The sequence below is a fragment of the Taudactylus pleione genome, unplaced genomic scaffold (assembly GCF_031769625.1).
Source record: "Taudactylus pleione unplaced genomic scaffold, aTauple2 ptg000726l, whole genome shotgun sequence".
Lineage (NCBI taxonomy): Eukaryota > Metazoa > Chordata > Amphibia > Anura > Myobatrachidae > Taudactylus > Taudactylus pleione.
In genome coordinates this window covers 8,718,661-8,862,839 of record NW_028285128.1, presented here as the reverse complement: position 1 = coordinate 8,862,839, position 144,179 = coordinate 8,718,661, and the positions used below count along the sequence as shown (strand labels likewise).

The window sequence follows — 144,179 nt, the reverse complement described above, 5'->3', positions numbered from 1 at the left end:
CGCAGTTCTATGGAAACAACAAATGTTTTTATCAGGATGACAATTCCACCTATCATGTTTCCAGTGCGATGCTGGACTGGTATACAGAAAATTCGGTAACCCGAATGGACTGGCCAGCTCAGAGTCCAGATCTTAATCCCACTTGGATGAATTGGAGCAATGGGTGTGTTCTAGGCTGACTCTACCTTCTTCAGTGTCACAGTTGGTCACTATACATAAGGCGGAATGGCAAAACATACTGCCTACTGTTGTCCAGGACCTTGTGAACAGTTTGCCAAGAAGGGTGTCTGCAGTAATCACTGCACGTGGTGAACCTACAATGTACTAACGTCAATAAAATCTCATTGATATATTTGCTGTTAAGTGTCCAATCTCTTTTGTCTACATTGGGGGATATTCAATTATCCCTGTATTCAATTTCAAAGACTTTACGCAGGTTCGAAAAGTCTTTGAAAAAAAACGGGGATAACTTTTCACCACTGAAATAGGTGGCGAAAAAAAGTGCAGAATTGGGTTTTAGGGGTGCAGGCTTAAAAAAATTAGCCTGCACCCCTGGGAATGTCATTTAAAAATGAACTGTGCCAAAAAAAGTTTAAAAAAAAAATAGGGCCACCGCAAAAAAATTAATTGAAGTTTGGGGTTTAAAAAAAATAAAATGGGGAACACGTTTTTAAATAACGAAATTAATTTGGGGGGGTTCCCAAGTATGTGACAGGTGTTTAAAAGAATGCAGGTGGCACCGGCAGGTGCATTTTTACAGAATTTTCAAAATGCACTTTAGGGACTTAAAAATATGCTTAACCCCATTTTCATGTACCCCAAATTTGATAGGAATAGTTATTTTTCCAAAAAAAAAAAAATCTAAGTGCGATTCTTCACCACTTCTTCATAGCCTCAAATATGCACCTGCCGCGGCTATTACAAACCCCAACTTCCTTCAGCAGGCAAAAATGGGGGTACCCAAAGTGATCCCCCATGTCTGGACATCTTAAGGGGGGTCCCAGGCACATTTCCTGAAAATTCCCGTTTTTTTTTTCGTAGATCCAATTTCGCAGGGTCCCGTTTTCGCTCCTTTTAAATTGAATACGGGGATAAGCGGGCACGCGCCCAATACTTTATCCTCACTCTCCCCTCCGATGTGGAGCGAAAAGTCCAGTATAGACTTTTCGCTCCCTAATTGAATACGGGCCATAGTGTACTTCAGAGGATTTGAAAAAAACACAATTGATATCAATCAAGTCTCCATTTAACTTGTGCAAGCATTTATTAGCCTATTTCTGAAAATAATTTTTATTGCAGCAGAAAGTGTATTTTTTTGGCACTGCTTTCTGACAATAGGGTTTCTACACCTTAATTAATTGGCCCCTTTGGTGTTTTTCAGGGGTGCTGATTCCTGTCCTGAGATGCAGGGACTGCAAATATCTCACTGGTCCCCCTCCTCTGGATCTTATGCGGTGGTGAGGCTACTTCTATCGGTATATCGCTATATGTCTCATTTCCCTCCGGCATCCCGGCACCTCAGCTGAGCTCAAAGCTGGTCCGGTCTTCGAGAGGGCTGTGTGGTGATGTCACTTGCTGGTGTAGACCAACGTGTTTTGTTCTCCAATGAGGGGGAAAATCATCAGGGCGATCTCCTGAAATACTGATTGGCGTGTCTATGGAAAATCCAGTCGCACCATCCAAACTTGCACCAGCCCTATGGTAGGTGCAGTTTCTCAGTCTGTGTATGGCCTCCTATGTGAGCGGATTTACCGACACGCCCATAGGACGGACCATTTCAGTGCGTGTGCTAAACCACCTAGCAGTAACCACTCAGGAACACCCATCACTTCGCAAAGACATCTCTGATACCATGTATCTTGATCGCAACAGCGCCTGTGTGTCATCCGCTCAAAATCCCAACAGATGGGATATCGGCGCTGAGAATGCCGGAACCGGGATCCCAACACCTGTCAGAATCCCAGCGCTGGCATCCCGACCACTGGCATCTCGACGGTAAGCACTATGGGCAGGGTTAGGGATAGGCAATAGGGAGCGGGTTAGGCACAAGGGGGAGGGTTAGGTTAGGCACTAAAGGGGGAGAGTTAGGTTTAGGGTGCTGGGAGAGGGAGGTTAGGTTTAGGCACTAGGGAGGAGGTTAGGTTTAGGCACTGAGGAGGGAGGGTTATGGGGAGGAAGAGAGGGCAGGTTAAGATACTGCCCGACAAGTCCAGTGTCGGTATCCTAACCCTGTTGGGATGCCGGCATTTGGACTCTAACCGCCAGGATCCCGGGCACCGGCATCCCATACCCAACCCTTGTGTGCGTACACTATGTGTAAAAAAAAATGCTCAACTACATGAACATTGGAATTACATACATCTCTGAATCAGGCCCATAATGCTAAAGGGGGGAGATGTACCGCTGGAACAATAACATGTGAAAACACAAAAAAGTTGCTAGTTCAACAAAGTAACGTGACAAAAAAAAAATCTGTTTAGACTATGACAGAGATATACAGCAAAACCCACAAGTGTAATGGCATCTATATCAGTTATACAGCACCTTAGGGGTAAAGAAGTGAATTTGAGCATAAACAGAGAAAGGTACGTTTAAGTTAAATGATTCCTTACAACAAATACCTTCTGGCTAACTGATTTATTCATGGTCCCTTCACAAGATCTCAAACAGATATATAATCTGAGGTGCCTGATGCCTGAGCATAAAATAGGAGAACTAACTTCAGATTGAAGACCTCTCCAGGCTAGTCTGGTTTATGTCTACGCTTACTGATATGTATCTATCATTTTGGTTTCCTGCATTAACCATGTTTAGCACATTTTGAAAATCTCTGGAGGGATGAAAACTTGTTCGTTAGTAGAAATGACTAAAAATTAACTTCTGAAGTGCAGAACTGCAGCATTCCTTTAATAAGTGCAAACTAAGTGCATGATTTATTATTACCTTTTATTTATATGATGCCACCGGAATCGGTATGTCATTTTAGCCGCTGGATGAAATACCGATGCCAGAAGACCGAAGGCTCTAGATCCCGACTGGGGCTGGTAAGTACCCTAACGCTCCCCTGTCCCCCCCTAACCCTAACTAGGGATGTGCGCCGGACCATTTTTGCCGGATTTGGATTTGGTTCTAATTCGTCGTCCGGCTTTGGATTTGGATTTGGATTTGCCAAACTGCGGTGACTGGCTTTGGATTTGGATTTGGATTTGGATTTGGATTTTTTTACAATAATTGACAAAAAAAGCTAAAATCACATAAATTGGTCTTTTTTTTCTTCCTAGAGTATTATTAACCTCAATAACATTAATTTCCAGTCAATTTAGACCATATCACAGCTTATAATATTGTTTTCAACATTATTGGCCAAAGGTTGCAGTGAGCCGACTGGTTACACTAAGCGACAAAGCAGCGGCACAACGACACAGACACCACAGTATAAAGCACATCTATGACACATTGCCACACAGCAGTGGCAGAAATGAAAAGTAGTGCACCCACCCAGTGGGGTACGGCCAGCAGAGTCACAGTACTTGTTTACAAAGTGGGCTACGGCCCTAGGAGTCACAGTGCACAATCTTATTCGCATTACACCGCACATAGGGCCTGATTCACATTACACCATAAAGTAGTGTCTCTTATTTATGTTACGACACACAGTAGTGCCCCTTTTACACAATGCCCACAGTAGTGACCCTTTTACACAATGCCCACAGTAGCGGTGTCCCTTACACAATGTCCCCCAGCAGTGGTGCCCCCTATGCAGTCCCTTTAGTAGTAGGGTCCACTATGCAGTGCCCCCAGTAGAATGCCCCCCAGTAGTATGCCCCCCATTAGCAGGCCCCCCCAGTAGTATGCCCCCCATTAGCATGCCACCCAGTAGTATGCCCCCCATTAGCAGGCCCCCCCAGTAGTATGCCCCCCATTATCATGCCACCCAGTAGTATGCCCCCCAGTAGTATGGCCCCCCCAGTAGTATGGCCCCCCCAGTAGTAGGCTGCCCCAGTAGCAGGCCCCTCTCAGTAGTAGGCTGCCCCTGTAGTAGCCCCCCCTGTAGTATGGGCCCCCCCTGTATTATGGCCCCCCCTGTAGTAGGCTGCCCCAGTAGCAGGCCCCCCCCAGTAGTATGGCCCCCGCCAGTAGCAGGCCCCTCAGTAGTATGGCCCCCCCAGTAGCAGACCCCCCAGTAGTATAGTCCCCCCCAGTAGCAGGCCCCTCCAGTAGTATAGCCCCCCCCAGTAGCAGACCCCCCCCAGTAGCGCCCCCGGCCCTTGCACAAATTAAAAAATAAAAACTTACCTGTATCCCCGCTCCCGCGCCGTCCGCTCTGTCACACGCTGAGGAGGGAGCCGGAAGACGGAGCTCATGTGTGAGCTCCAGCCGGCTCCCTCCGTGCAGCAGCCAATGAGAGTCTGTGTGACTCTCATTGGCTGCTGTAACAAACACACAGCTGCCGCTGGCGGCTGTGTGTCTGTGTCTGTGTAGGGCAGAGCGCTATCACTGCGCTCTGCCCTACACACGAGGAGACCTGATGTCGGATTCTCTAGTGAGAATCCGACATCAGGCGGCCGCCGTCCGGCCCCGAACGGGGATCCGAGTCAGGCGGTGAACACCCGAACAGGGTTTGGGTGGACTCGGATCCCCAATGTTCGGAGCGGTTCGGATTCCACAGAATCCGAACCGCTCATCTCTAACCCTAACCCTCCCTTAGCAGTGCCTAACCCTAACCTCCCCCCTGGTGGTGCCTAACCCTAACCCCCGCTTCCCGCACCCTAAATCTAACCCTCCTGGGGGTGCCTAAACCTAACCTCCCCCCGGTGGTGCCTAACCCTAACCCCCACTTCCCTTAGCCTAACTGTAACCTTCCCCGGGGGGGGGGTGCCTATACCGAACCTCCCCCGGGGTCCCTAAACCTAACCTAACCACCCCCCCCATGGCTAACGCTAACCTTTCCCCGCTCACCTTCGTTTGGGATGCAGGCTGTCGGGATCTCGGCGTCGGGATAAAGCTAGGTGTCGGTATATCTTTAATATTAAATTGGGCTTCTACTGTCGGGATTCTGGCGGCCGGCATTCCGGACACCGGTAACATAACTACATCCCGATGCCACAACGTGTCGGCAGTGACATACAGGGGAAATGACAATGAATGCATTAGGTTTATGTAGAAGGCATACTTAGGAGGGATGTCTCTCTTTTGCCCTAGGCAGAGGAAATATTTCTCCCAGCAAAAGGAGATTTTATTGTCCTTTGAGGTGTAAGCCTATATTATCTACGACACTTAGGTGTTACTAGTCCCTAAAGGATGAGATTGTTTTGTGCATCGTAATGGATGGCAATCATGTGTTATTATGGACGAGTCCTTGTTGACAAGATGTAAGTATAGGTTGTTTCCGATGTTATAATCCCCTAACAATAAGAGGTCTCCAATTAAAGCAAACATGCAGTAACTTATTTTTACCCATAGATTATTCCTCTGTTGGATGCACATGATATAATGCATTGTTTTGATTGCTACATTTACATATATGTATGGAATGAAGTTACTGACAATGTATGGTAAGAAGTAGAAAATTGTCAGATGTGCAAGTTAATAAAATTCCATTATAAGAGCAATCTAACTCAAAGGTACGGCACTCAGCTCAAAAACAAACTCAAAGCTCAATCAGTATGTCAGCGCTGAAACATTCACATACTGATTAAGTTTTGAGTCCTTTTTGAGCTGAGTGCCGCACCAATGGGCTAATATACTGTATATATATATATATATATATATATATAAAATGGGGCTCCATTTTGATACTTATATATTCAGCAGCTGTGGTCCCACTGGAGAACCAATGTAGGTATGTCTATATTTCATTCATCATTATTTGTTTTGTTGGTGATGCTGGCTATATGTCACACCAACAACACTTTAGTAGCTATTAAAATCCAAAAGAAAAAAACTGCCAATAAAGTGCTTAGAAAGAGGAAGCGTCGTGCACTGGAACTGGCCAAAGAGTGTCCCTTTCTCACCTGCAGTCTGTATGACTTCCAGACTGAGGTATGAAAATAAAGGGCCTGATTCAGACTCGCTCGCGAGTGCTGGACGCTTGCAAGTGGGTCGATGTTGGCCCAGTGCGCATGCGCACGACGGATGTGGCTCCGTCGTGCGCATGCGCGAGACCCGGATAGCGATGGGCAAGCCGTCGCTCCGGGTCTCGCTACAAAGGGAGCGTGCTGTCGATGTTGAGTGACAGCACGCCCCCTTTGGTGGGTGGGCCAGGGGCGTGGCTGCCCAGATGGAGGCGTTCCCAAGGGAACGCCTACCGTCTGGGGCTGGCCCCACTGACATCACAAGTGATGTCAGTGGGTGGACTTCTTGCTCTGTAAGAACAAGAAGTCCACTGGGACTAGCGGCAACTAAAGTTGGTCATACACTTAAACAATGGATTGGTCAGCAGACTGATCCGCCACCAGAGCTGCCAATTAGCAACTGGGCAGGCATTTAAAATCTTCCTTCCCATTTGTTATGTCGGTGTCGGCAGTCCCTGCACACAGCCCGACGCATCAATATATAGCTACAAGATATATTGGCATGAACTATGCTGAAGGCCAACCTGATACAATATGTCTGTGGATGACATAGTTCACAGACATATTGGGTGTACACACACGCCAATGCACCAGCGATATATTGAACAAACAATTATATTGAAAAGTGTCTACCCAGCCAAAGAGCAAAGCTCTCTATGCCCTCGATTTCATATTTGCACTTTCCCTATCAACGTCCAATGTACTTGTTCTGTTTCTATATAGGTTATATGATTTGCTTTATGTTAGAGATGTGCACTGACCCCCGTGTTTTGGTTTTGGATCTATATCTCCTCTTGTTTTGGATCTGGATTGGTTTTCCCAAAACCGCCCTTGCGTGTTTGGTTTTGGATCTGTATTTTTTCTAAGAAAATCATAAAAACAACTAAAACCACTTAATTTGGGCCTGTTTTTGTTCCTACTGTATTATTAACCTTAATAACATTTATTTTCACTTGTTTCCAGTCAATTTTGACCACCTCACAGCTCACAATATTGTTTCCATCCAGTTTAGACCCAAAATATGCACCAAGCTAGCTGGCTGACTAAGCTAAGCGGCAGCAGTGGGTGGCACAAACACGTGGCAGTTCAACTTCCAACATGGCACATTAGGAAACAAATGTTTTTTTTATTATTCAAGAGGCCTGAGGGAGTTGGAGTATGTATGTAGATGAAGGTAGAGATGGGAAGGGTTGATTGGTAGTAAATTTCATTTCATTTTTTGATTCCGAAATAAATTTATGAGGGAGAAGTGGAGGGGAGTTGGGGAGGCATTTACAAAAAATATTTTACTCATTCACATCAGTCCTTGCCCCAGAAGAATCCTTGAATGCCATACCTGCTGCTGCTGGGAGTGGATTTTCATCCCAGAAGGGGACCAGGAAGACTTTTAGTAGTGTTTTCCAAAACAATTGACTGTTAAATAATCCTTTGCAAAGATTCCACTTGAAAAGCATTTCCCAACCTGTACAGGGACATTAAAAAAACACATAGTTAGTTAATGGCCTCCGAACTGCCATTGTACCCACTGTCCACTTAAAAAGCACAGAAGGACAAGTGGAACAGAGCAAATGCAAGATTTCAGATTTAAGGTTTAAGTCTTACATTGTGGACCTCATTCAGAGTCAGTCGAAGCGGCCGCATGGTCGTACGCCACCGATTTTCGCTATACTGCGCATGCGTAACGTTCGCAATGCGCGTGCGCAAACTAGCCGCTACGATCAGAAATTTCTCTCTCCTTGAACACAGCCAGGTCGGTAATTTGAGTGACAGATTGAGGCGTTTGTGGGTGGTACCAGGGGAAGGTGCTTGAGAACGGGGGAGTGGAGATCCGAACGCAGACGTGCCTAATTATGCGAACGGCGTTTTATGGGAGTGCATACGGTTTATGGGAGTGCATAATTAACAAAGTAGCGTCATGGCACATGTGACATGGGAGGTTTTTACACTGACATGATCGTAGAGCTTGAGAGAGGGTATGGTCAACCTTAAGCTCTACGACCAGTTCAGATGGTTCCCGATGGTCTCGATCAATCCTTATATGGCCGGAGATGACGTGCAATGCGTACGAGAAGGGGGCGTATTTTTTTTAATTCCAGCCGCTTCCTCCCCTTGGTCGGCCAGCTACCGATCCGAATTTAGGGACGCAACTTGCGAGGGAATCATTTGCATATCCGGCCCCTTTACCCGTACGACCGTGCGGCCCTTCAACCGACTCTGAATGAGGTCCAGTGTCTTTCCAGAAAATCCTTGAGCACCATGCCTGTTGCTGGGAGTGGATTTTCATCCCAGAAGGGATGAAGACGTTGTTTCTTCTTCCCAACGGACACAGATCTGAAGAGATGTAAAGAGCTGTTGATAAGCAAATTGTCAGCTCAAGTGGCACGTGATGTAGCAATGGGTTCTCCTTCAGTTTGTCCAGCAAGTGCATCTTGTGAGAAAAAACTAAACTTTCAAAGCACCCACTGGTGATGCAGTTGAGTCAACACAAAAAAGCTTTGAAATCTGGTCGGGTCAAAAGTGCCTACAATTAATGCCACCTCTACCGTGACTCCATATGATAGTTACCATTCAAAGAATGGTTGATGACTATTTAAAAAAATGTAATGATAGCATCCAATAGACATGTCAGACAGTCTGTTTGACTACTGGCAGGAAAAAAAGGTAATTTGGAGGCCCTTGCACAAACTGGCTTTGCTTTACTTGAGCTTCCCACCCTCCAGTGTGTACTCAGAAAGAGTTTTCGGCACAGCCGGGAACCTTGTCAGTGATCGGCCTAAGAGGCTACTTCCCCAAAATGTGGAAAAGATGATGTCAATCAAAATTAACTACAAATTCTACGAGAAAGACCTTTACCATCAATCACATGCAAAAATTACGGAGGCATCTGTAATGGTGGATTCCAGCAGGGACAAATTAATATTGTGTGAAGGAAATGATGTATACATCACCCCAGATTATACCAGCACCCAAGCCTTTATCGTCATCCCATCCAAAGTATGTATAAATTACAGCTGCGCTCCCTGTTAGATTGGGGATTCATTGTCCACTTTAGTGGATGTGATCTCCATTTTAGTCCATATCACCACACCCCCTACACATATTCTGATTTGGGTTACAGGAGGAGCAGCTGCACTCTGGAATATGGTTGCATGGAGTTGCCTCTCTCACTTGCTGAAATTCAGGTAGAGGGGCCATGGGTAGGGAGTAGGGACACTATAACACTATAATCAGAGAACGCAGTTTTAGCTGCTTTATTACATTTTTTAAACCATATCCCCTACATTCACCTTTTGAAAATATGTTTATGTGAATCTCAGCTGAGACGTTCGTGATGTCATTATGTTTAATATATTATGCACGTTTTTTAGCATTTTGTTGTGGTCTTGTAGTCGGCGTGTAGACTAATCCTTTATTCATGATTGAGAAAAGAAGTGAAAAGTTGCATTTATTTATTGCTAGCTTTATGTTATTGAATTGTAAAATTGTGAAGTTTCCACTAAATGCATTATATTTGAAAATGTTGGAATGGAACACACAACAACCAAAAACCTCTCCACAGTGCAGACACATGCATTATGAATGCAAATGAGCATGGAGACTTAGAATAGAATGGGTTTTGATTCTATGTTTATTTGCATTGCATTTGTGTTGCATTTGAATGCCTGCCAATAAGCAACTGGACCAAAATCTAATTAATTACTGCAGCTATCTTACATTCTCACTTGACAAAATGGACTCTTGTTTACATGTGTAACACGCACCCCTTTGGTGCTTGCCTTTTGGGTGAGGACGTGTATGAGTGATATCCACTCAACTACACTCTTCTTGCTGTCTCTCTGTTTGAATATTGGCAGTGCCCCCACCTAAATATGTACACGCCCCAGGGGAAATGATCGGATCTTCCTTCCACCAGAGATCGATTCAGGAAACTCTCTGCCCCAACACCACTAACCTTTTATATTTAACCAGTATAAGCCACACAATGTTTGTTGCCAAAAATTGGTGGCAACCTTTAGACTATCAAAACGATAACAGAGATTAGCAGCAGCACAATCACTTAAAATTGCAATAGAACAGTCATATAATTTGAAGTAGAATAATATGGATAGAACATAGAAAAGTAGACAATTGACAGGCCCCATAAAGATTGGCAAAGATCGATGCATGGCAATATATCAAATGAGAATTTCTGGCATAGGTAATTACAATAAAACATTGATGTCTAGCATATAATTTACAGCAATGACGATAATATACAATACAGAGGGTAAAATAAAAGAGAATGCAGACAAGACATAAATCGAAGAAATAGCACTGATAATTGAAAGGATTCAACAGTCAATAAAAAATGTACTCCACTCGATCTCTTGACTCTAGAGAACACAATGCAATTCCTCTAGGACCAAATTACTAGCAGCATAGTTGTATTCCCACTTCCATCACCCTGCACCTTCCACTTACACCTCCTTAAGCTCCAATAGCCTCTGTGCTCAATAATAACCACAGCCACACACCACTGTCATGCTCATTATTTCAGCATAGAAATAAACAGTACAATATAATATTGTTGTGAGCGTGATCGGTCGGTGGGTACCATAAGCATTGGTGTGCATACAATATATAAGTATAGCTGTAGACTTTAGCAAACAATGGGCAGGATTCAGCGTTGTACGCAGTAACACAGCTGCTGTTTCTTTGTACGCAGAGGCTGTGCTGCAATACACAAAATAAGCCACAGGAGGCATCTTAAGTACCAAAACATCTACTGCCGGCTTCTCTGATCTGATGCAGCCATGGGAAAGAACTGCATGAACATCGGTTCAGGTTTACTCAGAATGGCCATGTATTTCACGCTGCCACTGGCCGTCGGCACGCCCAGAAAAGGGGGCAGACACACCCCTATTTTATGGGGCGCTGGCCGTCCGTGCCCCCTTTCCTGGCCCTAAACAACCACACCATGCCAATCATTTTGCAGCTTAGGGGGCACTGCAACCATCATCGCAAACACTGATCTGAACATACGCAATTTGCCAAACATTGGAGTTGTACGTAAACCAACGGGTTTGCATACAAATCTGTATCAGGCTCAATGTCTCTTAAAGAAAGGAAAGGTTTCTTGAATTCGCTGAATGCACTTTGTCCTCCACTACTACCGTGTTTCCCCGATAATAAAACACTGTCTTATTTCTTGTTATGGTCAAAAAAACACCTTAGGGCTTATTTTCGGGGTAGGTCTTATTTTAATTAACATTGACAGCAGTGCCCCTTATGCAGGCCCCCTTGTAGAAGTGCCCCTTATGCAGCCTCCCTTGTATGGTAGCAGTGCCCCTTATGCAGCCCCCCCGGTAGCAGTGTCCCTTATGCAGCCTCCCTTGTACGGTAGAAGTGCCGCTTATGTAGGTCCCCCCTGTAGCAGTGTCCCTTATGCAGCCTCCCTTATTGCACTGCAAGCCCCCCTGTAATTGATCCCCCACCCACCAGTAAAATACGGTACTTACCTGACTCGCCGCCGTCCGGGATGTCCCTCTCATTTGCGCGCTGACTGGATCTAACATGATCCAGCAGGCGCGGCCGCTCAGGATCCTCAGCGCGCGGGTGACGTCATGACGTCACCCGCGCACTGCATGACTGGGAACGCTGGCCTTTGAAGCGTTCCCAGCTGAAAATGGGGAGTTTGGTAGATCTTATTTTCAGGGTAGGGCTTATTTTGGACCGGGTTACAAAAGTAAGGGTAAGGCTTATTATCGGGGAAACACGGTAGAAATAGCTCAATATGCCAATATAACAGTCACTCACTTAGTAAAGAAACTTACAACAGCAATAGTCACCTCTTTCTTGATTGAAAATACCTTCTGCAATATTCACCCGGGGCCAGAGTCTCCCTCTCAGTCCAGGGATTAGCTTGTAAATGTCCAAAAGGGATCAATGTCAGCTCTGCTCCACTATTTTGCATGGTAGGGATGTGTGCAGATCCAAACTACAGCCCACTGCCCAGCCAACAAAGGGATTGTGGTCCAGCTGCCCAGCATCCGCTCTAGGGCAACTACACGCCCAGGCAGGTTTATCCTGATCAGTGTTGTCAGACTCCTGTCTCTGCTTCCTCTGTGCTGCTGCAGGATCTCCGTTTGGTGTCAGGGCCTGATTCAGACCCCAAGTGGGTCGATGGTGCCCTAGTGCGCATGCGCACAACGGAGGGAGCTCCGTCGTGCGCATGCGCGAGACCCGGGGAGCGACGAAGCCGTCGCTCCAGGTCTCGCACCAAAGGGGGCGTGTTGTCGATGTTGATTGACAGCACGCCCCCTTTGGTGGGCGTGCCGGGGGCGTGGTTGCCAGACGGAGGCGTTCCCATGGGAACGCCTACCGTCTGGGTCTGGCCCCACTGACATCACTAGTGATGTCAGTGGGAGTGATTTTGTCTCTGATAGAGCCAAAATCACTCCAGGGCTTGCGGTCACAGAGACCCTACCACAGGGTCTCGTCGCAAGCCCGATGGTCGCGATGGTCTTGACCATCGCGACCATCATCATGGACGCTCGCATAAGCTGTGGGTGGTAACCCACAGCTATGCGAGCGCCCAAGAGGCCGCTCCAAGTTTAGGTAGGAGGGCCCTGATTCAGAGCGAGCGCTCTGGTCAGAGCGTCCAGCTCTGAATCAGGCCCTCAGAACACCTCCTTTTATCCCCTTTTTCCCCTTTGGTCCCCTGGAAAATACATGCCAAGAGTACGCGGGGGCTACACATAGAAAATTATAATTTTTTTTCTAGCAACAGCAAAATATCCACTTAATTTGGTGCTCTTTATACTTTGTGAGTATTACTGCAATCAGCTGGATACTGGATACATCAGCTGGATACATGTTTATTCTGATTAATATGACTACTATAATTATATAACATCAGTTGAATTTTGCTACATGCATTGACTTTAAAAAAAAAAAAAAAAAAAAACACTACCATGTTACATTGTGGAGAGAGTTTGTTTATTATTTGTTGGAGAAATTATCAATATTCATATAGTCCACTGTGAAGGAAAACTAGTTCTGTCTTCTGCTAGTCATTTTCTCCTCCACGCGCAGGGTTCTAATACAATCCATGACATTTTTACACCTGATCTGACCATGCTGCCAAAAAATCCACCCCCTGATCTAGGTTTCTCTGTATGGTTCCAGCACAGTGAATCAGCTGTTATATGCTAGTGTGCAGTAGACAGATTCCAATTTAATTTACCATTTTCATTTTTAAACTATCCATGTTCATAGCTAGTAAAAGGCGCAGGTTTTTTTTTTTACTTGGTGATAACTTTCACTTTTTTTTCATTATTTGACCTGACTTGAAATATATTACTGAACTGAATAATTGGTTTTAGAATTAGTTATAATCTCAAGGAATTAGCTATGAAAATGTTTTAGTAGGCTGCGTAGAGTGCTGACTTCAGGAATCGCAGAGAAACGAGCACAGCCAGTTACTTCATGGTCCAAAAGGTTTGAGTTTTGCAAAATTGAAGCTTTAACATTAAATTCTAGGAACTGATTATTGTCTTACAGATGAGAAAACAACAGAAACCAATTAATATTGAAATTTGTGCATGTAGCATTTAAAATATGAGCAGAAACATTCACAGCTCAAACCTAAGAATACTGGAGCTCATTCAGACCCGGACGCTAAGCTGCCCTCTCATGCAGCTAATAGGGGCCGGGTATGCAAATGCCGCAATTGCACTGTCTGGTGTAAGGCCGCCCTCTATGTCTTAGAGAGCGACGGCAGAGCGAACGCACGCCACTATAAAGACGCCCACTTTTCTCTCTTAACACATGTCATCTCCAGGAAGTGAATGAACAATCGGAAGAACCATTGATAGCCATCGGAGCTGCACGCAATGCTTGAGGTAGACCCTACCCCGTCACAAGCACTGCGATCACTGTAGGCTGAAAAACAACCAAGTGACGTGTACAATGACGCATCTTTGCTAATTATGCACACCCATAAAACTCCATTTTGACGGCCAGACACGCCTGCATATGCAGCACCACTCCCCCGTTCACAAGCTCCTTCCCCTGTTACCACCCACAAATGGCGCTATTTGTCACTCAAAATAGCGTCCAATCTGTGTACTACGAGTGCACGATTGCTGGACGCAGTGACTGGTTTGCACATGCGTACTTTGACGCATACGCGTGCGCAAACGTGCGATAATCACCCATAGCGTGCGTACACAGCTTAGCGAACAGGTCTGAATCAGGCCCACTATGCACAAATACAACGTACTGTATTAACGTAAAATCATCATTCGGACACATGCTTGGAAAGAACATGCATTAAAAAAGGGATGCGGTCAACATCCCAACCGTGGGGATTCTGGCGCTCAGAATGTCGGCGCTGGAATCCAGACACTTGTCAGAATCCCGGCACCGTCACCTCGACCACCGGAATCCCGAAGGTAAGTTGCGGGGGAGGGTTAGCGTTAGGGTTGGGCACTAGGGGGAGGGTTAGGCTAAGGCACTAAGGGGGGAGGTTTAGAGGTAGGCACCAAGGGGGAGGGTTAGGTTTTGGGTTCGGGGAGAGGAAGGTTAGGTTTAGACACTAGGAGGGAAGTTTAGGCTTAGGCACCGGGGAGTGAGGGTTAGAATACTGACCGACAAGTGTCGGTATTCTAATCATGTTGGGATGCTGGCGTCAGTATTCTGACCGCCAGGATCTCGAGTGCCGGCATCCTGTACCCAACCCCATTTGTATTTATTATATTTATGTTATATAGTTGTATTTTAGGAAAAATCTGATTTTATTTACTAAGTTCTTATGTGCTATGTATTTGCTCATGTGATAAATCTATCCACTACAGAGTAGTAATGCCTCCCAAACCCTCTAAAAATTAGAACTGATATTCAATTTAGCTACTGTGTGTGAAGAAATGACAATTGTTCCTAATCTATCTTTCAGTCCATCTTACAATGACCTTTGTGATGGTCTTGTGCTTGTTACAAATATTGCACCATTGCAGTCATTGGGCCTGATTCAGAGCCGTTCGCTATTTGTGGTCGTTCGTTCAAAAACAAGGGGTGGCTATTCAAATGATCCGTTCGCAAATTGCAGTCTGTTCCCACCTCTAAGTCTGAACGAGCGAGCAAAACATACGCTCGTTTATTTGATAAAAACGCCCCCTGGCCGCACGCACCATACGTCATGTCCGCTATTTATTAGATTAATCGAGTACATCGTACAGCGTATGAACTGCTCGCTATTCTTGTGGTTGGTGTTTTCAACCGCTATTTTGCGAGCAGTTCTGAGTTAAAAAAAAACAAGTGACGTGGTCAATGACGCTGCTGTATTAATTATGCACTCCCTTAAAACGCCCGTTTTGACCTTTAAGCACGCCTGCGTTCGGATCTCCACTCCCCGTTTTCAAGCACCTTCCCCTGTTACCACCCACATACGCCTCATTCTGTCACTCAAAATAGCAGGCCCTCGCTATATTGCGTACCAACGATTTTCGGCCGCACTGACTGGTTCGCGCATGCGTACTAAAAACCGTACGCATGCGCAGATGTGCGAACATCGCTCGGAACGAGCATACTGCCGCTAGCGAGTGGCTCTGAATGAGGGCCATTGTTTGATATTCTGCACTGATAAAGTCTGATAAGCTCAAAATAGCTGAGTATACAAGTTGGATATAACCTCTATAGATCTGTATTTGTGATATTAGTTGCAAAAAGAATAATGCATTTGCACACAATTTCTTAAATGAGGTTGAAAACCCTAATTTTATTAGTTTTGTTACTGTAGGTAACAAATTGTGTAGCATTCCCCAACTAAACAATTTGTGTAGCAGTGCTCACAGTGAATGCAGGAGGAGGCACTTGGCTATTACTGTATGTCTGTAAGTATAACATACAGGGTCTATTTACTAAGCAGTGTTAGGAGACAAAGTGATAAGGTGCCAGCCAATCAGCTCCTAACTGCCATCTCACAGGCTGTGTTTGAAAAATGACAGTTGGGAGCTGATTGGCTGGTACCTTGTCACTTTTCACTTTCTCCTAACACTGCTTAGTAAATAGACCCCATAGTACTGTAGCTTACAAAGTATGGTAATGGTTTACTTTTGTCTTTTGTAACCTTATATATATTGCATCAGGTTTTTCTTTTCCAGTCTTGCAGCTGCGATTACACACACAGATCTGCTGCGAAAATATGCTAATGAATGCCATCGCAAAGCCGTCGCACAGCCAGCATAGAGACGTCCGCTGCCGCTATATCACATACGTAATAATACCTTTCAGTCATCAGGAACATAACGTAACATCGGCCCCTCACGCACAATTACAACAGGTCTGACCTTGCTCAGAAATTGGTAAAATTGGTTGCATGCAGTGAGTACTCAAACTGCGTATGCCGTCTCAGTGGCTAATTTATGCACGCCCATGCAACGGCGTTCAAACAGACAGACATGCCTGCGTTTCTCCTACCACTCCCCCTTCACCACCCCAAACGCTGACATCCCATCCCTTGATCTGCGATGTCTTTGTATTTGCATAGACAATCGTATTGCAATCGCAATTCTAACTCACGCAGGGGCACTGCGGTGCATACACATACGCAGTACGCACCATCGGCCGATCTGTTGCAGTTGCGATCCGTAGTGAAGCAGGCGCTCTTACTGATCTGATGGACATTTACAGTACATATATAAAAAGGAGCAGGACTCTCAATCCATTCACGATGGCCATGAGAATCCACCTAGCCTTTGGCATGTTACAGCATCTATACAATTATATCAATACGTTCACATGTTTTTGGATCACAATTGTTTTAGGAGAATTTATCGAGACAATTGTTGCATGGCAAAACTGACTTTTTTTTAAATGGTTCATATGCGTAAAAACTCTCATTATCTCTCTTCGCATCCTTTAGCCCTTACTAGAATCAGTTTTCAAAGTGATCTGGTCCCAACAAATTAGCTGGAACAAGCAATGAATGACCTAGATAAACCTAGCCCATAACAGCAAAGAGCAATAGGGTTTTATAGTAAGATACTATCTGGCATTAAGCAAGTACAACTGTTCTAAGTGATCTTTTCAAAGGTTCTCCGCCTTGTGGTGCCATCATCACTTCCCGTAAATGTGCTCACTCCTGCGGAGAGTCCTTTCCAAGCCCAGCTGATCTCAGCTAATCACTAAGCAGTCAGTAATTAAAATATATTTCTTCAATCTAGCAAATTAGTTAAGCTTTGTATGCTAGATTTTCACCTTCAGAACTTTCTCTTCATTTACCGTGCAGATAGGCTTTGGCATGTTTTCAAGAAAAGCTTTGCAGTCCCTGCCAGAGATTTTGGTTTCATCTTCAAAAATCCATTTAATCCTCACGATTTTATATGAATCATTTATGTTTGTCTGTTTGCACTTTTCTACTTGAAAACCAGACTGCGACGATGAAAATTACAATGCATGGTTAAAAATTATTCAAAATGTCATGTTCAACGTTCGTCAAGGGTTTATGTGATTTCATCTCTGCTAAATCTGTGTACTGTAGGATTTAGTAATAAGTCTGATACACACTATAGCCATGATGTATCATAACGTGCCTGGCAACACTGCAGTCTACAAAGTTTAAGAGAAGTTACACTGCCAAAAAATGCAGAGGTCTAGGTATCATTACAGGAAATATAGTATTTGTATCCTACATTCTCAGCCTATCCATTATAAACATTTTATCATCATCTCAACCAGTGTTGGACTGGAGTATGAAGGGCCCACAGGGGGAATGCAGTGGTAGGGGCCCATGCTTAATGGGCGTGGTCATCCATTAGAGGGGGTGTGGCCAGTCACACCAGACACTTGGCTAACCATTAGGCTAATCTTGCTGTAGTTCTATAGAAGGGAACTAAGCCCCCTTGTTTATCAGTGGTCCTGCTCCACCAGGTAACTGACATCTAACAGTCTATAATTTGAAGTCTGGAACCTGATACCTAGAAGAGGGGGTGGGCCCACAGGCAGTGGGGTCCACCGGAGATTTCCCCTGTACTCCTGTGGGCCAGTCTACCCCTGATCTGAACTCATTCACTGTATATTATTCTATGTGTATATTTATGCTGCAATTATTCATACTTGCCGCAATTCATGGCATTTTGCAGCAGGGCTTTAGGCCATAGAGATACGATTATCTGCAAAACACATTATCAAACTCACGCTTCTGCTCTCCTCGGAGTCCTGGATCTAAATTCAGGTATCTGCGAGATATTGTGGGAGAGTAGGCTAGTATGCAAAAATGGTGGTCATTCTTATGCGTTTTGGTAGAGTAAAGGGGAGAGATTAGTTTGAATAGGTCAAGCTTATCGATGAACTGTGATATTTGGTCGACATTCACAAAGAAAATAGGTTTTAACCAAAAGCACAATGTAAACTAGAGATGCACGGTTTGGTTCTCCAGAAATCCGAATTCATCCGAATTTCATAAATCCGAACCGAACTGAGTTGCGGTTCTGGTCTCCTGAGGAGATCTGGACAGATCCGAGTCACGGTTACATGATTTTAGCTGTTTTATCAATTTGTTGTTTTAAAAAGACCCAGATCCAGAACCAAAACCATAACATTTTAGGGTGGTCTGGTAAAACCAAAACACGTAGATGAATCCAGATCCCCAAAAAACACGGGAATCAGCGCACATCTTTTGTTATATAACATGCCCTTTTTTGTGCAAATGTCCCAATTTTTATGTGTGTGTGAAGAGTTTTTTCACATATGCAAAATTAAAAAAGGACGTGTTCACGCAAATGCATCTTATTCACAGCAGCAAATATGCATATTGGGCCTGAATCACAGTTGTACGCTGTGCCGATATTTATGCATTTGGCTGATGACTTTATTACAGTGCATGTGTTTAAGTCGCATGGCCTTTGTTTGTGTCCCAGTGCCTTTGCGATGTGGCTCGCAGAGTGGATTTATACGCAGAGTGATCGACAGTTATGTGCGTTTGTGGATGGTAATGGTGGGGTGGTTAGAAAAACATGGGCGTGTCGTGATAATTTTATCGGAGTGTCAGATCCACTGACTGTGTCTTTGTATGCAGCTTTAATGGTGCCGGCGTCTTAGTTCTGTAGATCAGGAGGCTGATATGAGGTATATCTATCTGCTATAGGGCAGGTGCAAGTATATACTGATGATAATGACTTGTCACAAACTGCCCATGCAGATCTGCACGCATCTCGAGGTGTGTACTCTGCTTATGGTAGGCGACAGCCGAATAGGCTTGAGAATAGGTAAGAATCCTAGGTTTTGTGCTGATTGGCTAGCATGACAACCTTATTGCTAGGCAGATTAGTTTGGGTTTTGGTCAGCAAGTACTGTATGTAGTCATACTTTGTATGTTGCTTATAGAAGTGTTTTTATCCGTTACTGGTATATATGTTGGGTTTTTCCTGAGTACAGCCTCTTTTTCATTCTGGAAGCCGCCCTCCAGCCCAAAATATCTTGCTTTTTTTGTTTTGCCACATTAACTTTTCTTTCCTTATTTAGGGGAGGCACAGCATGGGCGGGAGAACGCTGCATCTCAGTGGCTTTATGTGGTGCAAGAAGACGTTGTGACAGCGCTTGCCCTCGATGTACATGGCGAGTTTGTCCTACTCTGTGCGGGGGGACCCGGGCACTTCTTGTGCTGAAGCGTACGGATTGTGCCCAGGAGGGAGGCGAGTCCTCCGGACCGTAAGTGCGTCTATAGGGGGATGTTTCAGTCCAGTTGTTTCGTATCTAGAACATCTAGAACAGAGATTACAGCGTCTCTTGATCACCTCGGTTAGGTTCATTAATTTATTGATAAATAAAAGCTGTGACCTTTTAGCCAAGCTGTTATTGTGTCCGTATCTTTATTTATTAGTTTAAGTTTAGTGTTAAGAAATGGTTTGTTTAGAAGGTAAATTAACAATAAACCAGTGGAGGTCTTATGTGCACCAATATGCACATTTTAGATCCAATAATTTTTAGGGGGTAATATGCACCCATTTTGCTACCAACTCTGCAATAGCTCTCTAAAATGTTAATAGCATGATGAGGAAATGGGGTGACATCACATCCTCTGATCTCACTTACAGCATCAGTGACACAACCAGCCAGACCTGAGGCACTGTTATCCCACCAGGACCACTGGGCCCTGGACAGAATTGTCATCAGCCAGGGATACCCCCTGCCTGCACCACATGTCTTCACCCTACCCTGCCAACCACACCAGGTGCCCTCAACCTGCACAACCACCCACTCTGCTCACTCTAGCTATTAGAGAGGTAAAAAGAAACAACATATATACATAAAAGAAAGAGAAAGAAAAGGAGAGGGGGTGGGGAAAAGGGGGGTGGGGGCGGGAGGCATGGGAAACAAAAGAAGGAGACAGGTTAAAAAAAGATGGAGTGATGGGGAGATAGAGACAATTGAAAGGAGGGATAAAGATACACAGGTGAGGGTAAGAGGTGGTCAGAGAGAGTGAGTGTGACGGGGCAGAGACATCGGACCTCCATCTTGCGTTACTGCGCATGAGCGGCTATTCCTGTCATTCCCATCATACATCCCAATTGTCCTGCTTTTTGAGGACTGTCCCGCTGTCCCACCACGACATCCACACACGGAGAGCCTGGGCATGCCTCCAGAGTGACACGCTATAAAGGTGCCCACACACATACCGACTTTTCATCTAATTTGACCGATTTCGACGATTTGGACATTTTTTACATGATCTGTCGTCACGACAGATCATGTAAAAAATGTCCAAATCGTGAGTTTCTACTCTTGATCACGATGCCGATGCTCATCCCCGCTCGTCGTACCTCGCATCTTCAGATCTGCCGTGCTGTAGGGCAGATTCGCCAATCTGGGATACAATCCACTGGCTGCAAGATAGATCTTAAGTCAGATTGGACATTTTTAACTCTAAATCGTGACAACGACTGCCTGGGGAGAGTTCAGGGGAAATTGTGTACATCGGCAACTTGGGAGCAAGTCGGTATGGGAATTGGTATGAAATTCCCGGCAGCGCATAGCCGAAAAAAGCAAAGTTCCCGGCAGCGGAAGCCCGACAGCGCTGGAAATCCCGATTGTCATTAAGGTAAGTATAAACTAACCTAACCTAACCCCCTAATCCTAACCCTCCTTAGGGGTGCCTAACCCTAATCCCCCCTCTAAGTGCCTAACCCTAACCCCCCCCTTCCCCGCTGTCTAAACCTAAGTCCCCCGGGGGGGTGCCTAACCCTGTCCACCCCATAGGTGCCTAACCGTAACCCTCCCTCCCCCTAGCCTAACCCTAACCCTCCCGGGGGGGGTGCCTAACCCTAAGTTCCCCCCGGGTGCCCAAAACCCCACCCCCCCACCTGCGGCTGTCCGCTCGTGGCGCCTGGCATCCCTTCGATCGGGATGCCGGGCGCCTGTCTCCCGGCGTCGGGAAATGACAGGCGTCTAGATATAGACGCCCGGTATTTCACCCTCGCCGGGATATGACAGTCGGGAAGCCAGCTGTCGGTATTAAGGCAGCCAGTTTCCCGATTGCATACCGTCGCACCTTAAGAGCACACAAGTGGGATAATGCATTCACTGAAGGGATGACATTGGAATTCACTTTATACAGTACAGATTTTAGCATTTGTGTTGTATTACATACGTCTTAAGTTTATCAGTTTTGTTGGGACAATAGTGGCTATTTGTAGTAGGGGTGTGCACCGGCCACTTTTCGTGGATCTTTCTTCGTGTTTTGGATCTGGATTGATTTTGCCAAAACCACCCTTCCGTGTTTTGGGTTCTGGGCTTTGTGTTTTCGATCTGTATTTTTTTTAAAAAAAGCATAAAAACAGCTAAAATCACAGAATTTGCGGGTTTTTCTGCTCCTATGCTATTATTAACCTCAGTAACCTTAATTTCCACTCATTTCCAGTCTATTCTGAACACCTCACACCTCACAATAGTGTTTTTATATCCAAAAGGTTGCACCGAGGTAGATGGATGACTATGCTAAGCGACACAAGTGGGCGGCACAAACCCGTGGCCCATCTAGGAGTGACACTGCAGTGGCAGACAGGATGGCAGTTTGAAAAACTAGGCCCCAAACAGTACATAATGCAAAGAAAAAAAAGAGGTGCAAGATGGAATTGTCCTTGGGCCCTCCCACCCACCCTTATGTTGTATAAACAGGACATGCACACTTTAACAAACCAATCATTTCAGCGCCAGGGTCTGCCACACGACTGTGGCTGAAATGATTGGTTCGTTTGGGCCCCCACAAAACAAGCTGGCAATTAATCTGTCCCTGCACAAACTGGCTCTACGGAGGCAAGATGTCGTCCTCATCCTCCTCATTCACCGATTCCTCACCCTCTTCAGTGTTGTGTACATCCTCATCCTCATAGAGTATTAATTCTTCCCCGCTGGAATCCACCACCACAGGTCCCTCTGTACGTTTTGGAGGCTGGTCTTCCACATTTTGTGGAAGCAACCTCCTACGCCTCTCTCTGACAAGGTTCCCGGTTACACTAAACACTCTTTCAGAGTACACACTGGAGGGGGGCAACTCAGGTAAAATAGAGCCAGTTTGTACAGGGGCCTCCAAATTGCCTCTTTTTCCTGCCAGTACAGGTACAGACTGTCTGACATGCCTACTTGGATGCTGTCACCGATGTAATCCTTTAACAGACAGGCGCACGCTTGTCACTGCTGCTTTGAGGATGCAGGTGCGGCTACAGCCCACACAATTCACAAAGACAGAAAAAAAATAAAAAAATTGCAATGTGCCTTATCCAGCATAGGAACCCCTAACGTTCCCATCATTGCAGGAGAATAGAGTAGTTATGCAGATGAAAAGCTGCTGAACATGGCCACAAGGGGTCATAATTAGAGCAAACACTTTAAACCTTTAGGGCTCTATTTACTACAATCCGCATATTGAATGCGGATTGTAGTGTGATATTACCGAGTGAATTCGCATTGCGAATTCAGGCAATATATGAGGGATTTACTATAAATCCCTTGCGGGGACAGAGCTTGCGATAAAGCTCTGTCCCTGCGGATCCCATCCACAATCTAGTCGCGGTATTTTCTGAAAAAATACAGCGACTAAGAGCCCGCGCATGCGCCGACCACCGCTACTACCCCCCCACCGACGCTAAGCCCCGCCCCTGGCACTAAGCCCCACCCCCACGATCACAGACCCCCGCGATCCCCCCTTCCTTCATTACACTTACCTGCATCCTCCTGGCCTCCGGTGATCTTCTCCGGGCTTCCCGATCAGGTGATCTCCCATACTGCACTGGGGCCCGATCATCTGATGACCGGTCCCCAGTGTACTATGGGAGACCAGCTGACCGGAGAGGAGCCATCACCGGAGGCCCGATCACCGGTCCCTGGATTCAGGTAAGTAAAAAAAAAATGTTTAATTTTTTTTTCTTTTTTTTACAGCAATCAGCTTGCGCTCTGCTTAGACCACATAGCTGATTACTGGTACCGGCTCCCGCCTCTGCTCTCCCCGTTAGAGCAGAGTGGGAGCCCGGTAACCGGGGGAGACCCTAGATAACGCCACCTCCAGGTGGCGTTATTATCACAGGGCTTCCCCCGGTATTTTTTTACAATTTATTTTTAGTAACTCTGGTCGGATCACATTTCCCATTACAATTATGGGAAATGCGATCTGCTTTACTAAAAATAAGTGATACTGGGGGTTGGAGTAGAATTTTACTAATTCTACTCCAATTGCCCTGTAATAACTACAGGTGAAACTAAAATAATGTGAAAAGGGTGTGAAAACACCCTTTTTCACTTTATTTTAGTAAAAATAATGTTAATAAATAGAGCCCTTACTGTTAAATATTTGGCTGCAAAAAATTGTCATAATTCAGTGGTGAAAGTTACATCTTGACTGATGAAGAAATAAAAAGATTTTTGTACTTAATAAAATGGCGCAAAGAATTTTGTATTGTATTCAATCGAAGTTTATGGGCTCAATCCAATTAGGTGTGAATGGTGAGTAGCGAGATTGTTTCTTGAAACTCGCACACTTCGCAGCGAAGTGCACTCCCGAGGAGTCTCCAATGCAATTAAAAATGCATATTCGCACTACTTGCAGCGGAGGGGTGCGAATTGACTGCCAAATGAGATTTGTGAGAAATGCATGAAAATGTGGGGAGACAATCCTGGACCCTCCAAAATGGATAATTTCGTTAGCAGGACCATATAGAAGGCTGTTTGTGGGCATTAGGAAGGTACTGTAGGCTTTTAAATGGTATCAAATGACTGGTTTGTGGGGGAGGGGGGGGGTTTAAATTCAAGAAAATGATAAAAAAACAAACTTTTTTTCTTTTTAAGCTCAAACGATTTAAACGAAAAATGCAAAAAAAAAGTAGGAAAAAGGGTGATTTTGGGGTACTTTGATGGCACCTTGAAAATGTAAAAAAACAAATGATAAAAACAATTATTTTACAACTAAAAAATTATTATAATTAACTTTGGGGTGCCTAAACTAACGAAAAAGTTGATTTTGGCGTAATTTACCCCAAAAAATTACATGTAATTATTGGACTAATTAAGCTACTTGGAAACTTCCTAATGCCTAATTAGTCATTAGGGGGCAGGGTGTCCAAGGGGTTCAGCACGGTGTCCCCACATTTTAACCTTAAAATAAAGATTGTGCTTTCCATCTCTCACCCTCAGGGAGGTGCAAGTGGAAAGTTGCAAATTCAGTCTGACTGAGCAGTGCGAGTTGCTAATTGGATTGCAAAATGAATTCGCTATGCGAATTCGAAGTGAAAATAGCAACTCGCACCTCGCAATACGCACCAAATAGGATTGACCCCCTATGTGTGAATTGTGTGTTAGTTTACAGTTTCAATTTACTATTATAATATAATTAATTTTACTGTCAAAGATCTCCCAGTCTTTTTAATTATTCCTCTCCCTCACTTATAAAAGATTCCTGGGTACACTGTAAATTGTATACTTAATTATTTTCATTGCACTGGCCATGATTCAGAGGTCCACGTAATGCCAATGCCGCACGCAAGCAGCCGATGTTTTCAATCTAGGGAGGGGCTGTAGACTGCACACCCTAATAGTAATGAAAGGTGCCATCATGCTGAGATTTTAAAGTAACATACACAAAAAACAGAGTTGCAGATGCACTATGCGATCATTACTGTTCACATTTAAATCTATTAAAGAGAATTTCAGAGGTAGTTTGCATATCAATGGCCAATGATACGGGCCTGCCCACCAGCGTCAAGGTCACCTCATTGAGCAGGTCCCTAACACTCTGGGGGTTCACATCTGGGACACAGGGAACCCCAAAAGACAGCCCAGCCAAAAACCTCCCCAGGGCATCACACAAAAAAAAGGGTGACAGTAAAGTGTTAAAGTATCAGGTGTGTGAAAGTAGCTAATAAGTGTTAAAATAATTATTTTAACACTTATTAGCTACTTTCACTGGTGGTGACACACCTCCGGTTTGGCAAGCTGTAGTGATATTGCAGCATCATTGTTTATTTGTATGACGCCCAAAGTTCAACAGCGCATACAAAACATAATGACAGGAATAAATACATTAGCAAATACACATAATAACAAAACAAGAGAGTGCAGATACTAGTACAAATAAACTAGGATACGTTAAATGGAAAATCATAACAATCACAATTACCATTCCACCCTGATATAGCTGATTATGCTTAACTGCAAATAATGGCCCTCATTCAGAGCCGTACGCTCTGAGCAGAGCGCACGCTCTGAATGAGGGCCGGGCTCCATTTTCATGGAGCGTCCTCCTGGACGCTCGTATAGCTGTGGGTCACCACCCACAGGCTATACGAGCGTGCTTTGTGATGGCCGCGATGGTCGAGACCATCGCGACCATCGAATTTGCGAGCCGCAGCCTGCGGTTGAGGTTTTCAACCGCAAGCTCCGGAGTGATTTTGGCTCTATCAGAGCCAAAATCACTCCGACTGACATCACTAGTGATGTCAGTGGGCCGGCTTCTGACGGGAGGCGTTCCCGTGGGAACGCCCCCGTCAGGGAGGCACGCCCCCGGCACGCCCACCAAAGGGGGCGTGCTGTCAATCAACATTGACAGCACGCCCCCTTTGATCGGACACAACGAGCGAAGGACTTTCCTTCGCTCGTCGCGTCTGGCGCATGCGCACGACGGAGCTCCCTCCGTCGTGCGCATGCTCAGTGCATAACATCGACCCACTTGCGAGCGGACAGCCGCTCGCGAGTGGGTCTGAATCAGGCCCAATGTATTTAAGCCAGTGGTTCCTAACAGTCCAGGTTTTCAGGATATCCATACTTAAACACAGCTAACTTAGTAGTACCTCAGTCAGATTGATTATACCATCTATGCATAAGCATGGATATCCTTAAAACCTGGATTGTTAGGGTGCCTGTGAGGACCAAGTTTGGGAACCGGTTTTAAGCCATGCCATTATCAAACATTTGCTTAATTACGGTTATTGACTGAAATCTGTGACATACTCAACTCTAGTATGTTCCCTGTCCTAATGCACTACAGCCAGTCACCAAGTCTGTGTCCTGAACTTCTGCTGCAGACTTGCCTGTGTCCTGACTCCTGACAGTACTTTAGCTAGTGTTACCTGATGACCTATCCTGTGTTGTCAGCTCCCCGCCTTTGCACTTGCAGCCATTATCTGGTTAAAACTATGGGGCCTATTCATGATGTTAATTATTTGGACTCCGATATTTAACATTCTAACTCGCCGCAGATTCCGGAGCAATTCATCATTGCTCCGATGCGGTGACAGCTGATTCAAAAATCAGCTGTCCTGTGAGCGGATTCACTGCTCCTTTTCAGAGCAGTGAATCTTTTCACAGCTCCTTTCGGAGCAGTGATGGGAGTGCGCATGCGTGACCTACAGGTCACGTATGCGCATAAGAACCCTGATGTCCAGCAGAAGGAGCCGGACAGAGGCGGAGGGATCTGTAAGATCCGTCTTCGTGACCCGGGACTCCTTCCCATAGGAAATATATTTTCAGAGCTTGATGAATTTTGTCCCCATACTAGTGTATGGGGACTGCGGGACATTCCACCAGAGGAAGGTAAGCAGGAGGGAATTGGTATGTAATGCCACCGAATGTATTGCCGGCGGACTAAATACCGAAGCTGGAAGCCCGAACCATCAGGATCCCGACTGGAGCTGGTAAGTACCCTAACCCTCCCCTCTCCCCCTCCTAACCCTAACCCTCCCTTAGTGGTGCCTAACCCTAACCTCCCTCGGTAGTGCCTAACCCTAACCTCCCCCCGGTGATGACTAACCGTAACCCCACCCTTCCAGCACCCTAAACCTAGCCCTCCCGGGGAGTGCCTATCCCTAACGTCCCGCAGTGGTGTCTAACCCTAACCTCCCTTTCCCCTAGCCTGACCTTAACCCTCCCCGGGTGTGCCTAACCCTAAGTCCTCCTGGGGGTGCCTAAAACTAACCCCCACCCTGCGGCTAACGGTTAACAGTCACCTCTTACCTTCGTTTGGGATGCCGGGCTTCGGGATTTTGACGTCTGGCTAAAGATAGGCGTAGGTATTTAGACGCCTATCTTTAGTACAGAGTCGGGCTTTCAGCATCAGGATTCCAACGTCCGGCATTCTGGACTCCGGTAAATAAACTGCATCCCAGCAGGAGATATCTGTGATATCTTCTGCTTTATCTTCGTGATGAATGGCCTGACTACTTAATTTTACAGTTGCAGGTGAAAATGTTCATTTTTCACCTGCTTTTGTAAAAATTAAGTGATGGTGAATAGGCCCCAATGTCACTAGAACCTGCTCCTTATGTTATGGAATTTTTGATCAGATAATGTGACAGCTGTACGTATACTGCATCCAGCCATTGGAATCCACACAAATGTTATGCCTGCTTCCTCACCCAGGACAGGCATCCAGGGCCAAATATAATAGGCTGCGGGGTGCAAAAAGTATAATTGTTTGGTGATTTGGGGCTGGATTCAGAGATGTGCACTAATGACATCGCAGCTGCGATCCTATGTGCAGCTGCCGTGCACAAATATGCAAATGTCACAGCCGCTGAGCAATGTATTGAGACATCCACCTGTGGCCTCGCAAATCCAAGCATCTGCGCACAAAGACACAGCATCGGTCGCAGATCATTCGATTATTGCAGTTCTGACAAACCCTATAGCCAGTGGTTAAAGTGAGCTGGAATGGGGCAGTACTGCGTTCCGTCACTTCTATTTGGAGACGGAACCAGTTCCACCTCCTCTGGCCTCCGCAGGGAGGCTCCATTTGCTGGGGGCCCGCTGGTAACATGGTTCCTTCACCAGCGACAGCCCGAGGCTGGAGCTCGCTCCTGAGCTCTGGGTTCCAGCTCTGGCAGTGTGCACTATGGGAGAGACGTCTCTAACATAGTTCCGAGGAGCGGACAGCCAGACGGATGGCAGCGGACGCAGGAGCAGGGCTTAAGGTAAGTATTGTTTATTTTTTTCGTGTGTGTGCTCGGCATTACTATTGGGGGCACTACTACAGGGGGTATTACTGCAGGGACATTTCTATTGAGGGCATTACTACAGGGGGCATTACTGCAGGGGCCATTATTACAGGGGGCATTACTACTGGGGCACTGCACACTGCCTAGGAGGCACTGCATAAGGGGCACCACTCCTGGGGGCACTGCATTAGGGGCACCACTACTGTGGGCACTGCATAAGGGGCACTACCACTGCATAAGGGGCACCACTACTGGGGGTACTGCATAAGAGGCACCCCTACAGTGGGCATTGCATAGGGGACACTACTGCTGTGGGCATTATGTGTAAGGGGCACTACTGCTGTGGGCATTGTATAAGGGGCACTACTACTGTGGGCAGTATGCGTATTAGGGGCACTACTACTGTGGGCATTTTATATAAGGGGCACAAATGTGGGCATTGTGTAAAAGGCGCATTACTGTGTGTCATAACATGATTAAAGCACACTACTAAGTGGTGTATGTGAATCAGGGGCACTGTGTAATGTGAATAAGATTGTGCTACTGTGTGACAGTATTTGAATTGGGAACACTATTGTGTGACCACACCCTTTCTTTTGAGACCACGCTGTCCCATTGTTGAAAATGGGGGGGGGGGGTGAGTTCCACTACTTCCCTAGGACCACTTTAAGCACTGCCCATGGCTACTCAGAATGGCTGCGGGAACTGAGATGCCGGAGCCACTTTTACAGTGTATGGGATCACAGACGACACGCCTGAATTCTTTGCCGCACCTACCCAGTTACCTCCCACAAACGCTCCCTGACTGTCAATCACACTGCGAGTAAAAAGTTGCTGCGAGAGACTACGGTGATGAACCCTGCCCTATTTAGATGCATGCACAGTTTACTGATACTTGATTAACTGTGTAAATATCGTCAACGTAACGTACAGTACATCTTTGACTCTGGCCCTTAGATGCAAGATTTAAGGTTGGTTTTGCCTTTAAAACAAGCTGCTTTAAATCTCACTGCTAAATCGCCTTCGCCTTTCTGCAACCCGCAGGCTATTACATTTTGTGCTCCTGGTTCTGCATTAGTCCCTGATATCATCCACACAACAGTATAAAACAAACTGTTTTTTCTGAACAAAAAAAATAATTTCAATAAAATGTTTTAAGTATTAGGGGGAGATTTATTAAACCTTCTAAAGAGGAAAAGTGTAGGTGTTGCCCATAGCAACCAATCAGATTATAGTTATATATCTAGTTCAATGTATAAAATTATAGCTATAAGCTGACTGGTTGCTATGGACAATAGCCACACATGTCCTCTTTAGAACGTTTGATACATATCCCTGTTAGTTCATTTTATTTACCATTTTAATTAACACAATGGTCAATTTGTAATTCTTGGGATACCCATTGATCCTGATCGCAAATATTATTTCTCGTGAAGTGGAAACCACTAGGAAGAGCTACAGATACTGTGAAAATGTATGCTCCAAACTTTTTTTCTTTTTTTCTTTCAGTATTCTTAATAGGCCCTGTCTCTAAAATGATATACATCACTATGTATTTAGACTTTGCTGATTTATTTGTATTCTGCTGCTGCCACTTCAGTGTTTAGAATTCTGTTTAAATGTCAGTTTCTAAAGTGCATCTTTGTTGTATTTTAATTTTGGACACCATAATACACTTTATTGCGTTCTGCTAATCAAGTAATTGCTTGAGATAAAAGTGCTTTTACTAATGAATGTTGTTTCTAAGGAATTTCTGACAAGCAGCATAGTGACACTTGGTAAACATTATTATTACTTTACAAACCAGAACAAAACACCACAAAGGCTTTCATACAGACATAAATAAATTCAGTACATGAAATCGCTATACATTTGCTAATTGTTTGTCTGAAAGACATTCGTTGAAATGTCACAATGCAAATCACATGAAAGTCAGGATCAAAGTCACAGTCCCTAGTGTTGTATACATTTAGTTAACGTGTGATGTACAGTACTCATACTTGGGACTTGTTTAATCACAACACTTTGCAATCAATACAGAATTCAGCGCAAATACAGAAGTCAGCTCCAGGCACATGCATTTCTATATACTGTATATAGGGCTCTATTTACTAAGCAGTTTTAGGAGACAAAGCGAAAGGAGATAAGTCTCCAGCCAATCAGCTCCCAACTGTCATTTTTCAAACACCGCTTGTGACATGGCAGTTAGGAGCTGATTGGCGGGTACCTTATCTCATTTCACTTTGTCTCCTAACACTGCTTAGTAAATAGACCCCTAAAGGTGTTTTCTCATGTGATGATTAATAAATCAACAAAGTGAGGTGGTGATCTGAAAAATGACACTTGCATTAGCCTAGGGATGTCATCGGTGGGTTAACCATCGATGGTCACCATTCATTGGTACCATTGGACATGAGAATCATCGATGGTTTCACCTGCGTATGGTCATCCCTGCTCTATTACTCATAAACCAGTGAATCTCCGCCATCGATGACAAAGCTATCTAGCATCAGTCGTTAACCATCGATAGTTATTAATCATCGATGGACAATGGAGAGCCCTACCTGTGACGATGAGCAAGTAGAGATCAGGTTTATCTGGCATAAAGAGGTCCTCCTCCTATGTTCACTTATTTATTAACAAAACCAAAGAATTGCACATACATATGTTAAAATTCAGAAAAGATTATTGTAAAAGAAAACTTGTCATGTTGTGTGTCCTCCATTAAACTGTTTGACGTCCACAGGGTGGACACTGGACAGTAGTTTATAAAAAAGGCTTTAAGCAGCAAACCATCAGCAAACCATGAATACGTTTCATCTCTGGCCGAACTTGCCAGATTCATGTCTAATAAACTATTTTTGGATACTTTTCTTATTTCATAGTTATGCCAGCCAATCAGCTCCCAACTGACATCTCACAGGCTGTGTTTGAAAAATGATAGTTAGGAACTGATTGGCTGGCACCTTATCACTTTTTACTCTGTCTCCTAACACTGCTTAGTAAATAGACTATGTACACAGACATCCACTACAGACTTCTGTGATCCGCTTCTGCATCTGAAAATGCAGCATCAAAATAACTGCGTGAACTGCGGACATCTGAGTTACCCTCAGATTACTACGGATGTCTGGTGAAATCACACTGCAGGAGCCATTGAAGCTGTGTCTATGGATGCAGCCACTGGTTTCACATTGCTCAGAAAATGGGGTCCACACCCTTCCACCCTTTTCTGGAACAATGACTAGTGGCCCCCAAATACCAGTGTTAATCATGCTGTGGTTTTTGCTCCCTGCACTGACCCCTTGTATGTCTGCCCAGCAATCGCCTGGATGGGAATGCTGAAAAGTAGGCAGGAATGGCTGAGCCTCACTTTCTGTACAGCCCAGCTCTCAAACCCCTGCAATAGTGTTGTAGTAAACGGTTTAAACCAATAGAAAGTCATCTCTCTCTGACCAATTGAATTACTTAATAGTGTTAGAAGACTCTCTATTGGTTTAAATTGTGCCCTGAGTATAATCACAGAGGGAGAAGCAGCTGCCAGCTAGGTGACAGTAACTGGTGAATAGCATTTACTCTCAATAGCAGTTGGATATTGATATATATCCGATACAGGTATTTTTGCAGATGTGCATTTGTGTATTCATGTGACTAACTGAAGGACTGGGCTGTCTTGCCCTGACTGAAATTGATTGCAATATACGTGTATATTTCAATCCAATGAGCCCCCAATGCAGTCTAGTCATAGTAAATGGTAACTCACATGTTGTTGACTGATGACATGTGGATACATTTACAGAAGCCAGGTCTGAGTGTGCTGTGGTGCTTAAGCATCCCCAATATTTGTGTTGCTATAGGAACTAATTAAGCTTCACTTGCTGATGAGGCGGCCATAGGTCTCAATGAGACCTCATCAGTAAGGCCACAGTTTCTCAAACTCGGTTCTAAAGACCCCAAACAGAGCATGTTTTTTATGTCTCCTCACAGAATCGCGAGTGAAATAATTAGCTTTGCCTGAGGATCTTTTAAAATGTGTCAGTGAGTAATGAATACACCTGTGCACCTGCTAGGTGACCTAGAGAACGTGACCTGTGTGGGGTCCGGAGGACCGAGTTTGGGAACCACTGAGTTAGGCTATTTATGGACATGAGAAAATCTTCTCTTCTCCAAACTCTTGTCCAAAACATGATGCCATTTCCATATGGTGCGATAACAGAGCAGATCAAGATCTCTGTCTATTTTCTCCCACAGTGCACCTGTGCCCCGGCTCCTCGCTCTTCCATCAGCTGCGGCGTGTGTGTGGACTTAACCCCCTGACATCAAAAGAGATGAGTCACATGGCTGCACTGCGCATGCGCAAGAAAAAAAACGTTACTGCATATCGATGTCTTTCATTACTGCAAAAGATGTTGCGCTCTTTCCTGTTTGCATGGACAGCCGGTTACCGATTGGTCTGTCCCGGCACTAACATGTATATGACTACGGCAAAATGGCAAACTTTTTTTTCTCTACATCTCTATAGATAGCCCCCTATATGAATACATGGTGTCTTTCAGTCATATGGGAAGGGGGATAGCTCCATTTTTTATTATTATTATTATTATTGATTTCCTTGGGTTCAATTCACAAGTGACCCTCCTCTGGATCATCATATCACACACATTTGGTTTCTGTACCAGGCATGATTTAGTTTCTGTACCAGGTACGATTTGGTTTCTGTACCAGGCATGATTCAGTTGGCAGTTGAATGGTCAGTTAGAATGATCCTCCCTGTAAATGGCGGGAGGGCGAGTAACTGTCACCTCACCTGTGCTGGAGGCCTGTGGCCGCTCACCCCGACCTCTTACTTAAGCGGCACATTTCCTCTTGAGGAACCACCAGGTAAAAATGTCAAATGTTAAAAATATTTTATATGTAGTCATCCCTATTACAACTGTGGGCCTGATTGAGAGATGTACAGAAGCCCAATGGTCTCCGATTGTTGGAGGTCTGTGCATGTGCAGAACGGGTCCTGTCTGATAGGTCACAGTCCCCCCCTTAGCTGCAGTGTGCCTCCCTTAGGTGGGGGCAGACACAAGGACCGTTCTACAAAAAGGGGGCGTGTCACCCTAATTTTCTTAGGTGTGTCGAAGGCAGACTTCCCGAACCCAGCTCTCCGGTTCCGATGGCAGCTTACGCAGACTGGCCAAAGCAGCGATTGTCGCGATGGTCTACAGACGCTGCGCTCAGATCGCAGATGCATGCAGGAGGTGTCTATTTCCTGCTAGTTTTTACAACACAACCTGCTGAATTCAGGTATTAAACATGAAAAAAATGCCAAAACCAGATCAGCATCGAATAATCAGGTAAGTGAGAATATGTCCTTGTTTAGGTGTGTAATGTGCAATTAGTCATTTAGTAAATTGACCCCTTAGAATGTGAGAGATCATAGGGTATATTTAAAAAGTGGTGGCTTGCTACTCATTTGGTTTGACCTGAAAATGTAATGTGGTACTAATATGAACTGTAAAGCCCAGCATGTTTAGCTCTTTATATTAGTGCTGCTTTATGTTTTGAGATCAAACCCACCAAGAAGCTTTGGAAATACTCATATATGTTATAGTGACCATCGTAGTTAAACAGTTTTTTTATGTCTTTTTTAAAGTATAATATAAAAAAAATACTTTTCTTCTAAATAAAGCTCTCTGCATCTCTGAAATGTCAGTGATTTACATTTGCAGTCTGTTAAAATTCAAACCCCCAGGGAGAGTAATTAAAGTACTTTGACATTTACATATTTAAAAAGAATTTTACTTTAGGAACAGTTTTCCTTTGAAGTGCACCCGTTGCCCAATCATTGGAGGGCTTTATGCCTTAGTGATGTCACTACTTCATACTTGCCAACTCTCTGACTGCCCCCTGTGGGTAGGGACATCCATGTCAGCACAGCAGGGGGTGTATGGGCGGTGTGGTGTGGCATAGGAGGGCAGTGCGAGGAGTGTGGCATACAGGATGGTGCTGGGAAGAGTAACTGCACAATCTCATCATTGTGGGCCCCTCCCCCACTATACAATGCTGTGACTACTGGCATGTAAAGCAGAGAATGTGGCTAAGATGGCATGATTCAGCGGAAGTGGGCAGGCGCCGGGCGGATGCGGGTCAGCCTCTGGGATGAATGCTTTTCCAGGTGGCCAGGAGCAGCACCCGAGATTCGGGAGCCTCCAGACTGTTCTGAGAGAGTAGGCAACTCTGTGCTACCTCCTAAGGGTTTGTGGTTCAGCCCACATACATTAATTGCTGCAATCACTGAGTTTAGACAGCTAGTTGTAAATTTACTAAGATTTGTGTTTGGCCATATTTGCATGTACAGGAGTATTTTGTTATTTTTACAAACACAGTCATTTACTTAGAAAAAAATGGGGATATTTTCTATATCTTTAGAGGTGATCACGGACAATTTTTAAGTTAAAATGCACCCAAAAATACAAATAGAAATGAATACACCATCGTCTGAACACGGCAGCACTTTCCATAGACAGGAATACAACACGCAGGCCGTCTTAAGAGAGGACGGGGCCCGTGTGCACCCCCCCCCCGATGGCCGGCAGCGAACTGACGCGGCTGGTCACCCACAGGAGCATTAGTAGACTCCGGCCATTTCCCGGCGTTCAGTGCATGCACAGTAGATTCTGGGCACACTCTAGTGCCTAGAGTCTACTGCGTATGCGCAGAACACCGGAAAATGTCCGCGGCGGTTATTTTCTAGTGTTCTGAGCAGAACTGACGGCCGATGCGGGACCACGGACAGGTAAGTTTAAAATAACATGGGTGCAGGGGGTGCAGTGTGTGCGGGGCACTGCACCCATTATAGATACGCCCCTGACAACACGGGAAGTTACTAAAAATTGTGATTAGAATCACGGGTGTAATAAAATCTAACACGGTGTAAAAATAGAACTTACGAATAGACACCCTCCTGAGCAGTGTGTCTAGCAGAATCATACACAGATCAGTGTGATCCTTATATGTTTCTGCCTTTTGTTGTTAAATAAATGGTTAATTTAAAAAAAAATTGCATACATCTCTACAGTCCGAACTGGATCGGGTACCTGTTTTTTTGCCAAGTTTACTGGAGGACGGGAACGAAGCTACGCCAGGAGGTAGGTGAGTATTGTTATTTTTTCCACAGGTAACTCGTGGGATTTCTACTGGAGAAGGGGACGGGAACATCTTGTAAAAGGTAAGTATCTGTGAGTGTATTAGGTATGTAATAAGCTGTTAATTTGTACAATGTGTGTGTACTGTCTTTTTTTTACTATTTATTTTACAGTGGGGGTACGGGTGCCAGCCGCCTGCTGGCACTTGTAGTTCCACAATTGCCAAAGGGCATATTACAGCTGCACCCACCAGATAGGGGTGCAGGGAAGAGCCCCAGGCTTAGGCATAAGCCTGGGCTGCTCAGGAGAGAGGAAATCCCTTTATTTGGGGGGTCCCAACTAGGGGTGAGCGGGTTCGGATTTCTGAAATCAGAACCCCCCTGAGCCCCCCCGATCTGAGGCCGATCCGAGTCAGGCTCGACTTTTCCCGCCTGACTCGGATCTGAAATCGAGGCAAAACGTCATCATCCCGCCTTCCGGGTCTCGCAGGTTTTGATCCTATATAAGGTACCCACGTCAGTGCCATTTTCTCACTCGGCTGTGGACAGTTAAGAGGGAGGGTGGGCGTTAGGGCTGGCTGGGCTGTGTAGTGTAGGGTAGTGTAGTACAGTGTAGTGTTGTGCTGTGCTGCTGTTGTCCATAGGGGCTGTGTCCTCTCCTCCTAAGTCCATAGGGGCTGGCTGTGTTGTGCTGTGCTGCTGTTGTCCATAGGGGCTGTGTCCACTCCTCCAAAGTCCATAGGGGCTGGCTGTACTGTGTTGTGCAGTCAGTTGTCCATAGGGGCTGTGTCCACTCCAAAGTCCTGTGCAGTGTCCCAGTCCTAAAGGGGTGCTGTAGTGTTGTCCAGGGGATGCTCTGTCCATCAGGCGTGCTCCCCCAAGTGCAAAAAAATAAATATTTTTTCTGTGTTTGTGAATTATGTGCGCAGTAGCCGCACGTGCATCAACAAAGTAGTGCCAAGCGTGCGCCTGTGTCATAAGTAAAGGGCCGGCTGGCTTGATCATTAAAGGGTGCTGTAACCCCCAAAGTGCACACCAAACCAAATAAAAAAATATTTTCTGTGTTTGTGAATTGTGTGCATTGTGGCTGCACGTGCATCAACAAAGGAGCAGCTCCAAGCGTGCGCCTGTGTCCCACAGGTAAAGGGCCGGCTGGCTTGTCCGTTAAAGGGTGCTGTAACCCCCAAAGTGCACTCCAAAAAAAATAAAAAATATATTTTTTTGTGTTTGTGAATTGTGTGCGCAGTAGCCGCACGTGCATCAACAAAGTAGCGCCAAGCGTGCGCCTGTGTCATAGGTAAAGGGCCGGATGGCTTGACCGTTAAAGGGAGCTGTAACCCCCAAAGTGCACTCCAAACAAAATAAAAAAATATTTTCTGTGTTTGTGAATTGTGTGCACTGTGGCTGCACGTGCATCAATAAAGGAGCAGCGCCAAGCGTGCGCCTGTGTCCCATAAGTAAAGGGCCGGCAGGCTTGTCCGTTAAAGGGTGCTGTAACCCCCAAAGGGCACTCCAAACCAAATAAAAAAATATTTTCTATGTTTGTGAATTGTTTGCACTGTGGCTGCACGTGCATCAACAAAGGAGCAGCGCCAAGCGTGTGCCTGTGTCCCATAAATAAAGGGCCGGCTGGCTCATTTCTTAAAGGGTGGTGTAACCAACAAAGTGCACTAGTCTCCAACAAAAATAAAAAATTATTTTCTGTGTGTGCACCTTAGCCGCACGTATATATCAATATAACATAAATGGAGGACCAAACTTTCTCCGATAAAAATAAAATAGGGAAAGATCAAGAACCACTTCCTCCTAGTGCTGTTGCTGCTGCTGGGAGTTGTTCATCATCCCAAAGAGGAAGTAGGAACACCACTACTTTTACTAAACAATTGACCCTCCAACAGTCCTTAGCGAGGAGGATGAAGTACGACAGCAGTCATCCTGAAGCAAAACATATAACTGAGGCCTTGACTGCTATGTTGGTGTTAGACGTGCGTCCGGTATCCGCCATTAGTGCAGTGGGATTTAGACAATTGATGGAGGTAGTGTGTCCCCGGTTCCAAATCCTCAAAGCAGCAACGACAAGCGTGCGTCTGTCTGTTAAAGGGTGGTGTAACCCTCAAAGTGCACTCCACAAAAAAAAAAAAATATTTTTTTTTCTGTCTTTGTGAATTGTGTGGGCTGTAGCCGCACCTGCATCCTCAAAGCAGCAGCGACAAGCGTGCGTCTGTCTGTTAAAGGATTACATCGGTGACAGCATCCAAGTAGGCATGTCAGACAGTCCGTACATGTACTGGCAGGAAAAAGAGGCAATTTGGAGGCCCCTGTACAAACTGGCTCTATTTTACCTGAGTTGCCCCTCCTCCAGTGTGTACTCCGAAAGAGTGTTTAGTGTAGCCGGGAACCTTGTCAGCGAAAGGCGTAGGAGGTTGCTTCCACAAAATGTGGAGAAGATGATGTTCATCAAAATTAATTATCAACTCTTCCTGGGAGACCAGCCTCCATAACGTACAGAGGGACCTGTGGTGGTGGATTCCAGCGGTGAAGAATTAATACTCTGTGAGGATGAGGATGTACACAACACTGAAGAGGGTGAGGAATCGGTGAATGAGGAGGATAAGGACGACATCTTGCCTCCGTAGAGCCAGTTTGTGCAGGGACAGATTCATTGTCAGCTTCTTTAGTGGGGGCACAAACGAACCAATCATTTCAGCCACAGTCGTGTGGCAGACCCTGGCGCTGAAATGATTGGTTTGTTAAAGTGTGCATGTCCTGTTTATACAACATAAGGGTGGGAGGGTCCAAGGACAATTCCATCTTGCACCTCTTTTTTTCCTTTGCATTATGTACTGTTTGGGGCCTAGTTTTTCAAACTGCCATCCTGTCTGCCACTGCAGTGTCACTCCTAGATGGGCCACGTGTTTGTGCCGCCCACTCGTGTCGCTTTGCATAGTCATCCAGCTACCTCGGTGCAACCTTTTGGACATAAAAACACTATTGTGAGGTGTGAGGTGTTCAGTTTAGACTGGAAATGAGTGGAAATTAAGGTTATTGATGTTAATAATAGCACAGGAGTAGAAAAACCCACAAATTCTGTGATTTTAGCTGTTTTTATGCTTTTTTTCAAAAAAATACAGATCCAAAACACAAAACCCAGAACCCAAAACATGGAAGGGTTGTTTTGGCAAAATCAAACCAGATCCAAAACACGAAGAAAGATCCAGATCCAAAACCAAAACACAAAACACGAAAAGTGGCCGGTGCACACCCCTAGTCCCAACTTCTTCTGAGATCCCTGGCTTTTGCTGACTAGCTTGGGGTGCTAATGCTTTGGCCGGGGAGACCCGGTGAAAGGGTCCCCTGGCTGTGGCATTACCCCCACCACCCCCCCCTCGCTAGACTTGAGTCTGGTGCTGGTTTCAAAACTAGGGGGAACCCTACTCTTTTTTTCCCCATATTTTTAAAACTAGGACTGGGTCAGGAGCTGGTTATGCTTTGGGAGACAGGGGGTGCCAACGTAATTTTTTTTTAATTAACCATTTATTTACACATCCTGCACATATCTCATTGATATGTGCAGGCTGCTTGTTCGGAAGTGAAACATGGGCAGAACACACATGAACGATCACATGCGCCATCAGGAAACATGATCCTGACAAACACAGGGGCTTGGTAAATTCCCAAATTTATTTTATTAAAAAACGGGCAGGACACGAATCTTAGTAAATGTACCCCCTGGAGGCAGCTCCTGTTGCCTATGTATAAAATACATAAAATTCAAATGTTGCAGTTTAAATATATTTTATATGCAGTATTGTAATCATAAAACGTGCATGGGCTATGCCAGTCAGGAAGAAGGTGAGCATAGTATCTACAGCATGTCCAGTAATAACAGCTTCATATAGCAGCTGTACTAATTATTACAAATCGCTTTAAAGAGGGTATGTAGGGGCTAATTTATTAAGCCATTCGACCCTGTTAATCAGACGGAAACAGTCGTTTCCGCATGATTTACGCAAAAGTTCCTATTTATCAACATATAGCTGCAACTGTTCTGATATGAAAAAGTAGATAAATTACCATGAAAAAATACAGTAATTCCTTCTAGCTGCAATATGTAATGATGGTTTTCAAGGCAACTCTGATACCTATGATAATTAAGGGGCTGATTCAACAGTGGACGGAATTGCAAAACCACACACTATGGGCTTTGCAATTCCGTCCTGCTAAAATTATAAAGCTGCAGGAGGCGTCTGAAGTTGAATTGGTGCCTCCTGTCAATATCTGCGAACCCAGCGCTGTGACCGAGGCCGCAGCCAGGGATCATCATCGCCACCATCAGTCGCGATATTGTGCGGCACAGGCCAACTGAGTAAACCTCAGCTAACACAGGCTGGCCGGTTTGAGAGGCCAGGAGGTCTGACCCTGACCTCGTCCCTCCCGGAAAACGAGGTGACACTCCCCCAGAGCCGTAACTAGACTTTTATTTTGTGCCTTGTGCCAGAGAGAGCATTGGTGCCCCCTCACTCCCCCCATTTTTTAAACCTGAAAAAGGGCAATGGCCTCATGGGGAAGGTCCAAGGAAGAGATAGGGGAGGCCAAGAGATGCTGGGGATAAAAGAAGAGGAAGCTACAAGTGAGAATGATAACAGGAAAATTGACAGGCCCAAACAGCGCCCCCTGCCCTGCGGTGCCCTGTGCCACGGCACTGGTCGCACTACCCTAGTTACAGCCCTGCACCCCCCCGTTTCCGGGAACGACACACAACCGCTTCCAGGAATGCATGCTGTACCCACCCTGCAAATGCTTCTGCCTGTCACTAAGGCAGAGGCATAGGGGAGCCTGCGTGCAATCTCACAGGACCCCTTCTGCACATGCACAGAACGGGTCCTGTGCATGCTTAGATTCCCGATAATCGTATGGGAATCTACGTGAAAATCCTGATCTACGTCCTCTGCTGAATCAGCCCCTAAGCACCATTATCACTTACATCAGTCCCTTCCCCGGTGCATATTACAATCTATGGTGGAGATGTATAGTATGAAACCCTCTATAGAGGACAAGTGGAGAAGTTGCCCATAGTAACCTATCAAATTATACTGTACTTATTTTATATAGTGACTTGATAAATGATAGCTAGAAGCTGGTTGCTATGGACAATCTCGTGACGTGCTTTTTTTAGAAGGTTTGATAAGGGGCGTTTTAAGAGAGGAGGGGGCTCGTGTGCATTCCTCCTCTCTCCCCGGCGGCCGGCAGCCGACTGACGCAGCTGGCCGGCCACCGCAGAAGCAGTAAACTCTGGGCACTAGAGTGTGTCCAGAGTCAGTCTACTGCGCATGCGCAGAATGCCGTAAAATGGCCACGGTGGCCATTTTCCAGTGTTCTGTGCAGCGCTGACACTCAACGTGGGACCACGGACAGGTGACTTTTAAATAATATGGGTGCAGGGTGTGTGGGGCGGGGCCCCCCTGGACCCGGGGACCCGTGTTCCCTGCACACCCTGCACCCATTATAGATATGCCCCTGGGTTTGAAACATTTCCCTATATATGCCCTACAATCTGCACACACTAGGTATAGCTTTCTCAGAAGCCAAATAACCTATCACTATGTGCCTGAAGTGTGTAAAGAGAGGAAACTGGAGTACCCAAAGGAAACCTATGAAATACAACACAGGGTCATAACTGGAATCAAACTCATAACTACAGTTATGTGAGAGAACAATGCCAAGCACTGTGCCACCACACTGCATGACAGGCAAAGCGTGTTATTGGAAGCCATTGAAAACAGTCATGGAAAATAGTGGCTGCATTATTATACATTTAAAAAGCAGTGTGTAGTTAATGTGGAGGTTAGTATGATAATCAATATGTAGAAAATGCTCATAGTCAAAAAAAATATTCACAAGAGAAGTTTTACACAAAAAGGTCGTCCCCGGCCTTCTATGTAACCCATTACAAATATAACTAATTACTGTGTGTACCAGGGGCAGGTTGCACATGGCACCCAATGACCATATAGTAGCTAATAATAATTCAGGAGTCAGGACATGTCAGAAATACTGGTGACAGGATAGTCCCCTCAAATCGGCATTGTCCTGCCTATATTGGGGCATTTGAGAGGTATGAGGTATAAAAGGGTCAGCTCAACAAAATGCAGCTTTCTCTTCATTTTACTATTTTGCACCCTGGTATGCAAACAGGGGCGCCGAGAGGGGGATTGATAATTACCCGGGCCTCTTGGTGGGGCCCGGGGCAGCTGCCGAGGGGGACAAAGGCCCCTCTATGCAGTGCATGGTGCCACTTCTAGACGCAGTGCATAGTATTGTACAAGTTTTTTTTCCCCAGTGTGGACATGCCACACCCCCTTCTGTACCTGTGCTGTCTCAACGGACCTTTATGCAGAGCTACATTAAGGGCGAGGGATGCAGGGGGAAAGTTATACCGGGCCCCCTCTCCCAGGGGGCCCCCAATCCTTTAATCAGCTGCAGTGCAGTGTAGGGCTGCACTGGCAGCTGTAGGGCAGGCGGAAGGTGGAGTTAGGGATGATCATAATCATCAATGGTTTATGGCTGATGTTGAATGCTTTTACCATCAATGGGGGAGAACCAGATTGTTTCCCTCCATCGATGGTAAAGCATAACCAAATTTTTATTTTTCGCAAAGTGCAGGGATGCGGAGCATAGCTCCGCCCCTGACACCCGCAAAGCCTTGCTCACCCCCCACCCTCAGTTCTGATTAGCCCACATGCCAGTCAGTTAAACAACAGGGATTACCATTAGTTGGTGAAACCATTGATGGTCATCCATTGCATAGTTGGTCGTCATCGATTGCTACTTGCAAAAATGCCATCGATGGTAACCACACTGATGGCCATTACTAGGTACAGTCTGAGCAGGGGAAGGGGCTACATGGCACTGTACAACCAGTGTCACCAGCAGCATGGGAGAGAGAAGGGGAGGAGACTTGACTATCCAGCAGCCTAAATGGAAAACCTGAGTCAGGGAGGTGGCACTCTATGATGTATGTGACTATGTATGTTTGTATGTATGTGTGTGACTATGTATGTATTTATATATGTGTGACTATGGGGGGTATCCAATTAGTAGCAAACGGTGAGAAACGGGGATTTATTTTGGGCGAAAACACATAGGATCCATGATAATTTAATGGACCTATGTGTTTTCACCATATCGGGGGTGAAAAAAATTGCATTCTTCGTGGGACACGTCAGGTACCGAAAAATAAAGCTCTGATAAGTGCTGGCATCTTCCGGACTTCAGGGCTAATTGGGTTGCCCCAGGGGGTCAATTAGCGCCCGAACAATGTTCAGGGCTATTTGGATACCACCCTGTGTGTGTGACTATATACTGTATGTGTTATATGTATAGTTGTGACTATGTATGTGTATGACAGTATGTATGTGTATTAGTGTGTGATTTTATGTATGTGTGGCTGTATGTATGTGTATATGTGTGTGACTATGTCTGCATGCATTGTGTATGAATGCATGTTTCTATATATGTGTGTGACTGTATGTGTATATGTGTATAACTATGTATTTATGCATAGCCCCCAAGTATCCCGATTTTGGTGGGACACTACTGCTTTTCAAGTACTGCCCTCCCTTGGGCTGCATTGTCCTGCATTGAGGAAAGGCTCTCACCTGCTGTGCGAGCAAGGGAGGGGGCAGCCCAGCAGCTGAGGAGGCGATATGCATGCACTCTGGGTGATTTTTTAAATATCATCCTTACTGTATGTTGAAATAAACAACAAGATTAAACAGGGAAAATATTCTGTAATCCATATTGTACTGTAGCAACCACAGAGACATCCATTTAATTTTCTAAATTGTGTGCAAAATTCTATTGGTCTTTATGGGCTACAGCAATTATAACTTGTACACACAATTTTATAACTGTTATTTCAATTGTTATTTGCAAGAGTCTATAACAAACAAGAATCACCTCAGAGGGCTAGGGTTATATTTAATAAAGTGCAGGTTTATAAAAGTGGAGGAGTTGCCTGTAGCAACAAATGAGATTCTAGCTATTATCTTCTAGAAAGTGCTAGATAAATGATAAGTAGAATCTAATTGGTTGCTATGGGCAAAACCTCCATTCCTATAAAACCACACTTTAGTAAATATACCCCAAAGTGTACAATCAAGGTGAGAAAATGTTTACATATCTTATTTATTGCCCCGTCTTGACCTCTTCTTACTTTTGTAGTGATGCAACAGAACTGGGGTAACATCCTCTTTTCCTGTCTGGCTCCACTGCCCAGGGAAGACATTCTCTAGTGGAGTGTCTGAGGAGTGTCATCAGGGGGCAAAGGGATACCTGTATATGGGACCAGGGGCCTGATCCAGACCCGCTCCCGAGCGCACAGCGCTCGCAAGCAGGTCGATGGTCCCCCACTGCGCATGCACACGCTGGAGCCGGCTCCGGCATGCACAAGCGCGAGCCCCAGCAAGCTATGGCAGCTCCGTCGCTCCTGGGCTCACTACAAGACAGGGCGGCTGTGGATATTGATTGACAGCTCGCCCCGTTTTGTAGGCGGGTCGGGGGGGTGGCTTGCCAAACGGAGGCATTCCCGACGGAACGCCTGCCATTTGGGGGCGGCCCCACTGACATCACCCCACTGACATCACGAGTGATGTCAGTGGTGAGCTTCCGGCTCTGTTAGAGCCGGAAGCTCACTGAGGCTTGCGGCAGACGAGACCCTACCACAAGGGTCTCGTCGCAAGCCCCGATGGTCGCGATGGTCGGGACCATCGCGACCATCACCTGACCGCTTGCTAAAGCTGTGGGTGGTCACCCACAGCTTAGCGAGCGACCAGAAGGCCGGCTCAAAATAAAAATGCCGCCCTGATTCAGAGCGAGCACTCTGAAAGAGTGTCCGGCTCTGAATCAGGGCCCAGGTCTTTTAGGGAGGCACAGTCATTCCCCAAGTTGGAGTGACTACACCCTCTGAAGAATGTAAAGATAGTCCAAGTATTTACAGTGAGGTGTGTCTACACCCCCATACACTTAGCTATGCCCCTCGGTACCAGGACCTATCTCACTTCCTTGCGCCATTGCTTTTGCAATATATTATGAGGGTTCCGAATTAGCTATTTAATTTCCTATGAACTTAATAGGCTACTTTCTTTCTTGTAACTGTTTCTTATGAACTTGCAAACAAGTATTTTTGTATTTTTAAGCTGTCATTTATATGTATATTTAAAGCAAATACATTGTTACATTATGTTTACTTCTTCATAGTATATTCAACCTCCATTCACACTGTAAAGCAGCAGTAGGCAACTCATTCACGTGACCATTCATTGCTATAACAATGGCTTTTCGAAGGAAACTGAAGAACTTTGTGAAGCAGTATTCAGATGTGGTGGTGAAAGTGAGGGAGGCCACATCGAACGATCCTTGGGGACCATCCGGAAGCCTAATGATGGAAATTGCAGGAATGACGTATTACGCTGACTCTCTGTCAGAGATTATGCATATGATATGGCATAGGATGAATGACAGCGGGAAAAACTGGCGTCATGTTTACAAATCTTTAACGCTGTTGGATTACTTACTTAAGAATGGATCAAGACAAGTCATTGTACAGTGTCTTGAAAGAGCTTATAATATTCAGCTGTTGAAAGACTTTAAGTACATAGACAATGATGGAAGAGACCAAGGTAATAACTATGGTTTTGTTTTATTTTTGTTTTTGCTTCAAAGTTGCATTACTAAGAAATCCTGGAAGCCTTGTTTCCAACCAATCAGCGTCAGGCTTGTTACTGGTATGTTTTGGGACTCTTAACGTTAGCAAGCATAGCTTAGCTACAGTACTACATAATTAAAGGGCCACTGAATCTAATAAAATACAAATGACTTTTATAAAATAAAAACTAACTAAAGTAAAATAACTTTCCCAAATTGATATACAAGTATGTAAACATTTAATGACCTTCAAAAATCTAATGATATTTGCGATAAAAAATTTAATTTTATTTCATTTATGTGTACAGCACACTTGTTATCAGTTATACAAGTAGGGGGGAATGTAACCGACTACGAATTTTGCAGAAACTTCTAAGGTGAATTTTTGGCGTATTACCCTCCAAATCATCATGTGTAATACCCACTGATTTGGAGGGAGAAGACTCAAACTGCTGGCAATGTGCAATAAGTATAAAACTCTCACATAGCCATTGCTTTGGGATAGCGCAGTATGTTTGAAGATACAAAAAATGAATGCATCTCACCTTTGTATAATAGTCCTGTGTGCTATTCAACATCCGGTTCCATCCACTAGGGGTGCTAGTGGTTGGGTAGTGTAAAACAAATATACTGCTACCCTTACCTAGTGCTTTCCGACCCAATACTGAGTGTTAGGCCCTTCCTAGTTAGCCTTGGCTAAATGTACCGTTGTAATAATTTTAAATGTGCCCCATATACAGTCAGGTGCATAAATATTGGGACATTGACATAATTTTCATATTTTGGCCTCTATTCACCACCACAATGGTTTTGAAATTAAACAAACAAGATGTACTTTAACTGCAGACTATCAGATTTAATTTGAGGGTAATTACATCCAAATCAGGTGAACAGTGTAGGAATTACAACGGTTTCTATATGTGCCTCCCACTTTTTAAGGGGCCAAAAGTAATGGGACAAACTAAACAATCCTAAATCTAACTTTCACTTTTTAATACTTTGTTGCAAATCCTTTGCAGGCAATTACAGCCTGAAGTCTGGAACGCATAGACATCACCGGACGCTGGGTTTCATCCCTGGTGATGCTCTGCCAGGCCTTTACTGCAAATGTCTTCAGTTCCTGCTTGTTCTTGGGGCATTTTCCCTTCAGTTTTGTCTTCATCAAGTGAAATGCATGCTCAATCGGATTCAGGTCAGGAGATTGACTTGGCCATTGCATAACATTCCACTTTTTAGCCTTAAAAAACTCTTTGGTTGCTTTTGCAGTATGCTTCGGGTCATTGTCCATCTGCACTGTGAAGCGCCGTCCAATGAGTTCTGAAGCATTTGACTGAATATGAGCATATAATATTGCCCGAAACACTTCAGAATTCATTCTGCTGCTTTTGTCAGCAGTCACATCATCAATAAATACAAGGGAACCAATTTCATTGGCAGCCATACATGCCCACGCCATGACACTACCACCACCATGCTTCACTGATGAGGTGGTATGTTTTGGTTCATGAGCAGTTCCTTTCCTTCTCCATACTCTTCTCTTCCCATCACTCTGGTACAAGTTGATCTTTGTCTCATCTGTCCATAGGATGTTGTTCCAGAACTATAATGGCTTTTTTAGATGTTGTTTGGCAAACTCTAATCTGGTCTTCCTGTTTTTGTGGCTCACCAATGGTTTACATCTTGTGGTGAACCCTCTATATTCACTCTTGTGAAGTCTTCTCTTGATTGTTGACTTTGACACAAATACATCGACCTCTTGGAGAGTGTTCTTGATTTGGCCAACTGTTGTGAAGGGGTTTTTCTTCACCAGGGCAATAATTCTTCTGTCATCCACCACAGTTGTTTTCCATGGTCTTCCAGGTCTTTTGGTGTTGCTGAGCTCTACGGTGCGTTCTTTCTTTTTACAAATGTTCCAAACAGCTGATTTGGCCACACCTGATGGGTTTGTTTTGATTTTTCAACCTAATGATGGCTTGCTTCACTGATAGTGACAGCTCTTTGGATCTCATATTGAGAGTCGATAGCAACTGATTCCAAATGCAAATGTCACACCTAGAATCAACTTCAGACCTTTTACCTGCTTAATTGATAATGAAATAACGAGAGAATAGCCCACACCTGTCCATGAAATAGCTTTTGAGTTGATAGTCCCATTACTTTTGGCCCCTTAAAAAGTGGGAGGCACATATAGAAACCGTTGTAATTCCTACACCGTTCACTTGATTTGGATGTAATTACCCTCAAATTAAATCTGAAAGTCTGCAGTTAAAGCACATCTTGTTTGTTTAATTTCAACGCTATTGTGGTGGTGAATAGAGGCCAAAATATGAAAATTCTGTCAATGTCCCAATATTTATGCACCTGACTGTAAGAGGAATAGTATATTCTTATGCATTAATAAATGTTAGAATAAATTAGTTCCCCCTTTTTGTCTACAGAAAATGTTTTTTTCCCCAAATAAAATAAATAATAAGATATTGTCCACTTATAAAAACAACTAAATAAGTAAATACATTTGTTTCACCTTAGTAATATAAGTGCCCCCTTTTGGAATAAAAAAAAAATAATAACATTACCTCCAGAAAAAAATAATAATAAAAGCATCACCTACTGTAGCTTGATACTTACCTGTTCCCTGAGCCAGGACTTAACAACCTAATTTTAAACATAATAAGATGTACTACCATGCTGAGACTTGTAGTACAATGCAGGAAAAAGAAAATGCAGGTGCACAGTCTAAGTACTAAAAACAATGAAAGTCAAAATATTCCTAATAGACTCTACAATTAACATGGAGTACATGTTTGGCCAAAAATATTTTCCCATCCACCACGTTAAGGTGAAAAGGTGAACCCCATCAGATGGGTCCCTAACATTTATATACTAACACATTATGTTAATTTATCTAGAACTTACCTAGAATAGTGCTCATTTGAATATATAGACAGCAATGTAGGAACCTGTGCTGATTAAAAACACCTAAGGGCAGACAGGAGGGGTGTAGTAGGTATTATCGCTGGCCATAAATCCCGACAGCGGCAGCCTGACAAGGGTGAAGATCCCGATCGTCTTAAAGGTAAGTATAAACTAACCTAATTTAACCCTAATTTAACCCCCTAACCCTAACCCTCCTTTAGGGTCCTTAAACCTAACCTCCCCCCCTGTGCCTAACCCCCCCTTCCCCGCAGCCTAAACCTAAGTCCCCCGGGGGGGTGCCTAACCCTCACCTCCCCCCGGGGGTGCCTAACCCTAACCCCCCCTTCCCCTAGCCTAAACCTAACCCTCCCATGGGGGTGCCTAACCCTAAATCCCCCCGGGAGCCCTAGATCTACCCCCCCCGTGCGGCTGTTTGCGCCCGGCTTACCTTCGTTCGGTATGCCGGGCGCCGGTCTTCCGGCATCTGGTTAATGACAGATGTTGAGTTTTCAACATCTGTCATCAGTACCACGGCGGGATTAGAAAGTCTGGAAGCCGGCGGTCGGCATTTAGACTGTCGGCTTACAAACTAAATCCCGATGGGAGGGGTGTTAATACCAAGCAGAAGGACTCTCAGCCTTCAATTGTACAATATATACACAAACGTAGAGGAAAGGGAAAGGGGGCTTGGACTGCACATCCTAATTTTAAACTTAATAAGAAGTGCTACCATGCTGAGACTTGTAGTACAATGCAGGAAAAACAAAATGTAGGTGCACACTCTAAGTACTTACAAGAATGATAGTCAAAATATTCCTAATAGACTCTACAATTAATTAACATGAAGTATAAGTGAGGTTCTTAGTACATGTTTGTCTAACATCCCTAATGCTAATACCAACACATTATGTCCATTTATCTAGGACTTACCTATAATAGTGCCTATTTGAATTTGTAGATAGCAATATCTGATGCGGTCCCTCCATTTCCGACAGCAGTCATAGCTTCCATTCGGAAGCTTGGCCCCGATAAGATAATGCCATTTTCAGACTATACTATTTGGCTACTAATTCACAAAAATGACAGGGAGAGGGTTCCTCTGCTACCCTCCCGGGCAATGGCCACTGCACATGTGTGGTCTGCTGACAAGTCATTGTACATTGCACAGACTGTAAGTTTGGGCAAATGTGAATTTCTTATTGTCGCACATAGTAGCGATAAGAAATTCTAATTATCAGGTCTGAAACCCGCTAATTAGTAAATGCGGCCCAATATGATAAAGGGACAGTGCTAGTGACAGCACTGCTACCGAATATGGTAACACCCAACAACTTGTACAGTCACCTGATGGCGATAACAGATTACAGTTGATGAAAAAGGTTTTATTATTATTCTTTGAATAAAGTGGCTCCTTTGTTTGCTAATTTATACATGACTAATTACAAACTATGACATATATATCTTCTATTACACTATAATGTATTATACGACTTTATGCACATTAATAATCATTTTATTATTTGGGCTTTTGACCAATTTGTAAATAAATTAATTTGTGTGGATAATGCTTCACTATATACATTACCTTTTTTATAATCTTTTTGAAGAATAAATCCAGTTTTTATGGACCATTTTTTAATCCTAAAGGCTCTCTTATGTGTATTTTATATGCAATTTTAAAATGATATTTCTCCAGAAAGCAGGGGACACCATTAGGTGGGGATCTCCCAAATTTCTATAACAATAAGTTGTTTCTCCACCTCTACCAATCTTATTGTAAAACCACAATATAATTTTATAATGTCTTTTTGGGAAACCTCCTTACTCAATAATGAGTTATTTGTAGATACGGGAATGTCCATTTCATGTAGGTATCATCATTCCAAGTGGTTTTATCAAAAATACATTTAATACCACAGTGTCCTGGAGATTAACTCCTCGGGAGATATTTACTTCAGTGCAGGTTTTTAGAAGTGGAGTTGTTGCCCATAGCAACCAATCAGATTTTAGCTATTATCTTCTAGAAGGTGCTAGATAAATGATAAGCAGAATCTGATTGGTTGCTATGGGCTACATCTCCACTTCTAAATATCTGCACTTTAGTAAATATACCCATTAGAATGGACACACAATAAATCCAATTTTATTTCATTAATCAAATAATAATCTAATTCAATGGCATAAAATGCAAAAATAGAAATAGATGACATATAAAAAAATAGTATAAATGTATATATGAAAACAATGGGAACAGGCATAAAAATAAATCATAAAATAATAAAGTCTTACTAATGTTGTAGTTGCAACGCATTTCGCAGACGGTCTGCTTCCTCAGGGTATCTCCCAAATGGTAAGTGTCTGAAATATTGAACTCCTCTCCTGCTAAAATGAAATATTTAAAGTGGAAACACATGGACAAAATCTGTTATAAAGAGCTGCCCAAGCAGGTAACAATATGTATCAATATGTATATAAAGTACAGTGTGTATATATATATATATATATATATATATATTTATATATATTTCTCTACAGGAATATATGTGCGGCAAAAGTCTAGAAAAATGATTGAACTGTTGATGGATGCAGAAAAACTGAAATTAGAACGTGATAGAGCTCGTAATCTGAAAAAGCAAATGTTCCTTTCTACGTTACAGACTATCTACAAGGCCCGTCCTGCAGGTAATGTACTAGCCTTCTCTGTTCAGTACTCATTATTTATCAATGTAACACAAAATTTGTGTGTGGGATCCTTGTGTGGAGATGTATCCAACATCATGTTGTGGGTCACTGCTCTCCTCACTCTTTTCACAAGTGTTTCTTCACTGCAGTATGAAAAGCTTCTGGACAGAGGAAACAAATTACATTTGTCATAATACAGTAAACATTCGGGGAACCCAGTTATCCTCCATCTAACCAAAGAAAATTTGTGAAATCTGCTCGAACACATATGACCTCTTTGATGGGTAGTTAATAAAGAAAGAATGCATGCTGTAGTTATTTATTAACTAATGTAGTAGACATGGTATGTGGTATCCATGCGATATATTGCCATTCTTCTGCGCGATACAGTTGATGCTCCAGTAGCTTCTGGCATCCTTGGTATCTTCACAATGGTTGCTCTCCACCAGGGGGCATTTATAACTGTACTCGCTCAGCTTCTGTAATTGTACCTCATACATACTACACTTTATTCTTTTTTACATTTTTTTATTTTTTAGTGCGCTTTCACTTAAGACCAGGTGCTGCTAATGTTACCCTCCTCCGTTTTCCCTTTTCTTTTTTCCCCTCGCTCCTCTCCCTCTTCATTCGTATTTTTGTCTTCTTTTCTTTGACTAACCTATGGCTAATTTGCTAGGAGACCCCTTTCTCACATCTTACATCCTGTATTTGTATGGAAAATTGTTGGACAGCTCTATTTTTGCACACAGGGCTCGATTCAGGCCCGCTCGCTAGGAAGCGTTCGCACGCAGCCAGCCGATTGTTTGCATTCTGTGCATGCGTATGCATCGCGATGCACGTGCACGAACCAGTGCGAGCAATCGGGAAACGTCTGCTCGCCGCCCATAGACAGCCCTGCAGAATGAGTGACAGGAGAAGCCGTTTGTGGGTGGTGACAGGGGCTGGTCACTATAAACGGAGGAGTGGAGGTGCGAACGCAGGTGTGCCTGAGCATCTTAATGCCGTTTCAGAGGTGTGCATAATTAAGACGCAGCGTCATAGTACACGTCACTTGGTTGTATTTCACACTGAAGTACTCGCAGTGCTTGTGGTAGGGTATGGTCTGCCACAAGCGCTGTGTTCCCTTCCGATGGTACCTGATGTACCGATGGTTGCATACACTTCCTGGAGATGACGTGCGCAAGTGGGCATCTTAGGACAGGCCGGTGGGCATCTGCATACATAATGCAATCGCATACTAAGACATAGTGGGTGTGCTAATGCCTTGCCGTGCGATCGCTTGCAATGCCGAAATTTGCATACGCATCTAGCGTGCAAACGCATCTAGTGAGCGGGTCTGAATCAAGCCCACAGACTCAAGGGATATCACCCTAGTTACTGTTACCTTTATTTTTCTCATTGTCCCCATCTGATGTTACCTGTGAGCTCATATGGATGATTTTGCAATATTTTACCCTTCGGAGAGAGGATAGACAAATTCTGGACTTGTTGTTTATTCTTTCTGTATTGTGCAATTATCTGCTGGTACAGTATCTCTGTATTATTATAGTTGTTGCTAATAAAGAAAAGTAATAAAAAACATTTATACAGTCATACAAAATAATAAGAGATCCATTGGTTTATTGCCTCTTAACCTTAACCAACCTTCGTAACTTAACTTACTTAAACTAAAAACTAACGACACAGACACCAAACAGCTTGGCTGAAAGGTCACAGCTTTTTATTAATTAATTAATTAATTAGCCTAACCAGGGTGGCAAAGAGAAGCTGCAAGTTCAGTTCTAGCTTTCAAAATGACATGACTCAGGGGACGACTAAAACGTCCCCCCTCTAGACGCACTTACGATGTCAGGGTCTCGCTTCTCTCCTGGGCCAATTCCGAAACACTTCTGTACAAAAGCGCCTGGGTCCCCTCGCGCTGAGAAGGATAAATTCACCACGTACATCGAGGGCAAGCACCCTCACAACGCTTTTCTTGCGCCACATAAAGCCACTGAGCTGCATCGTACTCCCGCCTGCTGCGCCTCCCCTAATTTGGGAAAGAAAAGTTAGTGCACAACAATCAAAAAGATAAGGGTGGGATGGTGGGTTTCAAGAATCCAGCAAAAAAAGGCAGAACCTATGTCACAACCTTCCTTAAATACTAAAACACACAGACCACACCTACCAAACCAATTGGTCCAAACAAACCACCTGACCCACTGCCATCAACTAATTAATCTGACAATAAGGTTGTCATAACTACCCATCAGCAAAAAAACAGTCTATCTTATTTATTCTCAAGCTTAGACAGCTTTCGCCTGCTATGAAAATATTTATTCCCTTCAAGATCCAATTAAGATTGTATGCACGTAATTGTTCTACAAATTATAGAGACATACAGTGCATCCAGAAAGTGTAATGACAATGTGTAAAAACATTTTTGAGATTTTTGCAAATTCAATAAAAAAAAAAAACTAAGAAATCACATGTATTCACAGCATTTGCCATGAAGCTCAAAATTGAGCTGAGGTGCATCCTGTTTCCACTGATCAACCTTGAGATGTTCCTACAGCTTAATTTGAGTCTACCTGTGATAAATTCAGTTGTTTGGACATGATTTTGAAAGGCATACACCAGTCTATATAAGGTCCCACACTTGACAGTGCATGGCAGAGCACAAACCAAGCATGAAGTCCAAGGAATTGTCTGTAGACCTCTGAGACAGGTTTGTCACGAGGCACAAATCTGGGGAAGGGTACAGAAATATATCCACTGCTTTGAAGGTCCCAATGAGCACAGTGGCCTCCATCATCCGTAAATGGAAGAAGTTCGAAACCACCGGGACTCTTCCTAGAGTTGGCCGGCCATCTAAACTGAGTGATCATGGGAGAAGAGCCCTAGTCAGGGAGGTGACCAAGAACCCTGATGGTCATTCTGTCAGAGCTACAGCATTTCTCCGGGGAGGGAGGAGAACCTTCCAGAAGGACAACCATCTCTGCAGCAATACACCAATCAGGCCTGTATGGTAGAGTGGCCATACGGAAGCCACTCCTTAGTAAAAAGCACATGGCAGCCCGCCTGGAGTTTGCCAAAATGCGCCTGAAGGACTCTCAGACCATGAGAGACAAAGATTGAACTCTTTGGTGTGAATGCCAGGCTTTATGTTTGGAGGAAACCAGGCACCGCTCATCACCAGGCCAATACCATCCCTACAGTGAAGCATGGTGGTAGCAGCATCATGCTGTGGGGATGTTTTTCAGCAGTAGGAACTTTGAGACTAGTCAGGACAGAGGGAAAGATGAATGCAGCAATGTATAGAGACATCCTGGTTGAAAACCTGCTCCAGAGCACTCTTGACCTCAGACTGGAGCAATGGTTCATCTTTCAGCAGGACAACGACCCTAAGCACACAGCCAAGATATGAAAGGAGTGGCTTCAGGACAACTCTGTGACTGTCCTTGAGTGGCCCAGCCAGAGCCCAGACTTGAATCCGATTGAACATCTCTGGAGAGATCTGAAAATGGCTGTGCACCGACGCTTCCCATCCAACCTGATGGAGCTTGAGAGGTGCTGCAAAGAGGAATGGGCAAAACTGCCCAAAGATAGCTGTGCCAAGCTTGTGGCACTGTATGTAATAAGTATTGTAAATAATGAAAGTTTAATAGTCCACATTTTGTTTGCAGCCAAATTCCCCTAGTGCTTCGGCCCATGTGCTGACTGACTCACTAGATGCTTGTTGGTTATTTGTTATTTGTTATCCTCCAGCTTTAGTGGTAACCAGCCTGTCAAAATCACTGGTACTAGTTTTTCATTTAGGAGGGAAGACTATTTCTTTACATACATTATAAACACTAAAAATACTCCAGTCATCATTATCAAGTTGGGGTTACTTTCAGGTTGCATTTTTGAATATTATAATACATAGCTGCATTTCAAAATCCATTAAGTTACAGTATGCTTTTGTGTCATTATATGCTTGTGACTACCCAGTTAGACATTTCTGTAGAACAGGGATGGGGAACTTCAGGCCCGGGGGCTGTATAAGGCCCTCGGAATCATTTGGTCTGGCCATCTGAGCATTTTTCTGCTAACCTCATCTGGCTAGCAGGGTGTCTAGAATGGAATGAAAGTTGTTGCTAATATTGAGCTGAGAATATTCATACTCCTCATAAGGGCAGATTCTGTTTGGTAGAGGCTCAGTGGTTTTCCTGTGGCAATCTCTCCATGGTTCTCTGGTCACTGTAAAGGGGTTGAAGTGGAATCGGTATGTTATACCGCCGGACATCAGCCCGGCGGATGAAATACCGAAGCCGTTAGGCCGCCATATGGAGATTCCGACAGGGTAAGTATAAAGGGTATCCCTAACCCTCTCCCCCCCCCTTAATCATAACCCTCCCTTAGTGGTGCCTAACCCTAACCTCCCGCCTAGTGCCTAGCCATAACCTCCCCCCAGGGGTGCCTAAACCTAACTCCCCCTCCCGGGACCCTAAACCTAACCCTCCCCGGGGGGTGCCTAACCCTAATCTCCCCCCCGATGATGCCTGACCCTAACCCTCCCTTCCCAGGGGCGTCTTATGACACGGCTGGCCAGCCACTGGAGCATTAGTAGACTCCGGGCACTAGAGTGTGCCCGTAGTCTACTGCGCATGCGCAGAACACCGGCAAAATGGCCACCGCGGCCATTTTCCGGTGTTCTGAGCAGCGCTGACACCCGACGCGGGACCACGGACAGGTGAGTTTAAACTAATATGGGAGCAGGGTATACGGTGCCCCCCTGGACCGCACATACTGCACCCATTATAGATACGCCACTGCCCCTTCCCCTAGCCTAACCCTAACCCTCTCGGGGGACTTCATAACCCTAAGTCCCCCCGGGAGACTCTAAACCTAACCATTAGCGTGGGGCTAATGATAGGAATCGGTATTTAGATGTCTGTCATTAGTCCTATGCTGGGATTTCACAGTCGGGAAGCCTGCGGTTGGCATTTCGACCACCCGCTTCCTGACTACATAACGTCGGAGTAGCTGATTTTGGGGCAAACCCACCAGACATGATTGGAAATGCTCATTTGGCTGGATTATCACCAGCATTGTTTAGTGTTGATGAAAACATTGTGAAGTTGCTCCGGGAATAGATATCATAAGTAGAAGATTTTATAAGTGCTTTATCTTGTAGCAATATTAATTCAACTTTTAAAGACTGCAGTACCTAATTACAGGTTTCTTCTATGAGGGGGAATCTTATGTCTGTTTCCAAGCAAGTTCTTGGAATCTAACAGCCTGATTCACTACGGATCGCAACTACGATTGCAATAGTGATTACGCAGACTGACTGCAAAAGTATGCTAATCCATTGCGATCGCTATGCCATCGCAGCACGACATAAAGACGCCCACTTTACCTTACACACATCCGTAATCCTTAGCAAGACTGCGAAACCATCGGTAATATCGAGCATCATCGCAGCCTCAGGCACACTTGCACAAGCTCTGACCTTAATGAGTTATTGCTGACTTCATCGCACACTACACTAGTGGGTAATTTATGCACTCCCCTGTAACAGCGTTTTAACACAGTAGCACGCCTGCGTTTCCCAACCACCCCCCCGTCACCACCCACAGACGGCACTTCCTGTCAATCACTCTGAAATGGGTCTGCGTAGTCACTGTGATCGCAGTGGCCAGTTCGCGCACGAGCACTGCGGTACACATGCATGCGCAGAACACAACAATTGACCAATTGCGTGCATAATCGCTGTTGCGATCAGTAGTGGATCAGGCCCTAAATCCATTATCAGTGGAACGATAATTGCATAATGGAATAGGGATATAGAGCCTCTGTAATTAGGATTATAGATACGTGTTTGCTCCAGTTGGGAGAGTTTTCCTGAAGTGAGGTTTAGACAAAGTGGCAAATTTTGAGATGTTGGTAAAACTTGTTATTAGGTAAATGTCTCTTTTCCTGTATTGCTGCAAACGGTAATAGGGCAAAGTTATTATTTGATGATATCCGGTTACGACCTGTAAACTTTCCAAGTGACTGATTTGTTGTCAATGTGTCCTTGTGGGTTGGTCTGACATGCATAAACTCCTATTTATGCAGGGGGAGATCTACTAAGCCTTGGAGAGAGATAAAGTGGAGAGAGATAAAGTACCAACCAATCAGCTCCTAAATGCCATTTAACAGCCTGCGTTTGAAAAATGACAGTTAGGAGCTGATTGGTTGGTACTTTATCTCTCTCCAAGGCTTAGTACATTTATACCACAGTTCCAAGTGGACAAGAGCAGAGTTACAGTTGGGACATATGTGTAACACAGAGACCAGTCTATATTGCTTTTTAAGGAATAAATACCAAGAAATTCTCACCAACCAGCTAAGTCACCAAGTCAACCAAATGTTTTATGTTTATTTTAGTATGCTGGGCTAAGGTGTGACATTGTAATATCTGAAAAAATTGCATTTGACACATCATTCCCTTCACAGAAGATCTGGCCAAAGTAATTTTCTTTAAAAAGTTTTTTTATCTATAGTTTTACATGAACTTGTTACATGCTGCTTGGAGTGTGTTACTGGAACTTGCACATATACTGGCTTGGTTTGCAACAGCTACAGGACTCTAGGGAGGACTTTCGTAATTAATATGTTTAACTTACCTGCCCAAGCTATATAGTTTTCTCAGTGTCTCTGCCTTATGGGCACATGAGTGGACGATCCTGTGCTGGCTGAGTGGGGATGCAGTTATGGCGGTTGGGATGCCTGTGCTCAGAATACCGGCGCTGAAATCCCGACAGCAGTCGGAATCCCAGGGTCACAATCTCGACTGGCGGCATCTCGACAGTATGCTTTAAGGTTAGGGATTAGGGTTATGCACGAGGGGGTGGGTTAGGCTGCAGGGGGAGGGTTAGGGTTAGACTACGGGAAAGGTGGGTTAGTGTAAGAGGGAGGGTTAGGCTACTTACATTTAGGTGTCAGGATTCTGACTATCGGGGTGCAGCTGTCGGCTTCCTTTTTCACCTGCCGGGATCCCGTACCCAACCCGGCTGAGTGGGGTCTGTGAAGTCCAGAGCGACCTAATGCATTGCTTCACAGTATGTGCTGTCTTCAGTCATAGGAGGTTTTGGTCGCATTGTTCACAAAGTCGGGTAATGGATAGCCGGCAAGGACCAGCGATGCGCGCGCACGCTGGGTCCTTTCCGTCCCCGACTGTCTACTGAACATGCCCGTTAACCTGACGACGCTCGTCAGGTTCGGCATGCTCAGAGATAGGAGGTCGGGCTCCTTCACTGAATGACGTTCAGTGCGGGCACCGCACCTCGGCAACCTGAAGGTCTGAACGCTAGACTTTCATGTCGCCTAATGGATAGGCACCTTTAGAATTTGTAGGGTAAGCAATTATCTAAATTGACAATAAGCAGACACTTATATGCTTTCTTTTTCAGCAGTTACCTCAGTTGTTTCACTTATAGAGGCAAAACAAGTACCGAAAGTCGAGGTGAATGCTGCAGCTACTAAGCCACAACATATTCCAGTGATAATGAATATTAAAGAACCTGTACAGGTAATCCAAAACATGCAGTTACTACAAAATCTCTGATTAATGTTCTGCAATGGACATTGTAACTCAAATATATGAGATTTACTTGTCACAATAACATCTAACATCAATATTCATATGAGTTCCTTGTTTCTCACATACATATGATCCTCATCAATATTCACAGACCTTCTAAGGCAGTTGAGTGCTAGATCTGCTGAATTTACTGCTACACCGTGAGTGTCAATCTGATATATTTCAGGTGTTTTATGGTCAAGCTGAAACTATTTATGATTGCATGGTGATTGTAAACTGTACAACTGCATGCTTACTTACTTTTACACATCAACTATTGAGTTGGAACAAATCACCATCTCTTCATTGGATGTCACAGTTCTCTCAAACCAGAATAATTAGAGAATAGGATGCAAATAAATGGAACATTTATAAGAAATCCTTAAAAACTCAATTTAGCTAATACAGATGTGTCCTTGCTCATCTAGCCTCCATACGCCATGCAGTGTGATATGCCTGGCTTGAGTGAGCTGCCAGGTCCTGTGCAAGCGTTGGGCGTCACTAGGCAATGTGGTCACGATGCGATATCGTGTCTGATTTCCCCTTGAACTCTCCCCTGCAGCTCCCCGGCAGTCGTGGGAACGATTTGGTGTTAAAATGTGACAAACTATCTACAGTATCGTGCCTCCTAACTATTCCAGTGCATCGTGACTGTGATTGTCCGATCTTGCCTGCAGCAGGAAAGATCTGAAGATGCGATGTACGACCAGCGGGTACGTGCATCGGCATCGTGATCGTGAGTGGACATATTTTACACAATCTGTTGTCCCGATGCATCGGAATCGGGCTGATTGTGTAAAATATTGCCTAGTGTGTGGGCACCTGTTGCAATGCGATGCGACTAGGATGCACTAGGAGACTGTGCTGATTATTTTGATATGTGACACTTCCATATCTGTGTGCGACTGAGACTGTAGATGGAACTTGGCGTAGAAAAAAGCTGCACCTGCTGCATTGTACAGTATCACTTCGCAATGCTGATTGAGAGACTCATCAGTGCCGTCAGGGCCGGCTCCAGGGGTCGGAGCACCCTGTGCTGGCTCTCTACAGTGCGCTCCAACATCGCGTGCGACCGAAAATGGGGGCGTGGCCTAATTACCATAGGTCATGCCCCCTATGTGACATGCAGGCACGCCTCCAAATTACGTAAGGCTGGGGGGAGTCTCACTAGCTGGGCTTCCCCAGCCCTCCCCCGTCACTGAATGGATGCTGCGCGCATGCGCACAGCATCCATTCAGACTCCGGGGTCCCCAACCTCCCGATTTGACCACCTCCGGGCCACTTCGGCCCACGGGTGGAACAGCGGGACAGTACTGTAAGGATTCTAGATTCTAACCTCTATACACTCCTTCCTATACCTTCTAATATCCTTCCTATAAACCTCTAAGGATGACGCTATTTTGCGTACGCAGTCATACAGTAAATAAAGACTCCAGACCTTGAACCTGTGGTTCCAAAGCACAAAGTATTATTCAAGTAAAAGTACAGTCAGTTACACGCTATAGTAATAATAATAATTATAATTATACAGACCCAAGTACAGTTATACATACGCAAGCGCTCTGGACCAGATCCCGGCATCAGTAAGTTAACCCTTCATCAATCAGCAATCAGCAAGAAGACTAGAAACCCAGGGTCAGAGCACACATATTTATACCCCCCAGAAATAGACAACACAATAGAGGAGTTTGTTGCTGATTCCATTGGTTCCCAGTGTGGGTGCATTTGTTACAGGGCATTTAACAGGTTGGTTCAAATGGACACAGAACAGCTTCTTACAGCTTGTTGCCTCCTCTATTTCCCCTACATGCACAAAAATACATTTTGGTTCTTTATGTCTTTACGGTTCATAAGTTGCGAACGCATGTTCCGATCTTCACACTGTTGATACCGGAAAGCTGTGGATAAAGTGCTGATCAGTATAATATCAAACACTGCTTACTTATCACGTATTAAACCTTAGATACCAAAATAGTCTTTATTTCACAGCATTTGTAATAAATGAATAAAACTTGGATCTTTTACTTTATAGCTATGGAACCTTTTGTGTAAGTGTGCATTATATAAGTATTAGGGATATGGGAAAAGACGCTAATTAGGTTTATCTGATTTGGGGCAGATGTGCACGCATGCAGCTAATAAACAGCATTCGCATGCAGGATATTGTACATTCGCTACTGAGTGTCATGTTAGCAGCTCAACTATGCGTAATGTGCGGTGTTTATGCATGAGATTCTATACATACATATATATATATATATATATGTGTGTATATATTAGGGGTGAGCGGGTTCTGATTTCAGAAATCCGAACCCCCCCGAGCCCCCCCGATCCGAGGCCGATCCGAGTCAGGCTCGACTTTTCCCGCCTGACTCGGATCTGAAATCGAGGCAAAACGTCATCATCCCGCCTTCCGGGTCTCGCGGGTTTTGGATCCTATATAAGGTACCCGCGTCGGCGCCATTTTCTCACTCGGCTGTGGACAGTGAAGAGGGAGGGTGGGAGTTGGGGCTGGCTGGGCTGTGTAGTGTAGTGTAGTGTAGTGCAGAGTAGTGTTGTGCTGTGCTGTGCTGCGCTGTGCTGCTGTTGTCCATAGGGGCTGTGTCCACTACTTCAAAGTCCATAGGGGCTGACTGTGTTGTGCTGTGCTGTTGTTAACAGGGGCTGTGTCCACTACTTCAAAGTCCATAGGGGCTGGCTGGACTGTGTTGTGCAGTCAGTTGTCCACAGGGGCTGTGTCCACTCCAAAGTCCTGAGCAGTGTCCCAGTCCTAAAGGGGTGCTGTAGTGTTGTCCAGGGGGTGCTCTGTCCGTCAGGGGTGCTCCCCCCAAGTGCTAAAGAAAATAATATTTTTTCTGTGTTTGTGAATTGTGTGCGCAGTAGCCGCACGTGCATCAACAAAGTAGTGCCAAGCGTGCGCCTGTGTCATAAGTAAAGGGCCGGCGGGCTTGACCGTTAAAGGGTGCTGTAACCCCCAAAGTACACTCCAAACCAAATAACAAAATATTTTTTCTGTGTTTGTGAATTGTGTGCGCAGTAGCCGCACGTGCATCAACAAAGTAGTGCCAAGCGTGCGCCTGTGTCATAAGTAAAGGGCCGGCTGGCTTGACCGTTAAAGGGTGCTGTAACCCCCAAAGTACACTCCAAACCAAATAACAAAATATTTTTTCTGTGTTTGTGAATTGTGTGCGCAGTAGCCGCACGTGCATCAACAAAGTAGTGCCAAGCGTGCGCCTGTGTCATAAGTAAAGGGCCGGCTGGCTTGACCATTAAAGGGTGCTGTAACCCCCAAAGTACACTCCAGTCCAAACCAAAAAAAATAATATTTTCTGTGTTTGTGAATTGTGTGCGCAGAAGCCGCACGTGCATCAACAAAGTAGTGCCAAGCGTGCGCCTGTGTCATAAGTAAAGGGCCGGTTGCTTGACCGTTAAAGGGTGCTGTAACCCCCAAAGTACACTCCAGTCCAAACCAAAAAAAAATATATTTTCTGTGTTTGTGAATTGTGTGCGCAGTAGCCGCACGTGCACCAACAAAGTAGTGCCAAGCGTGCGCCTGTGTCATAAGTAAAGGGCCAGCTGGCTTGACCGTTAAAGGGTGCTGTAACCCCCAAAGTACACTCCAAACCAAATAACAAAATATTTTTTCTGTGTTTGTGAATTGTGTGCGCAGTAGTCGCACGTGCATCAACAAAGTAGTGCCAAGCGTGCGCCTGTGTCATAAGTAAAGGGCCGGCTGGCTTGACCGTTAAAGGGTGCTGTAACCCCCAAAGTACACTCCAAACCAAATAACAAAATATTTTTTCTGTGTTTGTGAATTGTGTGCGCAGTAGCCGCACGTGCATCAACAAAGTAGTGCCAAGCGTGCGCCTGTGTCATAAGTAAAGGGCCAGCTGGCTTGACCGTTACAGGGTGCTGTAACCCCGAAAGTACACTCCAGTCCAAACCAAATAACAAAATATTTTTTCTGTGTTTGTGAATTGTGTGCGCAGTAGCCGCACGTGCATCAACAAAGTAGTGCCAAGCGTGCGCCTGTGTCATAAGTAAAGGGCCGGCTGGCTTGACCGTTAAAGGGTGCTGTAACCCCCAAAGTACACTCCAAACCAAATAACAAAATATTTTTTCTGTGTTTGTGAATTGTGTGCGCAGTAGCCGCACGTGCATCAACAAAGTAGTGCCAAGCGTGCGCCTGTGTCATAAGTAAAGGGCCAGCTGGCTTGACCATTACAGGGTGCTGTAACCCCGAAAGTACACTCCAGTCCAAACCAGATAACAAAATATTTTTTCTGTGTTTGTGAATTGTGTGCACAGTAGCCGCACGTGCATCAACAAAGTAGTGCCAAGCGTGAGCCTGTGTCATAAGTAAAGGGCCGGCTGGCTTGACCGTTAAAGGGTGCTGGAGCCCCCAAAGTACACTCCAGTCCAAACAAAAAAAAAAAATATTTTCTGTGTTTGTGAATTGTGTGCGCAGTAGCCGCACGTGCATCAACAAAGGAGCAGCGCCAAGCGTGCGCCTGTGTCCCATAAGTAAAGAGCCGGCTGGCTCATTTCTTAAAGGGTGGTGTAACCCACAAAGTGCACTACTCTCCAGCAAAAATAAAAAAATATTTTCTGTGTTTAGCCGCACGTATATATCAAATCGATATAACATAAATGGAGGACCAAACTTTCTCCGATAAAAATAAAATAGAGAAAGATCAAGAACCACTTCCTCCTAGTGCTGAAGCTGCTGCCACTAGTCATGACATAGACGATAACATGCCACCAACGTCGTCTGCCAAGGCCGATGCCCAATGTCATAGTAGAGGGCACATACAATCCCAAATGACAAAGTTCAGGAAAATGACCTTGAAAAAAACATTTAAATCATCTGAAGAGAAACGTAAACTTGCCAATATGCCATTTACGACACGGAGTGGCAAGGAACGGCTAAGGTCGATCCCTAGTATGTTCATGACTAGTGGTTCAGCTTCACATGACGATGGAAGCCCTCCTCCCACTAAAAAAATCAAAAGAGTTAAGCTGGCAAAAGCACAGCGAAGAACTGTGCTTTCTAAGAAGATATCACAAATCTCCAAGGAGAGTCCAAGTGTGGTGGTGGTTGCGATGCCTGACCTTCCCAGCACTGGACGGGAAGAGGTGGCTCTTTCCACCATTTGCACACCCCCTGCAAGTGCTGAAAGGAGCACCCACAGTCCACTTGCTGATATGCAAATTGAAGATGTCACTGTTGAAGTACAACAGGATGAGGATACTGGTGTAGCTGGCGCTGAGGAGGAAGTTGGCGAGGAGGATTCTGATGGTGATGTGGTTTGTTTAATTCAGGCTCCGGGGGAGACAGTTGTTGTCCGTGGGATGAAAAAGCCCATCACGGTCATGCCTGGGAAGAAGACCAAACATTCCACCTCTTTGGTCTGGCAATATTTCTATCCAAATCCGGACAACAACTGTCTTGCCATATGTACCATATGTAAATGTGGAATAAGTAGGGGTAGGGACGTTAACCACCTAGGAACATCCTCCCTTATACGGCACCTGCAGCGTGTTCATAATAAGTTACTGTCAAGTTCAGAAACTTTGGCTAAGACCATAAGCAGTCCAGGGACACCTAAATCCCGTTGTCCAGTTGTATCCAAGCGCCTGCAAACCACACCATCAACTCCCTCCTCGTCAATTTCCTCCTTAGTCAGGATCGGAAGTAGTCCTGCAGGCCATGTCACTGGCATGACTGACTCTCCTATCCGGGATTCCTCCGGAGGATCCTGCATTGCTACGCCTCCTGCTGCCGCTGCTGCTGTTGCTGCTGCTGGGAGTTGTTCATCATCCCAGAGAGGAAGTAGGAACACCACTACTTTTACTAAACAATTGACCCTCCAACAGTCCTTAGCGAGGAGGATGAAGTACGACAGCAGTCATCCTGAAGCAAAACGTATAACTGAGGCCTTGACTGCTATGTTGGTGTTAGACGTGCATCCGGTATCCGCCATTAGTGCAGTGGGAATTAGACAATTGATGGAGGTAGTGTGCCCCCGGTTCCAAATCCCGTCTAGATTCCACTTCACTAGGCAGGCGATACCGAGACTGTACAGAAACGTCAGAAAAAGTGTCCTCAGTGTCCTGAAAAATGCCGTTGCACCCAATGTCCACTTAACCACGGATATGTGGACAAGTGGAACAGGGCAGCCAAGGACTATATGACTGTGACAGCCCACTGGGTAGATGTATCACCTTACGCAGCAACAGCAGCAGCGTCACCAGTAGCAGCATCTCAGAAACGCCAGCTCGTTCCAAGGCAGGCTACGCTGTGTATCACCGGTTTCAGTAAGAGGCACACCGCCGACAACCTCTTAGAGAAACTGAGGGAAATCATCGCCCAGTGGCTTACCCCACTTAGACTCTCCTGGGGATTTGTGATATCTGACAACGCCACCAATATTGTGCGGGCATTACATCTGGGCAAATTCCAGCACGTCCCATGTTTTGCTCACACAATAAACTTGGTGGTGCAGAATTTTCTGAAAAGCGACAGGGGCGTGCAGGAGACGCTTTGGGTGGGCCAAAAAATTTCTGGCCACTTTCGCCATTCAGCGACTGCGTGCCGAAGACTGGAGCGCCAGCAAACACTCTTGAACTTGCCCCGCCATCACCTGAAGCAAGAGGTTGTGACGCGGTGGAACTCAACCCTCTATATGCTTCAGAGGATGGAGGAGCAGCAAAAGGCCATACAAGCCTATACATCCACCTATGACATAGGCAAAGGAGGGGGTATGCACCTGACTCAAGCGCAGTGGAGAATGATTTCCGTGTTGTGCAAGGTTCTCCAGCCCTTTGAACTTGCCACACGTGAAGTCAGTTCAGACACTGCCAGCTTGAGTCAGGTCATTCCCCTCATCAGGCTTTTGCAGAAGCAGCTGGAGAAAGTGAAGGAGGAGCTAAGACTGAGCGATTCCGCTCGGCATGTGGGACTTGTGGATGAAGCCCTTCATTCGCTTTGCCAGGATTCCAGGGTGGTCAATCTGTTGAAATCAGACCACTACATTTTGGCCACCGTGCTCGATCCTAGGTTTAAAGCCTATGTGGTGTCTCTCTTTCCGGCCGACACAAGCCTGCAGAGGTGCAAAGACCTGCTGGTGAAAACACTGTCAGCTGAAGCAGAACCTGACACGTCAACAGCTCCTTCTTCATTTTCTCCCGCAACTGGGGCTGCCAGGAAAAAACTTAGGTATCCTAAGCAACCCGCTGGCGGTGATGCAGGGCAGGCAGGACCAAGTTTGGACATCTGGTCCTGACTAAAGGACCTGGCAACAATTTCTGACATGTCTACTGTCACTGCATATGATACTGTCACCATTGACAGAATGGTGGAGAATTACATCGGTGACAGCATCCAAGTAGGCATGTCAGACAGTCCATACCTGTACTGGCAGGAAAAAGAGGCAATTTGGAGGCCCCTGTACAAACTGGCTCTATTTTACCTGAGTTGCCCCCCCTCCAGTGTGTACTCCGAAAGAGTGTTTAGTGCAGCCGGGAACCTTGTCAGCGAAAGGCGTAGGAGGTTGCTTCCACAGAATGTGGAGAAGATGATGTTCATCAAAATGAATTATCAGCTCTTCCAGGGAGACCAGCCTCCAGAACGTACAGAGGGACCTGTGGTGGTGGATTCCAGTGGGGACGAGTTAATACTCTGTGAGGATGAGGATGTACACAACACGGTGAGGAATCGGTGGATGAGGAGGATGAGGACGACATCTTGCCTCTGTAGAGCCAGTTTGTGCAGGGCCAGATTAATTGCAGCTTGTTTTGTGGGGGCCCAAACGAACCAATCATTTCAGCCACAGTCGTGTGGCAGACCCTGGCGCTGAAATGATTGCTTTGTTAAAGTGTGCATGTCCTGTTTATACAACATAAGGGTGGGTGGGAGGGCCCAAGGACAATTCCATCTTGCACCTCTTTTTTTTCTTTGCATTATGTACAGTTTGGGGCCTAGTTTTCCAAACTGCCATCCTGTCTGCCACTGCAGTGTCACTCCTAGATGGGCCACGTGTTTGTGCCGCCCACTCGTGTCGCTTAGCATAGTAATCCAGCTACCTCGGTGCAACCTTTTGGACATAAAAACACTATTGTGAGGTGTGAGGTGTTCAGAATAGACTGGAAATTAGTGGAAATTAAGGTTATTGAGGTTAATAATAGCATAGGAGCAGAAAAAACAACACATTCTGTGATTTTAGCTGTTTTTATGCTTTTTAAAAAAAAAATACAGATCCAAAACACAAAACCCAGAACCCAAAACACGGAAGGGTGATTTTGGCAAACCAATCCAGATCCAAAACACGAAGAAAGATCCAGATCCAAAACCAAAACACAAAACACGAAAAGTGGCCGGTGCACACCCCTAATATATATATATATATATATATACACACACATACACACACATATCTCATTCCTTACTTACAGTTTCAAACTGCAATGCAAATGTTTTACCCCCAGCTGTGAAGCCGACCCATTCTGTCTGGGTGTGGGACTAAAACCTGTTTAGGATTCAGACAAATTCAATTGTGTAGATCAATGTCTGGGTTATATTACAATTGCCACAACTATACTTGTCTACATACAGGGATTCCCAATTTGTATGTAAAACACACACAGTATTCTGGTGTATTGTCTATTCTATTTACTTTTCTCAGGGGCTGTATTTCTAGTTGTTTTTGGTAGATTATTAAAAACATTGCCATCTGTACTTAGCTTGTGAGTTGTAACTTAAAATGGTGCTGGTCGCAAAATGGCGTCTTGCAGATTCTTGTTTCTAAAATGTATAGCTGCCATTCGCAAGATGGCGTCACGCACGCTAACTTTTATGCTGATTCCGTCTCAGCCACTAATCCAGCTTCGACAACTGTCCCTCTGAAATTGGGATGTTGGGGAGGGGTGCGCCCTGTATGGGTGGCGCCCCTGTTCGAACGCACTGTTCGAACAACCCTAGAGCCGGCCCTGAGTACAGTCTCCTGGTGCATTCTAGTCACATCGCATTGTGACATAGATGCTTTTGCGGTGAAAAATAGATGCAAAAAGTCGCCTGGCACTAGTAGCTCCTCGCGGGACCAAGTGCAACGAGAGTGGCTGTTTGGCGCAACTGCAGCAAAGACGAGTGAGGACACATCTGTATATTTATTTGCATTATCATTTTCAATTAAATAACATTTTAGTTTTTCTCCTGATACTAATAAATGTACTGCTTAAATAATCAAAAGAGAGAGTTGGCATGTTTGTATTACATTTATCAATCTTGTGTTTGAAACCTTTTATTACATTGCTTTGAAAAAATACGCCTAAAAATGCACGTATATGTTGTAGGACTGCCAACAGTAATAAATACAGTCACCATTATTAAAAAAAAACTGGAATTGTACCCTCCCGAGTCCCTACCCAAATCCTGAACCAGCACTAGGTAGACTATGGATGATGATCATGAGATCTTCCTTCTATAGTGAAAACCAGCCCTTCTAAGGGGGTGTGTGTGAAAAAAAGTAAACCCTGTCCCTTCAGAAGCTTCTAGCTCAAGTGCAATAAGTACTTTGGGGTAAATTTACTAAAGTGAGAGTTTTTAAAATTGGAGAAGTTGCCCATAGCAACCAATCAGATTCTAGCTATTATCTTCTAGAAGGTTCTAGTTAAATGTTAAGTAGAATCTGATGGGCAACATCTCCACTTCTAAAAAATCTCACTTTAGTAAATTTACCCCTTTGACTCTTCCTGACCCTTCCCTATTACACCATAATGAAAAGCAGTCTATAAGATACCAAAAACAGTAAAAAAGACATGTACACATTTTTAAATAGAGTGAACAAAACTCTCCACAAAACCCTCACCATTGATAAATAAAAAAAATATTTTCTTTATCGATCCATTATAATTAAAACAGAACAGGAAAAGTACTTGAAAAATCCTCAAGGAGACCAACTGATGCACTACAGCATGGAAAAAGGACTATGGCCGGGAGCCCTCAGGGCTTCCAGCAAGGGAACAATGGGAGTCATTCAGACCCGCTCGCGAGCGGCAGGACGCTCGCAAGTGGGTCGATGTTCCCCACTGCGCATGCGCACAACGGAGGAAGCTCCGCCGTGCGCATGCGCGAGACCCGACCAGCGACGGGCTCACCATCGCTCCGGGTCTCGCACCAAAGGGGGCGTGCTGTCGATGTTGATTGATAGCACGCCCCCTTTGGTGGGCGTGCCTGCCAGACGGAGGCGTTCCCATGGGAACGCCTACCGTCTCAAGCCGGCCCCACTGACATCACTAGTGATGTCAGTGGGAGTGATTTTGGCTCTGATAGAGACAAAATCACTCCAGGGCTTGCGGCAGCGAGACCCTACCGCAGGGTCTCCGTCGCAAGCCCGATGGTCGCGATGGTCAAGACCATCGCGACTATCATGGACGCTCGCTATAGCTGTGGGTGGTAACCCACAGCTATGCGAGCGTCCATGTGGACGCTCCAAAAAAAGGTAGGAGGGCCCTGATTCAGAGCGAGCGCTCTGGTCAGAGCGTTCAGCTCTGAATCAGGCCCAATATCCTCGGTATTTGCCCTCAATCTTGACCCACACTTAGCACTGAAAGAAGTGTATCTACTTTGGGTACCGTCCTGCCAATACCTGTGTATGCATTACTGAAAGAAAATAGAGGAGCCCAGTGCTATTTGTACAGATTTTCTGAGCAGAGAAGGTGGTTAGGCTAAATACTATGTTTGCAGATGTGCAAGGAAATGGATCACAAGGCAAGGTGTGCATCCTTAGTGATCTTGTTATTGTTACGGCTGTTTGTCTGCTATAACGGTGATTCCCAAACTTTCTCTATTCAAATATCTTGTCTTAGGCCACGAGTTTCCTATTTGGATACTCTGCAAAAAATATTAAAGTAGGGAATTTGTACTTTCCTGTCATCCTTAGGGGTAAATTTACTAAAGTGAGAGTTTTTAGAAGTGAGTTTTAAAAGTGATGTTGCCCATAGCAACCAATCAGATTCTACTTAACATTTAACTAGCACCTTCTCAAAGATAATAGCTAGAATCTGATTGGTTGCTATGGGCAACATCACTTTTAAAACTCACTTCTAAATACTCTTACTTTAGTAAATTTACCCCTTAGGCTCAGTTATGTGGTGCGGTATTGGTTGTGCCTTATCCCACATTGCTTTTGATTATCAGCAATCAACAGTGCTTTTGCCTATTGCATGGAGCTGAAGTGAAGGAAGAGGGGAGTGATAGAAAATGAGGGGGAGCAGGTGTGGTGCAAATAGATAATGTATTGTGGGAGATTAGAGAAGAAGGAGGGGAACAGATGGGGTGGAGGACATACATCCAAATATGGAGACAGAGAAGAACAGGTACACTACACATAGGTTGGAGGCAGAGAGATTTACACTAAGATGGTGACAGACACACAGAGTTGTAGCAGAGACACAGACAGATGGGGCAAACGCGGAGGGGCTGGAGTCAGTGGTGGGCAGGGGTGTAGCGGTAACCCTACTTACACTGAAGTCTGCCTTCTGCTGAGATCTTGGGCTCTAAAGGAAGATGCACAGTGTAGGAGGAGGATGTAGGTGAGTTCACAAGGGCGGGATGCACAGGCAAATATTAAGCAGTGTAATCTCCTTACCACCCACCAGCAGCAATTTAGGGTGTTGTGGGGGCATACTGTAGTCTGGCAACCATTTTATTAGAGCAATGTGCCTTTGAGTTAATTGTAGTTCTTTTCAGGGCAACAACAGATTATTTATAGACAAATGGATACACTCAATGTTACTTGTAGTCATTGGCTAGCTTGTTATGTTCCTGTTCACCATAACGTGCCCACAATATTCACTTCTTAAGGTGCGTACACACTTGGCGTTCTGCACACGATCCCACGATGTGTACGATTTCCCTTGAAACTCCTCCCCGGCAGCTCTGCACATGATTTGGTGTTTAAAGTGTCCAGTTTACAAACGATCTATCGTGCATCCAGACTTTTTCCAGTGCTTTGTGTCCCAGATTGGCAGATCTTCCCTACAGCACTGCAGATCTGACGATGCGATGTGCGACCAGCGGGGACACGCATCGCATCGTGATCGTGAGTGGGGACTCACAATTTGGGCATATTTTACACGATCTGTTGTTCTGATGCGTCGGAATCGGCCAGATCGGGTAAAATAACGCCAAGACCTTTATTCTGATTTTAGTAATACAGATTATCAAACTGTGGTATTTGCCCACATCACAAGCAAGTCTATCAAGTGTGTTATATGTGACAAGCTAGGGTGTGTATTACAGACGGTGTTTGTATGTTGTCTCCCATCACTGATTATAATCATTTCTCAAGAGAAAGTGCATTTGCAGAAAGTTCAGCTTTGCACTTCCTTATCTTACAAGGTAGAGATATATTTATATTTTCTAGGTATACCACAGAATCTTACCCAGCGTATTTTCTATAGCTATTAGCCCATGAAATATTAAGTCAATAACACCTTGAAAAAGCAAAGCGGTGTCTTTTCTTATCATGTTTTCAAGATACCTTTATATAGCAAATTGCAAGTTTCTATAGCAACAATGATGGTCCATTGCAAATAATCTATTCTCGATCTATCTTTTTACATACACTCGTTGTTTTAAATCCAAGTTTAAATATGCGTCCAATTGTAAAATTCTGGATATTGCATCTTTAATTGAACTGAATATGTATGAAACGTGTGCTGCACAGATGTATAGCTATGGACAGTAACAATTCCTATGCAGCATGTTTATGTTTATGTTGATATGCCTTTCTTATGTGTTTGGTTTTCAATGGCTGATGATATCTTTTGTATACTTTATTGACATCTCGGGGTAAATTTACTAAGACTTGTGTTTGACTTATAAATATAAATGCTGGACATTGCCGTAACATTTACGATCAGTATGATCTGTGCAGGCTTTTGTGCGGAAAAATTTAAAGGGGTCATTTTCTTTTTGTTTTTTAAAGTGTATGCCCCCCCTTTCAAAAGCATAACCAGCCCCAGACCTCTGAACCCGGTCTGGTACTGGAAAATCTGGGGGAAAAACTGGCATGGGTCCCCCATATTTTCCAATAAGCAGCACCAGACTGAATCAGTCCGGGGGCTTACACTATAGCAAAGAGACACACAGCGTGGGCTCCCCCTGCCAAGGTAGATAGGAGTTCCGGACTATAGAAATACAGTAATTAGATAGACAATGTCTAGATAGACACCAGATGTTAGACAGTCACTAGTTAGACAGGGACAAAAGTCAGACACACTAAAGTTTGACATGTAAGAAGGTTGACAGATACAAAAGGTCAACAGGGTCAAAAGTTCGACATGAAAGTGATCAACACAAAAATGGACGACACATTTTTGTTTTTTAGGGTTAGGCACTTACTGGAGGGTTAGGGTTAGACCCTTACCCCCATGGCTAGGGTTAGGCACCAGGAGGGAGGGTTAGGGTTAGACACTTACCCCCATGGCTAGGGTTAGGCACCAGGAGGGAGGGTTAGGGTTAGGCACCAGGAGGGAGGGTTAGGGTTAGGCAGCATGGGGAGGGTTAGGGTTAGGGTGAAGATTAGGGCTACAAAACTAAAACTAAAAAATTGTTGACCATTTTTGTGTCGACCATTTTCATGTCAAACTTTAGACCCTGTCGACTTTTTGTCCCTGTCAAACTTTTGTCCCTCTCTAACTATTGACTGTCTAATGGTGCGTACACACGTCGCGATTTAAAAGAACGATTTGAACGACAACGATATCTTTACCGTTATCGTTCAAATCGCTCTTTTAAATGGTCTCTACCAACTTACCATCGACCAGCGATGCATGGCCACGTATGGACAATAGCGATATCGTCCATCGGCCATGCATATCAGTGAACTTGCTCTAAATCAAGCAGGTTACTATAGGGACCCGCGATCATTGAATGCGGGTCGCTATAGTCGTCGGTAAGTAGGTGGTGTGCTGGATGATCGATATCGCTCATCCAGCACAACAGGGAGGGTACATAACGATCAGCCAGTGATATCGTATCGCTGGCTGATCGCTACGTGTGTGTATGCACCATACCATATGATATCTATCTAGACATTGTCTATCTAATTACGGTCTATCTCTTATTCCACACCCGGTAGATAGAACAGACATTAAACATAACATAGAGAGGACCCTGCTGATGCGAGCATAGCAATATAGAGGGAGGTGGCAATAAGAGACAGCAGAAGCAAATAGGACACAAATTAACATATTGTTTGGAAAAAAATAGGTTGTGGACATGAGGGTCTATGGTAAGAAAGTATGAAGAGGATTTTGAGGGAGTGTTTAAAAGATTTTAGATTGGGGGAGAGTCTGGTAGAGTGAGGTAAAGAGAATTATTGGAGACTAGAGTGAGAGGAATTTATAAGATGGTAGGAGAGGTGGAAGGAGAGATGGAGCAGAGTGGTGGAGCTAGGGTATATCTCATAATGAAAGATGTATGGAGTCGAAGTGTTGGTGAGGGCTTTGTTAGGAGGGTGTGTAGCTTGAATTGAATTCTGCAGGTAGGTACTGTAGGTGGAGGCTAGGCCAGTAAGGAGGAGGTTACAGAAGCCGAGGGGGGGAATACTGAGCAGTAAACAAAGATTTTCATTGCTTCTTGAATGTAGAAGGGGCATACTGTATGTTGCGGCGTGAAGGTCTCAGTGTGAGCGACAGAGAGGGTAGGAAGGGGGAGGTGAGAGGGGGATGGAGAGATGTGAGTTCACATTGGTGAAAAGGCACTGGTGGTTGTTGGTAAGGTGGAGATGAAGGATCAAATCAGATTTGTTTGGCGAGGGAGAGAATGACAAGAAGGAAAACAAGAGAGTTGATATGATAGAAACATTAAAAAACATTAAAGACATTAAAAGACTTCAAGATGCAGTGAAGTAAATATATATATATATATATATTCATATTTTTTCAGATAGTGTGAAAGAATAAGCTACAAATTGAGAAAATGAAAATAATTTAATAATGCATGGAACAAACAAAAGGTCATTATCAGGATCATAAACATATATTTTTTTTTATGTCACAAGGTTTAAATTCTCTGCCATCAAATTCTTTGTTTATTAAACAAAATAAAATGTTGTTTGTACTTTTGTCTTTCTGAATATAATTACATTAAATTACAGCTGCACTCAATTTTTCACTTTGTAGGATTTGTTACTGATTAGTGAAGATAAATCCCAATTATTACATACAAGCTTCACAGATCAACAGCCAGGTACAGTCTCTTTTGATTAAAAAAAAATATTCATATACATTATTATAGTAATAAGGTTATATAGTAAATTACTATATATTAAGATGCCCATTTATCAACGAGTTTTATCATAGGCAACTAGTTTTAAAACTTATTGCGTATGATAATTGGTACTCAAGCTAATCAACTCCCAACTGTCATTTTTCAAACAGATGCTTTTCTGTACCCTTCCCCAGATTTGTGCCTCGGGACAATCCTGTCTCGGAGGTCTACAGACAATTCCTTGGACTTCATGCTTGGTTTGTGCTCTGACATGCACTGTCAAGTGTGGGACCTTATATAGACAGATGTATGCCTTTCAAAATCATGTCCAATCAACTGAATTTACCACAGGTGGACTCCAATTAGCTATAGGAACATCTCAAGGATGATAGAGTGTAAACAGAATGCACCTGAGCTAAATTTTGAGCTTCATGGCAAAGGCCGTGAATACTTATGTACATGTGATTTCTTAGGTAATTTTTTCTTATTTAATTTGCAAAAATCGCAAAAAAATATTTTACACGTTGTCATTATGGGGTATTGTGTGTAGAATTTTGAGGACAAAAATTAAGTTATTCCATTTTGGAATAAAGCTGTAACATAACAAAATGTGGAAAAAGTGAAGTGTTGTGAATACTTTCCGGATACACTGTAGATATGAGAAATAAATTACTAACTTGAAATCTTAGCCCAAAACAAATGTATCGCTCCTATTTCTATTTTTACATTTCTGTTTGGCCTCTGTGCTTTTATTTTAGTGCTCACTTTCACAGCCTACAAACTTCAGTTCTTCTCTGGGCTGATGACACTTTGCTCTTCTGTAGATCCCTAAAGGTTTTAAGTAAATTCAAAGAATATCCAAGATAAATAAGAATATTACCAAACCAGCTAATTAATTAGTTCCCAATTTGTATTATCAGAGACAATTGTTTCCATTACTTTGCATGTCACAGGTATATTAACAGTCATGTTACTAAGCATTCCCAATGAATTTTATTGGACTTTAATACTGCTATACATATTAATGGGAATTACAAATGTTAGACATGATATTGGCCTTTATAAGTACTGTCTATATTACTGAGAATTTGTGGAATGGCCATGTGCAAACTGTTGACCAAATTAACGAGTATATTACTACTGTAGGATATGCTGTTCCCTATTATATACTGGTCTAAAGCTGAGTACACAATACAGGAAGTGTGACCAGCATGACATTACCGGCGACGGGACCCTGCATGCGGCAAGTGCATCCGACGGGGGGTTGGCGGCTCTGTGTTATGCTGCATTCTACATCATGGCATCATTAGTGACATCCCTGGAGCGCGCATATCATGGGTACACACTAGACGATGTACCCGATATGTCTCTCCGATGCGCAGGATCGGACGATATATCGTCTAGTGCAGTGGTCTCCAACGTTAATTGAGGTGTGAACTACATTAGACAAATGAAACCTCCTGAAGAGCTACTAAAATTGTAGAAAAGAAAGAATCTGGCTAATAACCAAACAATTGAAAGTAATTTAATGAAATAAAAAAATGTTTCATAGAAAACAACAATGCATTTAATTATTACAGTGATATTGTTGTAGTTTGTAAATAAAATGTAAGCACAGGCACATTTCACTGTTAATTACCGTCTCTAAGGAGGTACGTGCAGTTAAGGAGCAAAAGATATAGGCAGGGCCGCTGTGTGATTTTCCCGGCAGGGCTGGGTGGGAGTCACTTTCTCCGCCGTACCGTAGATGCCATGGGTGGAACTACGGTGAAGCATGTCAGGTGATTGCTGTAGAGGCTGCGGAAATCACCTGATATGCTTCCCTGTGGCTCCAACCATGGCGTCGATGCCACCGGCGAGCATGCATCAGAGGTCACTTCCTTCTAGGTGACTCGGCAGTCCTGCAGCAAGGTGAGCTACCAAGGTTAAGACCGCGAGCTACCGGTAGCTCGCCAGCTACAGGTTGGAGACCACTGGTCTAGTGTGTACCCAGCTTAAGAATGAATGAACTGTTTTATACTAGTTACCAGAATAAGAACTATACTGTAGGCTCAGTGACCAATAAGGCTGCACATGTTATATGCACTGAATAAACTCTCAATGGTTTGTCAACTGACTCAACCTCTTCCTTGTATAACTGATCATTATTGAGGGTAGCAACACAGTAACAGTATAACATACAAATCATCAATGGTTCCTTAATAGAAATGGCTAAAGTTGTGTTTCTTGATGCTTAGATCCCAGTTCACATTTGCTCTCTGTCTCCGTCATATAGACAAGAAGGCAGATTGTATAAAGCAGCATACCACTCAGTGTGTAACTCCCGAGCAGTGGCAAAAGGATTTCTAGAGGGGGGTTTCCAAATGCTTGATTTTAGAGTGAGTGTGGCCAGTCCATGAAGAGGGTAGAATTAGCAATTAACCAGCTTTAATATGCATCATAAAAAGTGTATTGTGTGTAATAATTCCAGCATGTACAGGACCAGCAATCACAGTAAGCCATTAAATGTGTCATGCAAAGTGTATTGTGTGTCATAATTCCAGCATATACAGGACCAGCGATCACAATAAGCCATTAAATGCAGCAGTACAGCCATCTTGCCTAAGCTGAATGTTTTCATTTTAGATGTGGGCACCATTCCAGAGTATTAGAGCAAGTCTTGGAGTCTGGGATCAATCTAGCACTGCCCTGGACATATATGTACATATTGGGCTCTATAGCAGCACATGAATGTTTTCCAGATCTCCTAGTTGGTGCACAGGTTATTTATTACTGGCTGATACATGTTAAAAGATCCACAGGTGGTGCTAATTATTTAATTTGTGATAGTGAGAATAACATGCAGTACTTGTAAAATTCTATTATATTACTATTTCTATTGTAGTTATGGTGTGGGCTGGGGAGGGGGGTTTCCAGGCAGATGGAAACCCCCCCTGCGTTTGCCTATGCTCCCGAGGGCAATGGAAGCATTTGGAAGGGGGTGCCAGCAGGGATGCTAATAGGGGAAAAGCCCCCTCACAATACAGGGGCCCACAGTCTAGGTGCCTGGCTTTTCTGGCCACTACTACACGCCTTTAATGTTAGAGAGACAGTGAGTGACCATTAACCTGTGTGCATCTTGTGTATAACAATATAACAATAAGGATTTACACAGATATATTTACACAGATATATACTTGAAAATTAGCTCCTTAAAATCAGACAAGAATACAAATAGAAACTGTGTACTCATGTCTTTTTGATTTAACTACTGCTAAAGAAGTCGCAAATATGGACAATAATGTACAAGGGATCTGATTTGTGCCACGGGAATAATTGCCACGGATATAGCAAGAGGTGTAGTCCTGCAGCACAGGAGATGATTGTAAGTTATAACAGGAGATGATTGTAACAGGACAGACTTGCAAGAGAAAGGGGTTTTATTTCTGACACTGGACAATACACCAAATACACCTGGCTCCCTCCTCCTCTGCTGGTGGTCGATGTGGGTCCTGGGCGGCGCAGTCCTCCTCTCAGTAGTGTCTGACATTCAGGGGTGAGTGATACTGCAGGAGATTTATCCTTTTGGTTCAGCTGATTTGTGATATCAACTTGGCTCCAGTTTCAGATTGCCTTGCCTATTTAATTTGATCCAGAGTATTAGGTCATTACTGTGCTTCAGCATTCAGTTGCTATTCAGTTGCTATTTGATTTCCGTGTACTGTACCCAGTCTGTACCACCATTAGGAACCTCTGCCTGTGACCCCTGACCGCGGCTTGTCTTATCATTGTGAATCTCTGCCTGCGACTCCAATCTTGACTTGTTTCTCCGTTTTGCTTCTCCGCTAGTGACCCTGATATTTGGCTCATTTCTTAATCTGTGATCCTGACCTTTGCCTGTACAACTATACTCCTGCCTGCCTACTCTGTACCATGCTTGCACTTCTACATAATCACCTCTAGGGGGCAGATAGAGGGCTGTGACTTGCAGACTCCTAGAAGAGTGGTCCATTCCGGAAATATCAGCTTAGTTAAATGTTCACTTATTTACACATACGGTAGTCATATCCTCGTATCTACTAAAACAGTGGTTATTAAACTCGGTCCTCGGGACCCCAAACAGGTCACGTGTTCCAGGTCACCTAGCGGGTGCACAGGTGTATATTCATTACTCACTAACACATTTTAATAGATTCACAGGTGGAGCTAATTATTTCACTTGTGATGCTGTGAGGAGACCTGGAAAACATGCACTGTTTGGGGTCCTGAGGACCAAGTTTGAGAACCTGTGTTACTTCTAAGAGTTACAATTTACCTAAAGTAATAAAACATGAAGTGTGAGTTTAATACCGATTCCGTTTAGACTGTGGTGTTTGAGAAAAAATTACTGTTATGGTTTTGTTCCCCTCTAAATATACAGTATATGCAGGGAGAGTCTCTATCTAAAGGAAACTGGTTGTTTTATTAGCTATGAAGAAATGAAATGGCGCGCACTTAATGCTGATATAAATCACATTTCACTGCTTCAGGTATCAGCAGTGGTGGCAATTAGGGACTAAATAAAGAATAGCTGAAATCCTCTGCCTCATTCTCTGCACTAATTATTGTTAAGAAAAAAGTCTAGTAGGCTATAACTTTACATCCAATGAAATCTACACCAGAAATTAACCTTTTTATACGCAATGCTGAGAAATAGGAGAAAAAGACAATTATTTTACAAGGTCACTCATATTGCTTTGGATTGCATAGCAAGAATTTATATAATAATCCCTGATATACTGTTGGCCACTGGTATTAGGGATCTTAAAGCCTAAGCTTGCTCCGAATGCTCTTCAGAACTCCTCTGCCAGGGCCAGGGATTCTCAGTCGGAAGACACAGACCCTGGTCTCGTCTTCCACACCTACAAAACAGGGGTGACACGCTCCCATTTTTAAAACGGTTTCCGTCGCCACCCTCTCCGCGCTACTGCGGCTTAGAGGTCACAGCGAGCAATCTTGCAGTTCAAGATCCTCACGTGCGCAGTACAGTTCCTGCATATGCGCTGGGCAGTAATCATCGGAGATGTACACAAAATCTCTAAATCAGGCCCAGAATGAAGAATCTAGTGATTTTGCGCATACTGAAGTGTATTACACGTCTGCATATTGTGTGGTCCGGAAATGACTTTTGTGCGTATTCTCGCAAGTAGCTGAAATTGGATTGGAATTGAGGTCTCTCCAACAATCCATTCAGGGTACATAATTCATCTACACTTGTTATCTAGATGAGTGTACTGGCAAATGTGCTTGGCATTTACTTTAAGATTTCCACAGTCTATTACAATCCTTCAATTGCCTTACAGAAACAAATGTCAAATTCTAAAAAAATGAAGTTTAAATTGGCAATTGGCCCAGTAGTGCGGCACATGGCCCCAAAATGTCGGCAATGCCAGATAATAATCCGATTGAAGTCAATCATCATTATACAAGGCAGGAATGTAGTCAGAAGATGACCTCTGTTGGCCTGTGTGTGCATTTGTCTTCTGTCCTCCATAACTAGCTGCCATAAAGCTAGAAGATATGCGACTGCTCAGCCCAAGAACTGACTGACAGGATTTGTACACTCATATACTCTCAGTTATAATTAGACTTTAAAATCTTATTAAATTTAATTTCTATGTATTCTCATGTTGATGAAGCTACAGTATGTGCATTTTCAATATAACACATATCAAATGCATTATTTGACGTAAAAGTTTTTGTTTGTCCATCCAAAAAATGGAATTTGCTTTATGTAAATATTTTCTAAATGACAGTTCTGATACTTTTCTAATCATCTCAATTGTGATCTTTTCTGTTAGTTCTAGGGATAAAATATACAACATATACTGTATGATCATAAAATGTTCTTACTAATGATCTCAGGTATAGGGGCCAATCCAATTAGGTGCGAATTGCGAGCAGCGAGTTTGTTTCATGAAACTTGCAGACTTAGCAGCGAAGCGCGCTCCTGAGAATTCTCCAATCCAATTAAAAATGCCTATTCGCACTACTCGCAGTGGAGGGGTGCGAATTGACTGCCAAATGAGATTTGAGAGAAGTGAATGAAAATGTGGGGAGACCATCCTGAACCCCCCAAAATGGATAATTTCATTAGCAGGGCCGTATAGAAGACATTAGGAGGGTACTGTAGGTTTTTAAATGGTGTCAAATGGCTGATTTGTTTAAAAATGCAAGAAAATTATAAAAAAAACTACTTTTTTTGTGTTATCTCTAATGAATTAAACGAAAAAAAAAAAATGATACACTATTACTTTTCAACTAAAAATTAATTGTAATTACATATGGGATGCCTAAACTAACGAAAAAGTTGATTTTGGATTAATTTGAGGTCTTGAGGACTTTTTTTTTTTTACCCTCAAAAATGACATGTAATTATTGGACTATTAAGCTAATTGGAAACTTCCAGTTGCCTAATTAGTCATTGGGGGGGGGGGTATCCAAGGGGTTCAGCACAGTGTTCCGACATTTTAACCTTAAAATAAAGATTTTCCTTTCCATCTCTCACCCTCATGGAGGTGCGAATGGAAAGATGCAAATTCAGGGCCTGATTCAGACCCGGTCGCTATGAGCGTACGCTCGCATGATGAGTATGCAAATATTTGAAAGTGACGTGGCGGGGAGCGATCGCTCGCCAAGGCATAAGCACGCCCATCATACCTGTACGAGTGTTCGCTTTGTGTATGCAGACTCCCCTTAGCGTATGCAGGGACGCCCACTGCCCCACGTCATCTCCTGGAAGTTTATGAAAACATTGGTACATCGACCACTATCGGATGTGAATGCAGTTGCTTGTGGTAGCTTTTTTTTACCGCAAGCATTGCAAGGAAAACAGAGGAAAAAAATGGCTGGTGACGTGTACTATGACGCTGCCTGTTATTTATGCACGCCTCTAAAATGGCGTTGAAACACTCGGACACGCCTGCGTTCGCATCTCCGACCCCCCGTTTTTACTGGACTGCCCCTGTTACCACCCACAAACGGCCTCTCCTGTCACTCACTCTGCTGGGCTGGCTTTGCTGGGCGAGCGAGGGGTCTGTGATCGCACAGTGTAGTTCGCACATGCGCACTGCGATGCATACGGATGCGCAGATTAGCAACCATTGGCAATTGCGAACGGACTGCAGATACCGGCCGGGTCTGAATCAGGCCCTCAGTCTGACTGATTCAGTGCGAGTTGCTAATTGGATTGCAAAATTAATTCGCTATTTGAATTCGAAGAGAAAACAGCAACTCGCACCTCGCAATTCGCACCTAATAAGATTGACCCCATAGTGTGTTGTGTGTCTGCTCTCTAATGCAGCTGTATAATCTAGCAGTTGTTGTCAGAAAGTGTATGATGCCTTGTCTACAGGGCGCTACTTGCATACAGGGATGGGTTTGGTCATCTTAAGTAAAGTAGCATCTGGGAATGTATGTTTCAATTGGCTGTTATGCAGCTTGGGACATATCGACATTCACAGTGTCGTCAATGATATAATGTTGACATAGAGTTAGGGATAAATTCATGTGCACGCTAACTGCAGCCTAACTGTAACCACGGCCTAACCCATACTTTAACTCTGAATTAAACCGCCGACATTCTGCCTGTCGATATTACGTCCATGTCAACAATCTGAAGGTCGCCATTCAGACCATATCAACACTCTGGTGTCGACATTTTTGTTAACATAATGACTGCGATTCAGCAGAGGACGGAATTGCAAACACAAGCAGCTTTGCAATTCTGTCCTTGCTAAATGGTATATGCAGCAGGAGGTGTCTGACCCAGCACTGCACGTAAATGTCTCTGCCTATCAATCATGCAGAGGCATACGGGGGCCTGCATGTGATCACGCAGGACCTGTTCTGCACATGCGTAAAACGGGACCTGCACACATGCAGATTCCAGGTAATCGTGAATCTGAGATCAGCAATGTACGCACAATCAGGCCCTGCATACCTTGTGGAAGTGCATCTAGAATCTAGAATTTGGTTGCACAGTTTGGAGGGTGAAAAAAGCAAGTTATAATTAAAATAATTATATCATACTTACCTACTTTTGAAAAAGCATTTCAGGGAGATTGAGAGCAGCGTCATAAAAATTGATTTACATCCCAATGTAAATCAGCCCCAAAGCAGTTAATAAGATCTATTTGTTCATGAAAACACACTGATACTTTTCAGAAAATGCATGTAGCCATAGGGATCATTGGGGCAGATGTATGAAGCTCTGGAAAGTGATAAAGTGCAGAGTGATAAATGACCAACCAATCAGTTCACAACTGTCATGTTACAGGCTGTGTTTGAAAAATGACAGGTGGGAGCGGATTGGTTGGTCGTTTATCACTCTGCACCAGGGCTGCCATTAGAAATTGTGGGGCCCGGGACTGTCACAACAGGCAGGGCCCCTCTCAACCTTCACAAACCCCCACCACTTCCCACAACCCCTCTTTACCGCTACCTTACCTATACACAATATATATATATATATATATATATATATATATATATATACACACAGTATGTATATATATATATATATATATATACTCTGCATGTTTTAGTTAAGTCAGGGTACACACACACTTTACTTACCTTACCTCGCTCGCTCCATACTTTTGTCACTGTTCATGCTCCGGGCGGCTCCTCAGTCCTCACACCACTCGTCCTCTGCAGCTCCTCTGTCATTCAGCGGCGCGGCATGTCATCGCGCGCACAGGCTTAAGGGGTATTAGAGAAACTTTATTGACAGCAGTAGGCACACTGTCGTTTGGCCAGTCAAGGAAGGTGGGAGGCGGAGCAGGAGGACGACTGCCGGGCCGGGCTGGGTGAGGTGGCTCACAAGTAATCTGTGTCTAATGTGCGACAGCGGCGGGGCCGGGGGTACAGTAGAGGATGCAGCCAGGCCTGTCATTTATGGCCAGGAGGTTGTAGTGGGCAGGCAGTATGTTGCAGGCGCCGGGCGGGCCCCCCGAGTGTCCGGGCCCGGTACTCCAGTACCGGCAGTCCCCCCCTGATGGTGGCCCTGCTCTGCACTTTATCACTTTCCATAGCTTCATACATCTGCCCCATTGTGCCTTATAACCAATGCAGGGAAATGATTCTAATGATCCCAGTTGAATGTATATATCTGTCTTTTTAAAAAATATAATAGCTACATAATGAGGGCAATCAGGGAGACTTCTAGACCCTTCAGGGAGTCAGAGAGATTGGTACTATTGCAGGGAGTCTCCCTGACAATCAGGGAGAGTTGGCAGGTATGGCTTATATACATAACTAAACCTCTGTGAATAATGTCCCTTCCCTGCAGGTCTCACCTCACTGCTCAGGCAAATGATTTCTTCCAAATAACTAGAGATGAGCAGGTTCGGTTTACAGAGATCCGAACCCACCCGAATTTAGCATAACCGAGTCGGATCCAAGCAGGCTCAGATGTTCCCGCCTTACTCGGATCTCTCAAATCGAGGCAAAACCATAGAGACAAAATCTCGCGGTTCGCGAGCTTTCCTCTCTATGATCAATGTAGTAGATAAAGGACCACGCGATGGATGCCATTTCACTCCGGATGTGGAGACTGAACAGGGAGGGTAGGTTAGTGTAGGCCTAGGAGAGGTGCTGGTACTATCTGCTGTGTCCTAGGCTGGTGACTGCTGATCTATTCTGGTCTCTGGTCACGGTGCTGTCACTGTCACTGTGCTGTCTGCTGATCCATCTGGGCTGTCTGCTGTGTCCTGGGCTGGTGCTGCTGATCCATTCTTGGCTGGTGTTTTTCATGTCTGCTGTGTCCATCTGGGCTGGTGCAGAACTGCAGATACATCTGGGCTTGTGCTGTGTCCATCTGGGCCCAAGTTCTGGACTCCAAAAAAATAAAAAATATATAGTCAAAAAAAAATCAATCAAAGTGTCTTTTATATTTTTCTGTGTGTGTGTGTGTGTGTGCGTGTTAGGCTTAACCGCAGTACCGCACAAGATCCAGCCCAACTCCAGTAGTGCTAAAAACAAAAAAATTCAAAGTGTCTTTTATATTTTTCTGTGTGTGTGTGTGCGTGTTAGGCTTAACCGCAGTACCGCACAAGATCCAGCCAGCAATACAAGTTGCAAGCTAGTGCTGCCCAACTCCAGTCGTGATCAATCTGTGCTCTGGGCCCAAGTTCTGGAGCTGAAAAAAAATAGAAATCAATTGTCTTTTTTTCTATTAATTTTCTGTGTGTCTGTGCGTGTTAGATTTAGCCACACAAGATCTAGCAAGTCGGCAACTCAACCTAGTGCTGCCCGACTCCAGTTGTCATCAATCTGTGCTCTGGGCCCAAGTTTTGAACCTGAAACCCCCCCCCAAAAAATGGTGTCTTTTGTCTATTTATTTTCTGTGTGTGTGTGTGTGCGTGTTAGGCTTAGCCTCACGAGATACAGCAACACAACCTAGTGCTGCCCGACTCCAGTCATCACCAATCTGTGCTCTGGGCCCAAGTTCTGGACCCGAAAAAAAAAATAGTGTCTTTTGTATATTTTTTTCTGTGTGCCTATGACTGCACGTGTGTGAATTTTGTAACCGCACCTTGGCTACACTATTGGTGCTTGTGACACTGCTTCAAGACCGCAGAAAATATGGAGGGCTGTCACATGACAGGAGAGCAAGGCCAAGAACCACATGTTGTAGCTGCCGCCAGCAGTCAGCATGATAATGCAAGGCCGTCAACTTCCTTGTCCTCTATGAAGCCCCATGCCTTCAATCCTTAAGGGTATCCCAACCATCATCTTTGCACAGTCCTCAACTCTATTATTAATTATATCAATCAGTTTTGAGCCAGCAAGCTGGATGCAATCTTTTGGTCCTTTAACTAGATGGAAAAAAAATATTGTGAGCTGTGAGGTAACCAAAATTGACTGGAAACGAGTGGAAATAATGTTATTGATGTTATTAATACTGTGGGAACAAAAAAAGGCACATTTTATCTGATTTTAGCTGTTTTTTTTATTTTTTAAGAAAAAAATCCAGATCCAAAACCAAAACACGAAAACAAAACACTAAGGAAAAAAATCCAAAACCAGATTCAGATCCAAAACCAGGGGAGATCCAGATGCAAAACCAAAACACGAGGGTTGGCGCACATCTTTACAAATAACAGGAATTTGTAGGAATTCAATTATGAATTACAGAGGTTGTAAAATATACTATTGCACATTAAATGCATTTTATACTAAAATAAAAGCAAATTCAACTCTTACCTTTGAATTTAAAAATATATTCCTTTGTGCTGTTTCTGTACTTTTGGATGTCAAGCTCACAGAACCAATAGGATACAGGTTTAATTCCAAATCCTCTAGACTTATTCTGGCGTCTCCCCCCTGAAGCTTTTGAACATGCAGGGCAATAAGTGCCTTGTTCTAATCTCTGCAGGAATAAAACAGCTGCAAGATGAAAAGACAAAAATCGGGCAAAGTCATGAATTAGGAAGGCACAAAATCCTCCTTACTCTTCCTGTGAAAGTAACAGTATCTCCTTGGGACAGAATGATTTTTGCTGCCTGTTCTCAGTGTAAAGCATATTTATTTTTTGTCTGAATCAATATTGTGTAGTCTTACACAAAAGAGTTTATATTACATAGTTGCTGCTGGGAAATAATGGGTAGCAATATATAAATAACAAATCGTCCACGATTTTGCCAAAATTGAGGTTTTTCTGCGATTTTCCGGCGATCTACAAAACTCCATATGTTATAGAGTTTGAATAGCCCCAAAATTGCCTAATGATTTTTATAGTGTTTTTAATAGAAATCACCAGATGTAAGAATCACTGTGTTCCCAAATTGCCACATATACTCAAGAAAAACATGCTTAAAAATACAGGTCTCTCTGAACGGCGAGATAGGTGGCGTGTACATTGAGGGACCAATTGGTCCAGGCTATGCAGAATTAGGTCCAGCCCCATAGGGAAGGTGAATGTGAGGTCCTCATCCTAGAGACATCCAGCCCAATGCTTAATAACATTTGACCCTTCCTCGTACACTTGAGCTGTGGGCACCAGGGTAATTTGATTATTTGTCCCTCCCACGAAAAAAGAACTCATATTTTTTTCTGAAATAACTTGAAACAGACAAAAGTAATTGCCATCCATCATTGTTTATTTCATATTTAACAGGTCAGACTTTGTATTTGATTTTTGATTCAACAGAATAATATTTGAAATAATAAAACAAATGAACATGGCATGGACAAAAATGATGGGACACTAATATTTTGCTGCACAACCTTTAAAGGCAATCACTTCAATCAAGTGATTTCTGTAGCTCTCAATGACATTTCTGCACCTGTCCACAGGTAGTTTGCTCTCCCTGAGCAACTGCTCCTGCTGTCTTAGGCTTGATGGGTGCCTTCTCTAGTCTGCATGTTTCAGCTCTTTCCATAGATGTTTGATAGGATTCAGATTAGTGCACATAGAAGGCCACTTCAGAATTGACCAATGTTTTATTCTTATCCATTCTTGTGCTCTTTTAGCTATGTGTTTTGTGTCATTATCCTGTTGGAGGACACACGACCTGCAACAGAGCTTTCTAACACTGGGTAGCGAGTTTCGCTCCAGAATGCCTTGATAGTCTTGAGATTTCATTATGCTCTGCACAGATTCAAGGTACCCCATGTCAGACACAGAAGAGCAGCCCCAAAACATAACTGAGCCTCCTATTTCATTTCCTCATATATTTCACAGTAGGTATGCTTTTCTTTGAAAGCTGTGAACGGAATTGGTATGTTATACCACCGCGCCTAAGCCCGGCGGATGAAATACCGACGGTGGATGAAATATCGACGCCGGAAAGCCTGCAAATGGAGATCCCGACAGAGTAAGTATTAACCCTATCCCTAACCCTCTCCCCCCTAACCCTCCCTTGGTAGTGCCTAACCCCAACCTCCCCCCCGAAAGCCTATTCCTAACCTCCCCCCAGGGGTGCCTAAACCTAACCCCCCCTCCCTGCACCATAAACCTAACCCTCCCGGAGGGTGCCTAACCCTAACCTCCCCCCAGGAGTGCCTGATGCTAACCCCCCTTCCCCTAGCCCTCCCGGGGGGTGCTTAACCGTATGTCCCCCGGGAGTCCCTAAACCTAACCCCCCCCCGCGTGGCTAACAGCTCCTGATGCTCGGGTTATCTACATTCGGTATGCCGGGCGTGGGGATTTCGGCATGGAGCTAATGATAGGCATCAGTATTTAGACACCTATCATTAGTCCCATGCTGTCGGGAAGCCGGTGGTTGGCATTTCGACCGTTGACTTCCTGACTACATCCCTTGTGAACATAAAGCCAATGTGATTTGCCAAAAAGCTCCAGGTTTGACTCATCTGTCCAAAGGATAATCTCCCAGTATCACTGTGGCCCTGTCAATATGCATTTTAGCAAATTCCAGTCTGGCCTTTTTATGTTGTTTTTTTCAAAAGTGGTCCTCCTGGGTCTTCTTCCATGGAGCACACTATCGCTTCACAAAGCGTTGGATGGTACGATCAGACACTGATGTACCTTGGCCTTGGAGTTCAGCTTGTATCTCTTTGGAAGATTTCCTTTGCTTCTTGTCTACCTTTCTCGATATCCTTCTGTTAAACCTGGAGTCAATGTTCCTCTTGCGGCCATGTCCAGGGAGGCTGGCCACAGTCCCTTTAACTCAGCTTATTAATAATATTTGCAACTGTAGTCACAGGTACCTCAAGCAGTTTGTAGATGGTCTTATAGACTTTAGTTTTGAAATCTTGGCTCTCCTTTGCTTTGAACACAGAAAAAAGAAAATTGCCCCCCAGCACACTGCAGATAAATCAAAAATACTTGAATCCTACATGATAATAGAAATTCAGAGGTATTGGTTTACATACATTTGCAAATATATGAATAAGCGCTGGGCCGACGTCAAGGCTCCTCTATACCAGCGTCCCTAACATTAAAATTCTTATATAGTGTTAATGAAATGTAAAAGAATTAAAATTCTTTTACATTTCATTAACACTTATTGATTTATCTTTACACATCTATCCTTTTACACTTCAGTATCACCTTTTTTCCCCTTTTCGTGTGATGCCCTGGGGATGGTCCTTGGCTGGAATATTTTGGGTGCTTTGCTTCTCAGGCGTGAACCCCTTAATGTTAGGGATGCTGGTATAGAGGAGCCTTGACGTCGGCCCAGCGCTTATTCATATATTTGCAAATGTATGTAAACCAATACCTCTGAATTTCTATTATCATGTAGGATTCAAGTATTTATCTCCAGTGTGCTGGGGGGCAATTTTCTTTTTTCTGTGTTCAGTGTAAACCCCGCCCTTTACAAGCACCTGTAGTATATTATTAAGCTGATTGAGCAACTACCATATATTGTGCTCTCCTTTGCTTTCTCTGGTCCATGTTTTATGTGGTGCACACGATTATACCAAATACTGTAGCAAAGTGACTACAGTATTTTTCTTCATTTAAATAGACTGAATGACTGATTAGAAGATTGAAGACTTGTGTGATGCTAATTAAAGAAAGCAATTAGTTTGAAATATCACTATAATGATATAATCCAATTATTTATCATATTTTCTAAGTGGTAATAACAAATCTGTCCAGGCTATTTTAGAATATCTTTGGAGAATAAGCAATAATTTTTGTATTTTAATGGTTTCTTTGCTTTATTCTATGATATACCAAAGACATTCGGGTATACATGAGACAATCGCTTTCAATATCATCACTTTTCAGGAGGATTGAACCATTGTTTTAATGAGCTGTAAGGGTACAAACAAATGTATCCACGTCTGTATGAAGATAATTGAGGTCATGACAAAATTCACTGATAATTATGATGTATCATTATTCAGTTTATTTATTACATGTCACAGTACATCCAGTAACGTATTAAAAATAAACATATATCACTAAGGAAATTACATTATTCAATATTATGCAAATACTATTCATGAGAACAATATTTGAGCAAATAGCAACAGACATTATTCATATGTCTTTATACATTTTGATACAATTTTGCATAAATCAAAAGTTCATAATTTTTTACCCTTGATCATAGGAATACCAAATATATGAATGTATTTTTAGCATATTTCTTATATAATATAAAGATATTTGCAGCATCAAATGGTTGGAAGAAAAATCAGTGGCATTCACGTCACACAAATATACCTCCTGAACTGCTACTACACTACCTTGTCGAAGCTGGATAATTGGCTGAGACAAGATCAGTTTAAAATTGGATCGCAGCGACACCATCTTGCGACTGGCCGCAAGACGCCATCTTGGAAATGAGATCGCAAGATGCCATTTTGCGAATGGCCGCCTAAGCGCCATTTTAGATAAACTCACACTTTAATACATGTGGCGATATTACTATTAGCATCATGCGATTGCATCTTTCACCATTTCTCATACACACATTAATATGCACAATTGCGCTGTAAACTAGTCGCATATTAGCGAATGCATAAGATCCTGTATGAAAATGCTGAATATTAGCTTCATGCACACGCATCTGCCCCAAGTTAACTAGCATCTTTACATCAAACCCCACATACTCACACATTACATATTCACATACAAGGTTCCATAAGCTTTAAGGTATAAAGATTATTTCGTAACTAAGGTTTTATACGTGATAAGTAAGCCATGTTTGGTATTGTACTGATGCATACTCTCTCAACAGTATTCCGGTAATATCGATGGAGAGATCGCAACATGCATTCTCAACTTATGGACCGCAGAGACTTCAAGCAACAAAATGTACACTATATGAACAACTGTTAGGATTTGCATGAGGCGGGAAACCAGAGACCACCAGTTGTTAGAGGCTGGACTGTGTCTATTTGAACTAACCTGTTAAATGCCTTGTAACATATGCCCTCTCCTTTAGGACTAATGGTATTAGCAACAAACTTCTCTATTGTGTTGTTTATTCCTGGGGGGTATAAATATGTGTGCTCTGACCCTGGGTTCCTAGTCTTCGTGCTGAATGCTGATTGACGGGAGTTTCTTGCTGATGCCTACATCTGGACCAGAGAGCGCTGCGTATGTATAACTGTACTTGGGTCTGTATAATTTATTTGCGCTAAGATTATATGTGGATCATAGCGTGTAACTGCTGTACTAGAACCTGTGGCTTTGGAGCCACAGGTTCTAGGTCTGGAGTCTTTATTTACTGTATGACTGCGTACACAGAATAGCATCATCCTTAGAGGTTTATAGGAAGGATATTAGAAGGTATAGGCAGGGGTATTTATAAGGTTCAAAGGCAGTATCGTTAGTTGGGGCTCGTAGTGAAGTCACTTACCCACTCACACGGCACTTACGGTTATCGATTTCTCACCAAAGGGTGGAGTGGCCACATGCAGGGTTTACCTGCAACCGCTCGGTGCTGAGAGATTGCTACCCGTTTTTGTGTGAGCCAGGGACGCTGACTAGAATTCAGGGACAAGAGAGGAAAAAGTTTGTTTTCCTTTGTTGATAGAACCTAACATTTAAAGGGGTGCTGCAGTATTGAACACGCGGCTGAGTCGCAGTTTTGCGCACAGTAAAGACGCACTTTTGTGTACGAAGCTAAAGGTTGTCATACGGTTGTGTGGTAGTCGCATTATTGTGTATGCGACCGGTCGCACAATAGTGTATACGTACTTCCGGTTGTGCTGCCACGTGTTTAAACAAAGCCGTTGAGGTTTACATTCTTTTCAATTGTTGTCAATATCTGGGTTAAGGTGTATTGTTCTGCGCAGGAAAAAAAAAAGTGTGTAACAGTGAGTATTTGTTGGTAGGGGTAACTTGTTCCCTAAAGTTAGAGGTACCGTATGACCTTTAAGGGCTAAGTGGTAGCCGCTCGGTAAGCAGCTTACCGTTCTATACACAGTAGCAGGTGTACATGTTGTCTTTGTTGTAGAGAGGTGCGTGGAGGTAGTAGACTTAAACTTCCATAGGTGTGGAAGTTGCCTTCTTAAATCTTATATGGGTGTGTGTGGAGTAGCCTTTTTCAAATCTTCACAGGTGTGTGGGCACTGCCGTTTAAATCGTCCACAGGTAAGTGAAAGTATCTTGACTGTCTTTCACCAGTTTAAATCTTTATTGAAAAAATGTAGGAGTTGTCTCAGAATGGGAGCCATGCAAACAATACAGATGTAAGACAATGATGTGCTGCTATTGGAAGCGCCATTTGGATCGGCCAGTAGTATTATGCATACTAAGTATGGTACTTATGCAATAAGGTATTGTGATGTATGGTTTAAAATGACGATGAAGAGTGTTAGACCGTTTCCCAGAATTATTAGTTTTGATAAAGATGTATTAGATAATGTCCGCGATCACATCAGTCTGATGCGCTCCCGAGAGAAAATGGTCAAATATTATGAATGTTTAAAGTTGTGGCAGCATAAAGGGGATGCATGGCTTAAAAATGCGCAAGCGACGCAAACAAGCATTGTGAGCGCATTGCCAGAGAATGCATCCGCGACGCTGAATTGCAATGCGGGTGAGCCGCAAAATTGTGTGCATGTGCAGCAAGGTAGCGTTGCTGAAGGTATTGCCAGCAGTTCACGCGCACCACCCCCACCTTATGTGGATGGAGGTGCAAGTACAGTTATCAAAAATACCCATAAAAATGTAACAAGCAATTTGTACCCTCTCTTAAGCAACTATAAAGAAAATGTTCATGATGTGGATGATGAGCCTATTGTAATGTCTACCATTTCCCATGCTGTACAAATGGTAGATGCTATGCCACGACAATCACGAGTGGTGCCGCCATCTCCATCGGTAACAGCAAGGGAAGTGCTAACACCCTCTGCACCCGTAGAGGAAGTTGTTAATGCCATACGTAGCAGCAGCAGATTAAACCCCCAGCCAGGTAACAAGGTCAAAGGTAGCAGCGCTACCGGTCTGCATCCCATTCGGACAATAACTGTTCCGAATGGAAATGCAGATGCGAACGGTGTAGTGCCCACGAGGGAAGTGGTAATGCATTGTCCTTGGACAAGAGCAGAACTAAATTCCATCATAAATGATTTCACCGATCCCAAAAAGGAACTAGCCAAATGTCAGATTTTTGAGGAATTTGGGTAGTTCTCATGAGCCAACTAATAAAGATTGGCGTGTGGTGTTAAGGGCATGTCTACCACGCAATACCGACGTGACAAAAGTTATCACGGATTGTGTATTGGATGGTGACGTTCCCTTAACGGACCAAGTAAACCAAGGTAACATTCACCACAGGGGAATGATAGTCACGGTACTCATGGACGGTCTTAAGGAAAACTTAAAGACTCGGGTTCAGACCTCACAACCTGGGTGGAGGGGAGTCACAATAGATACACTTATAGAATCTGCCATAGAACATGATAAGAACATCTCAAAGAAGAGAGAGACTCAGAGCGAAAAACTAATGGCTGTCAGTAATCAAGCTCTGGAAGGAATGACTGTAACATCACAGCCAGTAGACACACCTGCACCTATACACACACTTGCACCTGTTACACGTCCTCACCAATCCCACACCACAGCAAACACATCCTTACCCCACATATCATACACAACCACAGGTCCCATGCTACCCACAAACTTCATACCTCCCACCATACCCTTATCCTCCATATTCCTACCCATACCCACCATCTTTCCCTCTTGCTCAACTCCCACAACAATCCTTTCATCCACCCCATTCAAAAAAAATGTTTTAACTGTCACCAAGTGGGACACATAAGTAAGTACTGCAAAGTGAAGAACACACATGAACACGGGTTTCCCATGGGTTCATAGGCAACCCCAGTATCTTCATCCAGGCCTTATATGACGGTTTACAATCTTTTCAACTTGCCAATGGATCTATTCTAATGTAAAATGTGGACGATTTATTGTTGTATTTAGGTCATGTTTAAATTATATTAAACTGTTGTGCTTTATCTCTCACACACAGGTCACAAGGTTGCTAAGGATAAATGGCAGCCATGCCAGGCTAAGGTCAAATACTCCGAATACTATCCAACCCAGGGGCCCAGGCATTATTTAGAGCAGTAGCTATTAATAACAAGATTTAATTGCAGGAACCTGTATGCAGATACTATGGACCTCATTCAGAGTCGGTAGAAGCGGCCGCACGTTCGTATGGGAAAAGGGGCCGGATATTCAAATGATTCCCTCGCAAGTTGCGTCCCTAAGTTCGGATCGGTAGCTGGCCGACCAAGGGGAGGAAGCGGGCGGAATTTAGAAAAAATATGCCCCCTTCTCGTACGCATTGCACGTCATCTCCAGGCATATAAGGATTAATCGAGACCATCGGGAACCATCGAAACTGGTCGTAGAGCTTAAGGTTGACCATACCCTCTCTTAAGCTCTACGATCATGTCAGTGTAAAAACCTTCCATGTCACATGTGCCATGACGCTACTTTGTTAATTATGCACTCCCATAAACCGTATGCACTCCCATAAAACGCTGTATGCATAATTAGGCACGCCTGCATTCGGATCTCCACTCCCCCGTTTTCAAGCACCTTCCCCTATTACCACCCACAAACGCCTCATTCTGTCACTCAAACTACCGACCAGGCTGTGTTCACGGAGAGTGAAATTTCTGATCATAGCGGCTAGTTTGCGCACGCGCATTGCAAACTTTACGCATGCGCAGTATAGCGAACATCGGTGGCGTACGACCTTGCGGCCGCTTAGACTGACTCTGAATGAGGTCCTATATCCCTAGAATTATTCAAAGTGATAGGGGGACTCATTTTACAGGTGACGTTTCCCAGAACATGTGTAAGGTGATAGGTAATAAAACCAAGATCATTCCAGACTGTCATTTCTTTTATCTGTCCCCCCTTTGAGATACAAAGATGAATAAGAATAACAGAAATTGAAAGTGTTATTAACTAACATGTCTAATGCAAACTGTCATGATGTCAAACCTGGGGAATTTGTTATGATCCGAATTTTTCTAGCTCAGGTCGTTTGACTGATCGGTGGAAAGGTCCGTATCTGACGATTGTTGACAAAGTACCACATCCCCAAAGGGTGGCCGGGGAAGATACGTGGGTCCATTCCACTCACTATAGGGAGGTTAACCAACCGGTGGAGATACAAGGCGGAGACGAGGCCAATAACGTGGACCTGTCAATTACGAGCTTGTGCCGGTAGGATTAAAAAGGTGATGGTGAGATACCTGAGCTAAAGAAATGTGTAGATCAGTGCTTCCACCAATGGAGTGGTCTGCTGTGTTCATCCTAGTTCTTTCTTCCAGAGTTTCTGTCGTGATGATTTGTTTGGGGATACCCAGTTTCTGTGATGGAGGACCGATAGAGGAGATGGGAGCTGATGGCAGCGCTGATGGAGTGGAGTCAGAAGGGGTGCTATGTCAATCAGGGGAGTGTCTGACCAATCTTAGTACTGTTATTGTTAAGAGAGCTGTTATTCCGGATACTCGGGGACGGTATGAAAGTTTGTCGTCTGAAGATTCCTGTATTTGTGAGCTTTGTGGGTCCCTAGTTGATGAGAACTGTATCCAACGGTGCCAACCTAAATATAACCCGTACTGGGGTGGGTATCCTTTAGAGGATTATCATAGCATGGTAGGCAAAGTGTTAAATCAAACTGATTGCTGGGTGTGTTCACATGTGCCACAGGGACAGCATAATGTAGGGTTGGTGCCATTTCCGCTGAATATCACGGAAATTTTAGAATTACAAAAGGGAAAACATTGGATGGAAAATTCCTCTCATCGAAACCACCTCATTTCAAACTCTACCAATTCCAAGTAGATAGATAGATCACTTTTGTGTTTAAACATAACCAACCCCAATAAACCCGGGAGTTGGGAAGTGACAGGGAATAATCAGACGATGACCTTCTCACAAAGAGCTGATAATGAGTCCATAAACCATGATCTGTTACACTCAATTATATCTAGTGGGAGACATTTTAGGTACCGGTATACATTGAGTTCCACCAAAGAAATTATTGGTAAGGTGCCAGATGGTTATTGTGCTAAAATAATACAGCCAGAGACTTGCATGTACCAGATGGCAGACCCAGAAATAGAATTGTTTGCAAGGGAAATGTGCTTAATGATAATGATGCATACCATTCCTTATGTTCTCCCCGATAATGTGTATTTTATATGTGGAAAAAAAAGCGTATAAGTGGCTCTCCCCGAGTTCCGAAGGTTTGTGTAACCTGGGAAGAGTAGTCCCAGAAGTTATGACCCTCACACATGTTGAAATGCTTGGTATACATAAAAACACACCATCACCATATCTTCACACGCAATATGAACACAGAGGCAAACTAAATATGATACCTGGTGACGTGCATAAAGCCACTCAGTTAATTAGTGAGACAACTGGCTTTCAAGTTTTAGTCGCATTGGATCCCACCAGGATTGCTCGGGGTACATAAAATTTTAGATATATTCAGGAACTTGCTAAATTAATAGATAATATCACCGAGATGTACAATGACACATTCAGGTATACAGGGAGAGAATTGCAAGCGTACAAGAAAGAACTGGTGCAACACAGGCTGGTGTTAAATTATTTTACTGCTGTTACTGGAGGGTATTGTGTAACGTTGGCCACCCAATTTGGAGTCAAATGTTGCACCTATGTCACCAATGATACCAGCAACCCTAAGGAAGTGATAGACCGGAAGATGGATGAAATTCTGCAGCTAAAATGAGAACCATAATGCTTCAGTGGCTGAAGTAGGGGAGAAGATAGAAGGACGGGTTTCATGGCTGAACCCAGTGAAATGGTTCTCAGGTCTAGGGGAATGGGTCCAGGAAGTGATCGCCAGCATCGGCAAATTCTTAATCCTTATACTGATTGTCATCATAATAATTGGTATATGTGTCCGATGTGTTCCTATTGTGTTGAAGTGTGGAAAATGTAAAAATAGAGTAAAACGAAAGAATGAAATTATGATGGTGGTCAGTATGAATACCGAGGTAAATACAGAACTGCATTACAACCCTGAACTAGGAAATACCATCATTTAATGTAATGTAGACATGCATAGAATGTATTATTGAAATGTTATTTCAAAACACCTCAGATAATGTAAAGTCTCAAATTTCCGCTTCAAGACTGCCTTTATAGGACTGGTGTATCCCCACACCTTTCACATGATCTTCCAAGATCCGCGGTGTGCGTATAATAGTAGTTTTATGTCCCCACTCAAAAACACATTATTGATGGATTAAGAACCACCTTGTGCCATCCCATAATAACACTAAATAGTATATAAATGTAAGCCTAAATTATATTTTAAAATCAGATTGTGATAGCATGTTGTTCGCTATCAAAGGGTGGACTGTTGAAGCTGGATAATTAGCTGAGACAAGATCAGTTTGACATTGGATCGCAGCGACGCCATCTTGCGACTGGCCGCAAGACGCCATCTTGGAAATGAGATCGCAGGATGCCATTTTGCGAATGGCCGCCTAAGCGCCATTTTAGATAAACTCACACTTTCGTACATGTGGTGATATTACTATTAGCACCATGCGATTGCATCTTCCATCATTTCTCATACACACATTAATACGCACAATTGCACTGTTAACTAGTCGCATATTAGCGAATGCATAAGACCCTGAATGAAAACGCTGTTTATTAGCTAAATGCGCACGCATCTGCCCCAAGTTAACTAGCGTCTTTACATCAAACCCCACATACTCACACATTACATATTCACATACAAGGTTCCATAAGCTTTACGGTATAAAATTCAAGTATGCACATTTATTATAATTGCTAGGAAATAAAGATTATTTCGTAACTAAGGTTTTATACATGATAAGTAAGCCATGTTTGGTATTGCACTGATGCCTACTCTCTCAACAGTATTCCGGTAATATCGATGGAGAGATCGCAACATGCATTCTCAACTTATGGACCGCAGAGACTTCAAGCAAGAAAATGTACACTATATGAACAACTGTTAGGATTTGCATGAGGCGGGAAACCAGAGACCACCAGTTGTTAGAGGCTCGACTGTGTCTATTTGAACCAACCTGTTAAATGCCTTGTAACATATGTCCTCTCCTTTAGGACCAATGGTATTAGCAACAAACTTCTCTATTGTGTTGTTTATTCCTGTGGGGTATAAATATGTGTGCTCTGACCCTGGGTTTCTAGTCTTCGCGCTGAATGCTGACTGACGGGAGTTTCTTGCTGATGCCTACATCTGGACCAGAGAGCGCTGCATATGTATAACTGTACTTGGGTCTGTATAATTTCTTTGCGCTAAGATCATAGCATGTAACTGCTGTACTTTTACTTGAATAATACTTTGTGCTTTGGAACCACAGGTTCTAGGTCTGGAGTCTTTATTTACTGTTTGACTGCATACGCAGAATAGCATCATCCTTAGAGGTTTATAGGAAGGATATTAGAAGGTATAGGCAGGGGTATTTATAAGGTTCAAAGGCAGTATTGTTAACCTTTTCTTGAACCCATGTCTTCCCCCCAAGCAGAGCATACCTTCCATCCCCAACCTCCACTGTTGGCCTTTATTTATCGTTTACTATACCCCGAACGTCAATGTAAAAATTCTGTTGCAAAAATAGCATAAATCATAAACTTTCATGTATATGTTGAGTCACACGTATCTCCAACAGGAAACACAGAGTTTCCATGTTAGTCATACAAATGCCTACACTTATGCCCACTCATAGAATAGGGAAAGCATGTGCAGTAAGTGGTTTGTGAGTAAATGATTGAAATACTTGGCTAAAGGTCCATATACATCAGCAATCAGAAAACCACAATTGAACAATTTGAAGATTTGTTCCTCGATTTTGGAATTTCCCAATCTAGCAATCTGCGCCCATACATTATAGATCATTTTCAGTGATTTGCAGATCAATTTCAGCAAATACAGATCTAGCAATCTTGAAAGCCCCATACTTTTACTTGTTACCATATACTAGCAATCTATAGCCCCAATCGATCTGTGAAATCCAACATGTTGGACAACCTGATTCAACAATTCCAAGCACTTTTTGGTTGCAATCTGCGATCTGTGAAACCCCATACATAGCAGGTTTTTTATACAATCATCTGTAAAATGCAGAATTGCTACAATCGATTGCTGATGTATGGGGGCCTTTAGTCTGGTCCCTGGCTGACCTCAAGTCTCCATTTCACCTGGTTTTCAATTAGCCACAGACCTGTGTAGTTCACATGTGTCCTGAATGAAAGTAATGATATGGCAAGCCTATATATATTTTTCTTATATTCTTTTGTTTGCATGAGATCTAAAGGGTGATTACAGTGACCACTTTCTGATTTAAAGGGTGATTAGAGTGATCACTTTCTGATTTAAAGGGTGATTAGAGTGATCACTTTCTGATTTAAAGGGTGATTAGAGTGATCACTTTCTGATTTAATGGGGTGATTAGAGTGACCACTTTTTTAAACTCCACTTGCAGAATGCTGCAACCTACCATCGTATTGTCTGCCAATATTGTCTAGACTGGAAGCCGGGGGCAGTGTGAGCATTGACTGCTAGGTCACGCCCGCTAGGATATAAAAGTCCGGTCTGGACTCCTCATCTATCCTTCCAGAATGTCAGGCATGATGACATGTGCAACTTTCCCTGGGCTCCGCTAACAACTGGCTGCATAGTATGTAATGTGAGATCTGTTTGCCTGTATCTTGCTGATTACAGGGATTTCCCATGCTCTCTGGCCTCCACATCTCTGCTAACCAAGCACAATCAGGCTCTTTACAGCTGAATACATGCACAGTACTACATGTAATACCTGTTACTTGGTCTGATGTTTATTTTTGGTAAGGGGGACAGGGGACACCAAAATACATTTTTTTACTTGAGCTCCACATGTTCTTCAACTGACCCTGCTGCTAGTGCTCAACTGGAAACATGGAGCATATCAACATTTTTTCATGGGTGTTCATGACAATGACTCTTTATCCTACCTCCTTAGAATCTCCTTTTTTCCCCTCTCATGCCTTGTCATGGCTGCCTCCACCTTAACTTCTGCTCTGGACAACACTCTAGATTGTCCTGCTACTCAATGGCGCCACTTGAGTCGGTGACACTGAGTGCGCCAAATAGCCCCCTACAGGTGCCGAAGCAGTCGGGAAGCCGGCTGTCGGGTTTACGTCAGCTGGCTTCCCGATTGCATCCCATGACTACTAACTGTATTTATTTTATTTATACCTGCCTCATCTCTACTCTAGACTACTGCATTATACTACTCTCCCAACTTCCAGTTTCCCACCTTTCCCCTCTTAAATCTATACCGAATACTGCTACTCATCTTGTCCTCCATTCTTGCCTCTCTATTTTGGCCTTTCCTCTCCTTTAGCACTTTTACTGGCTCCCCTACACTTACAGAATCCAGTTGTTAAGCTCCTCACCCTCACTTTGAAAGCACTCACTCCTCGCCTACATCTCCCACCTCTTCTCAATTAACACCTCTTTTCCGCTCTCCTCCTGACAGTTGGCTGTCCTCTTTGCTGATTTCCTCTTCTCACTCCCACAACCAAGACTTCTCTCTTGCCGCTCCCCTCCTCTGGAAACCACTTCCCTGTTCTATCAAAATGTCTTATACAAATATTATCTGAAACTTGTTCATCAAGGGTCCCCTCGCAAATGACCTTTTGGGCTTGGAAACCAAAATAATCACAATGCTCTATCTGAAACATGCAGGAACACTGAACTTATAATAGGTACAGCTTCAGGTAGTAGACTGCCCTCTGTTCCAATCCCACCTCTCTGCAGTAACATCTCACAGTAGGTTCAAGGAAGCTCTCCCCAGCTTTCAATCACTCCCAGCTGACAGGACCATTACGAAGGTCCAGACAGGAACATTATCTGCATTATGGATATACTAGAGGAGGACTCCCCAGACCCATCAATCTAATACAGTGATACAACTTCTACATGTTATTCATCTACTAAACTCATTGTGAATGGTTGTTATATTGGGAAATAACAATAGAGACATATGGCCCTACTATTTTCCTGCCAGCTGTCATTTTGGACACAACATCTATGAGCTGCTAATAATCTAATGTATACTGTTACTACAATTCCAGACTAAATAGCAATTTAACTTGTTTATTTTTGTGTTTAATATATATTTTTTGTCATTGTTTTATGTTAATACATTTGTATAATTATTTATTCAGAGTTTTGAGAGTACATCCATGCACAGACATCATACTCCTTTTCACCCCCTTACTCTGCAGTCTGTCCCAGTGCCGTATCAGGACGGTAGTGCGCCCTGTGCTGCACTGCCGAATTACTATGTACAGGAAGGAACCAGGGGAGGCATAGCTATCAGGAATTAAAAACAAACAAACAACAGAACGCCATCAAATAACTTCCATTCGATGGTGGTAAACAGCGACTACCATCATCAAATGGCAAAAACACAACCATCGGAACAAAAACATTGATGGTTAGTAACTATCAGATTCCGATGTCCATCCCTACACTGAACCTGCAAACGGCCTCCTGCCACTGCACCTACACCAAGAAGTGCTCCCTCCAGCATGATGTTCCCACTCAGCCACACACCCTCGGTGTATAGGAGGCAACAGAAGTCAGCACTGTTCTCTGTCAGAGGCACCACGGCGAGGAAGCCAAGAAAATACAGGTTACATTGTACAAAGGGGATATTGCTCATCACTATGTTCGGAAGCCTGGGAGGGTTGTGCATGGAGGCTGCGGAAATATGCACAGGTGCCCCAGCCCCAGGGATATGCTGCTGATAATGCTTAAATACAAATCTTATCCATGATCCTCCTGCCCATCCCAGCACATCCAAGTGGCTTGGCCCCAGCCAGATGGGAGGGGGGGAGGGGTGACACTGGTGAGATGCAGGGGCCAGGAGTGAGAAGTAGGGGGTTGTGGTGAGATGCAGAGGCCTATGGTGTGATGCAGAGGGCTGTGGTAAGAAGCAGGAGTGACAAGCAGGGACCTGTGGTGAGATGCATGGGGATGTGGTAAGGTATAGGATGCTGTGGTGAAATGCAGGGGGCAGTAGTGAGAAACAGGAGGCTGTTGCGAGATGCAGGGGGCAGGAGTAAGAAGCAGCAGTGGCGTAACTACTGCCCCCGCAGCCCCTGCGGTGGCTTGGAGGCGCTGGGTAGCTTGGGGGTGACGGGGGCAGTAGTAGTAACTACGGAGGGTGCACCCCCTGCACCCTCCATCTGCCGGGCACCTGCTGAGTGTGTTACCAGCGGGCGCCCGGCTCCTATTCATACCCCCCGTGGCAGCCGGAGGACGGAGCTCCCTCCATCTTCCGGGTCCCGCAGGGCACTATGGGAGTGACGTAATGACGTCACTCCCATAGTGCCGAGGAGCGGACACCGGGGACGGAGCTCAGGAGTGAGCTCCGTCTTCCGGGTCCCGCAGAGCACTATGGGAGTGACGTAATGACGTCACTCCCATAGTGCCAAGGAGCGGACGCCGGGGTATGGACGGCAGCTGCACTGGAGCGGGGATAAAGGTAAGTGTTTGTGTTTTTTCCTTTTGTGTGTGTTTGATTGTGTGTGTGCGGAGGGGGGGGAGCAACTACAGGCGGCTAACTACAGGGGACTAACTACAGGCGGCTAACTACAGGGGGCTAACTACAGGCGGCTAACTACAGGCGGCTAACTACAGGAGGCTAACTACAGGGGGCTAACTACAGGCGGCTAACTACAGGGGGCTAACTACAGGCGGCTAACTACAGGCGGCTAACTACTAGAAGGGGCACTACAGGGGGCTAACTACTAGAAGGGGCACTTCAGGGGGCCCTGCATAATGGGCACTACTACAGGGGGCACTACTTTAATGGGCACTACTAGAGGGGGCCCTGCATAATGGGCACTACTACAGGGGGCATTGCATAAGGGGCACTACTAGAGGGGGCATTGCATAAGGGGCACTACTACAGGGGGCATTGCATAATGGGCACTACTACAGGGGACATTGCAAAAGGGGCACTACTACAGGGGGCATTGCATAAGGGGCACTAGTATAGGAGGCATTGCATTTTGGGGCACAACTACAGGGGGCACTGTATAAGGGGCACTAATTTGATACACAGTTTACAGGTTATAAACTATGTTCCCAATAATCTGGTTCTACACGGACATAAAAACTGTGCAACCTGTCTTGAGCTGAGGTGACGGACTGGCAGGAGCAGAAAGGAGGGTTGGTGAAGTAGATCTGTCAGGGTGGGATGTAATGGGCATTACTGTTTGGCATAATGTGTATTTGGCATTACTGTGTGCACAATGTGCTATTAGGGGCATTACTGTGTGGCATAATGTGTAAGGGGCTTTACTGTGTGGCATAATGTGTTGTATGTGGCATTACAGTCTGGCATAATGTGAAATAGGGGCATTACAGCATGGCATAAATTTGTTATAAGCACTTTACTGTATGTCATTATGTGTTATATGTGGCATAATTGTGTGGGATGTGTAAGGGGCATTGCTGTGTGGCATAATGTGTTGTAAGGGGCACTCCGGTGTGGCATAATGTGTTGTAAGGGGCATTCCGGTGTGGCACACTGTATTATAGGTGGCATTACTTAGTGTGTCATAATGTGTAAGGCACGTTGCTGTATCATGTAACCACACACCTTAAACGTAGTCTTTGGGTATGTTTGATCCTTGGGTGGGGGGGGGCACCTGAAACTTTTTTGGCATGGGGGAGCAAAATTTATAGTTACGCCACTGAGAAGTAGCAGACTTTTGTGAGATGCAGGGGGCCTTGGTGAGATGCAGGGGACTGTGATGACATGGCAGGGGCTGTGGCAAGATGAAATTTCTCCTGTGCGAAGCTTGGACAGGCAGCTAGTTATATAATAATAATAGTTTATATTATACTTCTAATGATATATTATAAAAGGGGGTGGGTAAGTATACTTACTCAAAACCTGTTGTGATACCAACCATCGGGATGCAGCTGTCGGTATTCTGACAGGAGGCATCCCAACAGCCGGCATTACATACCCTTTCTGTCTGTAGTAGTTGATGGCATAAGCAAATGCATGGGGGTTTCCAGTTGCCTGGAAACCCCCTTCCACCAACCTAGCCAGTGGCTCAAATCATGACCATAAAAGCAGTAGTATAGTATTTTACTAGAGCTGCAGCCACAACATGCAGTATAAGGGGCGGAATGTTGCGCGTGCCCAGCTCATACTGACTGGCCCTACTGCTACATCTAACAGCTTACTGTGATTGCTGGCCCTGTAGATGTCTGATGTATTACATACACTGCACTTTTTATGTGGCAGAGTATAGCTTGGTAAATGCTAATTGTGCCCACTACACGAGCTGATCCTGGTGGTCATAATCCCAACATCGGCATCCCGACAGGGTTAGGGTACCGACACATGTTGGTAATATTCTAACCCTACCTATAACCCTCCTTCCCCACACCCTAAACCTAACCTCCTCCCAGTGTCTAAACCCAACCTTCCCCCTAGTGCCTAACCCTAACCCTCCCGTCCTCAGGGGTCTAGTTAATAGACAGAGTGAAAAGTGATAAGAAAGTGATAAGGTGCCAGCCAATCAGCTCCCAATTGTCATTTTTCAAACACAGCCTGTGAGATGACAGTTGGGAGCTGATTGGCTGGCACCTTATCACTTTTCACTCTGTCTCCTAACACTGCTTAGTAAATAGACCCCTTAGTGCCTAACCCTAACCCTCCCCCTATTCCCTAACCCTAACCCCTAGCCCTAATACTCCTCTTAACCTCAGTACTTACCGTCGGGATGCTGGTGCCGGGATTCTGACTGGTGTTGGAATTCCGGTGCTGGCATTCTGAGCGCCGGCTACCCAACATTTCAACTACACCTGGGTGGAATGTGACGAAGGAGAATTTATTTGAGGTTATGAAAGCAAGTGGTCTAGGAACTAAAAGCTGGTATGATAAATATGTCAATTTGTATTTCTTTATTAAAAATGTATTCATTGTAACATGTCCAAGTTATGTGTCCCTCTATAAAGGCACTATTTATTTTTGGTGCAGATATATAGTTATATGACATACTGTATTTATTTTTTGGTGCAGATATATAGTAATGTCACATACTGTATTTATTATGTTTTCTTTTGGTCTCACAGGTGCAGAAAGTAAATATTTTATGCCAAAAAATGAAACACATATTAGAGAGATTAAAAAAACATCCAAAATGTCCTACACTTTGATGTGTCCTCCAAAACCACGACATGGAAACACAGCTACTAAAGACGTAAAAAAACTGAATGGCAGGAAGAGCAGTCAGACAAAACTGGCCAGTTGGGCTGAAGAACTAAAGAATCTTCATTACCCATTCTTCAGTCATACAAGGGCAGCTACTTTCAACAGTCCTAAAACAATCCCATTTCAAAGACTAGAAAATAATTCTTGTGCAAACAGCCCACATATATATCAATCTGGTAAACTTTTACCATCGCAGACAACAGCAATTCAAGCAATGTACCCTCAGGGAACTGAACAAATACATATTCCTTCAATAACTAGCGAATCAGTACCAGTGTCACAAAAGTCTCTCTCTTCCCCAAAAGCCATCAGCACAGGTTATGCATTTCCATCCTCTCAAACAGCTGGCAAGTTGCACACAAAGGATCCACCCTCTGTGACTCCGGAACTGTCAACAATATTATCTGAAGAAATTGCACTGACAGGAAGGCATTCAGATCCTTTCTCAAGTTTGCAATACAGACCATATAATAGTACAAACCCGTTCCTGAACCCAGGTAAGTTGTGAGTCATTGGGCCTGATTCAGAGCCGTTCGCTATTTGTGGTCGTTCGTTTAAAAACAAGGGGTGGCTATTCAAATGATCCGTACGCACATTGCAGTCTGTTCACACCTCTAAGTCTGAACGAGCGAGCAAAACATACGCTCGTTTATTTGTTAAAAACGCCCCCTGGCCGCACGCACCATACGTCATGTCCGCTATTTATTAGATTAATCGAGTACATCGACCAGCGTATGAACTGCTCGCTATTCTTGTGGTTGGTGTTTGCTACCACAAATTTGCGAGCAGTTCTGGCTATAAAATAACCCAGTGACGTGAACAATGACGCTGCTGTTTTAAATATACACACCCATAAAACGCCCGTTTTGACCTTTAAGCACGCCTGCGTTCGGATCTCCACTCCCCATTTTCAAGCACCTTCCCCTGTTACCACCCACATACGCCTCATTCTGTCACTCAAAATAGCAGGCACTCGCTATATTGCGTACCAACGATTTTCGGCCGCACTGACTGGTTCGCGCATGCGTACTAAAAACCGTACGCATGCGCAGATGTGCAAACATCGCTCGGAACGAGCGTACTGCCGCTAACGAGCGGCTCTGAATGAGGGCCATTGTTTGATGTGGTAGCATTTGTGTGCAAATGGAGAGGTGTCACAGTAAATAGAGCAGGGCTCGACAAATCCCGGGGGCCAGGTTGCCATTGCTACTAGATTTTGCAGTTAGGGAAGAAGCAGATCCTCATCACCTCTGGCGGAGATTCATGCCTATAGTATTGCGGTGTTCATATCATGCACAGGAGTGCATGTGCTGAGTGATGTCTGAGGTGACTGCTGGAGTGAGGGGAGGGGGGTTTTGTTGTACATTCTGGCACCATTGTTTTATGTGAAATCTGGTCCAATTATTACTGGAGGGTGGAGCAAGGGAGCTGTGCAGAGCAGTGACGGAGCCTCCATTTTACTGTATCCATTCAACTGGGACCATTTTGTGGACTAGTATAGTGTGTATAACAGTTGCATAACACACAGAGCTGTGCTCCTTACTCACTCCTGTACTTTTTGTGGGGGGCACGGTGGTCTGGCTCCTACACTTTCATCCTGGCTCCTAGATTTTAGAAACATTTATCAAGTCCTGAAATAGAGCGACATTGCTTTCTGCAATTTCCCTGCAATTATGTCTCCTAATTGTGCAATATTATAAAATAATTTCAAGATGTTTGTAGGAAGGTTCTCAGCACTGAGAAGGGACATATTTATTTTTTATTATTTATTCTAGCATTTTTATATGCATCCGGGTGGGTCAGGTAAGAGCCCCTGCAAGTAGGTGCGTATCTATAATGGGTGCAGGGTGTGCGGGGAACACGGGCCCCTGGGTCCAGGGGGGCCCCGCACCGCACACCCTGCACCCATAATATTACCTCTCAGGAGTCCCACGTCGGCGTGGGGGTTCAGCGCTGTAAAACGACTAGAAAATGGCCGCGGCTGACAATTTCCCGTAATTTGCGCATGCGCAGTACAGGGAAAATGGCTGCCACGGCCATTTTCCCGGTGACCTATGCATACACTATAGACTCTGGGCACACTCTAGTGCCCAGAGTCTATAACTCCGGCGCTGGCCGCGCACAGCTCAGTGCGCTGCCGGGCGGAGAGGAGTGGGCCCGTGTTGGAGACTGCACACGGGCCCCCTCCTCTCTAGAAATGCCACTGCCTGCAAGGTTTGTATGCAAGAACTAGAACTGTTATCCTACTAAAGAGGTGATTCAATTAACCCCGATAAATTAACGGGGTGAAAAAATTAGGCAACCTCTGACTTTATTGCCCAAGGCTATTCAGATGTTAACACTGGTTATCGGGCATTATCACACTGAGGGCCTAATTCATTACAGATTGCTATTGCGATCACAACTGCGATTACGCACGCAGTCTCACTGCGAAAATATACTAATGATTGCAATCGCAATGCCGTCGCAGCCAAACATAAGGATGCCCACATTACCTTACATACATCTGTAATACTTTGCAAGTCTGCAAAACAATCGGTAACATCTAGGGGTGTGCACCGGCCACTTTTCGTGTTTTGTGTTTTGGTTTTGGATCTGGATCTTTCTTCGTGTTTGGATCTGGATTGATTTTGCCAAAACCACCCTTCCGTGTTTTGGGTTCTGGGTTTTGTGTTTTGGATCTGTATTTTTTTTTTAAAAAGCATAAAAACAGCTAAAATCACAGAATTTGTGGGTTTTTCTGCTCCTATGCTATTATTAACCTCAATAACCTTAATTTCCACTCATTTCCAGTCTATTCTGAACACCTCACAATAGTATTTTTATGTCCAAAAGGTTGCACCGAGGTAGCTGGATGACTATGCTAAGCGACACAAGTGGGCGGCATAAACACGTGGCCCATCTAGGAGTGACACTGCAGTGGCAGACAGGATGGCAGTTTGAAAAACTAAGCCCCAAACAGTACATAATGCAAAGAAAAAAAAGAGGTGCAAGATGAAATTGTCCTTGGGCCCTCCCACCCACCCTTATGTTGTATAAATAGGACATGCACACTTTAACAAACCAATCATTTCAGCGCCAGGGTCTGCCACACGACTGTGGCTGAAACGATTGGTTCATTTGGGCCCCCACAAAACAAGCTGGCAATTAATGTGTCCCTGCACAAACTGGCTCTACGGAGGTAAGATGTCGTCCTCATCCTCCTCATTCACCGATTCCTCACCCTCTTCAGTGTTGTGTACATCCTCATCTTTCACTGACAAGGTTCCCGGCTGCACTAAACACTCTTTCGGAGTACACACTGGAGGGGGGCAACTCAGGTAAAATAGAGCCAGTTTGTACAGGGGCCTCCAAATTGCCTCTTTTTCCTGCCAGTACAGGTACGGACTGTCTGACATGCCTACTTGGATGCTGTCACCGATGTAATCCTCCACCATTCTGTCAGTGGTGACAGTATCATATGCAGTGACAGTAGACATGTCAGAAAATGACATTGTCGGCACGTCCTTCATTCCGGACCAGATGTCCAAACCGGCCCTTGACTTATGACACAGGCGCATGCTTGGCGCTGCTGCTGTGTTGATGCACGTGCGGCTACTGCACATACATTTCGCACACAAACACAGAAAAAAAGCTTTGTTGATGCACGTGCAGCCACAGTGCACACAATTTACAAACACAGAAAATATTTTTTTATTTTGTTAGGAGTGCACTTTGGGGGTTACACCACCCTTTAACTGACGAGCCAGCCGGCCCTTTACTTATGACACAGGCGCACGCTTGGTGTTACTTTGTTGATGCACGTGTGGCTACTGCGCACACAATTCACAAACACAGAAAAAAATAATTATTTTTTTTGGAGTGCACTTTGGGGGAGCACCCCTGATGCACAGATCACCCCCTGGACAACACTACAGCACCCCTCTAGGACTACAGCCTTTATGGGACACTGCACAACACAGTCCAGCCAGCCCCTATAGACTTTGGAGTGGACACAGCCCCTATGGACAACTGATTGCACAACACAGCCCAGCCAGCCCCTATGACAGCAGCACAACACAGCCCAGCCAGCCCCTATGGACAACAGCAGCACATCACAGCCCAGTCAGCCCCTATGGACTGAGTAGTCACAGCCCCTATGGACAACAGCAGCACAACACAGCCCAGCCAGCCCTAGCTCCCACTCTCCCTCTTCACTGTCCACAGCTGGAGTGAGAAATGGCGCCGACGCGAGGACCTTTTATAAAATCCAAAACCCGCGAGATCCAGAAGGCGGGATGATGACGTTTTGCCTCGATTTCAGTTCCGATTCAGGCGGGAAAAGTCGAGCCTGACTCGGATACGACTCGGATCGGGGGGGCTCGGGGGGGTTTGGATTTCAGAAATCCAAACCCGCTTTTCCCTAGTAACATCAAGTACCATCAGAGCCTCATGCACACTTGCACAAGGTCGGACCTTACTCAGGAATTGCTAACCTCATCGCACGCAGTGAAAGCCCAAGTTGCGTATGGCATTGCAGTGGCTAATTTATGCATGCCCCTGTACCGGCATTCAAACGCACTGGTATGCCTGCGTTTTGCCGGCCACCCCCCATCACCACCCCAAATGGTCACTGCCTGTCAATCACTCTGCGATGGGTCTGCGTAGTCACTGCGATTGCAGTCTGATCGCAGTGAAGTCTTTGCACACGCGCACTGCAATGCATGCACAGAATGCAACAAGCGGCTGATTGCATGCGTAATCACAGTTGCGATCAGTAATGAATCAGGCCCTGAATCCATGAAAAGTTCACGGATTTGTGCGTTAACTGGCTGTTATCACTCTACAACAGCACACGCGCACTGCAATGCATGCACAGAACGCAACAAGCGTTTTTGATTGGCTGGCGGCTCCTGCAATTACAGGGCACACGAGGGTCACGGTCTTTCGCAAAAAGGAAGGGTATGTGTAAACCCTTCCTTTTTGCGAATGACCGTGACCCACGTGTAAACACATACCCTTCCTCCTGGCCGAGGTGGTTTTGCATGTCAGTTTTTTTTTTAACCCTGTGGATGCCTACATGGAACGAAGAGGACGTGATCTACGCTAGGAATAGGTGAGTATGGAATTTGTTTTACAGGTGCCGTGGATTCTACTGGACAAGGGGACGTGTCTAGCTACAGGGATTATAGGTGAGTATGTGTGAATGTGAGTGTGAGTGTGCATGTATGCTTTAATAAAACTTTATGGTGTGTGTGTCTTGTGGTTATGTTAATATTTATTTTGCAGGTGAACTACAGGTACCAGCAGGCCCTTATAGCCCCCATGCTGGTACTTGTGGTTCTCCAAGTATGAGCATGTGGGGGAGGCTTGCTGGGACCTGTAGTTTGCCAGTAAAAGACAATATTATTACATCTATTTTTTACACCAAACTTTAACATAATCGCAGAGATCCGAACCCGCCCAAACTAAGGGGATCCAAGTCATATCCGAGTCGTCTCGGGTTTTCCCGCCTGACTCGGATCTAAAAACGAGCCAACAGAGATTTAATTAGCCATGGTAATTTACCGCAGGCTAATTGATCACCATGGGCCATATAAGCCGACATTCAGCTCCTTCCTTCCGGGAGGGAGCTGAATGCCTGCATACAGGGGAGACATATTGGGGACGGGGCCAGAGTGGTGACTGTACAATCGCGTCATCGTGGCCCCGCCCCCTCCTCACAATGATGAAATTAAAGTCATTGTGAAGCAGGGGGCGGGGCCACGATGACACGATTCAGTGTGAATTGCGTCATTTCCCCCCGCCCGCTGCGGGGGTTTCTATAAGCAGTCCAGTGGGGCAGGTGGCAGCCGGGAGGCTTGCCTGCCTTTCCCTGGAGGTCGGGAGCAGCACCCGATATTTTGGAGTCTCCCGACCAAATCAGGAGGGTAGGCAAGCCTGCCATGGGCTATTCAATTAGCCCCACTTAACGTGGATTTCTTTTCAGGTCTCTTGAGACCCAAAAAGAAATCCCCAATGACTGTGCTGTTGTAGAGTGATAACAGCCAGTTAACGCACAAATCTGTGAACTTTTCATGGATTCAGGGCCTGATTCATTACTGATCGCAACTGTGATTACGCATGCAATCAGCCGCTTCATAGAAGCTGCCCGCTGATTGACTCTAAGTGGTCAGGCTGCCTGTTAGACTTTCCCCCATAGACTTCAATGGTGGGAAAGCTCCATTAAAGTCTATGGTGGGAACCGCTACATTGTAGCCTTTGATGGTAACCGCAAGGTTCACCTAAATTAACCAGGCCTGGGGTGCCCTGGAAAGGGGGAGCTCTTTCTTGGGGGGTCCCTATCTTCCCAGGGATCCCCAGCCTGGGCTGACTAGCAGTCAGGTGTAAATCTTTGGCCAGGGGAGCAGGAGAAAAGGTCCCCTGGCTGTGGCTTTACACTGTCGCTAAAAAGAGTCCGGTGCTGGTTATGGAAAATACAGGGAACCCTTACTCATTTTGTCCCATGTATCGCGACAACAAGGACCGGCTTAGCAGAGCTTTGTCCTGGTTCATAAAATACAGGGGGCCCCTACACATTTTTCCCCTGTATTTTAAGACCCAGGACAGGCTCTACTGAGCCCGGGGCTGGTTATGCTTGTGGGGAGGAGACACACTTCATTTTTTTAAAACCTTTTTTACTGTTTACTTTTTTATATAACACAGATGCCTTCACGGAGCTCACTGATCTGTGAAGGCTTCTTTAATGCTAGTCGCATTAAAAGGTCTGAGTTTTCATAGGAGAAAACTCACCTGGAATCACATAATGTAATAGCCTTGAACTCACAAGTTCCCAGGCTATTACATTTGGAGAGTTTTGAGACAAACTCAGACCTTTAAATGTGGGAGAAGGTCCCAAGTTTGTCTCACACAAAGAACTCATTCCTTATTACATCTCGCCCTCTGAGTGTGACCACCCTCACAGCCACAGCTAATGTATAATATTCAGCTTATTTATGGCTACAGATAGAGAATATCACCATCATCACCATTGTTTTAATTATATGGCACCACAGATTCTTTAGCCCCTGACATAAGTGACATATATGAAGACAGTAAGCCTAATGCAGGTACGAGAGTACAGTTGGGTAGAATAATAATATGCATGGATTCTATTAACAGAACAAATTGCAGGGCATATACAATAAAATCACCCTCAGGGCCTAATTCAGACCCGCTCGCGAGCGCAGGACGCTCACAAGCGGGTCGATGGTGCCCTAATGCGCATGCACACGATGGAGGTAGCCGTCGCTCGGGGTCTCGCACCAAAGGGGGCGTGCTGTCGATGGTGACTGACAGCACGCCCCCTTTGGTGGGCGTGCCGGGAGCGTGGCTTTCAGACGGAGGCGTTCCCATGGTAACCCACAGCTATGCGAGCGTCCAAAAGGCCGCTCCAAGTTGAGGTAGGAGGGCCCTGATTCAGAGCAAGCGTTCCGGTCAGAGCGTCCGGCTCTGAATCAGGCCCTCAGTCATAACAGGGGACATACAAGACACAGAATATTAAATGCTTGGATACTACTACCAGAACAAATTGTAAAGCTTACAGGATATATTCAGCACCAGACATGACAAGGGACATATGTACAATTAAGCAGAATAATAAATGTATGGATGCAATCAGCTGAACAAATCGCATGGCATACAGAAAGAATTCTGCATCACACTTAGCAAAGCACATATGGGGTAGAGGGATAGAAAACAAGGTAGAAAGGAACCTGCCTGTGAGAGCTTACTTTATAGAAGGGGTGGGTGGGAGCATGAAGAAATGGAGTTCAGTGAGACTGTTTAGTTTGAGGTGTAGAGCAGGTAATGGGGCAGTATGGAGAGACATGGAGAGCAGTAAGCAGAGGTTTGTATTCATAAAATAATTTGTTAAAGCAAGAAATATAAGGTCTGTGATGGTATGGTGACAAGTGGATCTAATGTACTCCTGACCAGTGGCGGCTCCAGAGGTGGGGCTGCAGAGCAGTTCAAAATTCAACTAGGGGAGCCACACCAACTGCCAGTGAGCCCCAGCGGACGATGTTTGGTAGCGTTTGGGGTGGCAGTTGGTGTGGCTCCCCTATTTAAATTTTGGACGGCACTGCAGTCCCACCTCTGGAGCCACCACTGGTACAGACATAGACACAGTAGGATGAGATAGAGCTGCAGTAGAGGATTGAGAGAATAACCATGGTAGACCTTGTGAAGAGCTTGAGAATAATGCAATTACTTGTCATGGAATGGAGGGTCCCATGGCAACAGGAAGGGAGTGCCCAGGTGATAGGAAACGTGGTTGCAGGAGGGTTGAGTGGAGATTATAAGACAGAGGCTGCAGCAGTTGATATGATGGTAGAAGGCAGCTGATTGCAGGATAACAGGTGGGTGGATGTGGGAAGATAGATTTAAGTTGTAGGAGGGTGATCGTTCACAGTCATGTTTTATAGGTAGATGTAGGAGTAAATGGAAGGAGAGTTGATGGAATTAGGTGGAAGGTAGGCTGGATAGGTTGTTATCTTTGCAAACTTCCCTACTAAGAACAGTATTTATGCCCTAGGACAGTGGTCTCCAACCTGTAGCTCGCAAGCTACCAGTAGCTCACTGTCTTAATTTTGGTAGCTCACCTAGAGTACTGCCGAATAAACTAGGATGAAGTGTCCTCTGACGCGTGCTCTCCCGTGGTGTCGACGCAATGGCTGGAGCCACAGGAAAGCACGTCAGGTGATTGCCGCAGCTGTGCTTCCCTGTGGTTCCACCCATGGCGTCTTAGCTACAGCGGAGTGAGTGACTCCAGTCCAGCCCTGCCGGAAAATCACACAGCAGCCCTGCCTATATAGTATATTTTGCTGCTCTACTGCACGTACCTTTTTGGAGTCGGTAATTAACAGTGAAATGTGCCTGTGCTTACATTTTATTTACTAACTACAACAATATCACTGTAATAATTTAATGCATTGTTGTTTTCTATGAAACATTTTTATTTTCATTTTCCTTAAATGACCTTGTTCGGTTATTAGCCAGATTTTTTTTCTACAATTTTAGTAGCCCTTCAGGAGATATCTCACATCTCAATTAAGGTTGGCGACCACTGTCCTTGGATAACCTATAACATCTACCTTGTAAGCGAAATGGTAATGGTTGGGTAGGACTGCACTCTGCTGTGTGGGCAGATGTGGTGTGTGAATAGGCTGAAAGGTGTGCTATACGAGTGAGTGGGGTGCTGTACTTCCTGATCGCAGGCGTACCGGGTCCTGCGTATAATTGGATATAGAGGGTGGGGTACAGAAGGTGCGCTCGCCCTGTGGGTGCAATGATGATGGGGGAGTGTTGGACTGTGTATGTGGTTGCTAGTGTGTGTGGTGTGAATGAGTGGGGAGGGGTGGACCAAATGAATGACAGAGGCGGACACAAGGTGGGAGTAAGTGGTTTTATTGGAGTAGTCACAGTGCTACTCCTATATAGTCCCGGGCACAAGGTGGGTGTGGAGGTGGGTGAGAGAGGTGGGGGGGAGAGATTGGGGAGGTGGGTCAACCCTTTCAGGGGGCTCCTTTCCGTGCGGTTCAGTAGACCGGCACGTTACCCTGCTGGATCTTTGGTCGACAGTCTTGGGAGCCTCGGTGGGTGGGAGAGGGGGAGAAAATGGAGTAACAGGTATGGTGGGTGGGTATAAACACCTGGCGGTGTCCAGCGTGTGAATCAGAGTCTTATACCTTGTAAGCCCTAAAGAAATTGTAACCATTGAAAAATGATGTAAAGGATTAGACTGAAATACGATATATATCAACTCCTGAAATATTTATTTTCAAGTTATTTGGGGACATTTTCTGTCTATTTATAAGAGATCAGTGCAAACCGTGTTTACAGCGGCTGATGATACAATCTAAACGTTCCACCGCAGAATCCCATTCCGCACTGTATTTGTAAATTCACATTTCAGAGTTTATAGTCTATGACTAAAACTGGGGTGACAATGGTCAATTTATTCTGCTATGTTGTGCAGCTGTTGTAATGAACATTTATGGCAATATTCCAGACACAAAATGTACAATATTTCACTTTCAAATTTGTAATGAGGCAATTATTCCATACATCATATTCACTGATCTATAATATGTACATTTACAGAACTTTTATGTATGAGTTATGGGTGCTTAGGGGATTGCATATGAACAGTTTGTCTTGTGTTTATGTCTCTTATTTACATCAAATAACCTACAATTTAGCTTCATCAGAGCCAGCTCAGGTGCATTATTTGTAATGTCTTGTCTGCAAGATCCTCAGATTTGTACACTACAAAGGACATGCTAGAGAATCAGAGGCAGTCTGTAATCACGCATCTCTCCCTAGAATGAATCTGTAAGGATTACATTCAATGTTCTGAACGATTTAAATGGAGATGCATATTCTCAGTAGAGTAAAAGTAGATAAGTGGATGCATTATAAATATTTAGTATGTAGAAAGGCCTGGCAGAGTTTTAGGACACACTTTATAGTGGATTTAGATTGTTACTCCACAGGGCACAAATTTAAAATAATTAAGGATACGCTTTCACATAAATCAAGAGAATAAACTTGAAATGTTAGATTATGAAATAGTTGCCAGGGGGCAGTCTTAAGAGTTCACAATTTAGTTATAAGAACAAACTGAACATTTTAATGATTTCAAAAGATTGTTTGTTATACTTGTTTATGGACATTTTTATGACAGTCCTAGCAGCTTTCTCACAACATTGCATGTAAAAAGCCTTTGAAGGCCATGTAGAAGCTTATTAAGAAAATTGGTCTAATTTAGAAAACAATCTTTTTATCACCGGAATATACAGTATGGCTAAGTTTATGTTTCTAAAAGTGTAACTTAGATATTGTCTAATTAAAAAGCTATAGCCCGTAGGCAGATACAGTAACTGCTTGGTAGCTAACAACCAGAAACCAATTGCAATTACACAGTCCACATAGCCTGCGTATTCTATTCAGCCTGTTCTCAACAAATTATACATAGTGCGCAACCCCTTGCACAACACATTATAACCCGGCTGTGTCCTACACCAACCTGTGTCCTAACAAATGGTTACACCGAGCCAATTCTCGCAGATGATCCTTCGGAGGATGCACTCCAACACCAATGGTTTGTCAGCCAATGTCCTTTGAAGCTTGGAAACACCATCACAAAGGTCATTCTGGAGAGGACATCCTGGGTAATGCCAATGGCTCTCCAACCAAAAAAATGCAGTTTGTTTATCTGCTGCCATCAGAGATGGTGCCTGTCTGCCATCCTTTGGTTCAATTATGTAGCATTGAACATAGTTGTGCTTCCATTGGACCATGCCACTTCTGATTGACAGCCACCAGTCATGGTTCTACCTACAACATCCAGAAGGGGTGGATGGAAATGTGTCAAGAGGGGAGAAGTGGATGATGTGGTGGGAGAAATTGTGGCACAGAAAGAGTATGAAGGAACAAATGGCATGGGAAGACAGATGGGATAAGGGGAAAAAGGGGAGAACAGAAAGTGACATCAGATAGGGGCACACATAAGGTGGTCAGACCAATTTGTGTGGGTACTGCATAATAAAATCAGTTATATTGATGTTGCAATGTGACAAGTGCAAGTGTGAAAATATAACCTCAGCACAAGGGTGAGAAAACCCTTACCACTGAAGGGGTCAACGGGGTATCACAGGGGCCACAGTCATTGGCCTCACTCTCTCAGGGGACCTGCAGGACAAGGTGTGTGCAATGACTTACAGATGTAGCACAGTATGAGCCTAAACTAAACTTTAATGTGTGTCTTTGCTCCCAGCTTCCTCTCATTGGACCTCTTGTGAAGCGCACAGTCCAGGAAGAAGGTGGCAATATAAATAGCAGGACTCTCACCCCATGTGTGCAGCTTACTCCTGTCCATGCCCACCCTGTGTGATTGCCTCTGTCTCCACCTATTTTTATCAGTCTACAGTTTTGAAGATGTGCCAACTACATTATTCCCTGTCCTGACTGGTAAAGCTGGGCCATTGCCCATGGATGTCTTGCCATGAAATCCATCACTGCCTTGTGGGGATTACTGGTAAAGACTGAATACTCAATTAAATTCCTCACCCTTCAGGTAAACCAGCACCAACCACTAACAGCACATTGGGTGTGATTCAATTGTTACCGCCGGCAGCTGTCAGTGCCGGGCGCCTGATGGAGCAAGTCAGTTGTTGTTCCATTCCGGTGCGAACAGCCAAAAGCATTTCTGCTCACATTCTTCTGAGGCGGTGAGCAGAAATGATCTCTCTTTCCAGTTTGTTAAGTTGTTGTTTTGTTACAGTTTTGAGCCTTCATAGTTTATATTAAAAATACAGTTAAGATATATACTGTAGCAACAAAAAATAATGTCTTTTGGATTTCTTTGTAGTGATCCCAACATTACCTACATTGGCAGCACCATTTGTAGCCGTTCTTCCAGCAGCTTCTTATCAAGATAACGTCTGTCTTCCTCAGCCATCATCTTCCTACTCAGGTCTCTGTCCATCTACTTCTATCATTTCCACCCAAGTTGTCAATCCTATAGATACTAGTCTGACAAGAAGAGTTAGTTCCATAGCCCCTCAAGACCCCAATGTTCAGAATGCTCCAGACCCATTTTCACTCTTTACACCACAAAGACATACTACTAATCCTTTCATATGAACGGCAATGTTCTCTTATTATTACATACGTTTTTTTTGTTAGTTAAACTGAAGTTTGGAAGAAAAAAAATATTACAACATATGTTTTTATTGTATATTAATTTTTTTTCTATTTAAGCAAAATAACCCAATTTAACAGGGAAACATCTCAATGCATTGTTTGTCCAGAAAATAAATGATCACTCTGCACAGAGATATCATTTATCAGACTATTCTTATACTTACTATGTGTTTTGTTGTTGTTTTGTAAATGTATACAGTTGTAGAGAAGCTGTGAATGCTGTTTCGAGTATGTCCTCGAATATACGTTCTTCATCAATGGCAGAAGTTAGTGAGAGAGTGGTCAGTCTCAGGGGTATATTTACTAAAGAGCGGGTTTATAAAAGTGGAGATGTTGCCCATAGCAACCAATCAGATTCTACGTATTAGTTATCTAGCACCTTTTAGAAGATACAGTATTAGCTAAAATCTGATTGGTTGCTTTGGGCAACATCTCTACTTCTATAAACCCACACTTGAGTAAATATGTTATGCGATAGTGGCACACCGAACAAGGACTGGACATGGTTAGGCATATTGTACTTGTCTGTTTTTATTTATTTTATGTTCCTGAAGTGTCTTTTTTATGACATGTGCATTATTTTTGTCTTTTGTTGCAAACTGTGAAAATATCTCTTCAGAACAAAAATACAATATTACTGTCTGTATATAACTAAAAATATGTTTTTTTTGTTTTTCATCCATTTTATTCACAAGCAGGTACCAATACTGTATTTTGTATTAGAGCTGCTTTTGTTGATTTCTTGCTGGCAATCTCAAAATAAAAACTAAAATGAATTCATCAGACTGTCTAATGACAGCAATTGTCTCCAGGTTTGTGTATGTTTTGCAGAGAATTTATAAATCATATCACTAATCCAGTGAAATAAAGAAAATTGGTATCATTGACAAGAGATATACTCCAATGGCAGTTTGAGTAACTAAGTCAGTTATTTTATTACTATTGGTCTTGCTTCCTCTGATTCTGTTGGTATTGATACCAAAATCATTGTATATATACATAAGCAGAAACGTAGCCTAAGAAAATAATCTAATTCACTGTTGGCATTGATATGCTTCACCTTCTTCCCTACCTCTTGAGCAAAGAGCTTGTCGACCACCAATTTTGATATTACCCCCTGTAAACATATATTATTTGAAAGCCAAGCATGCTGTTGTCTTTGGTGTCCGTTTTTATCAAGTGTTGGTAAATCTTTGCCAAGCACCTCCAATGTGAATATGTTTATGCTACGTAATCCAAATGCATGTACGATTATTAAGGGTAGCCCACAAATTATATTAAACTCACTAACGTGTATTATCATGTTACCATATAACAACCTTCTTAAATACAATGTAACTTATCTTCTAAAATAAAGACACAGACAACAGTGTTGGTGTTTAAATATTTTGTCAAATTTATTTTTGACAAGTCATTAAATTTTTAGATTATAAGTTAATACTAATAATGGTGATGGCACAAAAGAACGCACAGAACAATAACAACCAAACGGCTCCATACAAACACACACACAAGCCAAGCATTGGTGATCAACTCTCCTTTACCTTCAACCACCGGCCCAGGTGGTATAGCCATTTCCCGTCCAGGACAATTGGTTGTCGCTTTACTCCACTTCAATGAGAGCGCACCCACTAAGCCTACCTATTAACATAAAGTAACTCCAAGTGTTGTTCTTTCCCGCAACACAAACACCATCAGATAGTCAACAAACAAAACAAAAAAGAGGGAGGGAGGGTGGGAAAAACTGTAACAAAGAGGCAGATTTGCATACATCACTCAATTAAATACTCTTAGACCACTCCCCATGCTACATTCATTGGCTGCATAAGACCAGCTAAACTTAAAGAGGCAATATCCAACACGTTACTAAACTGGCAACACTCAAAATACTTGTGGTTTAATGTCCCTTAGGCTTAAATTGACAGCCTTCGGTCTTACTTAGATGCCTATATGATACCAATTCTTTATATATGTTTTATTATTAATTAATATATTTAATATTGTCTTCTATACATAGTATAAAATAAAGTCTCGGGCTAATCTCGAGAACCACTGGACGGATTTTAATGCAGTTCTCACTATTCAGCATTTGTGGAGAAAGGTTTAGGTGTATGAAACAATGTATGACAAAGGGACCTGAGCAATGACGATTTTAGGTAAGCAAGTCAATGAAATAACGGACGTGTGAGTGCTTTCTTGGCTTATGCTGCCTAAACCGTTAAACATACAACGATGGACTTTATTTTATACCATGTAGAGATTAATACGTATCATCTGGTTTCTCCAGAAAAATTTATATAAGCGCTGTTTACTGATGCAAAATTTTATTTTTTCCTTTTTTTTACCGTATTTCATTTATGTGAAAAACGATTCATTAATTTGAAACAATTCCAATTCCTGGTAAGAGTCTGCTATGGCATGACAATAAATAAAGCACAGGGACAGACAGTTAACGTGGATGGAGTTGAAATAAGCGGGGACTGTTTTCTCATAGACAAGTTTACATGGCTCTTTTGCGTGTCACATGAAAACTAAGGGGTCTATTTACTAGCCTTGGATAGATATAAAGTGGACAGAGACAAAGTACCAACTCACCAGCTCCTGTCATTTTTCAAACAAAGCCTGTGACATGGCAGTTAGGAGCTGGTTGGCTGGTACTTTATCTCCCTTCATTTTATCTCCATTCACTTAATCTCCATCCAAGGATTAGTTAATAGACTCCTTTTTGTGTTGATGTCAGGAGGAAAAATGACTATTACCGTAAATTCAAAATTGCTCCTGTGCATTGCCGGGGCAGGTCGCTAGTTATTTATATTTACCAGTACATCCTTGAATCTCTCTGACATACCTTTGGGTGTACACGTACCATAGGCTCAGAGCCTTGGTGTTAGAGGCTCATCTTGGTGGATTCTAGCCAACAATTCTGTCTATAAACCTTCTATCGACTGAGGAGTTTCGTGTACAACATAGATATCATATAAAAAGAATAATAATGACCCATAGACTTGAATTTGGCAGAAAACAGTTAGCTATTTATTTAAAATATATAATATTAAAATTAAATGAGTATGCTGTCAAAAAAAAAGGACAGCCAGAGTCAGATCAGTTCAGCAATGCACTACAAACTAACAACTACATGCATTATAAGCGGATACCGCACAAGGGTACACAAACACAAATAAAACCAAACACAGCGGAGACAACCACTCAGCCTTCTTTTTTGACTACCCACCAAGTAAGGTGATGATGATGATGGTACAGCCAACAAACCAGTCAACAATGGGAATTGACCCACGACTTAACTGGTGAGCTACCGTTTTTACCCGCCACATATATCCAATGCCAAAAGCACCAGTAAAAAGCAAAATAAAAAAAAAAAAAAAAAAACAGTTAGGGGAGGGTGGGAAAGACACCAAACAAAGAGACTTAGCCGAAGCCTTAAATATACTAAGCTGTAAACACACCCCCTAACATACCATAGGACTCTTTGCAACATGTGATACACACACAAGCCAGCCCCAGCCAAAAAGTTTAACCCAACCAATTTTTATACCAATCATTCTGTTCTTCTTCTTGGGTCAAGGGTTCGCATATTGCATGCTAGGACTTTTATTTTTCTAATTAAAACATATATTGTTATAAAGTATTGTTATAAAGTATAAACACATCCTTCTTGGATGGATGGTTAGAAGCATTCACATCTACAAAAATTGTAAAATAAAAGTAATCATGCAGCAAACCTGACTTTCCTGAAACTAGGGAGTATATTTGCTAAAGTGAAAGTTATAGAAGTGGAAATGTTGCCCACAGCACCCAATCACATTCTAGCTATTATCTCTTACAATGTGCTAGATAAATGTTAAGTAGAATCTGATTGGTTGCTATGGGCAATATCTCAAATTCACTTTAGTAAATATACCCCCAGATTTAGATTTACAATAATGGTAGCCTCTCTCCTGGCTTTCTTTTTACTCCTAAATTATTCAGAACAATCAGGCATCTGTTAAAACATTGCCTTACCATTAAGCATCATCTTTCTATTTCCATAAAATTATTTTATTTTTTGATAATTTTCTTAATCAAATTTAGAATAAAAAACCATAAAAATAAATAAAATAATCAGAAGCAGACAGCATTAAAAGTATAGTTTTAATATTCATTTTGGTTAGGTTAAGACATGAAAGAAACCACTTTACTCTGAATATAACAAGCTAATAAAATTATAATATAGTTTAGTATTCGTATACTCTAATAGGGTAAATCAATTTGAGACTAACAAAAAATATCACTTCTAACATTTCAACATCATTTTATTTAACTACATTACTATCAGTATTGGATGTATAAGCAAGGAATTGTGATAAATATAAATATGGCTCTTATCAACAGCATTTGAGAACATTGTGTGTGTACCGTATCAACGGATTTCCTGTGCCACAAAAGCAAGTAATACACAATTTCCTTGAGATAAACTGCATCTAACACCTGTGTTGAATTAAAGTTTTACTATAAAAATTATTTCTTTTCTTGCACAGCATCTTACAGAGAGATAGTAATACTGTGGTGTATTGAATGGCTTCGATGACATCCAATATATTCTATATAATATTTGGTCAAGTTAGGTAATACATGGTTATTCTGTATGCTACACCTGCTAGTGTTGGTTTGCTGACGTAAAAAACCTCAGAGTTCGGATGTATCCTTATGTGTTTTGATTTTTGATCTTGATTCATATTCGTGTTTTGGTTTTGCAAAACCACCCTCAAGTGTTTTGGTTTTGGATCTGGATTTTTTTTTTAAAATAAACTTGATGAAAAGTTTTTTGAAACAGCTAAGATAATGTAATATTTGCAGTCCAAAATCCAAATTCCGTACCGCGGGAAGATCAGAACCGCGACTTGTACTTGTCTGGATTTGCAAAATTCAGGTGGATTCAGATTTCTGGGGAACCAAACGGCGCATCTCTAGTCAAAACCCCTCTATCTTGCACCACATAAATGGATACTGTGTAGAGTGCCATGCCATTGTCCATTCTCCACACTACAAGGCTTAACACATCCCCCAGTGTACCTAACAGTGTGTTCCGCTTGTGAGGTCATTACTGTCAAACACTGACAAATTTGAATGTGTAGGTGGAGTCGAATCTTTCGGGTTCTGGTCTTCTCATACTATTGGACATTTTTTTCAAAAATATTTTTTTATAGTACTGCACAATACAAAATATTTACTTTTTAAAAAATATGTGTTTTGGCATTTTTTGCATAGCAAGTGTTAGCAGTGAAGTGATTATTGTTGTCCATTCACAGTCAGATGTTACATTTGATTTTACTGCAAAATGCTTTTTCGCAGTGTCCAACTGTGAAATGAGCCCTCTCTTTATTTTTTTTTTCAGCAAAAATATGCATACCAAAAAGGCCTTGAAAATACCATTACAGTAGTAGACAATTGGTTTGTATTTAAAAGTACTGAAAGATGGAAGGTATAGGTTACATTACGGGTTGGGTATGAGAGACCGGCAGGTGAGATGCTGGCTGTCAAAAGACTGACAGCGGCATCCCAATGTTGAGAATTCCAACAGGGGCTTCGTAAGTATACTAACCTTCCCTCCTTCACCCCCTAACTCTCCCTTTCTGCATCCTAACCCTAACCACCCCTACACCCTAGCCCTAACCCTCCCTGTTAGTGCCTAAATCTAACCTTCCCCCCTTAGTGCCTAAACCTAACCCTCCCTTCTTAGTGCCTAACCCCCCCTGCCCGCAGCCTAACGCTAGCCTTGCCCCTCCCACAGCCTAACCCACCCTTGGTACTTAAACTTAACCCTCCGCCCCCGCGCGGCTACAAGCTAACCCGGCCCGCTATACTTAGGTTCAGGATGCCGGCTGTTGGAATTCCGGCGTTGGCATCTCAACTGGTGTCGGGATTCTGGCACCGGTGTTATGCCCGCGGGTCGGGATTCCGGAGCCGGGATTACGACTGCCAGCTTCCTGTGCGGTGGTAAAATAACTACATCCCTTACGTTTCTAATGTAGCACTAGTACTATAATCCATGTCTATAAAGAATGTTATAAATAATGCAGGATAATTGAGAAATGTGCAAAATAAAATGTTGGAAAACATTAACATAAAATTAAATAAAATAAATAATAATAAAAAATATAGCAACATAGTATTACTGTATAATTATCATGTCATCATGCCTGCATGTTATTATATTGGTTTGACATCCATGTATAATATTGTCTTTTGTAGATGCAATAAGAAATGTGTCATATTAGTAGATGCACCAATAGCAGTTTGTTTATATGCATGGCGCAGCCGAGTCGCCCGGGACCTGGCACACCGATAGGGACCGTTTGGCGCGATTGAAGACACAGTGTATGAGGACACATCTGGTGTCGTATAGGAATCTGGCACCAAGATGTTGGCAGCAGATCCTTTAAGTCCTGTAAGTTGCGATGATGTTCGGTCTCCATGGCTAGGACTTGTTTTCCAGGATATCCCACAGGTGCTCGTTTACAGTAGATTGGGATCTGGAGAGGATTATAGGATCTGGGGAATATGGAGGACAAGTCAACACCTTGAACTCTCGTCATGTTCCTCAAACCATTCCTGAACAATTTTTGCAGTGAGGCAGGGAGCATTATCCTGCTGAATGAGGCCACTGCTATCAGAGAATACCATTACAATGAAGGGGTGTACTTGGTCTACAACAATGTGTAGGTAGGTGGTACGTGTCAAAGTAACATCCACATAAATGCCAGGACCCAAGGTTTCCCAGCAGAACATTTCCCAGAGCATCACACTGCCTCTGCTGGCTTGCCTTCTTACCATAGTGCATCCTGGTGTCATCTCTTCCCCAGGTAAATGACGCACATACACCCGGCCAACCACATGATTAAAAGAACAGTTTTCATCAGACCAGGCCACCATCTTCCATCTTCCACTGCTCTAATGTCCAGTTCTGATGCTCACGTACCCATTGTAGGTGCTATGCTATTGGTGGTGGACAGGGGTCAGCATGGCCACTCTGACAGGTCTGCAGCTATGCAACCCCATACACAGCAAGCCATGATATGTCAAAGTAGTTCAGATCCTTACCCTTGCCCATTACTCATGCTTCCAACACATCAAATTCAAGAACTGAGTGATCACTTCCCTAATATGTCCCACCCCTTGTCAGGTGCCATGGTGACGAGATAATCAATATTATTCAAGTCACCTGTCAGTGGTTTTGATGTTAAAGTTGATCGATGTGTGTGTGTTTGTGATACATATATATTTATAGAGAGTGACAGAGAGAAAGAGAGAGAGTTGAAAAGTGGGTGAACCTAAATAAAACATAGCTGGCTTGCATTCCACTGAGGAGGACGCATCCAACACAGCACTCCTGATTGTGCCTGTGAGGTTGTTCATACAGGGGGACCGTATTTTTAGCCACTATCAGTGTCTATGTATAGTATGCTATGTTTTATTTACTTCAATATAATTGCTAGATTGCTAATTCTGTACTGTATGCTGAGTTGTGTATTTATTTTCTACTTATGGTTCCATATGTGATATACACAGTTTTACACTTATTACACTAGTGTTAATTGTTTGGTTGGGGGTGTGACTCTATGTATACTTGCCGATTGAGACTAGTTGGCAGTAGAAGGTGCCATGCAGAGCGTGCCGTGCCATTGAGGGTTTGTGTCATGCTCTGCGCAAAGCATGAGCCTACCTCCACCTATGGGCGTATCTATTGCCACTCAGGGGTGTGTCCTGCACTGAACCATGAGTCTCCCGCAGGATGTGTCAGGGTAGGTAAGTATGCCCCTTACCCAACATGCACCTGTTCATAGCCACATAGTGCCCAGATTACGCACAACCACCATATCCATACAGTGCTCAGCACACATCCCCATACTCACACAGTGCCCAGCATACACCCCCCATACCCACACAGTGCTCAGCATAACCCCCCCAGATACCCATACAGTGCCCAGCATATGCACAACCACCGATACAGCTAGAGGGTGCTCTGTACATACAGGTTATTATTACCGTGTAAAGCCTGGGACACACTATAAAATATATTGGATGATTTCACCATTCAAGGCAAATCGTAACGACAAATTGTCACATCGTCCAGTGTGTACGCACTATTGTGCGATACTGTGCGTTATTCATGTAGGCGGATCTGAAGATGCGGCGGATGACACGATGCTTCTGGATGCGGCGGGGGAACAATAAATCGGGAGATCGTACATCAGATCATGCAGCGTGTAGGGACCACCTGATGAATTGTGCCGTCGCATATTGTGCCGTCGCATCTGCCATCGCAGGGTACACACATTGTACGTGGCTTAAGAGGTCCTGTCTAGGGTGAGCCAGCACTGTGGTGGGCAGGGGAATTCAGGGGTTTTAATTAACTTTCCGAGGCACCGGGAGACTTCACATTGATCCAAGAGTCTCCCACAAGATGTGGGAGGGTAGGCAAGCATGGCCGTATGTGGTATTGTAGGTATGTATTGTGGACATGTCCTATGTATTAAAATCCTGACAAAGGTCCATAACCAAAATGTTGATGCTTGTTGATCTTGCATGATGGGACCTGTTGGATGAAGCACTGCCTTGTTTAAGTCTGGTGATTGCACCCATCTTTTCAACTTTGGATTTGGACACTTATCTTTGGATCTATTTCATTCTTACCTACCTTATTAATGTACTCTGCGGGAGAAGCCCTTAGAAGAGACTGACTATTTGCGTAATTAGGTCCCGCCCCTGGCAGAAAAATCTAGCTAGTCACTTATATTTAAATAAGGACGGGACCAAATTACTTATTTCGTCATTATGCTTCGCCCCCTCCTCACGGATCTGCTGATTCCAGGTAAGAGCCTCCACATTGTGCTGACGCAACTAGGAACTGTGGGAGGGGGTGCGGGGAGCAGGTTCCGAAAGAGTAGGCAAGAATGATCTACAGTATTTCGGGGATTTAGACAGGAAGCCGACGGTCTAAATGCCGACCGCCAGTTTCCCAATTGTGAAATCCCGGCAAGGTACCAATGACAGGTGTCAAAAACCCGACGCCTGTCATTAGACTTATGCCGGGAGCCCGACACCCATCATACCGAACGAAGGTAAACTGGGCATCGGGCGTGGACAGCTGTGCGGGGGGGGGGGTAGGTTTAAGGTTAGGCACCCCCCCGGGAGGTTTAGTTTTAGGCTAGGGGAAGGGATGGTTAGGGTTAGGCACCCCCAGGAGGAGGTTATGGTTAGGCACCCCCCTGGGAGACTTAGGTTTATGCTGCGGGGATGGAGGGGTTAGGTTTAGGCACTTAGAGGGGGGTTAGGGTTAGGCACTAGAGGGGGAGCTTAGAGTTAGGCACCCCTAAGCGAGGGTTAGGGTGGAGAATAGGGTTAGTTATACTTACCTCATTAGCGATCGGGATCTTCACCCCTGTCGGGCTTCCGCTGTCGGGATTTGACTACACACGTACTTGGGTTGCTACCCCAGCACTATATATAATATGTACATAATATAATACACATACAGTATATATTATATATTTATTTGTACTGACAGAATTGTTTTAACAGTGAAGTCTAAACATGACATATTTTATTACTCCTTGCTTCCTTGCTTTTTAAAGCAGCATTATAGGAAAACGGTAGAGCTTATTTCCCCTTCATGCTAGGGACCTGGAAGTGACGTGAGTGAGGGTGGAATTGCAGTTCCATGCACATTAAGGCCACCTAAAGAAGAAAGTTGTTCCCACCTAAAGAAGAAAGTTGTCCCTTCGCGGGCTAGCTATGCTCGCCACATGGTTATATTCCCCCTCTATGCCCACTTGGATGGTAGTGAATGATGCTGGACACTGGCTGATGACGGTAGGGTCTTCTCCGTGAAGGGGATTTAGACGTTACCATAGGAAAACATGGAAACATCGTACAGTAGGGATCAGGAAATCATATGGTGATAAAGCAAACCTTCTGTATGCATGAGGTTCTATTTATATAACATCTAGGACTAATAAAACCCATCAATGTTCGTATTGCTACAGTTCTAACAAATATCATAAAACAGTAAGAAAGAATGCAAATGATTTACACTTATGTTCCTTTTTGTGACTGCTTCTGCCCTTGGAGGTTTAGTATAATTTAAGGGATGACTGAATAGCACCACGCTGGGATGTTTAAGCTACAGTACCTATTCAGGAGCAATACACACTTTATTATATTTGTTTTACATAGTTTGTTTCTGTAAACAAGCAGATGGGGCATACAGGGCACATCACTTTTCCTTAGGTCAAGCATGGTTGGCTTAATAAAAGAGTTTACAAAATCCAGTTTAACATTGTGACAGACAATATATATTTTATGCAGCTCAGAGCCATTTTTATATCTTAAGGCACTGACATAAAAATAAGTCCAGTATGTATTGTATTGTATCTGTTCAAAACTTCAAACATGTTGTGAATATGAGTGTTGACATTTAGCATACACTGTATATGTATATAGTATATTGTATTAACAACTTAACAGGCTCTTTTTTTCCCCCCAAAACTGCTCAGAAATTGTTGTTTTTTCATTTCAAAAAGTTTAAAAAGTATTTTTTAAGCATAGATTTAATTTTTTTTAATAAAAAAATAAATAAATATATAAAAAAAATAAAAAATAAATATTTTTTTTGTAAAAAAATAATAAAATATATATATATATATATATACATATATATATATATACATACAACTAGGGGGTGTTTTGCACTCCCCCCTCATGTCCATAGGCCCCCATTGTGATTTTACTTTCCATCCCCCATCAGAAATACCCCAGTGGCAAAAGATCCCCAGCATTATCAAAACCCCACTAAACAAGTGGTAATAGATTCCAGTGGCAGAGCTCCCACCCTCACCCCTAGTGTCAATGGGCCCCCACTGTTTATTGCCCCTCCTTCCCATGTGTCACTAATATATATGTAATTCTCTATTTTTAATATATCTTCTCCACCAATGAAATAAAAGTTTTTTGGGGGCATAACCCAAATCCCCCTACCCCTCTACAGTGCCAAAAGATGACCCTCATTACCTCCCCCCCCACCTGTGTCATAGCCCTGCCCCCTCACCATGTTCCCCTCCTTACACTTTTCGTTTAGGCGCATGCTTCCTAGGTGCCCTTCTCATGGCACTCTTGGGCACAATTTTGGGAGTGATGTTGGCGATCACAGACAGCAACATCACTCCCCAGGGGACTGTAGCAGGAGGAGGAGATCCGTTCAGCACATGTACACAATGGATTTCCTCCATTACAGATGGGGATCCAGAGAGACAGCACTAACTCATGAGATGCAACTTGGTCACGTAAAGCACTCTTGGCTGCGGTCGCATCCCATGAGTTATTGACAGGCAAGTACTGTAGTTACAGTAATATTTATTTATTATAACACAGTGCAGTATACATATTTTGTTGTGTACTTTATCATTTAAAATACATATTAAATAAATATATTATTTTTATTATTTGAATGATTATGCTTTAGAAAAATGAACACTACTCAGCAGAGAAGCCAGAAAGGGGGCAGATCACCCTCCCCACCCCCAAACATGAGAGAGGTGCAATGTGCAGGTGGAGCTATGTGCGGTCAGGTGAAAGACTGCACATTACAACCTCTGTTGTAAATTTGTAATTTCTAAAATTGTGGAGCAATAACTGTTCTTTTAACACATATATAATATTCTTTTGAGTTGCTTATTTTTAGAGATGTGCACCGACCCTCGTGTTTTGGTTTTGGATCTGGATCTCCCTTGGTTTTGGATCTGGATTGGTTTTGCCGAAACCTCACCTCAATGTTTTGTTTTCGTGTTTTGGTTTTGGATCTGGAATTTTTCTTAAAAAATAAAAAAAACAGCTAAAATCACATAAAATTGGCCTTTTTTTGTTCCTACAGTATTAATAACCTCAATAACATTTATTTCCACTTGTTTCCAGTCAATTTTGACCACCTCATAGCTCACAAGGGGACCAGGAAGAGTGCTCTCCAAAACTAAATAAACAATTGACTTAAATAATGCTTTGCAAATCTTCTATAAAGGCTTATCCCTACCTGTAGAGGAACATAAAAAAAATATAGTTAGTTAGTAGCCTTCAAACTGCCATTGTTCCCACTGTCCACTTAACCATATGAGATATATTGTGAACAAGCGGAACAGTGCAGCAAATGCAACATTTCAGACCTAAGGTTTAATTATTATGTTGTGTCTTTCTTGAGCGCCATGCCTGCTTGCTGGGAGTTGATTTTTTTCATCCCAGAAGGGGACAAGGAAGCATGCTTTCCAAAAATAAATAGACACTTGACTTAAATAATCCTTTGCAAACCTTCTGTTCTGGAACGGAATTTTCCGACCTGTACAGGGACATTAAAAAAACAGTTAGTGGCCTTCAAAATGACTTCTTAGATACAATATGTGAATTTTAGAATGTGGAAGGCCAAAAATTGGGTGGACCACACACGGCTGATTGATCAACCATGGCGACTGAATTAGTGTCATAAGGAAGAGGAGGCTGCAAACTGGGTGTCATGTTATGAGTTGGCCATATGGGGTATGTTGCTGTAAAGGGATCAGGCTGGTTATCAGTAGACACATTAGTTGTTGTTATTCTGGGTTGCCATCTCCTGAAGGGTGTTTACCAACAGACAGAGACTAACTACCTATCAGCTCAGGCATAGACACTTCCTGAGGAACAGAGCTCTTTTCTTTGGAGGGAAGCCAAATAGGTGGGAGCCCCTGTACTTCCAACATCTGAAGCTCTTATCTCTCCACATCATCTATGATAGAAGAAAAAAAATGTCATTGGGGACATCTAGCTCCTCTTTCTGTACCCTGCTTACCCTTTTGGGCAGGAAGTCCAGCATGGATGGTTTGAAAGAAGAAGGCCTAGCAATAGATGGGGAAGGTCATTATCAAGACCTGGTCCCCCCAGTGGGTGTAGTCTGGGAGGTATTGGCTGGCAACTTGGCATGCAGGCAGCGGAATAACAAAGGCCTCCATGTTGTCTGTGCTTACTATTCCGTATTTCAGTTTGCGATTCAGGTAGGAATAAAGTGGGCTACAGAACACAGTGACAGAATCACTGGATGTCTTAGTGCATTCAGGCCAAATATGATCCATGAATTCCCAGACAGATTCTGGACAGATGAATCCTTTGCTTGTAATAATCTTTGGTAATTCCTGGCAAAGGTGGGTGTTATAGCCAGACACTTTGAAGGCTGTAACTTTGAACTGCTTTATAGAAAACATGTGAATGAAACCTTTCCACACAGCAGAACATGATGGAGAAATCCCTTGAAGTTCACCACCTAGAGCATCTTTTTTTTCATGTTCTCTGAGGCCTCTCCTGACTGTGAAGTAAGATTCTCCACACTGTAGTCTTCCATTGTGACTTTTTAATGGTGATCTCAATGTTGTCCACTGGCTGTGATCCATCTCATCTGAGGGTTGGGTTTTCCCCATGCAAATGAGACAGTTCACATCCAGAAGGTGACTCTTATGTTTAGCCGTGGTGTCAGTCTCTCTTTTGGCAGAATTAGGCTTTAGTTTCTTACACATATAGGCCTTAGTTTTTTAGAGCATATAACTTTATAAGCTGTTAGGATAACATTTCTGCTATGTTTAAGATTAAAAAAAAAACTTTTTGTAACCCAATAACTTAAAAAAGGTTTTCATTGCAATATTCATGCAGCCCCTTGACAGACAGCAGCGCAGCACCCCTGCGCAGCTATGCCGATGACAGGTGTGGCTGACACACACAAAATTTTTTTGTATTTTTTATTTTGGGCAGCAGCCCCTTGACAGACAGGAGCACAGCACCCCTGCGCAACTACGCCGATGACAGTGACAACCAGGTGTAAAATTGATAATAAATTAATTAAAAAACAATTCATTGGGTGCAGCCCCTGGCTGTTAAACTGATCATAAATTAATTAAAAAAAACAATTCATTGGGTGCAGCCCCTGGCTGTTAAATTGATCATAAATTAATTTAAAAACAATTCACTGGTTCCTAAAAAAAAACATATTATGAATTTAAAATAGGCAGCAATGCCCCAACCAGCACATAATGGAAAGGAAAAAGGTGCAAGATGTAATAGTCCTTGGGCTCTCCCACCCACCCCTAAGTTGCATACGAAACAGGACAGTTTAACAAACCAATAATTTCAGTGAGAAAGACTGCCAATTGTGGCTGAAATTATTGTTTGGTTTGGACCCCCCGTAAAACAAGCTGATCTCATATACAAACTGGCTTTACATTACAAGTTGTCCTCGTCCTCATCCTCATCATCCCCATCAGTGTGTACATCCTCTCCTTACAATATTAATTTTTCCCCGCTGGAATCCACCATAGGCGCCTCTGTAATTTTTTTTTTGATGTAATTGTTGGTAGAGGTCTTCCTCGTGGAATTTGTAATTCATTTTAATGAACATCATCTTTTCCACATTTTGAGGAAGTAACCTTCTACGCTGATCACTGACAAGGTTGCCAGCTGCACTGAAAACTCTTTCGGAGTACACACTGGAGGGTGGGTAACTTATGTAATGCAAAGCCAGTTTGTGTATGGGACTCCAAATTGCCTCTTTTTCCTGCCAGTACTGAAAGGGACTGTCTGACATGTCTATTAGGATGTTATCTCTGAAATAGTCCTCCACCATTCTCTGAATGGAGACTATAACACACATAGTCACGTAGAAGACATGTCACTAGTAGGCAGTTCTCTCAGGCCCGACCAGATGTAATTTTTTGGTGACTGATCTGCATCACCAGCAGGCATTCTACAGGGAAAATGTAGTTTTTTCCTGGCAGCTGTTGAAACTGAAGGAGGAGATGAAGGCGTTTCACATGCGGCTGCAGCTGACAATTTTTTGACCAACAGCTGCATGCATAGTTTTAGATTTTGGTCTGTTGGGAAAAAAAACTCACAAGGTGGGACTTAAAACTAGGATCTAGATTGGTGGCCAAAATATATTATTCAGATTTCAATAGATTGACGACTCTTGGATCTTGGTGAAGTGAATCAAGGGCTTGATTCAACAGTCTGACATACTTTGCGCAATCACTCCGTTTCAGCTCCTCCTTCAGTTTCTCCAGCTGTTTTTGCAAAAGTCTGATGAGGGGAATGACTTGACTCAAGCTGGCAGTGTCTGAACTAACTTCACGTGTGGCAAGTTCAAAGGGTTTGAGAACCTTGCACAATACGGAAATTATTCTCCAGTGCACTTGAATAAGGTGCATTCCCCCTCCACGGCCTACTGTATGTCATAGTCCACTGTATAGGCTTGGATGGCCTTTTGCTGTTCCTCCATCTGCTGAAGCATATAGAGAGTAGAATTCCACCGAGTTACTACCTCTTGCTTCAGCTGATGGAAGGGCAAATTTAACTGTACCTGCTGGTCATGCAATCTTCGATAAGCGGTCATCGAATGTCTAAAATGCCCGGATATTTTGCATGCCACCGAGACATCTCCTGCACGCCCCTGTCACTTTTTCAAAAATGTTGCACCAGCAAATTAATTGTGTGAGCAAAACATGGGACGTGTTGGAATTCGCCATTGGTGGCATTGTCCGAAATCACAAATCCCGAGGAGAGTCCAAGTGGGGTAAGCCATTTAGCAATGATTTCTAAGAGGTTCTCAGTGGTATGCCTTTTAGTGAAACCAGTTATACAAAGAGTAGCCTGCCTCTGTATCAGCTGTCTTTTGGGAGATGTTGCTGCTGCTGTTGCTGTTGTAGTCAATACACCTACCCAGTGGGCTGTCAGTCATGTAATCCTTAGTTTGCTGTGCACCACTTGTCCACATATCAGTGGTCAAGTGGACAGTGGGTACAACGGCATTTCTGAGGACATTAATAAGGTTTTTTTTATGTCCTTGTACAGATTTGGAATTGCTCTTCTAGCGAAGTGGAATCTAGAAGGGATCTGGTAGCGAGGACACAGGACCTGAATTAACTGTTGAAAACCCACTGCAGTAATGGCGGATACTGGACGCACATCTAATACCAGTATAGCTGTTATGGCGTCAGTAATCCGCTGTGCAACTGTGTGATTGCTTTCATACTTGTTTGCCCTTGCAAACGATTGTTTAACAGTTAATTGTTTTTTGGAGGATACGCTACAAGTAGTGTTCCTCCTGGTCCCCTTCTGGGATGAAGATCCACTGACAGCAACAGCATCAGCAGCAGTGACAGGCGTAGTCATCAAGGATCCTTCTGAGGAATCACGGATAGGAGAGGAGTCAATCTTGCTTCGAATATCAACATTGGAAGCAGCAGGACTACTTGTGATGACGAATGAGGATGTTGATTATGCAGGTGTTGGTGTTGGAGATCGAAGGCACTTGGATCTCACAGAGAGGGAGGAGGTAGGTGACACTGGACTTGTTATGTTTTGAGTTTTGGAACTTGGCGACATACACTTTGATATTTGATGAATGCGCATAAAGTGACGTAACAAGGAGGAGGTTCCTAGGTGGTTTAGGTCCCTCCCTCTACTCACTCTTGCATGGCAATGGGCACATATGGCTTGTCAACTGTTGTCCAGATCGGGATGGAAATAATTCCACACGTGAGAAGTAGATTTTTTTGTGTTTTGTCCCGGCATGACAACAATGGGCTTTGGCTTTTTCAAACCATGGGCAACAGCTGTTGCCTTACTTACACAAAGGACATCCTCGGCATCAACATACTCATCACCAACATCTTCATCATCAACATCCTCATCATCCTTAGCGCCTTCATCCACCAAAATATCCTCCTAATCCTTGTGCAATTCCACAGAAGCATCCTCAATGACTACGTGTGCAAAATGTTGACTGCCCTTCCCCACATTTACAGAGGGCACACAAATTTTGGAACTTGGAGGATCCTCCAGTACACTAGTATTTAGGTCGGGTTCACACATGGCAACCGCGGACACACTTGCACTGTCCTTGGGGATTTGTGATTTCGATTTCTCAGGCTACACAGTTGGATTTTCCAGAGCTGTCTTAACAACTTTCACATTTTTAACTGGACCACCACCACTACTACTACAAGCAGAAGGGCTATCAGCAGTATTCATAAAGAAAGGCCAAGTCCTTATCCTTTCCTTTCCACTTCATGTAGTGAATGGCATATTGACAATTTTTTGTTTATCTATGGGCAAATATCCTTTAAATTTTTTTCTTAATTTCAGTATAACGCTTTACCATATCGATAGCGTGACTTAAGCCCTGGGGCATGGGCTTCCTAGAGGTCGAGGAAGTTGACGGCCTTGCACTGCTTTCGGCAGCTACAACATGTGGTTCTTGGCCTTGCTCTCCTGTCATGTGACAGCCTTCCATATTTTTTCTGCAGTCTAGAAGCAGTGTCACAATCACCAATAGTGTAGCCAAGGTGCGGTTACAAAATTCACACACGTGCAGTCGTGCGCACACACAAATATATTACAAAAAAAGACAAATGATGATTTTTATTTTTTGTCAGCTCCAGAAGAACTTGGCCCCAGAGTTTTTTTTGGAGCATGACTGTAGTCGGGCAGCACAACGTTGCAACTTGCGTTGCTGGCTGGCTCTTGTGCGCTACTGCGGTTAAGCCTAACACCCACGCACACACAGAAGAAAAAAATATAACTATATAAGACACTTGTATTGTTTTTTTATTTTGATTGAGCACGACTGGAGTCGGGCAGAACTGGCTGACTTCTGTGCGCTACTGCGGTTAAGCCTAACACCCATGAGCACACACAGAAAAATATAATAAAGACAATCTGATTTTTTTTTACTTTTTTTTTCTTTTTTGGAGTCCAGAACTTGGGCCCATGGATGAACACAGCACAAGCCCAGGACACAGCAGACAGCCCTTATGTATCAGCAGACAGCACAGTTACAGTGACAGCACCATGACCAGAGACCAGAATGGATCAGGACTCAGGAGACAGTACAGTGACAGTGACAGCACTGTGACCAGAGACCAGAATGGATCAGCACCAGCCCAGGACACAGCAGATAGCACCAGCACCTCTCCCAGCCCTACCCACCCTCCCTGTTCTCTCTCCACAGCCGGAGTGAATTGGCATTTGTCGCGTGGTCCCTATATACTACATTGATCATAGAGACGAAAGCTCGTGAACCGCGAGATCTCTGTCTTTATGGTTTTGCCTCGGTTTTGAGAACCGAGTAAGGCGGGAACCTCCGAGCCTGCTTGGATCCGACTTGGATATGCTAAATTCGAGTGGGTTCGGTTCTCTGGGAACCAAACCCGCTCATCTCTACTTATTTTATTTATGACTGCACATTGCCTTTCTTTTTTGGCATGCTGAGCAAAGTTGCTATCCAACAAAAATCTGTCTGTTGATTACGTTTAGGTGCATTATCTGTTCTTAATAGAAGCCTGTATTAATACTGGCACTGGAGGGGTTATGGACAGACTACTCTTTTGTTTTCTGGCCAAGAGGCTGATGGTGAGATATCTCGGGGTGCTTTGTCCATGCAGGTTGGGAGTTCCTTTACATTTATGGTGGAGAGGGACCTTACACAAGTAGATGCACTGTGCACCTATTATTCGCTGCTCTGCTTTTTAGGCTGCGCTGGAAGAATTTTTTAAATTTAATCGGAAAGGGTGTTTGTTTGGGTTTTTTGTTAGCACAAATCAAGTTGGGTACACACTAAACGATATGCACCGTGGAAGATATTGACTAATGATTTCCCTTGAACTTCCCGAAGTCCCAGACAAAAACTGAGCGATTTTACAAATGATCAAACAATATATCATTCGTCGTTTGTAATTTCCAAATTGGTGGTTTTCTGGCTAATTTAAATACTGGGCAGGTGTTTCAGGAGGGGTGGGCAGGACTTTCAGGAGGGGATAAATAGCCGGCGTCCATTTTAACTCCTTGTATTTATACTCTGTGGCTAGTTTAGTTAGGTTTATACCTGCTGAACACTGTTACATTGCTAGATTCCTCAGCTTTGTTTTTAGCTTGCCTGAACAAAGTGTGTTTACTACTTTCTCTTGAGATGGATCCTTTTCATTATCGAGTTATGGCATCGTATGCTAAGACTGTGGTGTTAACTAATAGGGAGAGGACCCAGAATAGGAGAAGCATGAGATCATGCTGGACGAGGGAGTTGTGGTGTATATAGTTCTCATTGCTGTGTATGTATTATGGTGGAAGGTGACAACGAATCTTATTATTTGTTTGTATTAGTTGGCGTATGAATCTCTAGTCTGTGTCTTTGGTTTTTCTGCTGTTGTACAGTAAAGAAGCATGCTCACCCACTGTGCAAAAGTTATTAAGAAACCCTTATTGAAGTATAAGTCACAGACTTAACAGGAGTGGGTGTGATGACGTCCATTTCATTCGTTGTTCATTGTTCGTAGTGTACACACTGGACGATATGCACCTAGTCGTTAACGAGTTATGAAATTGCACTGCTAGTACAAACAACAGACAACACTGATAACGACACGCGGGAGCGCGCATTGTTAACGATATAGTGCGTACACATTGGATGATAAAACAAATCTGTAATAACGATGTGTCGTTGTTGGCACTATCATTTAAATATTGTCTAGTGTGTACGCACCTTTACAGTATTTATACTAGGGATGAGCGGGTTCAGATTTTTGAAATCCGAACCCCCCCGAGGCAGATCCGAGTCAGGCTCGACTTTTCCCGCCTGACTCGGATCTGAAATCGAGGCAAAACGTCATCATCCCGCCTTCCGGGTCTCGCGTGTTTTGGATCCTATGGGCTCTATTTTTACTAAAATAAAGTGAAAAAGGGTGTTTTCACACCCTTTTCACATTATTTTAGTTTCACCTGTAGTTATTACAGGGCAATTGGAGTAGAATTAGTAAAATTCTACTCCAACCCCCAGTATCACTTATTTTTAGTAAAGCAGATCGCATTTCCCATAATTGTAATGGGAAATGTGATCCGACCTAAGTTACTAAAAATAAATTGTAAAAAAATACCGGGGGAAGCCCTGTGATAATAACGCCACCTGGAGGTTACCGGGCTCCCACTCTGCTCTAACGGGGAGAGCAGAGGCGGGAGCCGATACCAGTAATCAGCTATGTGGAGCTGATTGCTGTAAAAAAAAGAAAAAAAAAATTAAACATTTTTTTTTTACTTACCTGACTCCAGGGACCAGTGATCGGGCCTCCGGTGATGGCTCCTCTCCGGTCAGCTGGTCTCCCATAGTACACTGGGGCCCGGTCATCAGGTGATCAGGCCCCAGTGCAGTATGGGAGATCACCTGATTGGGGAGCCCGGAGAAGATCACCGGAGGCCAGAAGGATGCAGGTAAGTGTAATGAAGGGAGGGGAGGGTCGCGGGAGGGGAGGGGGGGTCGCGGGGGTCCTCGATCGTGGGGGGTGGGGCTTAGTGCTGGGGGCGGGGCTTAGCATCGTTGGGGGGGTAGTAGCGGTGGTCATTCGGCGCATGCGCGGGCTCTTAGTCGCGGTATTTTTTCCAAAAATACCGCGACTAGAGTGCGGATGGGATTCGCAGGGACAGAGCTTTATCGCAAGCTCTGTCCCTGCAAGGGATTTATAGTAAATCCCTGTGATATTGCCTTAATTCGCAATGCGAATTCACTCGGTAATATCACACTACAATCCGCATTCAATATGCGGATTGTAGTAAATAGAGCCCTATATAAGGTACCCGCGTCGGCGCCATTTTCTCACTCGGCTGTGGACAGTGAACAGGGAGGGTGGGAGTTAGGGCTGGCTGGGCTGTGTAGTGTAGTGCAGTGTAGTGTTGTGCTGTGCTGCGCTGTGCTGCTGTTGTCCATAAGGGCTGTATCCACTCCTCCAAAGTCCATAGGGGCTGGCTGGACTGTGTTGTGCAGTCAGTTGTCCATAGGGGCTGTGTCCACTCCAAAGTCCTGTGCAGAGTCCCAGTCCTAAAGGGGTGCTGTAGTGTTGTCCAGGGGGTGCTCTGTCCATCAGGGGTGCTCCCCCCAAGTGCAAAAAAAAATAAAATATTTTCTGTGTTTGTGAATTGTGTGCACAGTAGCCGCACGTGCATCAACAAAGTAGTGCCATGCGTGCGCCTGTGTCATAAGTAAAGGGCCAGCTGGCTTGACCGTTAAAGGCTGCTGTAACCCCCAAAGTACACTCCAAACAAAATAAAAAATATTTTCTGTGTTTGTGAATTGTGTGCGCAGTAGCCGCACGTGCATCAACAAAGTAGTGCCAAGCGTGCGCCTGTGTCATAAGTAAAGGGCCGGCTGGCTTGACCGTTAAAGGGTGCTGTAACCCCCAAAGGGCACTCCAAACAAAATAAAAAAATTTTTCTGTGATTGTGAATTGTGTGCACTGTGGCTGCACGTGCATCAACGAAGGAGCAGCGCCAAGCATGCGCCTGTGTCCCATAAGTAAAAGGCCGGCTGGCTTGTCCGTTAAAGGGTGCTGTAACCCCCAAAGGGCACTCCAAACAAAATGAAAAAATATATTTTTTTGTGTTTGGGAATTGTGTGCGCAGTAGCCGCACGTGCATCAACAAAGTAGTGCAAAGCGTGCGCTTGTGTCCCATAAATAAAGGGCCGGCTGTATTGACCGCTAAAGGGTGCTGTAACCCCCAAAGGGCACTCCAAACAAAATAATTTTTTTTTCCGTGTTTGTGAATTGTGTGCACTGTGGCTGCACGTGCATCAACGAAGGAGCAGCGCCAAGCGTGCGCCTGTGTCCCATAAGTAAAAGGCCGGCTGGATTGACCGCTAAAGGGTGCTGTAACCCCCAAAGGGCACTCCAAACAAAATAAAAATTTTTTTTCTGTGTTTGTGAATTGTGTGCACTGTGGCTGCACGTGCATCAACAAAGGAGCAGCGCCAAGCGTGCGCCTGTGTCCCATAAGTAAAGGGCCAGCTGGCTCATTTCTTAAAGGGTGGTGTAACCCACAAAGTGCACTAGTCTCCAACAAAAATAAAAAATTATTTTCTGTGTTTGTGTGCGCCTTAGCCGCACGTATATATCAATATAACATAAATGGAGGACCAAACTTTCTCCGATAAAAATAAAATAGGGAAAGATCAAGAACCACTTCCTCCTAGTGCTGAAGCTGCTGCCACTAGTCATGACATAGACGATAAATTGCCATCAACATCGTCTGCCAAGGCCGATGCCCAATGTCATAGTAGAGGGCACATAAAATCCCAAATGACAAAGTTCAGGAAAATGACCTTGAAAAAAACATTTAAATCATCTGAAGAGAAACGTAAACTTGCCAATATGCCATTTACGACACGGAGTGGCAAGGAATGGCTAAGGTCTTTCCCTATGTTCATGACTAGTGGTTCAGCTTCACATGATGATGGAAGCCCTCCTCCCACTAAAAAAATCAAACGAGTTAAGCTGGCAAAAGCACAGCGAAGAACTGTGTGTTCTAAGAAGATATCACAAATCCCCAAGGAGAGTCCAAGTGTGGTGGTGGTTGCGATGCCTGACCTTCCTAGCACTGGACGGGAAGAGGTGGCTCTTTCCACCATTTGCACGCCCCCTGCAAGTGCTGAAAGGAGCACCCACAGTCCACTTGCTGATATGCAAATTGAAGATGTCACTGTTGAAGTACAACAGGATGAGGATACTGGTGTAGCTTGCACTGAGGAGGAAGTTGGCGAGGAGACTTCTGATGGTGATGTGGTTTGTTTAAATCAGGCTCCGGGGGAGACAGTTGTTGTCCGTGGGATGAAAAAGCCCATCACGGTCATGCCTGGGCAGAAGACCAAACATTCCACCTCTTTGGTCTGGAAATATTTCTATCCAAATCCGGACAACAACTGTCTTGCCATATGTACCATATGTAAAGGTGAAATAAGTAGGGGTAGGGACATTAACCATCTAGGAACATCCTCCCTTATACGTCACCTGCAGCGCGTTCATAAAAAGTTACTGTCAAGTTCAGAAACTTTGGCTAAGACCGTAAGCAGTCCAGGGATGCCTAAATCCCGTTGTCCTGTTGTATCCAAGTGCCTGCAAACCACACCGTCAACTCCCTCCTCGTCAATTTCCTCCTTAGTCAGGATCGGAAGTAGTCCTGCAGGCCATGTCACTGGCATGACTGACTCTCCTATCCGTGATTCCTCCAGAGGATCCTGCATTGCTATGCCTCCTGCTGCCGCTGCTGCTGTTGCTGCTGCTGGGAGTCATTCATCATCCCAGAGAGGAAGTAGGAACACCACTACTTTTACTAAACAATTGACCCTCCAACAGTCCTTAGCGAGGAGGATGAAGTACGACAGCAGTCATCCTGAAGCAAAACGTATAACTGAGGCCTTGACTGCTATGTTGGTGTTAGACGTGCGTCCGGTATCCGCCATTAGTGCAGTGGGATTTAGACAATTGATGGAGGTAGTGTGTCCCCGGTTCCAAATCCCGTCTAGATTCCACTTCACTAGGCAGGCGATACCGAGACTGTACAGAAACGTCAGAAAAAGTGTCCTCAGTGTCCTGAAAAATGCCGTTGTACCCAATGTCCACTTAACCACGGACATGTGGACAAGTGGAACAGGGCAGACTAAGGACTATATGACTGTGACAGCCCCTAAGGTTGGGTCTGGGCACTCGTAAGCCCCAGGGAGCTTTCTGCTCTGATGGAGCAGGAAGCTCCCCACTGACATCACTGATGATGTCAGTGCGGCCTCCCACAAAACGGTAGACGTTCGTAAAGGGACGCCTCCATTTTGGAAACCACCCCCCCAGCCCGCCTACCAAACGGGGCAAGCTGTTGATCAACATCAACAGCCGCCCCTTTGGTAGCGAGTTCCAGAGTCGGTTACGAGCGCATCGGCGCTTGTGACTGACTCTGAATAAGGTCCTCTGTGTGGAAACCTCCCAGGTTCTACAACAATAGGTAATATAAATAGGTTGTGTGCCCGGGTCACTAACGTGACACCAAGTGTGAAGTTTACAGAAAAGTCCTGTATTTGGATCTGCACAGAAAATGCTTATTGCAGCAGCCAGTACAGGTTGAGTCTTCCATATCCAAATATTCAGAAATACAGAATATTCAGAAATATGGAATTTTTTTGACATGACTGAGATAATGAAACCTTTGATTTTTGATGGTTCAATGTGCACAATGTTTGTATAAGCCACAAATTATTAAAAATATTGTATAAAATTACCTTCTGGCTGTGTGTATAAGGTGTATATGAAACATAAATGAATTTAATTTCTGTACACAAACTTTGTTTGAGCCACAAAATTATTGAATATATTGTATACAATTACCTGCAGGCTGTGTGTATAAGGTATGACAAAGTTTAAGTAAAGAACAAAAACTAAGGAGAGACAAATATGTCTACGTGGGCGCACTCTTGTAACAAAATATATTAAAATAGATAGGAATTAATTAAAACTTAACTTTTAATAAAATTAATTAATTAGTCAGAAAAAAAGAAAAGAAGATCTCTTCACTACAAAGTATCACACTTATTTATAAATCGACGTATAGATACAGTGGTCAGAAATTTAAAGAAACAAATATTAAATCGAGGTGATACACAATAATTATTATGTTTCCTGCATAATAAGATATGGAGAGCAAAGACTGGTATACAATATATAGGATATACCTATTATAATTATCCTGTGTTAGAAACAGTTGTGCTGGATTGCAGTGTGTGTGAGATCCTAAAGCTGAATGCTGTCACAGGAAGCGCGTTTCGCCGGGGCATAGAAACAGGACCTTAGAGATCCTTCTAATTTAAGCATTTATTTTCGCCATTTTTTCCTGCATTATGCCTTTAAGCATGGGCTAATTATAATAGGTATATCCTATATATTGTATACCATTCTTTGCTTTCTATGTCTTAGGCTCTTTATGCAGGAAACATAATAATTATTGTGTATCACCTTGATTTAATATCTGTATCTTTAAATTTCTGACCATTGTATCTATACGTCGATTTATGAATATCCTGCATTATGCCTTCAAGCATGGGCTAATTATAATAGGTATATCCTATATATTGTATACCAGTCTTTGCTCTCCATATTTTAGGCCTCTTATGCAGGAAACATAATAATTATTGTGTATCACCTCGATTTAATATTTGTTTCTTTAAATTTCTGACCACTGTATCTATATGTCGATTTATAAATAAGTGTGATACTTTGTAGTGAAGAGATCTTCTTTTCTTTTTTTCTGACTAATTAATTAATTTCATTAAAAGTTAAGTTTTAATTAATTTCTATCTATTTTAACATATTTTGTTACAAGAGTGCACCCACATAGACATATTTCTCTTTCCTTAGTTTTTGTTCTTTACTTAAACTTTGTCATATGTGTATTGCACAAATTTTTGTGGGTGCACCACCAACCTAGTGTCATCCAGAATTTATTCTATGTGATAGACCAATATGTTGGTACATATTATTTTATTACAAAAAAACAAAAAATTTCTTTCAAAAATTGTATTACTTGTGCGGACTCTCTCTCCTTTTTTTCGTTGTGTGTATAAGGTGTATATAACACATAAATGCAGTCTGTGTGTATATTTGGGTCCTATTCCGAAGATATTATATTATGGTATGCAAATATTCCAAAATACGGAATATTGCATTATCCAAAATATCCCTGGTCCCAAGCATTTTGAATATGGGAGACTCAACCTGTATTAGCTTCATAAAATTTAGAGGCTGAAGAATTACACTACGTGGAAATTCAGTTAAAACCAGAGAAGCTGTGGAAGATCATAAATGATCCAGATGACAATCCAAATCCTGATGAAGTGTATGGAACCATTGATCTAGCTGTGCAGCAGCATAGGTATTCTATAATTCACGGAAAAGTGTGAAGTTGTTCATGCGGCTTAGGTAATAGATTGCGAGGTGTAGCTGCTGCAGGAACATCTGCGAGTCTTCCGACATTTTTAAAGTGGCAATCATTTTAAAGGCAAAACCAGCTCAGTTTTGCCTTTAAAAGGATTGCCGCTTTAAAAATACAGAAAGACTTGCAGGAGTTCCTGCAGCGGCTGCAGCTCATAACCTATTACATAAGCCCCCATATCTTAGCAATTGACAGTTGTATGAGTCCAGGTGGAGGTTGCAATGATGATGAGACGAGGATATTGCAATGATGATGATGCAAAATCTAACATCAGAATTTGTTATTTTTTTTAGTGGTGGCTTTGGAATCCTGTCCGACTAAGCTATCAAAGGAAATCGTGAGGTCTAAACTGCTGCAGTTCCAGGGTTGATTCGCAAAGAGCACTAAGCCCAAACTGCCTAACTTCAAGTGTTTCATATGTCACAAAGTAGGACATAAAGCCTCTGAATGTAGACTGAGAGACTCAAATGGATCAAAGAAGAAGCATGATAAAAGGAACCAGTCAGCTTTTAATGTCACAGATAGTCATAGGAAGGATTGCTGGCACCTGGACTTGGGTGCCACAAGGCTTTTCAGTTGAGTCAAGAATGGTTTACTGTTAGAAGTGGAGTGCACTACTGCTTAGTCTGCAACAATATGGCTCCTTAATGGATACTTCATTTCCCTTACCAAGATGGCTGGCAATACAATAACTATGCATGCTTGGTACCATCTTGTACACTGTATAAATGATACAGTGGAGGATGGCACAGCCAAGCAATGACTGGAAGTCAGAATTATATAAAGAAACTGCATCAATGGATGACAACAATAAATGGACTGTTCTTAATAGGCCACGTCACCACAAGACAGTCAAGAACAAGTGGGTCTTTTGTAAAAATGTAAATACATATAGAACCATTGCCTATTATAAAGGCTGTGTTGTTGCACTGCTGGGGGGTACTACTACTAGGGGCACTGCAGGGGGTACTACAAGGGGCACTGCTGGGGGGGATTACTGGGGGGACTACTAGGGGCACTGCTGGGGGGACTACTAGGGGCACTGCTGGGGGGACTACTGGGGGGACTACTACTGGGGGCACTGCATACTGGTGGGACCACTACTAGGGGACACAGCATAGAGGGGGATTACAACTAGGGGTACTCCTGGGGGGACTACTATTGTGGGGGAACTGCTACTGGGGGCACTGCTGGGGCAGACTGCTACTGGGGGCACGGCTGGGCTCAACTCTGTGTGGCTTGAAGGGACTACCCGCAACTTAGTTGCCCTGGGGCCCCCACAAGCCTTAATCTGGCCCTGATATGGATGATCTGTTGCTAGCAGGTCAGGAGAAGCACATAGTCAGTGTCTAGCATCTGTTAAAACAAAAATTCAAGTCAAGTGTTTGTACATATATATATATATATATATATATATATATATTAGGGGTGAGCGGGTTCGGATTTCTGAAATCCGAACCCCCCCGAGCCCCCCCGATCCGAGTCAGGCTCGAGTTTTCCCGCCTGACTGGGATCTGAGATCGAGGCAAAA

At 43.9% G+C, this 144,179-nt stretch overlaps 1 protein-coding gene across 1 annotated transcript; it reads left to right on the top strand.

Moving 5' to 3' along the window:
- The first annotated feature begins 44,997 nt into the window (after positions 1-44,997).
- On the top strand, positions 44,998-116,737 carry ENTHD1 (ENTH domain containing 1). The gene is made up of 6 exons (XM_088456927.1): positions 44,998-45,346; positions 50,823-50,969; positions 58,391-58,509; positions 73,750-73,816; positions 103,933-104,568; positions 116,463-116,737. Exons 1-6 carry the CDS (start codon positions 44,998-45,000, stop codon positions 116,735-116,737), a joined length of 1,593 nt encoding a protein of 530 aa, XP_088313053.1.
- The last annotated feature ends 27,442 nt before the right edge of the window (positions 116,738-144,179 follow it).

Bases quoted from the DNA above. Each gene is read 5' to 3' on its own strand.
- ENTHD1 (XM_088456927.1), top strand. From the start codon at position 44,998: ATGGCTTTTCGAAGGAAACTGAAGAACTTTGTGAAGCAGTATTCAGAT. The intron at 50,970-58,390 runs GTAATGTACTAG...TTTCTTTTTCAG, and splicing joins CTACAAGGCCCGTCCTGCAG to CAGTTACCTCAGTTGTTTCA. The intron at 58,510-73,749 runs GTAATCCAAAAC...TTCACTTTGTAG, and splicing joins ATATTAAAGAACCTGTACAG to GATTTGTTACTGATTAGTGA.